Source organism: Lasioglossum baleicum, chromosome 1 (genome assembly GCF_051020765.1).
Source record: "Lasioglossum baleicum chromosome 1, iyLasBale1, whole genome shotgun sequence".
Taxonomy (NCBI): Eukaryota; Metazoa; Arthropoda; class Insecta; order Hymenoptera; family Halictidae; genus Lasioglossum; species Lasioglossum baleicum.
Window position 1 is genome coordinate 1,832,575 of NC_134929.1, and position 144,179 is coordinate 1,976,753.

The following is a 144,179-nucleotide window of genomic DNA, read 5'->3' on the forward strand; positions in this document are numbered from 1 at the left end:
ATTCAAAAACATTTCATCCCACATCAATATACATAATTTGTCTTGAGCACTCATGGTATTCGCTTGACGGTGAAGATGCTCCATCACAACTTGTGATACTCCAGTCTCGACTGGAATCTTCCTTAGCATCTTCTTCAGTGTTGTTTCGCTGGGTAAATTATACAGCTTTCTCAGTAGCTTGTACGATTTTGCTGACTGCTTCAGAAGTGCTAAGGCCAATATCTTCTCATCCGTCGTGTAGCACCTTCCCTGAAAACATATTTCATATAAAGTTATAAATAAGTTACAATTAAATAACACAATGAAAATACAGCATATATTACATAGCAACAATAAATAAAAGTCAAATATATTATACATATAGCCATATCCAAACATAAAACCAGTTTTATTTATAGGGTTATTCCAAAATATATAGAGTTTCACAGGCACTTCGTGCAACTCCATGCATGTGGAACAGCGTGCAAAAAGATATTGCAATTGTAAACATTATCTTTCTTACTGTCTGTGCATCACATCATGTTGACTCATGTGAACAATAATACTATTTAACATTTTGTTGGATAATTAAATGATATGTTATTAACTGCATCTAAAAATTTTACTTACCTGTGGCATGGATCTGGATGTACGTAACTGCATCTCGATGAACATCGACTGTGTATTAGAAAGATTTTCATATCTATTTATCAGACTAGATTCTGATAAAGCTCTTTCTCGTCCAGTCGCGCCTTTAAGTCTTCTCTCTTCCTGTGCGCATAACGGTTGCGTTTCATTAATTTCTTCGCAACGCTGTACAATCTGGCTGCAGTTGGAGTCAATTGGCACTTTTTCATGCCCCACAGCAGTACATTTTGGCTCTTCTGTGGGGTTGAACACTGTTGTAACTGTCCTGATGATGTACTTGGGCCAGCTTCATTGTGTCTATCAATATCCCACGCTGTTTCTTCGTAAACCATATCATATTCTTCATGATTACTGTCTTCATTTCTCAGCGGTGTAGCAGATGCTGGATATTCTTCTGCTTCTATATTTTCATGTGTATATTCCGTCTTCTCACTTTGCACTGGCAAATGCAAAGTTGGAACTGCATCATTTTTTAATTTTTTTCGCTGAGCAAAGCACAGGAAGGAGGTTTCTTCAAAGTGCTTGTAACACACTCTGTATTTGCGTCTCTCAGTGTTTGACAATGTAAGTATGACAGGACACTGAATTTCATTATCCCAAGACTCTGATTGTTTGACGTCTTTGGGAAAAAAGTACGCTGTGACTTTCACACCCGACGAACACTGTGGAACACAACAAGCTCTCACCATTGTTTTTTTGTCCCAATTGTTTATATGTCCACTAATTGTTTATATAGTTATATAGTTCATATAGTTTTATGTGTCTTCTGCAATAATATTATGTTTTCATGCACTTTTTTCACTTTTTCTTCTAACTGCTGCACTCCTTTGCACCTCACTGTCCACTATCCTAAAAAAAAACTTTAAAAAATTTTATAATTTACGCACAAAATGCCAAAAATAAGCTCGAAAATAAGTTTCCTGAGTGTCGCTCAATTTTGCAAAATTATTTGTAAAATTGATTTAACACTGAGCAAACTTCTTTTTTCAAGGTTATTAATGTTGTTTTAGGTACGATAAAATATAAAATATTATAAAAAAATCCTGTGTATTGAAATAAAATCGCTGTTTTTGCAGTCCACACAATCACAGCACGGGGCACGGTGATTGACAATTGAAAGTTGATTTTGGCGGTAGTAGGTAGTAATCAAATATTAGCGCCAAATTCCGCCAAATAGCGACAGGGATTGAAACATCAGTCATGTCCAATCACGGTTAATCACGTGATGTGTGTGGAAATGAGAGGGTGAAGGGGTCACCCAAGTGAAGTGACTAGACTATCCACCGTCTCTTCGCACGTGGTGTACCGATATTTGACTCAGGGTCACCAGTGTAGGTAGATTTGTTCGTGAGCCTACACACTCACGTCGTAACTCTCTCTAGGAGGAATTCGAGGAGGAAAGTAAATGTTCACAGTTATCACCGATCACCTCGATTTATTCGTGGTGAAGTCACCCACCAGCACACAGATACTATCACCCGATGGATTACAAAAGGTTTGCAAAAGAGAAACCACAACGTGGTGAACAAGTATAATCTTGAAGATAACGCAGGAGCGCAGAACAATACGTGTTTCATGTACGAGATCGTGAAACGTACAGGTCGAGCACAATGGCTCACAAGAGCGTTTGACTCTCAAGACTCTTGTGCGCAGGCGCGGAGCCTCGTGATTGGACGAGTGCAGCGCCGAGCCCACACACTCCCCCCTAGTGCAATGGCACGATACAAAATCAAATTTAACAGGGGTAAACGATGCAATTATTGCATTTACATGATATTTTTAAATAGTTCCTTCGCTCAAGCAATGAAAACAACTGTTGAAAACTATCTTGTTCATTTCTTGAACGAGATTGTTTTCCGCGAGTATGTTTTTAGCGTGGCGGGGGCCGAGCCGCCAGCAAGGTTGTCGTTCACGACCGTGTCGTCAAGTTCTTAATTAACCAGATATGCTGGTTTTAGAAGTTCAATTGACACATTTTTCGACGTGCCATTCACGTCGATTGTGAAAACACGGTCAGAAGGACGAGAAAGAACCCGATGAGGTCCCGTATAAGGTCTCTCCAGGGCCTTTTTGGCCACGTTTCGCATGAATACATGCGTACATTCATATAAAGTTTTATAGACGAACGCGCGAGATTTATTATGGTGCGCCGCCGGAACAGGACGTACCTGTCGCATGTGCTCGCGATGCTCTTCAATAAATATATTCGGGTCCGGCGTAAAGTCGTCCGGAAGAAAGAATTCTCCGGGTAGTCTTAACGTCGTTCCGAATACAAATTCCGCGGGGGACGCGTTAGTGTCCGAACGGACGTGCGATCGCAAGCCTAACAGGACCGTAGAGAGCGAGCGCGTCCAATCTTTGTCGCGATGGCACATTAATGCCGCTTTTAAAGGCCGATGCCAGCGTTCGATTAAACCGTTTGAGGAGGGATGGTATGCAGTAGTCCTGATTCTATCGCAACCTATTAAAGACAGCAACGCTGTAAAGAGTCGCGATTCAAATTGGGCGCCTTGGTCTGTCGTTATGGCTTTCGGCGCGCCATAACGAGATATCCAAGTGTCGAAAAATGCGCGGGCAACTGTTTGGGCTGACGTCTCAGACATAGGAACAGCCTCGACCTAACGCGAAAAACGATCAATCATCGCTAGAAGGTACTGCATACCATTTCTCAAAGGGAGCGGACCGACTATGTCCACATGGACATGGTCGAATCGACCATCAGGCGCAATAATCTTTTCCGGCAACATCTTTACATGCCGGGCCGTTTTAGATTGTTGACAGTCAACACATTCCTTACACCAGCGCTGAATATCGCGGTGTATATCAGGTCACACATATCTGTGTCTGATTAATTTATCGGTCACTTGAGGACCTGGATGCGCCGGCATGTGAAAGATGTTAAACACCGTACGACGCAGCGTCGCTGGAATATATGGCCGAATGGCCTCTGCCGAAATTTCGCAACTGACGGTGTGGTGCTCTGGGCCCCAGGAAATCTCCTTGAGCACCAAGGAATGATCGGTCGACTTGCGTAATTTCGCCAGTTGATCGTCCTCCTTTTGAAGTTTTGATAATTGTTTCAAATTAATTTCACAGGGAAGTCTGAGTGACTCCACCCGTGATAGCGCATCGGCGACAATGTTGTCAGGGCCCTTGACATGCTCTATATGCGTCGAGAATTGCGCGATAAAAGAAAGCTGACGCAGCTGACGTGGAGAGGCCTTTTCTGGACGCTGAGAAAACGCAAAAACTAACGGTTTATGATCCGCAATGATTCTAAATTGACGCGCTTCTAGCAAATATGGAAAGTATTTAATTGCCTCATAAATCGCTGTCAGCTCACGGTCGTACGCGCTATAGTTACGTTGCGCAGGAGTGAGTTTCTTAGAAAAGAAGGCGAGGGGCTCCCAGGCCAAGCAGATAATACCAAAAGAGGAACTTTTTTGTTCCAAGACCGCCCCAATTGCAAAGTCGGAAGCATCGGTAACTAACCGAAGGTCTGCACCGGCACGCGGATGCACTAAGAGAGTGGATTGTGCAAAATCTTTCTTGATTTTGTCAAAAGCCGCTTCTGCCTCGCTAGACCAATTGATCTCTCTTTTATCGTTCTTCTTAGATTCGATGAAATATGAATTCAGCGGTGCCTGAGTGGCTGCCGCATTTGGAATGTTTCGATGGTGTTCCGTCCTAGGAACCACATATCTGACAAAATCCGTAAACCCTCGCGAAAAGAACCGTTCAGAGGAATGTTTGCTTTTGTGCCTATCTCATTCACACTAAATTCACAGTCCAGTAAAGAACCGTGCTTCCTCGCGCAATAATCGTTATACCGAAATCCTCAATTGAATCTTTATGACTCGTTCACGACAAAGGGACCTTCATAAACACTCGTAGACTCGACCAACGGCCGTTTTGGTAATATCTCCGAAGGTGACTTAAACTCTTAGTTTAAAGGACTCTTTAGTTTGCTCCGTCTCCGGCGCGCGGACATTTTGGACCATTTAGTTTGGTGTCCGGTGGGCTGGCCGTAATTCGTGAGGCTCGCACAAAGGCCAAGCGCTGGGGATCGTGTCTAACCCCAGGGGTTCGCGTGTAACGATCCGACTTCGCGATGCCCTGTAGCTCAAGAGTTACCAGGGTTCGTTAGGATGGAGGTAATGAAGGTTGTGCGAAGTCTGGTAAAACTCAGGTTTATTCATTAATAATTCCTGGTGCCTGGACGAGTTTCTGGCGGCGGCGATCTCTGTCGTGACAGCGGTAGCTGACGCGACGACGGCGACGGCGGAGGTTCGCGGTCCGGCGAGAACGCGGCGGAGAAACGGCCGGCGAACAGTCAGCCTGGTCGGTCAAGGCTCGGTCGGCGCACTTACAACTAACACTACACTAATTTACGGCGCACTTACAACTGACACTACTCTACTTACGAACTACGGACGTGGGTTAAAAGACGGGCCGGGTGCGGTCCGGACAAGCGAGACCATGCTTCTGGCGGACACGGTGCGTTGGCGATTCCGGACTATGCTACCGCGGCTGGATTCTGGACGCGGGTAAAACGGCGATCTCGTCGTCCAGCGGTATCTGGCACGACGAGCCGGTCTGGTACGGTGCGCGAATATTCTCGTGACTTGCGGGAACGTCTTCCCGGAGACGGTTCTACGGATGCGCGGATACGTCGCGGATTCCGGTACGTCGCGGTTTCGACGGGGAGCGTCTCCTGGAGCGGTTGTCTCGACCTGCGGACTGGACGGCCTCGTCGTCCAGCAGGAACGTCTGTACGCTCGAACGGAAGCCCCCGATCGAAGAGTACCGAAGCGCTCGCGTCCTGGACGCACCCAGGAGTATTCGAGCTCGTTCACTGACTGGCGAGGATGAGAATGTCTCCAGGTGAACTCCGGTGAAAATTCGTCTCGTTCTGCCTTATATAGACAGAAGACGAAAGCACGGACCACGAAGAGTGCCGCTCGCGTCGCGGCTGATTCTTCGCGGTGATTGGTGCGGGCCAGTTTCGGCAAAGTCTACAAATATGACTGCCGTTCGATCGCTCTTACTCTTAGGCCTAGACGCGGCTCGCGACGAGACGTTGTCTCGTCGCATCCCCCCCTTTCTTCGGAGACTAGTGACGAGGCGATGCCTCGTCACACGCGGACAAACCCCAGGGGTTCCCTGAATCTTTTACTCCCCTCTACACCTCAGGAGATGCCTATGCTAGAGCCGGTCCGGTCGCCGGAGAAATTCCAAGCTCTCCGAAATTTTTCCGGCCGCCGCTCCGGCGTGGCATAGACAGAATATAACATGCTGTATTTATTTAAAAAGCTATTGACTAGAACTTGTCAGAGTTTGTCGTGTCAATAGGTGGCGAATACGTCGTTAAGGAATTTAAACGTTATAACAAAGAGTTTGATTTTTTTGAAAAGTTAGTACAATTATTAATTGATTACATGACGTGGAAAAAGATTTGTGGAAAATGCAATTGGTCGGAATTGCAGAGGAAATACTAACAGTTGTATTTCGCAATTTTTTTGGGGTGGCCCTTTATTGAAAATTTGAAGAGCACGTTGTGTGGATCTATTCCTGGCCAGCGTTTCTCTTGCAAATTATTAGAAAAACATGAAAGAGGAAAAAGTAGTACATACTGTTTTAAGCAACGACATATGTAATTTTTTTGTGTTTATGATATTTTGTTAGATGTAAATCCGTATATTGTACAGCGACCCTCAAGGTTATGCAAGCTCGGAAATGAAAGAAGCATTTTGAATATTTAATACCAATGTGTTTGCAAGTATTTCAAAATGCTTCTTTCGTCTCTGACCTTGCATGACCTCGAGGGTCACTGCAAAGTATACAAATGAATTCGACTAGACACGCGCTCTCATGTGACACAAGAAATAATAAAGCATTCTATTTAAAAAAATTGAAGGTCACCTTCGTATCTAACAAAATATCATAAACACAAAAAAATTACATATGTCGTTGCGTTGTGCGTATAAAAAACAGTATGTACTACTTTTTCCTCTTTCATGTATTTCTAATAATTAAATTAAACGTTTTATTATTTTCCGGTGTATCCGAAATAATTTTTGATATCATATGTGTATTAGGTTGGAAGGAAAGAGTTATGGCGCATTTTAAATAAGCAAGTAATTTTACTTGTATATCGAAAACACATGTTGCTAATCAGTCATTGAGAGGGAATTGACAGGTTACCTGAATGATGGCAACAAGTTGTTACGAACAATGAAAAAAGAACGGTATTTCAAAGAGCAAGAATCGTAGAATACGACCACATATTTAAACATTTTTTCACACTAGATCCGGTGGAAAATTTGCAGAACAAAGATATGTCTCTAATATATTTTCTAGCAATTATTTTAAATCATTATTTAAGAAGAATTCACCAAGCGGTAGGAACGTTTCCGTCTTCCATGATGTTATAAAGGAGATCTACCTATAGTTTACCTAAGGAGTTGTAGAGCACATAAAAACCTTTTTTTTGTGCCACGCACAGCAGGCAGCCGCGACCCTCGTCGAGAGTTTATGACCTGACGGCTGCGGCCCGGCGCGAAAAGAAACGGAGAGAAACCGGACCGGTACCTCCGATGTCCGTCACCCTATCCTTAAGCATTGGTGCCGGCCGGAGGCTGTGGCAAACTAAAGAGTCCTTAATTCTGACAATCCCTCATAAACGGACCAGGCTCTTTACATTTCGGTTCCCCTTTTATGACTTGCACAGCCGTTGGAAATAATTCTAAAGAACACCGCGTTCGTCAAAAACGGTTGAAGTCAAAAACCCGACGACCATACGGTCGTCAGGTACCGCTATCCGTCCTTGCTCGAGTCAGGTAGCGCTTTAATCCTCTTTCGGGATTAACTCTCCCTCACACAATGTAAAACGATAACTTGAACCGTTACGACGTCCTGATTGGGAATGACCACTGCACCAAACCAATCGGAGGACCTTCCTGATTATAACAATCAGAGAGGCACACCTACCGAATTCCTAAGGGCCTCCCTCTCTTCCCCCAAGAGAAGCCCAAATTTTCAGCTCGTGTTAGATTCTGGAACGGAGCGACCTCACTTCTTCTGTAGACTTCTACCGAGTACCTCTCTTGTATACTTCACTACAAACGACACGGTGCACCTCGGTTTTAAGTAGAGATTCAGATCAGTCAAACCCTTCAGGTCTTAACACGAGCAGTGATAAAAACGGATCATCATCACAGATCCACGCGCGTATAAGGCAGGACCTGTTGGGCCAGCCTTACTGAAGAATCCACCAACAGGTCTGGGACGAAACGCAATCCTCACCAATCCAGTCCACTTCCTAGAACTAGCTGCCCAATATTAGTTTGGCGGGCAACAAACCGATCCTTCGCGAACCCGCACAGTCGCGGATAAAACAGATGGTAAAAATTTACCATTCCTAAAAAGCGTCGTAATTCGACGATTGTCTTGGGTTTCGAGAAACTAAGTATAGCTTCGACTTTGGAAGCTGTGGGGCGAATGCCCTTAGAATTGACCGTATAACCCAAGAATTCCAGTTCGCGAACTGCGAACACGCATTTATCCACATTCAATCTAAGATGAAACTTTTTTAATCGGTCGAAGACCATGCGGAGGTGAGCCGAATGCTCCTCCTCCGACGATGACGCAATAAGAATGTCATCAATGTAAATGAAAACAAAGTCAAGATCCCCCAGCGCTCGATTAATGTAGCGCTGGAAAGATTGACTTGTATTTATTAATCCGAACGTCATAAACATGAATTCGAAGAGGCCAAATGGCGTGGTTATGGCAGTTTTCTGCATATCTTCCGGCGCAACCGGAATTTGGTTGAACGCCTTGTGCAGGTCTAACGAAGAAAATATAGTTTTGCCTGCTAAATTGTTACTATAATCATGAAGGTACGGCGTGGGATTGTTGGAGTATACACCGAAATGCACGGAACATGCGGAGGAGGAAAGGTCTCTTTTACCTGCCTTTTATTGCACCTCAAGCGTAGCCATCTTTTCCGTACTACAGGGCCTAAGAAGGAATGGTCAACTCAGTCCGAGCCAGCCTACCGAGCTAGTAACAGCTCTCACAGTACTTAAAGTTTTCTAACCATCAATAGTTCCATTTTAATGTAACAGTCAGAAAGTATTATATTGTGTTATATGCGAGCAGTACATACTATTGTAACTCACCACTGATAGACGATTATTTCATTGTGTCGTGGAGTTTGAATAAATACTAAATATACAGTAATATTTGATCTCCCAACCTCGTTATCCCAACAGGGATACTTATCGGGAATCGTTACCGAATTTAACAATCTATAGTCTCCACAGACTCTCCAGGAGCCGTCCTCCTTTTGCACCATGTGCATGAGACTAGCCCAGGGGCTACTTGAGGGGCGGCAAATGCCGGCCTCAGCCCAGTCTTTGAACTCGGCTTTAGCAGCCTTGAGTTTGAACTGCGCCAAACGGCGTGGACGCGAAGAAATCGGTGGTCCCTTCGTCAAGATGTGGTGAAACACTTCTGATGAAGAGGGTGGCACCGGAATGGAGCTTCCCGTAATTTCTGTATATTCAGACAAAATTGCCGAGCAAGAGGATCTCAAAGCACTCGTATGAACAGAGTGAACAGTAGAATGGCTAATTTCTCCTACTGAGACTACCTTGGTTGCTTTATCAAGAAGAGAATGTCTCTTGAGATCAACAGCGAGACCATAATGGTTTAAGAGATCAGCTCCTATAATCGCAGAGGGAACATTTGCAATCACAAAGTTCCATTTTATCTCGCGTCTTAATCCTAAATCTAGGATGCGAAATGATTCGCCAAATGTATCAATTCTCGAGTCATTGGCCGCTGTTCGCAGGTCGGATGTGGGAATTCTGAGATTGTCGTGGGTGAACGTTGACGTAACTGAGTTAGTAACAAAAACACTTTAATCAGACACGATAACAAATGGTACAAGTAATTGAGTGTGTCGCAATGAATGGGATGGCCCACTATAGAGGAAAACGCGAGGTGGTGCCATTAACGCAAGGCGACGTGGTGTGTGGTATAGACAAAGTGTAAGAACGCGTGTGATGACGACTGCTAACGGTTGTGTGGTGAACGTGGTGTCCGTTAACAGAGTGAGGAATCGGTTCGATCAGCCGGTGCCTGCCGAAAATCGCACGTTCCGCGGCCGCAGGGTGGGGGGTGCCGCGACGACGTGACGTCACCCGATCGTGGCCACGCGAGGTCGGTAAAGCCGATCGGATGCGCACTGGTTTGCCGGAACATTACTCCCCCCCTTGCCGAGACGCAGTCTCGGCAATAGACGCAGGATTGTCAATTTGCGATGATCGGTGCGAGAGCGGAGGTACGAGGTGGAGGCGCGTGAGCGCACGAGCGCGAGAGCGGAGGTGTGAGAGCGACGGTGCGACAGAGAATGTGCAACAGCGCACAAACGGAGGCGCACGAGCGCACGAGCGACGGCGCGAGAGAGAATGCGCAACAGCGCACAAACGGAGGCGTACGAGCGCACGAATGGAGAGGCGATTGCGCGAAAGTGGAGACGCGAGAATGCACGAGCGGATGTGTAAAAACCCACACGCAGGTGTGTGAGAATGCGTAAGCTGACGAGTAGGAGCGCACGAGCGGAGATGCGATAGCGCGAAGTCGGAGATGTGACGGAGGCGCGTAGCGCACGAACGGACACACGGGAGCGCACGAGCGCGAGCATGGTAGCTTGGGAGCGAAACCGCGGAGGCGCAAGAACGCACGAGCGGAGACGCGATAGCGCGAAGTCGGAGACGTGACAGTGCAACAGCGCGCGAGTGAAGGCGCGAGAGCGGAGGCGAGATAGCGCATGACCGGAGGCGCGAGTGGTCGAGCTGAGGCACGAGAGCGCAAGATCGCGAGCGGTGACACTTGGTAACGACATAGTGGAGGCGCAAGAGCACACGAGCGGAGACGCGAGAGTGCGAAGTCGGAGGCAAATCGGTGCAAAAGCGTGCGAGTGAAGGTGCGAGAGCGACGGCGCGAGATCGGAGGCGCGACAGCGCACGAATGAAGGCGCACCAACGCGAGAGCGAAGGCGTGAGAGCGCATGAGCGGAGGCGCAAGATCGCACAAGCGGCGGTGCAAGAGCACGCAAGCGTGGTCGCGAGAGCGCAAGAGCGGAGGCGCACGAGCGCGAGGGCGAAGGTGCGAGAACGCACGTGTGGAACCGCGAGAGGGCACACGCTAAGGCTCGATAGTGCAAGCGCAGATGTCCGAGCATGCAAACGCGGAAGCCCGAGCGTGCAAGTGCGGAGGCCCGAGAGTGCACTCGCGGAGGCGTGACTGCGCGACAGCGCAAAAGCGTTAGCGCGAAGGCGTAAGCGCGCACGAGCGGAGGCCCGAACGCGCACGAGCGGAGTCTCAAGAGTGCAAGCGCGGAAGCTCGACAATGCAAGATCGCGCGAGCGGAGGCGCGGGAGCGCACGAGTGTAAGCGCGAGAGGGCATGGCTCTAAGGCTCGATAGTGCAAGTGCAGATGTCCGAGAATGCAAACGCGGAAGCCCGAGCGTGCAAGTGCGGAGGCCCGAGAGTGCACTCGCGGAGGCGTGATGGCGCACGAATGAAGCGCGAGAGGGCATGGCTCTAAGGCTCGATAGTGCAAGTGCAGATGTCCGAGAATGCAAACGCGGAAGCCCGAGCGTGCAAGTGCGGAGGCCCGAGAGTGCACTCGCGGAGGCGTGACTGCGCGATAGCGCACGAGCGGAGTCTCAAGATTGCACGCGCGGAAGCTCGAGAGTGCAAGATCGTGCGAGCGGAGGCGCGAGAGCGGACGCGCGAGATGACACGAGAGGAGGCGCGCACTCGCGAGAGTGGAGACGCGAAACGGTGAGAGAGTACGCGCAAGCGTAGCGAGCCAGGATGTGAGCCTGAAGGTGTACCCCGGTGGCGGCGATGACCTCGACGAGTGCAGTGGCGAGAAGCATCGGATGGTGCAGCGATGTCTTTGGGCGAGGCTGGACTGGCTGGACTGTCCTGAGGTGCTGCTACGGATGCTGGCTCGCTTGTAGGTGATGACTCCGTGAACGTTGATGCGGAGGTGACGTTAGGTGCCTCGTGCTGCGACGTATGGTAAACCGAATGGGCGCTGGACAGTCGCGGCTTCAGCGTTGTTGGTCCAGGATTTGCGTGGGAGCTTAGCTCATCGGTCGAGTTGGAGGCGCGGATTGAAAGCTCCTTGCGCATGGTGCGAAGCGCGGCGTCAGTTTCGATGATCAATTCCTCACACTCGTAGCGCAGATCCCGGACGAAATAATCATGCGTTCGGTGCTGCCCAGTGCATAACTCATGGAGCTTCACATGATTCGCTCGGAATTGATCCGAAGTGCGGAAGAGTGCCTCAAACCGGGTCTGGATATAAGCCTCTGTGAGGTTAGCCATTCCCTTCGTCGGTGTATTGACGACGATTTCGCCGATGGTGTTGTATAATTCGACTTGTCTGTCGAAGAGCGTGTTAGCCGTTGTCATGTTGGCGGCCCGTGCTGGGACGAGCGCGAGGTCACGAGAGAAGCGAGACACAAAACAAACACGCGAACGGGCGCCAACGGTCACTGCGACGATTTGAATATCCTGTGATTTGTCGTTAGGTGCACACGCGGTTATTGCTCCGTTGCACAAAAGTCTTCACCCACGAATAATCTCGGATTTGAATTCCACCGTTGAGAGCCGCCGATCTATCCGGCTCGAAGGACCAAAATGTTCGCGGATCGGATGTGGGAATTTTGAGATTGCCGTGGGTGAACGTTGACGTAACTGAGTTAGTAACAAAAACACTTCAATCAGACACGATAACAAATGGTACAAGTAATTGAGTGTGTCGCAATGATTGGGATGGCCCACTATAGAGGAAAACGCGAGGTGGTGCCATTAACGCGAGGCGACGTGGTGTGTGGTATAGACAAAGTGTAAGAACGCGTGTGATAACGACTGCTAACGGTTGTGTGGTGAACGCGGTGTCCATTAACAGAGTGAGGAATCGGTTCGATCAGCCGGTGCCTGCCGAAAATCGCGCGTTCCGCGGCCGCAGGGTGGGGGGTGCCGCGACGACGTGACATCACCCGATCGTGGCCACGCGAGGTCGGTAAAGCCGATCGGATGCGCACTGGTTTGCCGGAACAGCCGCTAATAATTTAAATTCTGACGGCTTGCGGCGTATCTTGGGATCCGCCGAAAGCAGGGAAATATCCGCGCCAGTATCGACCAGAAAACTCTGACCCGAGATTCTATCCTTTAAATGAAGACGTTTAGACTGAACTGCTCCACTACCCACCGTCTCCGTGCGGGAGGGAGCTTCTAGTTTTTTGAAGCGGAGAATTCTTCAAATTTTGGACAACCCGGTTTACAAGACGTAGGGTTGTGGGGGTAACGAGAATGCGCATAGCATAAACTCGACCTCCTTTGAGAAGATGAAGGAGACTTGCTCCTGAATTGTCGCGAGTGCGACGGCGATCGTGTGCCGCAGAAGGGAAATTATTTAATTTGAATAAACGAAATACGCGAACTGTGTGATCGCGCAACACGCGCGAACTGTCAACAACGACGTTACCTAACCTGAAAGAGCACTGCGGGCACACGCACGCGAAAAGCTATACAGTAGGAGTCGCACACACACTAACAGGTTCGCGAGACCTGAAATGTTTATGTGTCTATATGGCGCACGCCAAATCCAGAGGCACCGTAGACGTTGTAAACACCGGTAACCTCCTTCAAGGTCTGGTCTGCCCGGCAACAGGCAACGATGCTGTGAGAACCGCTTCGATGACCTTGACCAGGAACAGAACCGCTTGGCAACAGGCGAAGAGAGTTTGAAGACAAAGGTGTTGTCCTCTGCTGTAGCAAAAACCGCTTGGCAGCCACGATACTGAGCTAGAACGTCAACAGCGTCGACCTTTCCAAGTACGTGCACGAGACACGAGCGGGAACACAAAATGGTCGCCCAATTCCTTCGTCTCGATTTAAATCTGAAACACACCTTTTTTGCCAAGAAACGGCGACTGTCTCACCCAAAATTTAAGTGGCTTCAAAGCTGAAAGACGCGCCAAATGCTGTTCGTTGATCTCCGTAATAGCAGCAACAATATGCAAAGGGCCGTGAAAGCAGCTCCTTCCTCGCTGGACCGAAACAGCCAGCGGAATGCACGGACTTCTCGCTCCTTTGTTGCAGGAAAACGTGGTAGCTGGATGCCGCAATGACCTCCAGATGCTCGCTTCCTGGAGTACTGCAAATTCCACGCCGCACGGCGTGTCGGTGTCCTTGAACAGGAACTCTGGAACTCGTTCCTCCCTCGATGTCCCAACCAGATGCGTAATGCGTCGGTTGCGTGATGTCCAATTGAACAGTCGGTCGGAACATTTACCCCTAAAACGAACTTTCTCGTATCGATATCTAATATATGAACATTGCATCCCAAATGTCCATAGACCTCGGAAATGAAGGACATAGTACAATTTAATAAATATTATAGTTGTAATAAGCATTGAAAGTTGGACGTTTTAAGAGGCGTATTTTTCGCGAGAAAAATTGCTTCTCTTTGATGCGATGCCCTGACGTTGCTATTTAATATTTTCTCTCGCTTTTTTTTAAAATTGAAGAGCAGATTTTTGCGATAAGAAATCGTATCTTACATTATTAATTAGTCGGCATAATATATTAAAAGTCAATGCTGAAGTAAAAGTAGAAAATTTATAAAATTCTTTATATTTGGTAAGGGAGATCTTTAAAGTCCCAGGATGTCCCAGGGTCTAACAAATTGGAATATTTTTAGTACACCTCCCTCTAAATAACCGTGAAAGAATTAATTCCCTAGTTGAACCTATTCTCAAATTATTACTGTTTAAAGCTATCAATGTTCGAATAGCGAGCAGAGTCGGAGCGGAGTGAAGCATAGTTTATAGACGGGCGACGTGAGGTAGCGATGTAAGAGGAGCGCGCGAAAAGACGAATCGCGCTTAACGACCGTTGTTGATTTCACGTTCGCGGATAGTAACGAATTATTATTGTAGGATGAATGGTTCGTTGTGCGTGCGTGCGGGCGACCGGATCATGTTGCGACGCAGACGGACCGGCGCCGGTATGTTTGGAAAACTCGAGTGACTGAGAAGGCGTGAACGAAAAGTGTTTAGAACTGAGCGATAGGGAAGAATGTGAGAGACAGAGTGCAAGCGAGATGAATGCATAAAGTGAAAGGTATAAAGCGTGGTAGTTCGGCGGGCGAAGCAGAGTTTGTCCGAGCGCGTTTAGAGAGTCAATAGCGTAACAGCGAGCGTCTAACTATATATGTATTTAGTGAAATATAGTATTTTAACTATTAAAAGGCATTAATGGAAGACCGACCCCATTCCTCAAGAATCCTACATTATAAATAGAGGGTTCACGGAGGGAGTCGTTCTTTATTCCCTAACATTATCGCTACAAGTGTTTATATATATATTATTTTTATTATTATTTATATATACCATATATAACATATATACCATATATACCATATATACCATATAAACTATACCATATATTATATATATATATATATATATATATATATTATATATGGTATAGTTTATTATATATATATATATATATATATATATATATATATATATATATTATATATGGTATAGTTTGAGTTATATTTAAAGTGTGTTGTGATTTCGTTTTGCTTCTATTTGGTATAAGTATGGAAACACTTAAAGATTTATTACAATATGTAAAACTTCTTTCTTTGCTATTTAGATATTATTTGCTTAATATAAATGGAAGCTTATCGTAAAAATAAAGATTTATTCTTTACATTACGGAACAAAAATAGAGATATGAACGATTACTTATTTCTATATGAGGAAATACAGAAAAATGTCCATATTTCTTCCAAAGATTTGGGAAAGTTAAACATTAGTTTGAAGAAGTTTGCTTTTAAATTGAAGGAAAAGTGGCGTAAATCTCGATTCACAGAAATACCATTTTTGAGAATTAACAACGATTGGTTACAAAAGGATTTTGTTTATCCGAGTACAATATTACATGAAATCCCTTCGACAAGTGCTGCAGTACAACAGAACTTATCCACTATGTCCATTTACACAGGAAAAAGGCATTGCTTGAATGTAGCAGACGGGAACAAATAAGAAGGGCTCGATCGCTAGCTGATAATTTTTCGTTGAACGAATTATTGAATGCAGTTAAACTGAAGCTCTGGGAAGGCGGCATGCATGAAAGAGCACTTGCACTTCATTTACAAAATTATGGATCTAACAGTAATCGGTACACCAAAAGACAGATGTTCACAACAGAGAAGCATTAAGTATTTTTATTATGTCAAATTTCTCCAAATTTCAATACATCAAAATTCGGAACGAAGCTATAAAATGTAATAATAATCAATGGCCGGCCTATTTTAAGTTGGTTAAAGAAAAACAGAATTGTTATCCGCCAAAAGATGGAATAGAAATTTCCGAAACATATGCCAGAATTAAATTACAAAGCGTATTGAACCATACAGTTTCTCGCATATTAAAAAGTTTAAATAAAACAATTGAAAATGCAGAATTAGAATTAATATGTAAGTGGGGATGCAATTGGGCAGCAGCCCTACCGAGGTATAAGCAAAGTCAATGCATAGATGACGATGTTATTTTCGATTCGAGCTTTGTACCTGTAAGATTGCAAACAAAATTAAATCATGATATAATATGGGAAAATTCAACCCCATCTTCTCCGTGGTTTTGTCGACCAATCCGATTTGAATACATTAAAGAAAATAAAGAAGTGATTGAAAAAGAAACTAACTGCATCCGCAACGAAATAAAGAATTTGACATCGTTTAATGTAAACAACGTTACAGTAGAATATATCATGGCATTGACTATGGTCGACAATAAAGTCTGCAATGCAGTAACTAACACAGCCTCTTCAATGAAGTGTTATATTTGTGAAGCCAAAATATCCCAGATGAAAACTTGGAACTGATGAATTCCAGAATCTGTAATAGCTCCAACTTTGATTTTGGAATTTCATCTTTACATGCATGGATTAGATGCCTAGAATGCTTACTCCACATATCCTACAATTTATCATTCAAAAAATGGACTGCGAATACCGATAGTCTAAAAAAACAACGGAAGGAAAGAAAAGAACAAATTCAAAAAGAATTTAAAGAAAAGATGGGTTTGTACGTTGATCATGTGAAGCAAGGATGGGGTTCATCCAACGATGGCAATACGGCTCGTCCATTTTTTTCTAATACAGAACTATCATCATAAATAACTGGAATTGATCAAGAATTAATTAAAAGATTCTATATCATATTACAGGTATTTATTTTTTAAAAAACTTATATATTTTTAATATTATACGCAGAGAGAATACTGCAAATTATTTTATAATTTATTATGATTGATATAATATTGACTTGTAATAAATTAATGTAATATTAATTTAAAAAATTTATATTTTATTGCAGGTAATTTCATCAGTACATAAAATAGATATAGAAAAATTTCGACAGTATACGCAAGAAACGGCAAAATACTACTGTTACGTCCCGGGTCGGGAATGGTCCGACAGAATGGAGCGGGCCGGACGGGGACGCAACCGAGTGATTTATTAAGACGATCTTAGATCCACGTGGCGCGTAACGTCCACGTCTGATCAGGGATCCGGTACCGGTGTTCGTCGTTAAAAAAGAGCGAAGACGGGAATAAATGCAAACTGAGACGGACGTCGTCCGTCGTGAACACCGCGTAGAACTAACACACGTCGCGGTAGTAGTGACGGTTCCCAGTGGTCGAAGTGTCACTACGTGGGTGTGTGCAACTCGTCCGAACGCGTGGGTTTGCTCGATTCGTGGCAGGATATTTCGATCGAAGGGAATTAGTGTTCTCTCGGTACCGAGCACCCTCTGGGCTCAGACATACGCGATTGAAACACCAATTTTTGGGTTAGAAGAACGAACATAGGAGGTCTAAGGAATTTGAGGAACAGGTCGGAGTCGAACAACCCGATGAACCACCACACGCACACACACTTTCGCGATCACTTTAGCCGGTCACTGGGAACGACACTTTAGAAGTACCAAGCTTCTACCGGCGCGACGGGGCATGGAAGATATCGAGGAGCAAGGCGTTGCTGAATAAAGCTGCGAATAATAGGTTTACAAACAAAATATAATGAACCAGAATAGATACAGCAGTGATTTGCGAGCAGAACTCGTGAAACAAAATTTGGTGACAGCTTGCGAGCAAGCTCGAACGAAATATATATGACGCTGCAATATATAAAAGAAAACGCAAGAAGCAATGGATAACAATCAGTAATTCACGAGCGAGCTCGTACAAGCAAAATAGCACAGAATAGCAATTATAAATTTGAATAATAACGCGAGCAAGCTCGTATAAACAAAATAATAGTAATGGTTTACGAGTAACCTCGTACAACAAAATAGCCAAGAATAATATCTGTAAATATGTGATAATAATCTACGAGCAAGCTCTAATAACAATTTGGAACCAAATAATATATGAATATAATGAAATAGTAAAAATGGTAAGGAGCAATACGACCTGAGTATTGTGAACGATCTGAAACAGAGTCCGAAAACACGAGAAAAGACAGAACTGAACTGGATCGAAGACGCAAGAGAACTGAATAGTGAGAATTCTGAAACTGGAAGAGAGCGATTCGCGCGATTTCGTCTTATTTATAATGAGAGCGCGGACCATAGGGATTCGGTGAACCGTGATGTCCTTTGTCTAAATCGTACGAGGTACGGACGAATATGTTGTCGTCAATGTATACTTCTCGCTGTTTGAACGGGACGACGGTTTAGATGTACGTACACCTGTACTCGCGGTTGCCATGCTGGCGTTCGCTTGTACCGGTGGCTATTGCGTCTTTTCCGATTCCCTACGTTCGCGCTCGCGGGGATATGTATATATATATATACACGCGCGTAAGATACTGTCACGTCGTTTCTCGTTTCTGATTGAAACGATAGTGACACCGGGTATTTACAGGCAATACCGCCGGGCCGCGTTCGGCCGCGCGAAACGTGGTCCACCCGGGACAAAAATTGTACGCAGGCTCGTTGTCTCTCGAGATCGTTTATGAGAAGTTCGGGCGCCAGGCACGGAAGGTGCCACGCTAAATTCGCAAATGCGGACGCTTTTAGGGACAATAGTACGAGCCCGCGATAATCGAAATTACGCGGAGATGATAACTAATGGCCGCAGGATTCTACGCGGGTCGAACACGAGGCATTCCCCGCGGTGGGAAGGTTTCTCACGCAATAACGACTCAGATCGATGATAATTACAGAACGACTGCCGACAACGACCGGCAGCGTTTTTAGGTTAGCCGGCGCGTAACAGGTGGTCGGCGACGGCGGTCCGTCGCACGGTCTTTCTCTGTACGCTATGAATCCGGCAGCAACGTGAATTTAACGTCGGCGTACGCGAGCTTCGCGTCCTACGCCCGAATCCCGATGGAAGATGCGTTATAATATTTATTATAATAGATGCCCTATTGGTACTAACCCATGCTGAATTATATCTGCTCCATGCATTAATAATTTATGCACAGATGGTGGCATATAGTACCAGCTATACTTTTTTACGTAGTGTAACGTCGTACCGACGTGTTGCGTTGGATTTGCTCGAACGAGCAAATCCTCCTTGTTCATACATATATGTAAATGTATACAGGGTGTCCCAAAATTCGTGAAAATCCCGAAAGGAGGTGGTTCCTGAGACCATTTCAAGCGACATTTTCCTTTGCAAAAATGTTATCCGCGGCTTTGTTTAGGAGTTATTAACGAAAAACACGGACCAATCAGAGCGCGACCTCGATGCGAGTTGTCACAGTCGCCCAATTGACAGTTGGCGCGCCATGACTACTGTGCCAACTCACGTCTAGGTCGCGCTCTGATTGGTCCGTGTTTTTCGTTAATAACTCCTAAACAAAGCCGCGGATAACATTCTTGCAAAGGAAAATGTCGCTTGAAATGGTCTCAGGAACCACCTCCTTTCGGGATTTTCACGAATTTTGGGACACCCTGTATACATTTACATATATGTATGAACAAAGAGGATTTGCTCGTTCGAGCAAATCCAACGCAACACGTCGGTACGACGTTACACTACGTAAAAAAGTATAGCTGGTACTATATGCCACCATCTGTGCATAAATTATTAATGCATGGAGCAGATATAATTCAGCATGCGTTAGTACCAATAGGGCAACATTCTGAAGAGGCTCTTGAAGCACGCCACGAAGATTTCAAGGAAATTAGAACGAGAAAAACTCGGAAATCTTCCAGAATAAAAACAAACACGGACATATTATATCGCCTCCTTTTGACTTAAGATCCATACATGAGCACTATCAGAATGAAATCGTGTACTAAAACAATTAAGGAATTAGATACAGAGGCACAAGAATTATTAATTAAATAACAGGAAATATAATAATATTGATAATACAAATAATAATTATAACACTAATGGCAATAATAATAATAATAATAATAATAATAGTAACATTGGTGTATTTTTTCTTAACTAATCATTAATGTGTCATTACTACATTGTCTAGTCCAAGTTTCGCGTCCATACCTTTTACGAATTAAAATTTACGAGGAAATGTCACACTTAACCCCTATCCGGCCCACTGTGCGACGGAGCGTTAGAATGCGCAATACATTTGTACGACAACGGTACAGAGGCGGCGACTTCTGCCGAGAAGCACGATGGACCATCATTCTACGAAGAAACGTCCATCACCTATTTCGCAGGTTATATCGTACACCATATAATGCGAAAATATGGATGTACCGAATGTTGCAAAATAATGTTGAAAACGCCATTGGACATGGTGGAACCTGCAGAGAAGTACATTGCAACCAGGGAATATTCCGATGACGACGACGACGACGACGACGACGAATATGCCCCTGACGTGAGAAAACTCTCACGACCCACAGACGCGTTTGTAAAGATAATTACAACGCAGTTGCAAATATTCCAAAACAACTGGAGGAAGTTTTGGCATCAGAAACATGTACTTAAACAATTATGCACGACGGCCATTCAAAGGAGCAACATTCAAGATCCGACTTGGTTTAAAGAAGACAATAGCTGCTACGAGCAGCTAGTAGCAGCATTGAAACTTTAGATTTCTCAGTTATCTTCACAAAAGTGAGTATAATTATTACTATTTTAAAGATTTTTTTAAGAAAAATCTAAAAAGAAGCGGATTATCAATACTCCATCGCCATGCCACGCAACAACCAAAGAAGACGTCAAAGAGTAAGACGTGGCCAACCACTCCACACTCTAGATTATTCAATTGGAGGATGGTTTAATGGAGACTCAAAATTCATAAAGACGACGAACAATTGCAAATATTAATCATAGAAAAGAAATAACATATGCTCAAGAAGAATATGATTCTGGAAGGTATATGTCTCTTTCTCTATCTATGTGTGTATATTGTGACATTGCAAATTTTGCGACGTCGGATCTTCGAGTCTCAGCTCCTGCAAAGCCCGAAGTTGAACGGCTTTCGCGAGCCATTCAGTCCGTTCGAAAAAGGTCAACGTGACACAATATTTCAATATTTTTCTTATTTCTTTATTCTTATTCTTTTCAATTGTGACGTGGCAGGTTTTGCCGACGTCTGTCCGAACCCTTTAACAGAGACCGGGTCACTTTCGAGCCGATGCAGATCGAGGTGGGCGTTGCGATCGATCTCCCTGGAGACAGCCGGGTTCCAGCGGCGGAAAATTTATCGCGTTTGAATGTCGCGCCGCTGGGCGCGACACGAAGTTTCAGGGCCTACTCCCTTGCAAAGGGACCCGATGCCTATCTTCGACTGCTAATTGGCGAGAATCATCACGACAAGACAACGGGGATTGGACCGAGTCCGGATCCGTCAACCCGGAGATGCCGACGAGGAAGTTACTTCTTAGGGATGACCAACGGCCCAACCTTGCCGACTCTCATCCGGGAATGGCCATGAGAGCCCACCCGGAATGGCTCGGGTCCGTCCCCACTGCCCTCGCAGCGTTATCGGACGCGGCCCCGAGGTACTAAACAATCATATCGAAGGCCCGGGTCCGAATTCACTGAATTCGGCCCTGCAGCGAGGAGCCACGCGATAGGTCCAACCGTCGCGACAGCGAAGATAGATGAGGAAGTAGAGGGGATGTCCCGCTTCCGCGCGTTCCGAGCCGACACGAAGTAGGTCACTAGGACGAAGGACTGCGAGTGCGCTAGTTATCGCTTTTGAAATCTCGAATCCTCAATCTTAGTTTTTGCATCGGCCGAGACCGAGGAGGTTATCGAGACTCCTCCTTTGGTAAGTGCCGGTCACGTTATTATTGTCGAAGATCTGTGAATACATACTCGTGTTGGCTCGGGGCGTATTTTGACAGGTTTTCTAACCTCGTGTCGCGGGCCAAGTGCTTCGTCGTGTCCGACGACCGGGAAGAGCTCTCCCGAGCAGGGCGCCGGGGCAGTAAATCGTAGCGATCCCGATTGTGTTTTGCGGGACGTACGATATTTTCGATTGCGGCCGTTTCATTAAAGATCCTCGGAAGTTCCACGGTGGGACGACGCGACGCGCCCGTTTCGATCTCGCCACGTGTTTGCCGTCCTCGCCTAGTCCGATTATTTAGCGACGCGTATTCTACCGGAGCTCGGCAGACATCGTGCCTCCTAGGCTTGTATCTTTCACGCGCACTCCTGTGACTGCCGAGCTCGACGCGAAATAGAATAGGTTACGCGCGACCGGCCGATCATCCGCCGAACATTACCGCCGTCGCGCCGGCAAATATTTTGACTGCCGCCGGTTCCTACCGGTGGCTTGTAATTGACCATCCCGTTCGCAATAAACGGTTGTTGTTTGCCCAATTCATTTCGACTTATTTCGCCTGTGAGAAACGTTCCCGTCGCGGGGAATCCCCCGTCCTTTTCCCCACGTGGAATCCTGGGCCAGTTCAAGGCTATCCATGGTTATCGCGCAAACCTCGTAGATTCGGAAGAATCGACGCTTCTCGGTACAAGTTCGAGAGTTTTCGCGTGGCACGGTAACGTGCCTGGCGCCCGAGTTTCGATAATTCGATCTGTTAAGAAGTGTTCAATTCCGAGTCTGCGAGTGATTGTTTGTCCCGGGAGGACCACGTTTCGCGCGACCGAGCGTGGCCCGGCCTCCAAGCCATAATTTCCCGTGTCCGGTTACCGATTCGTTCGCGAAAAGGTAAACGGCGTGACACAATATATTTTTATATTTATTCTTCTTGTTGAGGCAAAATCAAACACTCATGTTACATCTCATTAATTTCAATCACCCAGTATATTTTCGAACGTTCTCGACAGGGCTACGACTACTGTTTACACGTTTCCATTTCGCACTTTGTTAGACACGATCTGCAGTCTTTCTAAGATTCAGCGTCGCGCGAACCCCCCCTCGTCGTCCCGACAGTAACGCGGCGAATAGATACCCGAAGCGAGCTCCCATGTATGTATGTACGGTGGGGATACCCACCGATAACCGTAAATAGGACCTCCAGCCGTATTTCAGATGTGTTCCTTGTAAACTCCTCTGCGAGTACAACGCGAAGGAGATTGTACGGTAACTATATCTGCAGGGTCGGGCACGTTATTAGTATTACCCGAGGTCCCGGGAGGTGGCGTTCGCATAATACGCGAGCTCGACATTATTGTGTTGCTTTCTGTGTTTTTCGATCTTAAAGTTCCCCCAAACTTTCGGTTCCGCACCTTACTCATGCTTCGCTATCGAACATTCAGTTCGTCCAAACTAAACAGCCCCACGTTGGGCGCCAATTATGTAACCGTATATTTGATTATTAATCTATTATTGAATCGTGCTAGCCAGATGGGCTGAGAGTATACACAAATTGAATTAGTGAATTGAGAGTGTGGAGAATCGAGCCTCCATGCAATGGATAGCGGATTAGTTTGGATGGAAGGTTAAATATTCGTAAGCGAAATCTGGTAAAAAGAAGGTATATTGAACCATGTTTCAATACAATTACTAATTACGACTTCGTAGTCATGTTCATGTGAAATACGATAACCACGCCTTACGCAATCAGTCTTACAGAGTTTCGACCCGCACAGATTTATTTCCTACTGGACGATAATCTAAACCCGCCGGCGGATAATCGCCGAGAATCCACGTCTGGTCGCTATGCAGCAAATGCTTCATTCAATTATAATGAGCATAACCCTCCAAATAAGTCGATATGAATAGAGTGGCTGTCAACAATGTAATACGTAAAGTAATTAGAGAATGGAGCTCACACAGCGTGTGAGTTGATTATATAATGAAGATCCCGGAGGATGCGTTTCACTACCCGTGCGATCTGCTGATGACTCAGATGATTCGCACGAATGGGAAATGATCCTCTTAAACGACCGAATCGTGATTGCTAAGCACGAGCATTTATCCAGTCCGGCCGCGTACGGATAGACATGGTCAACGAGTACCAGCGATCACGCTTCTTTATAACTAAGATGTTCAAAATTCCGAAGATCTTTGGACTCGTTTACTACTCGTACGATCTGCTGATTTATCAGATGATACGCACTTATAGAAACGATCACGATACCTCGGAAATTCCGGAACACTTACAAGTTGCCCTTCAGCACAGTTGTGACCTCGGAGCAACTCTCAGTGTCAGTAGAGTCTCCTTGGCTGTGATGATCCAAATATTGTACCGAAAAACCAATGATTCGAGAACCTGTCTCTCAAAGACGATCGACACAATAATGAAACCCAGTAGTGCAGAAGTCTGATCTACATGAAATTTCAGATGCTTGATCTAGTGATATGACACGTTCCCGAATCTAACCGCGAATCACTCACTGTTGAAGCCACTAAATATATCGGAGTGTCCGCACGACGACTTTCGTGAAGTTAATACTTGGGACTCGCAGTCCAATACGATGAGAAAAGAACCCTAATAAATTCTTATATCCGCGCTTGCCTGTAGCAAGTTACACATTTCGGAGCTACGTTGCTTTTACATCAATAATCCAACGCAAATGACTACTACGCTGTTACGACTAAATTACACGTACGATGATACGTTGAACTGTGCCACGAAGCGGTTTGCAATCGCGACTCCTCGGTTTGAGGCGCGTACGTAACGAGGTTGGCTAGACGGTTTGTCTAGTACAACAGGACGGTTTGGCCTCCCGTATACGCACCGGTTATCGTCGAACGGACACCTCGCGAACGCGTGCTCACTGGATCGCTTCCAGACGTAGAGTGAGTTCTCGATGGCCCTCATCGATCTCCTTCGATGATTATCGAGTGGGGATCGATGCGCACGCAACTATGATTAGTGGGGCGATCCTGCGATCCTTTTCTACGACGAGGATCGCGTGTGACGTCATAGATCGCCGTGGTAAATACAATTCCTATCCTCTACGTTCGCGAAGTGTCGATATGTGACCGACACGGTTACACACTCTGTTTCAGCTATTCGCGCATACACACTTAGGTCTTTGTTTTCGGGCGTGCCCTGTCGAGCAGTCAGTCTTGCGACACGAGTCTACCGCTCAGCATCGAAATAAATCGCATTAAATCGTCTATCTCATCGAAAACGAGCACGCGTTCTTACTTCTCTTTCCTCGTGTTCTGTCCTCTCATTCCACAGTAATTTTTGAGTTCTCACACAACACTTCTTAATGCTATGTTTTAATATTCTTACGTTTTATGCACATCTTTTATGTACAATATTAGTTGCTTATATTTTTTATTATCTTCATTAATTAAATGCATGTGTACTAACTATTTCTACTATTCTATATATAGGGTAGAAGAATTCTCTACGTCTGAGAAGATGTAAGAACAAACTCTTCGGTAAAATATTGCTAGATACAGTTATAAATCCTGTGATCATGAATCATTTGAAAAAAGCGGCATCGGAAATGAAAGATGCTCGCCAATCGATGTTGTCTCTTAATGTGGGACGAAGTGTCACTAGAGCCACACATCACATATGATGCAAAATTAGATAAAATCATTGGACTTGAAGATTGGCAACACAGAAGGACAAACAAGTTTGCTGACCATGCACTTGTTCTTATGTAGCGAGGACTATTCACTCCATGGAAAGTTCCTATAGCGTATTTTTTCTGCGAGCATCAAACTACATCGCAGCAATTGAGGAGATGCATTAGAGATGTGTCACACGCTGTAAGTGAAACAGGCCTGCAAATTGTTGCGACTATTTGCGATCAGGGATCGTCAAATCGACAAGCAATAAATGAACTTTTATTGCAAACAGCTCGTAAACGTTTTGCAAGTGGAGAGTCTGACAGTGAGTAATATATTGTAATATGTATTGTGATCTGTTGTAGTATGTAAACGTTTCTAATTAATGCATTATATATTACAGGAAGAACAATTGATATAAACCGAGTTGAACTCATTCCTCTGTACAATCTCCCACATCTGATTAAATGCATGACAAACAATTTACTTACTAAATACTTGGAGGCAAATGTGGGGAAAGATGCTGGAAATAGAGAAATTGCATCTTGGCGTGCCATAATGTTAGCATACGAAATAGATAATGTAACAGACCTGCACCGGACAGGCCTGTTACTAGTAGAACCGAGTATCAAGGCGTGCCGAATAGAACCGAACCGAGCCGTCGCGCACCACCGATACGCACCCCGCGCCGCGCGATCACCGCGCCTCGAAGCAAATACCGATGGGAACGAGTCGACAGTTTTTCCCACGAGCGTGAGAAACATCGAGAGAACATTCGGGAAGTTCCGCACCGCACCGTCGCCCGAACTACCGACTGAACAGCTATAAAAGCTGCTACGCAACCGCGGGAGCTTCTTCTTAGCTGAGACACGACTCAGATCGGATCGTTCCTGTTAGTATCCTCTGTAAGTATCCCTTCCGGTGACGAACTACGTTCCACCAAACGAAATACGGCGCACCGCCATTTTGTTAACCTGTATTCCTGTTCCATGGGAGCATTCCACCGGTGACGAACTACCGAAGTAGAGTAAGGCGTACCGCCACTCTGAAAGGCCAAGGCGTACCACTAGCTACCTCGTCAAGGCGTACCGTCCACGAGAACGACCGACGAGAACGATGAACCATCGCTCGTCGCCGTAGAACCGCCTGAGAGGACATAGACGCACGGTGAACCGCCACTCAGGCAGGGAACCCTCCTTCATTCCCGACAACGTCCCGTTCCCATATCGAAACCAGAGCACGACGTACCGTCACTCTCTTTTCGCCAAGGTGAACCACCAGCGATCTTGTTAAGGCGTACCGTCGACAAGAACGAACGACGAGCATGATGAACCATCACTCGTCGCCGTAGAACCGCCCAAGAGGATTATGACGTATGGCGCACCGCCACGTCGCATATCCGACCGACCTGACTCGGGCAGGGAATTCCCTACCGTCCCAGCTATCCGTTTTTCCCGAAATACGTTCGCGACGCGTCCGATAAAGTTACGCGTCTCCGTGTATGAAGACCGCGATCACCGCGTCCGAGAAAGTTACGCGTCGCCGTACCTGAGGATCGCGATCACCGGGTCATTGTTCGCGAAGACCGAAACCGCGAAAACCCGCGCTCGCGAACTCGCCGACAGCGAGCATGTCAGTGAAATTGCCTGTGTCGTTATTTTGAAACCCGCGAACCACGTCCAGTTCCCCATTGACATCTTTCCTCTCGTTGAACATCGAACTCTGGATCGGCGAGCTATAAGGACGAAGAGGAAGTCTCCGACGTGACAAGGAGGAAACCAGGATGTTACATGGCGCCCAAACAGGGACTCGAACCCTGGACCCTCAGAACCCAGCACCCGGAGAAAACAAGTGCGATAGCACAGTTCCCAGCGCCGAAAACGATTCGCGAAGTGAGACGCTTCCACGGGATGGCGTCATGGTACCGGAGATTCGTACCCAACTTCGCTGAAATCATGGAACCGATCTCGCAGCTCACCCGGAAGAACGCGAAATGGAAGTGGACCGAAGTCGAGGAAAAAGCGTTCCAAACGATGAAAAAACTGATCTCAATCAAGAAACTGATCACCGCACCAGTACTCGCATGCCCAGATTTCACATAACCGTTCACACTGCAAACGGACGCCAGTGACCACGGCCTGGGCGCCGCACAGTGGTCTGAGAGCGGCAAAAACCCCATATTTTCAAGTTTCTTAAAAAACCAAATTTTTTATATTTTTGACTAGTAAGAGAGTAAATTCAAACATTTCTAGGATGAATCAGTTCAAAATCCAAATTCACTTTGTTGTAGAACGTCATAAAGTTGGCCATGCTAAGCATACCTAGTTTTCAGCATAAATTCAAGCGCATGTTTGAAGAAACCGTATGCGCCTGTAAAAATAGTAATGTAAATAATGTTTCCTTTTCTGGCTTCCTTCAAGGATGAAGACCCGGAGTAAATCGAGAAAAATGTTTATTTTTAATTTTTTCGAGTAGTTTTGCAGATAATGCTATTAAACGGGGAAAAGAGCAACGTTAATGAAGTTTGAAAGACGATATCTCTCTTGCGCCAAACTGCGCCAACGTGCCAATGGCAAAATAACGTTTGTAGATGTTTAAGTAAACAATAAATGCAAAGTTCAGCTGCGGTAACCTGCGGCTTTGGGTTTTATCTCATGAAATGTCGGCGAGAACGCGTCAAAGAACGCTCCGCTTTCTGAAACACTTGACGTTCCGAACATTCACAAAACTATTGTAGCGTTATTTCAAGGTTTAATGTTGTATTTTTTTTTTAGTAGTGAAAATACTTTATTTGATCCCCTTGGGGTTACAAATTTACACATGCCTCCTACCAAAACATCGCTCATATACACTTAAAACTTACATACTAATTACTTAAACCTAACTTACAAACTAATCTTAGCCTAAAAATACCTACAGAGAAAGAGAGAGACACGCATACACTAACCTAACTAGCTCATCGGCTAGCTCGCCCCTTCTCCCCCATAACCTCGTTCCCGCATCCCCTCTCAGACCCCCCTTCCCTATCCGTGGACTCCCCTTTCCGGTTGATGTTCACATTCATCCCAAACTTCTCATTCATTCCCATTCTCCAGTCGTCTATCAACCTCATCCATTCCTCCCCTCCTCCTTCATCTTCCAACACTTCCCACATACTCTCCTGCCATCCTTTACTTTCATCCCCCCTCATACACACTTCCCACACATGCTCCCATGTTTCGCTTTCCCATCCACACACTCTACACATTCTCTTGTCTTCGTCCAACCAATATCTCTCACCCATCATCTCATTCCCTAACCTGTACCTTGCCACCCTCTGCCACCTACTCTCGCCCCACCCTTTCCTTAGATAACCCGGCAACCCCTCCCCCTTTACCCTCCCATACCACTTGTTTGACCTGGAGTTTTCTATTCTCTCCCACCTCTCCTTTCTTTGCCTTTTCCCCTCTCTTTTTATTATCTCTCCACTGATTAACTCTTTCCTCCCCTCTACTAATTCGTTCCATTCCTCCCAAGACCACCCTTGCCCCCTTAAAAATTCCTCTCTCTCCCTTTCCCACCCATTCCTTATCCCTCCCCTCCTATCCCTCCTCCTTATCTCTTCCCAGCATAACCGTGCTAACTCCCCCCCTTTACCCTCCCCTAACTTCTTCTCGTACCCCCACGCCCTTACCCCAGCCCTCCCCCTCAACAATTCCCTTTGCAACTCTTCCCTAGCCATATATCCTGGCGTGCACCTACCTACCCCTAATATCCACTTCAAGTACCTTTCCTGTAGCCTCTCTATTCCTTCCCACTCTTTCCACCCCCAGATTTCTACTCCGTAGCTAACTACCGACCATACCAGCTTATCAAACAACCACAATCTCCTACCCCAATCTTTACCAAACCTCCTCTTCCCTATCCCCCAAACCTGTCCCATAACCGCCGCCCCCTTCCTTAATCTTTCTTCTATGTGAGCCTTCTGAGCCCCATCCCTTGTGATCGTGTACCCTAAGTATTTGTACTCCCCCACCTCTTCGATTACCTTCCCTTTCCACCTCCATGAAACCTTCTTCCATCTCCCCCCTCCCACCCTACACCTCATTACCTTCGATTTGTCCGCGTTCAGTTGTAGCTTTTTCCCCTCTAAATACCTTTCTAAAACCCCCATCATTCCCCTCATCCCATCTTCCTCCTCTGCTAACAATGCTATATCATCTGCATAGGATAGCGTATGTATTTTTCTTCCCCCCACTTTAACCCCTCCCCAGCCACCCTTCTCGAGCTCCTCATCTATATCCGCCAACAATAACGTGAATAACAGTGGGCTAAGTGGGCACCCCTGTCTAACCCCTCTTTCCGTCCAGAAATATTCCCCTTCTTCTTCCCCCACTCTTATTTTACATTTTGTTTCTTTTAGCACCTCCACACACCTCTCTACTAGCCCTTCTCTCACTCCCCTTTTCCTCATCGCTTCTATCAATATCTCCCTGTCTACCGAGTCAAAAGCCGCCTTCAGGTCTACAAACATAATTATTAACCTCCTTTCTTTCCTCCTCACCTGCCTGTTTATAAGGTAATTTAATACATAAATGTTATCTATGCAGCCTATGCCTTTTCTAAAACCTGTTTGGCTTGCCGGTAACAGCCCCTTTCTCTCCACCTCCTCCCTTATCCTCTCCGCTAGCACCGCAGCATATATCTTATACGCTGTCTGCGTTAGTGTTACCCCCCTATAGCTCCCCACCCTTCTGCTATCCCCTTTTTTCGCTATTGGAACCACTACCCCCTCTGACCAATCCTCCGGCCAGCCCTCTCCCCTCCACACCCTATTACAAATCCTCCATAACCCCTCCTGCACCTCGGAACCCCCATGTTTCCATATTTCATTTGGAATCCCGTCTCCCCCCGCCGCTTTCCCATCCTTCAGCCCTTTTACCACCCTCATGATTTCCCCTATTTCTAACTCTTTCTCTCCGTCCCCCTCTCTTCTACTTTTTCCTAACTTCCCCACCCTCCCTCCTACCCCTCCTAGCAAATCCCTAAAATACTGCTCCCACTCTTCCATCCTTATTCTTTCGTCTACCCTTGATCTCCTTTTTCTTTCCCTATTTACGACCTTCCAAACCTGACTCTCCGTTTTTATCCCCTCTACTTCTTTTTCCCATTTTTCCCTCTCTTTTTTCTTCTTCTCTTCGCACAGCTTTTGGTATTCCCTTTTCTTCTCCCTAAAAGCTATTCCATTCCCTCCTTCCTTTCTCCACTTCCTTAACTCCTCCCTCGCTAACTTTTTACCTACTCTACATTCCTCATCCCACCATCCTTTTCTCTTTATTTTTTCATTTTTCCCCACCTCCCCTATAACTTCCTTTATTTTCCCTCTCAGCCCTTCCCAGTCTTCCTGTGCCCCGTCCCCTCTACTTGTTTTTAATACAAATTTTTTCCTAAAAACCTCCCCTGTTTCTTCCGACCACCTCCCCACCATATTTCTTTTCCCTCCTCCCTTCCTCCATTTTTTCCCTCTCATCTCCCCCTTTATCCATACTATTATGGGCATATGGTCCGAGTCTATTTTATCCCCAATCTCTACCTTTCCCACACCCTCCCTTGTATCCTCATTCCCTAGCACGTAGTCAATCACCGAGTTCCCTCTCGCCCCTACGTATGTCCAATCCCCTTCCTCATCCCCCTTTATATTCCCGTTCATAATTCCCCACCCCCTTTCCCCTATGAACTTACACATTTTCCTCCCATCCCCATTAACTTTTACGTCCTTAGAGCTTCTTATCCCTCTCCCCCCTCCTTCTTCTAAAACCTCTCCCCCTTCCCTTCCCGTTCTCGCATTAAAATCCCCCCCTATAATCACCCTTACCCCTTTTTCCCTAGCTTCTACCCATTCCCCCATCTCATCTAGCTTCCTGTCTAAATCCCCATTTACATATACCCCCACCACCCTCCACCAAAACCCCTCTATCTTCACCTTCACCGACATAATCCCCTCCCTTTCTTTTTTATCCTCCCTTTCTATTTCTAATTCCTTCCTCACCCCCACTACCATACCCCCCTTTGCCCTTCCCTTCTTTTCCTCCCTTTTTGCCCATTGAGCCTCCCATACATACCCTTTTGGGAGCTTATCCCTGATTTTAACCCACCCTTTCTCTTCTATCCAGGTTTCCATCATTACAATTACTTCCCAATCTTCTATCCCTTTCCAGAAATCGTTATCTTTATTTAACAGCCCTGCCACATTCCAGAAACTTATTTTATACCCTTCCCTCTTCCCCTTATCCCCACCCTCCCCTGATTCCCTCCTTATTCGTTTCCCTGCCCCTCCATCCATTTTTCCTCAATCTCATCCCATCTTTTCACCTTTCCATTTACCCATAACTTCATGTAACCTATCTGGACCTTTTTTCCCTCCCTCCTTTCTTTCTCAGCTTCCCTTACAATTTTCCACCTTGCCCTCCTCTCCTCTTCTGTTAGATCGTCATCTACCCTTTCTTCTTGCCCCCTAAGCTTTTTCTTCCCCTCCATTACTCTTCCTTTAAATTCCCTACTTGCCAACTTCACTAGAGCCATTCCCCTTCCGTCTTTACCTACTTTCCCTATCTTCCTAATTTCCGTAATACCCTCTTCTTTCAACTCCATCTTTTCCCACAGTCTTCTAACCTCTACTTTTAAGTCACTACCCTCGACTTTTATCCTCCTTATTACAATATTGTTTTTCTTCTCCTCTCTATCCCTCTTGTCCTGCTTAATTTCTAACAACCTTATTCTTCTCCTATTCTCATCTAACGTTAGTTCTCCCCTTACCCCATACTCCCCCGTCTCTTTTCCCCCCCTTTCCTTTTCACCTATCCAGTCCTCCATTTTACCCAATTTTCCCTCTATACTATCCATTCTCTTCTCTGCTTTTTCCCTCCTACCCCCTTCCCCCTCCTCCCTAACCACCTCCTCTATTCTCCCCTCTACCTTTACCACCCTTTCTTCTAAGCTTTCTAACCAATTCCTCATCCTTTCCCTATTTAACTCTTCCTCCCTTCTCTCTTCCCTCCATTTTTCCCTTTCCCTCCTCCATTCATCTATTAATAATTTCCCTTCCTCCCTTTCCCCCCTCATCTCATCCCTCATCCTCCTCACCTCTCCCATTAGCCCTCTAAACATTTCTTCCATTTCCTTAAATTTCCCTCCCTCACCTCTACTATATTTTTGCGGCGACCTGCTCGTGGTATCGCTTCTTTTAAAGATTGCATTAACGTCCTCCCCCCCTCCCTCTACGCTCTCGATTCCTCTTTTCCTCCCCGTGCTGTCCACACTTTCTGAGCTGAACCACCGCTCTAAATTATCATCCCTCATAATCCTCCCCAGTCTTCCCTTCCCTTCCTCCCTCTCCATACCCTTTTCTATCTCTCTTCTCTCGCCCGTTTTCCTACACTTTTAGCTTTTTCCCTCTTATTCCTTTTCAAAAGTTCCCGCTTCTCAGTCTAATTGGCCCCTAGTTTACTTATTCTCTCTCCAGATCGCGCCACCTTCCTCCTACTTTCTTTTCACGCGCCCACCTGCCAATCTCCTCGCAAACCTAACCTACACTCCCCACTCACTTATCCCCTTCCTATTGCTCTTTCTCGCACTCCCACGCCCTTAGCCCTTTCTCTCCCGCCTTTCCCTACTCCTCCTAACCACTCTCAGCAGCTTTCAGCACTCACACTTCTTTCCACCCTACTCTAGCTCACAAAAATCACGCACAGCAGTTACCCACTACAACCTCTCACACAACCGGAAACGGAACCCTTTTAATGTTGTATTATTATAGGTTGTTGGATTCGTCTTGATATCAGTTAAAATATTATGAAGTAAAAAATATATGTTAATATTTAAAAAATTGAGATGACCTTCATTTTTTATACAAAAAGAGATTTTTCTTTAATTTTTTGTATTGAAGTTTGCAGAAAAGTGAATACTGCTAAACTTTCGTTTGAAAAATTTTTTGTCAGATCATCGGAAATATTTGAAAAATCGTATTAACAATTCTCACAATGCATACTATTGAAAGAACCTGTGCGAACCCGTTACCCACTGTATGTAAAAACAAGTGTAAAATGTATTATTTATTATTATTTTATTAATTATTTTTTAATTTATTTATTATTTTTCGTGACCAAAATGTAAATAAACCTTACCTGTATACTGTACATAATAAATTTCCATGAAATTATTTCATTTTATTTTAATTGACATGAAATTATTGTTTTTTAAATTAAGTAGTTATTTTATGTGGAGAGGAATCATTTTTTATTATCTTTAATTTAGATTGAATTATATTTCATTTTAAATTTATTTTATATTCAATTTAAGTGTAAAATTTATTATTTATTATTATATTAATTTATTACTTATTTTTTAATGTATTTATTATTTTTCGTGATCAAGAACGGTTACAAACATTTTTTGTCGAGATTTTCCCCGAAATAAAGCTTTCCTAGGGTTTTTGCCGTTTTCTGCCGCTCTCAGACCACTGTGCGCCGTACTCACGCAGGGCAACGACACCGAAGAACGGGTGATCGCATACGCCAGTCACACGATGAACAAACCTGATCGGAACTACAGCGCCACTGAAAAAGAGTGTCTCGCGGTGGTCTGGGGCATCCGTAAGATGAAGCCGTACCTCGAGGGATACCATTTCACAGTCATCACCGATCACCAGGCACTCCGATGGATGCAACAAATCGACAATCCGACGGGACGACTCGCGAGATGGGCCCTCGAATTACAGCAATATGACTTCGACGTCAAGTACCGCCCAGGAAAGCTGAACCATATGGCCGACGCCCTGTCCAGAATTGAGCCCACACCGGGCATAAGCCTGCTTGTGCCGAAACCACGGAGGGACACGTGGTACACGAGGAAGGTCGAGGAGGTGAAGAAGAACCCAGCCGCTGTGCCAGAATTCCAGATCCGAGAAGGGAAACTAGACCGCCGAATACTGCACCAGTTAGACTACAATGAACCGGAACCCGGCAACGCTTGGAAGCTGTGTGTACCGACAGGAGAACGGGAAGAAATCCTCATGAAATTTCACGACGACCCGACCGCGGGACATTTGGGGCTCGCCAAGACGATAGTACGGATCGCCAAACACTTTTATTGGCCGGGAATGTTCAGAGAAGTCGCACGGTACGTGCGAAACTGCAACAGCTGCCAGCGATACAAGACCTCGCCGAAACCGCCGCCAGGACGCCTCCACGCGAACCCGGGAACGCAACCGTAGCACACGGTATCGGTCGACCTGGTCGGGCCGCTCCCAAGGTCTCGCCAAGGCCACATCTGGCTACTAGTCGCACTCGACAGGTTCACGAAGTGGGTAGAACTCACGGCGCTCCGAAAGGCCACCAGTACCGCAGTCGCCGCCGCCATACAGAAGGATGTCATATTGCGCCACGGGGCACCGAAAGTCATTATCTCGGACAACGGCCGACAGTTTATAGGCGAACCGTTTACGGCACTCCTACGCGCAGCAGGCACCGAACACCGAAGAACACCGCCATACTCCCCACACTGCAACCCAGTAGAGAGGGCAAATAAAGTGGTGAAAACAATGCTGGCGCAGTACACCGGAAACCACCACAACCGGTGGGACGAGAAACTAGACGAGGCCCGGTTCGCCATCAACACTGCCCGACACGAGGCCACCGGCTACAGTCCAGCGTACCTGAACCAGGGGCGAGAGTTACGGATTCCAGGACAACCAGCACCCGATGAAACAACGACCCCGCCGCAACAACGCTGGAAGAACCTTCGGGATGCACAAGAACTAACAAGACTGCACCTGGCTCAAGCATTCGGCAGACAGGAATATTACTATAACCTACGCCGACGCGACTGGAGACCGACGGTCGGAGACACGGCGTGGAAGAAGGAGCACACTCTGTCCGATAAAGGGGCGGGTATCGCAGCCAAGCTAGCGCCGAAATACAGCGGCCCTTACACGGTCGGCCGGATCGTATCATCAGTAATCGTTGACCTACGCGACACAAGTCGGCGCTGGATCCGGCACATACATGTGCAGGACCTTAAGCCCGAAACGGAACCCAATGGGGGCTCAGAAGGTCACGATGGGGGAGCCGAGGATAGTCCACGGTCACCTACCTCCGCGGAGCAGAACAGGGTGCCGCCGGATATCACAACGGCCACCCCGACCACACGTCGGCGCGGTCGACCGAGGAAAGTAATAGGGAGTGTTGATTTTTGTCATAGGCCATCATACCAAAGGACGCAGCAGCCGGTCAACATGGAGGACGACTTTTACGCGGAGCTGCACGCGCTGTACGCCGTTATGGGTGACAACGACAGCCGCCCGCGAACGCCAGCCACCCCGGAGCACCTAGCCCCGCAACCAATGTTGCTGGACGCAGCCATAACACCGCCGGATGCTGCCCAGACGCTGCCTATCACAGCCTCGACGCCGCCGGCCGCGACCCAGCCGCTGCAGGACGCAGCCCAGACGATGTCCGACACAGCGCCGATACCGCCGGTTCTAGACCAGACGCCACCCGATGCGGCTTCAATGCCGCCCTTGGCTGCACCAGTGCTACCTGGCGTAACCGCGACAAGGCGTGTATGTATATATATTATGTTTTTTGGTCGTTACAGATATTTATTTATTTAAATAATCGTTTTGACAATAAATTCTTATTGAAACAATAATTCAAATAATGTAAAATAAACAAGTTTCTATACATTATAAAAATTTATTTATTTAAAAATTGTTTAATTAAATAATAATAAATAACTTGTGACGTTGCAAGCCTGCGACGTCACTTCTCCGTTTGATAAACGGTCAAAGAACCGTATCGGGAGTGGACCGGACCGACCGTTAGTGAATGCAAGAACCACCCGCAGCTTAGAACACTCCTTGAGGAAGAGGTCAAAATCGAAGATCGCTTCTAATGCCATCTGTTGCACGCCCCGAGAGCAACTACTCTCGGGAGCGTGCCTAGGAAGCAACAAATACCGACAAGGCGCCCCGCACCAGAGGATCACCCGACGACGAAATATTGGCCGCCAACAAAAACCATTCCGGATCCGGAGAAGTGGCAAAAGGCACCGCTGCACACGAGCCCGTAAACTCGGAGACGACGTGCCAGAACAATGGGGCTGCAATGGCATAACATCGGCATTTTGGTGGTCCAGCCGGCGTCTCACCCTCCTACAGTCGGCCCCGGCAAGGGTGGTGCGGAGGAGCGCCTGAGAGGACTAATCCTCGCCGATCGTCTTCGACGATCGGCCATTGGCGATTTGAAAGGTCGTGGGTCCAACGACCCGTTCTGATAGGTCGATCCTGCGACTAGTGTAGTCGCGTTGCGGGTGCGCCCATAGGGAATTTCGGCAAGACGAAAGGAGTGGGGAGATCGAGAATCGAAGCGCTCCGTCGATGCGACGCAGGATCACTGTTGCGCTGGTAATCGAGCAGTAAAGTCGAGCTTCCGCAATTTCGCTGCGAATATTTTCCGTGTTCCGTCGAGCTGAACTTAGTACGCGTCGCGGGTGGTTCTTCGCGACGAATTCCGAGTACGATTCCCGAGCGAAGGCCAAGAGTTCCGGCCACTTGCAGAAATCCGACTAGCTGAACACAGCACGGTAAGTCGACTAAGTGATCCTCGTTCGCATTTCGGGTTGGCTCGATATTTAGTGCGAGGACGAGGCGAGGTTGGTGCTCGCGTACTCTCGGAGACGCTTTGAGCCTTCGCGAACAGTCTCCCCCTTCGAGTAGTCGGAAGTCTTCCTCTAGGAGCCGCGTCGAGAAAGGATAATTTCGGTGAACAGCGAATTCGGTAAAGTAGCGTCAATCGCGCTCGGCAATCGCGCGCCGGTCCGTCGAGACTACGCCGAACATCTGCGTCTCGCGAATCCCGTCTCCGTTGAGACGTGCATTGTACCGTCGTACCGTACTTTTCTAGAATCGCGAAATCTCGAATAACGCGCTCCGCGATCGACGACCCATCGCACAAGTGTACAAGGGGCGCGGGCTCCCGGGTTGCGGCCACGTGGCCGCCCGCGCCCTTCTGTAATTTATCATCTGACAACGAATAAATTCATTCGAGCCCTAATTGTTTCGAGTCATTTCCGACCTGCGAGATCCGTCCTGCCGCGAGGGCTGTCCCCGTTATTCCCTGTGTCCGAACTCCTGGCAGTCCGTGTCGTCGAATTTCGTTCGTGATCGCGAGAAGAGGCGAAGCTCGTGTTCGACGTCCTCGAACACGAGACTTTAGCGTCTCTTAGTGCGGTACTTCCGAGTACCTGGCGCCCGAACAATACTTAGCGTCCGATTCGACTCTTCTCGTCAATTACCTTTGTCCCGAGAGGACCGTGTCCGGGCGGCCGCGCACGGCCCGTCCTCAGCGGCTGTAAATTCTCGGGGTTGACCGTTTCCGCCGGTCAACAAGCCGGTCGAATACGGGCAACGTTACAAGCTATATAAATAATAAGTATACAAACAGATTTGTATACATTATATTTTGCAGCATAAAAATTTATTTAAATAATTGTTTAAATAATAAATACGTATTTAAATAATGAGTATATAAATAAAATTGTAAATATTATAAAAGATTACTTATTTAAAAAATTGTTCAAATGAAGAATAATAATAGATAATAGTTTAATAATACATAATAATACAAATTTTTGTAATTATTTGTTAAAATGTTGATTTATATAACATTATAAAAAATCATCGAAATCATCAGAATCATAGCCGAAACCGAAATCCACAACCGAAACATATATATATTGTATATTTCGTCTTATAAAACCGAGTGCATAATTCAGGACCGCATTAGTGCGAATTACGAATCGTATGTTTAATCACGAGTATAAAAAGATCGCGTCCGAGTTTGGCTAATCTATGTAATAATATAATCCGAATATCTCCGGCTATCCGTGACGATCAAGCATCCGACGCGATCAAGTACTCGACGCGATCAAGCTACCCGATGCGATCAAGCTACCCGAACATTCAGATGTCTCGAGTACTCGCTCAAGCTCGCTCGACTTTCTCCGGCTCGACTCGACTGTCGGGTACCCGTAAATTTCGGGAACCCGCGCACTCCTAGTCCTAGCTCATAATTCATTTTTGGGGTTTTGGCCACGTTTCCGGGCTTTGGGACCACTGTGCGCCGCCGCGCCGTCAATAGTACCTCCTACTGTTTTCTCTGTACTGCTGAACTATTGTAAATATATATACCTATATTCAAGTAATCCCAAAAAATCAGTGTACTCATTTACGGAAAACGAATCCTCGACAACTGACTGAGCCGGCGAACTTCTCCCGAGGTAGTTATCACAGGTATAATGCACCGTGGTAACGATTCAACCGGAACAAAAACATCTTGTCCGTCGCCTACTTTGCAGTAGCGACCGTTCAAACAATCGTGGGGATTGCGGGCGCGCTGCTGAAGAGAGGCCTTCGATGGCGCACATCGAGATGGCGCACATCGAGATGGCGCACGCTCAATTGGACACAGCTGTTTTGCGCACACGGCTGTTTGGCGCACAGCGGGATTGCACACCACAGAATACGGATTGCGCACAGAACGAGAATTCAGCTGTTGTTTACCATCGTGAGTTGTGCTGGGTGATTAGTTTATGGTTATATTTTCTAGTTATATTTTCTATATATGCATGATATGTCTGTATATATTTAGTATCAGATTTTTCAGTGGTGTTAGTTTTACGGGTTATTGTGTAAGATGTTATAAATTATAATATTATAAATTATAAGATATATACCGATATCTCCCTAACAAAAGTATGAGCGAAACAAATATTCAATTTTCAAATTTGAATATATTTTATGTGTTGCAGAAATGATTTTTGACGCTACCTGTCATTATTGAAAAACTTGTAAGTACACAAGGTGTATTATCTAATTTATTTTAGAAATCCTTAAGTGATTTAATGTTATTTATACAACATTAAAAGTAAATAATGCTTTCTTGTTTCATGTATTACTGACCATTTTACTAATTTTTGGTTTTGAAACGAGTCCTGTGTATTTGTAATATATTTGAAAATAATTATATTGTTATATCCAACTATATTTATATACATAATATAATAATTACGTACATTAATTCACTTGGAAAAATTCCGCCAAAAATGCTGGTCCGGTCTAGTCCAGGACATATTAGTACATATATATTCTTCAAGACAGTGTTACGAGCCAGGGCCGCGAGCAGCACGAGTGGCCGGCGAAGGGTTATTACCCTAGGAGTATGATATAAATTTGTTAGTTAAGGAACGCGGACGAACCCAATGCGAAATTGGGGAGCCGCTAGAATTATTGACAGCGAGAACGAACCTGACGCGAAGTCAGGGAGCCTCTAGGTTTGGAGTCAAGCGCAGACGAACCCGATGCAAAACCGGGGAGCTGCTAGGAGGTTGTATAATAGCACAGACGAACCTGATGCGAAATCAGGGAGCTGTTAGGATGCGGACGAACCCAATGCAAAACTGGGGTGCCGCTAGGTTGGATAAATCTCTGTTCGGACAATTGGAATGTCGCGAAAGAACCTGATGATTAATCAGGGAATTGCTAGGATAATTAGTAAGCCTCGTAACTAGTATAATTTAATTGATACAATCCGAGCGGTAAGATTGTATCATGTGGGGACGTTCAATTACTTGGTTAGGATATTGGACGATAATTATGGGTTTAATGAATTTGAGTTAATTATCAAAGAAGACAAATATATTCTTACTACAGTTTCGTTTCGTTCTACAAGTGTATTTGTGTCGCGAATGACCTGAATTTAGAATAGGAAAGAAATTGAAAGGTGATATTACCTAAGCGAAGACGCACGGTGTTGACGCACTGGCAATGCGGGGGACTCGGAGCAACCTTGTCACTGCCTAACAGATTTTAGACCGAACTCGCGGAATCTGTACGGTTAAACTTTGATTCAAAAGGAACGAACGTCCGATCTCACTGGTAGTTGACTTCCGAGATGCAGCACGACGCGACACTATTCGTGATTACGACAGTACTAGCCCACGAGAGTAGAAATGTAAGGGCTTATATAGCCCTGCAATGACGGGTGGTACTTGTCAGTACCCTTCAAGTGAACATTCGTATTTTGTCAACGACCAGTTGGTCGTGCGTACGTTTGGGCCCTAAACTAACCTAAACAATTATGTAGATTTATCTAGGGTAGCTCTGTTCGTTTATCTAGGACGGTTTCTGCCAGAGATGATATTGAACACCTGTTCGTCATCCGTAACAACAGTATGAGACGAAAATCAAGAAAAAAAATGGTGATGTTCGTTTTCGATTGATGAAAATCATCAATTGGATGCTAAAATCTGATTCAAATATTTCAGATAAGTAAATTCTGTTTATAAAAAGTTAGTTCAAAAGTAATGGACACGATACTTTGTGATTTCTTTAATTATATTTTACAGACGATGCAATCTGTGCCAATTACAATTCTCTGATATTGGGATACTGGAAAAAATTAAAATTTGGAAAAATGGTGCAAACTTGTTGCATAAAGAATTGTAAGGAATCACAAAACCGTGTTGACAAGTGTACAAGCAAAGTAAACACAATCTACCTTCCGTATTATTCAGCTTTAAATCTGCTGCTCCGTACCTATTCAGGCTACATTCAATATTTGCCTATAATATCGTAATAAAGCGTTTATAAATAAACTTCATATATATACAGGGTGTCTCCCAAAACCCCTTCAAGTCCGGGAAATGGGAGGTTCCTTAGGTCATTTGAAGCAACATTTTCGTTTGCACCAATGTCAGCCGGGGCTTTGTTTCGGAGTTATTAACGAAAAACACGGACCAATCAGAGCGCGACCTAGACGCGCGATGGCACGTTCAGCTCAGCGCGCCGGGAGACGAGCGTGGTGTAACGCCACGATACGGCAACGAACAAGAGTTTCTTGAAATTACGTGAATCTTCGAAAACGACGGGACGGTCAGACCAAAAACAGGATACGATCGGTTACCCATCGACTCTGCGTACCAATCTGCAGGAAAAACTAAATATGTGATTGCCATAAAACTTAAAGCGGTCCTTCTCGTATCCTGTTTTTAGTCTGACCGTCCCGTCGTTTTCGTAAACCTGCTACAGCGTGCATTTCGAATTTCGACACTCATAATGCCCTTCTTAAATTCTTCAGAAAAATCTTGCGGAAAATCAGTGTCGTTCGAGCCGCGGTAGAGAAAACATCTCCAAAGACTTGTCAATTCAAAGCTAACGATTGCTATTAGCTGTGTTTTTGATAGTGATATTTAAACTAATCACTAGACTGCGGATCTTTATGTAAAATGAAAGTTGGGTGCCGCTATTACAAGGGACAGGAGCCAGACAGATATTTGATTCTTACTGTGATCATTTTAAGAAGTTGAAAATAATACATTGGTGTTTTGAAATTATTTTAATCTCTCTACTGTATTAAAATGCACCTACTCATGTTTGCTACAAATGCATGAAATCCGCAGTCTAGTGATTGCATTCCCTGATTGTTGTGATTTGTGCAGCAGGACAAGGGATATGGCAATTATTACTCTGTCCAACACCAAATTTGATTTCAATATACTGTTGGGTCCTTCTTATAGAGTTTTTTGCGCTGATTCCGAATCTGGTTTTAATTTTTTTCCTATACGTCCAGTTTTTGAGAAAATGGAGTTTTAAAAAAAGACATATTTTTCAACTTTAAACAAATATTGCGATGTTATTATAAAAGATATTGAATTGTTGTTTACAGCAAAAGATTCTGTAGACTTTCCCGAATACAGTGATATCCAATATTAATACATTATGATTGTTTAAACATGTTTAAACAATGATTAAAGACGGAGATGCACCACTTTGGCACCAATTTTTGCGGATATTTTCGAATTTATCTCAAAAAATAAGGGTCCAGCGAAAAATTGAACTATACCACGCGAAAGAGCAGACTTTTATCTTGAGAAACCCCCTGTGAAGTTTGCATGGTCGACGTTTTTACCGAACCAGAAAGCAAAATATCTTCGCCCGACATGCGTTGACGCCAGTGGTGCTCTTCCACTAGCGCGGTCGTTCGTCGGGATACGGCGCGGCGCGCTGCGGTGAAACGGCGCGTGGCTATAAGCGCGCAATTATGTCAGCTTACATAAATGTAATATTTTATTAAATGTTATATTGTCACGTCTGCCGACGTGTTGCCATAGGTTATAAGCATAGCCAATAAGAGTAGGATATTGTAACCGTAATTATTAAGAATATTGATTAGTTATAAGTAGTCATACTTCGCTCCGTTCATCAGATCCGATTCTCACCTCATACCATATACCCATTCTTATCTTAACCCTTGTATAATAATCATATCTTAATGTATTCCCCGTAGCAGTATCACGTAGCATTCACCGTAATCATTAATCGCGCGCTTCTCATAACATCCATAGCGTTATGTCTAACGAGACATCCGGTAGAAAATAAGACACCTATGTATTCGACCTCACGATCCTAAAAAGAGTTCAGTCAGTTCAATTCGGACAGCCAGTCTGTCACGTTCGTTCAAGACTCCAGCGAGGCTCGCCGCCTCCTGGATGTCCCGGTCCGGACTCCGACGAGTCCTCGCTCTCATCCGCCTTTGAGCGGTCCTGCTATAACACGCGCTTCTAGTTCATTATAATTTCATTTCATACGTTACAAATATATTCCCAGTTATTAATTTAATAAGTGAGTCTCGCTTAGTTCTTCTCCCTACATCCTCGCGCTGGCGATACTTTCCTATTCAATTCGCATTCGTCGTTATCAATTACGAAAGCTCGTGCGCGTCAACGAACGCGAGACGGAGGACAACAGCGGGGTATCTCCCGCCAACCGAGGATCACCGACGACGTGATCTTCCCAGGACGAGTGAGGATCATCGTCCTCCCTACGACGATCCAGCCTGATTCGACTGCAGCCGTCAACGAGCAACGAAAGCAGTTCGTATAAACGAAGCCTGCCTGTATTCTCTCATCGATCGTCATACTCAACTATCCGATAAGTCGCTAAATATTTCTCTGCGAAGATTCGCGCCGTCTCAGTTATCTCTGCTCTCGTCCGCCGCTTTGGGCGAATCTACTGTAAGCGTTAAGTAGAATACGCATGTTCGCGAAAGTCGTGGTTCCCAGTCAGACGTCGGACGTAACGTGCCGCGTGGACAAAAGGTTGTATCGCATTTGAGAGCGTCCAGTAAGGGGAATGGGTCGCGGAACGATAGTTTTCGCGAAAGTCAGACTCCGGGACGTAACAAATTGGTGGCAGCGGTGGGATAGATCAACCACCACGACGAAATGGCGAACCCATCGAGAAACACGTGTTCTCAGCGAACAGAAAATTTGATTAACTTTCCGTTGCACCCGTTAGCAACGCCTCTTCAAGACGATCCGATGCCAACTCGTAGAGATTACTCGCCTGAGCGAGAAGATTCGCGACTAGTTATAAAAGCCGCAATAGATTCGATTCCTTTATTCGATGGCACGAACATTTCTGTGCTGCAATTCACGCGAGCCTGCAAGCGCGCCCGCGATCTCGTTCCTCGACATGCGGAAAGAACCCTGTCGAAATTGATTATCATTAAACTCCGCGGAATCGCGTATACCGCAATCGAAGACGAAAACGTCGAAACAGTAACCGAACTGTGCAACCGTCTCAAAGACGTTTTCGGCACCTGTCACACCGTCGACCACTACCGAGGTCAGATGGCAAATATTTTCATGCGGCAAAACGAGCATATTCTCGATTACATTTGCCGCGTAAAAGATCTCCGCGCCGCGATCCTCGACTGCGATCGCGATCGACCGAACATAGCGAACGTAGACGATCTCACGATAGATAGTTTCATCCGCGGGTTAATCCCGAACCTCCGAAGTGAAATCCGGCGCCTTCGACACGGATCACTGAATCACGTATTCAATAAAGCGATAGAATTATATAAAGAGGCCGAAATAGACAGAGACCGTTACGAACGATTCGACGAACGAGTACGATTTTCGGACGCGTCACGCGACAGAACCCCCGATAGGATGACGTCGCCGCAGCACCCACAGTCGAACCCGAGATTCGATCAATCATATTCTTCCTACCGAAGTCACCAATCCGACGTATACGCATTTTCATACGATAGGGATTCTTCGGCACAACAATATCGCAACTTCAGAGTCGACCGTAGTCCGACACCCGAGCGCTATCGCGACGACCGTTATCGCCCGGACCGATACCACGATGGGCCACGCGACGACTCTCCTTATCGCACGCGTGCCGACCTGTTTTCAAACAGACCACGCGGAGAACGTCATCTCGAGTCATATCACGATGCGTACACCTCCTCCCAACGCCGCGAAGATGATTATGCGAGCTCTTTTGCACCAGCAAAGTACTGCAATTATTGCGAGACGTCCGAGCATGATATTTACGAATGCCGCAAACGCGAAACCGAACGGTCGGGAAATGGACCAAGCCTCCTGTCCGCCGCGAGTCCACGACAGGAGGCACCTCTCAAACGATTCGCTTGAATAATCGCGACCGAGCCGAGCACAGAAAGGGCCAGAGGGTAACGAGAATAACTCTCAGCGACAATACCGCAATCCCGTATATAATTGTTATGATCCCCGAGTTGATAAAAGATATTAAGATCATGCTAGACACAGGATCAGAACCGAACCTGATCAAAGCCTCTCTATTAAAGCCCGATATTGTAATCGACACGGGAAATAAAATTCTAATGTCTGGCATTACCGACGAAATTGTATCGACTGTAGGATCCGTTTATTTAACAATATCTGGTACGCCCGTAGAATTTCAAGTTGTGCCAGATTCATCTGCAATTCCATCCGATGGAGTTCTTGGATCTGCGTTCTTAGTCCAAGGCGCAGACATTTCGTATAGAAACCGGTGCATGACATGGCAAGGAAATGAGTTTCCTTTTATCTCACGCGAGAGTTGCCATACCGAACCGCGAGCCGCGGTATACACAGCGATGAACGCCGCCGGACTTAGGATAGGTTACCTGCGAAAATGCGAAATCGCGCCCGGCGTTATAATTCCGAATTGTTCAAAGCGCATCTCCGACGGTAAAGCGTACATACAGAGCGTCAACACCACGAGCGAACCGATCGAACTCTCCACGCCGAACATGGAGCTGGAGGAAGTAGAAAGTATCGTGGAAATCGCCGATCCGGAGTCAGAATTTACGAATTCTATTTCAAATTCAATCCCAATTTCAAATTCTCAGTCTACTATATCAAATGCCCATGAGCATCCAGATTCGCGAGCGAATCATTCAAATTCAGATTCAATTTCTATTTCGAGTTCAAAGCAGAACTCATCGTTGAATCACAATTCTACTAATTCCGATACGAACAAGTATCATTCCAATTCAGATTCAATTTCTATTCCGAGTTCAAAGCAGAACTCATCGTTGAATCTCAATTCTACTAATTCCGATACGAACAAGTATCATTCAAATTCAGATTCAATTTCTATTTCGAATTCAAAACCGAATTCATTGTTGAATCTCAATTCTACTAATTCCGATACGAACAAGTATCATTCCCATTTAGATTCAATTTCTATTTCGAGTTCAAAGCAGAACTCATCGTTGAATCTCAATTCTACTAATTCCGATACGAACAAGTATCATTCAAATTCAGATTCAATTTCTATTTCGAATTCAAAACCGAATTCATTGTTGAATCTCGATTCTTCCATTTTAGATACCAACGCGTATCCCAAGTCCAATCCAAATCTAAAAATCCTAAATCTTCGTCCCAATTCATCTAATTCTCTTTCCAATTCATATTCTCTCGATTCCCGCTGCGACGAGGTCACGAACATAATTAGTACCGACCATCTCAGCAAGAAGAGAAATATTCAAAGTTCAACGCGCGATAATCACGATAAATCTCACCTCTCCAGCGACCGCTTATACAAGACAGACCGAAACCCGTGAAATCAAAAACGTTTACATTTAGAGCGATAGCCGCGAAGCGTAACATGCATATTGTAAACTCTCCGAAATCTAAGATGTTTGTGTTACAGCCGATAAGTCGCAAGCGATATACATTTTCAGCGAAGACGATGACGCGTCAACCCTTCCCTATTTCCTCTACGATGGATTACGACTCGTCCGACATGTTTGACGATGCGAGTCCAAGACGACATTTTATGAAACGTTACGTTGAACCGCGACGTTCGACTCCGAGGATGAGAAATAATTTTCGTGCCGAAAATTATTTCCCCAAGGGGTGAGGTGTCACGTCTGCCGACGTGTTGCCATAGGTTATAAGCATAGCCAATAAGAGTAGGATATTGTAACCGTAATTATTAAGAATATTGATTAGTTATAAGTAGTCATACTTCGCTCCGTTCATCAGATCCGATTCTCACCTCATACCATATACCCATTCTTATCTTAACCCTTGTATAATAATCATATCTTAATGTATTCCCCGTAGCAGTATCACGTAGCATTCACCGTAATCATTAATCGCGCGCTTCTCATAACATCCATAGCGTTATGTCTAACGAGACATCCGGTAGAAAATAAGACACCTATGTATTCGACCTCACGATCCTAAAAAGAGTTCAGTCAGTTCAATTCGGACAGCCAGTCTGTCACGTTCGTTCAAGACTCCAGCGAGGCTCGCCGCCTCCTGGATGTCCCGGTCCGGACTCCGACGAGTCCTCGCTCTCATCCGCCTTTGAGCGGTCCTGCTATAACACGCGCTTCTAGTTCATTATAATTTCATTTCATACGTTACAAATATATTCCCAGTTATTAATTTAATAAGTGAGTCTCGCTTAGTTCTTCTCCCTACATCCTCGCGCTGGCGATACTTTCCTATTCAATTCGCATTCGTCGTTATCAATTACGAAAGCTCGTGCGCGTCAACGAACGCGAGACGGAGGACAACAGCGGGGTATCTCCCGCCAACCGAGGATCACCGACGACGTGATTTTCCCAGGACGAGTGAGGATCATCGTCCTCCCTACGACGATCCAGCCTGATTCGACTGCAGCCGTCAACGAGCAACGAAAGCAGTTCGTATAAACGAAGCCTGCCTGTATTCTCTCATCGATCGTCATACTCAACTATCCGATAAGTCGCTAAATATTTCCCTGCGAAGATTCGCGCCGTCTCAGTTATCTCTGCTCTCGTCCGCCGCTTTGGGCGAATCTACTGTAAGCGTTAAGTAGAATACGCATGTTCGCGAAAGTCGTGGTTCCCAGTCAGACGTCGGACGTAACGTGCCGCGTGGACAAAAGGTTGTATCGCATTTGAGAGCGTCCAGTAAGGGGAATGGGTCGCGGAACGATAGTTTTCGCGAAAGTCAGACTCCGGGACGTAACAATATTATTGTTATTTATTATTTATTAGTATATTTATTCTGTATAAATTATTTTTGTATTTTTTAATGTTAGTCTCTCGTTTATAGTATATTTAATACAAAAAATACCTTTTGTAACAAAAAAATAATTTATTCACACACTGTCCGGCGTCGACCGACGGTCGGAGGCGCCTGACGCTGGAACCGCTCAGTAATGAGCGCGCGAGGACGGCAATGAAAAGGATCGTGAGAATGAGGGAGAGATATTAGTTTCAGAGTGGAGTTCACACTGCACTTTATTTCAAACTGGAGTCGCCGACTGGATCGAAACTACGGAATTCTTGCGCGTGCGAGGGTCTGCCTTGGAGCGCGACGGAGATCTTGTGCGAACCTTGACAAGGGCCGCCGCGGACGGAGATCTTCACGCGTTCGTCGGAGATCTTGGCGCGGGAAGAATCCCGGATCGCGACGCGAACAAACCGAATCGTCTGCGACTCGAAAGAATTGGCGAATGGATAGTTCCAGAAAGTGCGGTGATCGTCGCGAACAAACAACGTAGATAAAAATGAGACTGTGTTACTTGACCGATTGTCTTAACTCGAAGAACTGATGGGAAGAGGCTCGCTCCGCCAAGGGAGGGCCTTTAAATATTCGCCGAAACGGCAGGCGGGATCGCACGCGATTGGTTCCGGATCGATCGCGTGATCCGGGAAGACGACGGTTCAAGAATCGAATAGTGGAGATTTGCCGGTGATGGGAGCTGACAAACACACCGTAGCCTCGCGCTACGGTTACGCATGATCGCTACGCGACTCTAAACAGGGTTGAAAAAAGAGCAGAGCGAACGGGGCTCGACGGTTGGCGTGCCGACCGGCAAATTCACAATTCGAATCTTGAACATACCGCCCGCCTCGAAACACTAGTTTCGAAACGCAGCGAAATCGCAAGAAAACATGGGATGACGGGGGGCATCGCGACGACGAAACTTAAACGATAGAGGGAATGCGTGTTACAATGCCCGCGCACGCTAGTCCCAGAGTGGCCCGAACGGCAGACCGCCCGCCGTGGAAAACTGGAAAGATGCGAAATGGAATGACGCGGATATGACGCTACGGGCCGCCCGCCTTGACGGAGGGAGGGCATGACGGTTGAGTCGCGTACGCACGGGAACGAGGGTCCGCTGGATGTAGACGCAGATGAATGAGTAAGATCGCTTGAGATGAATTTTACAGATTTGACACCCATTTACAATACCATGACCGTCATCGCTGTAGGCGCTAGGTATAAGAGGAACGCGAACGAAGCGAAAGATTGAACTGCGTTTACAGACATTTATACATAATTTGGTGTTACATTTATTGATACAACTAGCGCAAGGTGTAGGGAACGAGGGCCGCCCGCCCTGTCGGAGCGAGGGCGCGACGTTTGAATCGCACGCCGGTGCAATAGCGCGAGAGCGTAGGCGCGAAGGCGCGGATGCGGAGGCGCGAGGGCCAGAAGGGGGGAGGGCAGAGGCGCCACTGCGCGAGAGCTTAGGCGCGAGAGTGCGAGTGCACGAGAGTGCGGAGGCGCGAGGGCACGAGAGTGCGGAGGCGCGAGAGCGGATGGGCAAGAGCGCGAACACGTAGGCGCACGAGAGTGGAGACGCGAGTGCGAAGGCGCGGAAGCGGAGGCGCGAGAGCGGATGCGCGAGTACGCGAGATTGTGGGCGCGAAAGCGCTAGAGCACGAGAGCACGAGAGTGCGAGAGCGGCGGCGTGAGTGCGCGAAAGCGTAGGCGTAAGCGCGCGAGATTGGAGGCGCCAAGAGCGGAGGCGCGAGAATCCTGCCGCTTGCAGTTCTAGGCGGGGAATGGTCAAAGGAGTCACGGGAGGATACTTTGACTGACCCACACAGTGATGCAGCGGGATGCGAGAACCCGAGCGAAGTTGCGGACATGATCTGCGTGCGATAGAGTGGTCGAGCAAGTGACTTGAAAGGGGGTCATAGATGACCCAACATAAGATGGTAATGTGGGCAATGAGTTGCCCGCTTAAAACACGATGCAGACGGTCCAGAATTACACTGGAATTCACGTCGACTTCGAGAACGAGGTGAATCGCGGTCGAACTCGATAGATCAGAATCGACCCAATTCAATGCAGAAGATTGAGCGAGAGAACGAACATCATGCATGCGTTCCGGCATGCACGTTGAAAAAAGTTGCAGAAACTCAGAAAGATGAGCGAGAGCTCGAACGACGTGCATGCACTTCGGCATGCACGTTACGAGGAGTTGCGAAAACTCCGAGGAAGGAGCGGAAGCTCGAAAGGCGTGCATGCGCTTCGGCATGCACGGTGAGAGGAGTTGCAAGAACTCCGAGGAAGGAGCGAGAGCTCGAGAGACGTCCATGTGCTTCGACATGCACGTTGCGAGGAGTTGTGAGAACTCCGAGGAAGGAGCGAGAGCTCGAGAAACGTGCATGCGCGTCGGCTTGCACGTTGAGAGGAGTTGTGAGAACTCCGAGACGTGAGCGAGAGCTCGAAACATGTGCATGCGCGTCGACATGCACGTTGCGAGGAGTTGTGAGAATTCGGAGGAATGAGCGACAGTTTGGACTTCGTACATGCGCTTCGGCATGCACTTTGAAAGGAGTTCGAAGAAATCCGAGAAGTGAACGAGAGCTCGAATGTCGTGCGTGCTCTTTGACATGCACGCGGAGACGAGCGGTACCCACGGAGACAGAATCGCTTTGTCTGAGCTCGAAAACGCGAGGGTGGACGCGAGGTGCGAAATGACCTCGGTTAACGGCACCGGTGAAAAAGTAGAGGAGTCCGGATAACGAGAGGCTGTTCCTACGGTTGGAGCAGCGAGAGTATGCTCGACGAGCGTAGTGTCCTCGGAGGACGGAGCCGCTGAAGAAGCAGAAGACTCCGAAGACGGAGGCTTCGTTCTTAAACTCGGAGCCGCGAGAATGGGCGCGAGGTGCGAACTGACCTCTGAGGTCGGAAACTCTGACGCGGGAGAGGATTCCAAAGAAGGAGGCTCCAGAGGAGGGGCGTCCTCATGCAACAACGAGTGGTGACGCTTGTTACACACGCGGCACGAATATGGACTTGGACAGTCTTGACGGGCATGATTATTGCTCAAACAATTGACACAACGCGAGAACTGTTTGACGAGGTTGCGACGGCCGCTGGGGCGTCGCGCCTTGAATTTCGGACACGAGCTGAAAATATGAGAAGCCCGACAAATGGGGCATGGAAGACGCGACGTCGTGGAGGGTTGCGATGCGGTCGCGGCGTGAACGCGCGAGGAACCGGCTGCAAATCGAGACGAGACGCGTTCAGGAAGCGCGGAGAGTGAGGAATCCAAATTCTCCTCAGACTCTTCAGGATCACGAACGCTACAGTCGATGGAAGACTGAGTGCCGAACGACGGAATCACACGCGGAATGAACTGATTCCCGAAGACCGACGGACACGCGTATCCGTCGCCCGGAAACTCGGTCGGACTTACGGCGTCGCTGGTCAGCTCGTCGAGATGAGCCGTCAGGAGCGATAGCGCCTGTAGATAGACCTCTTCGGTTGCGGCGAAGTGGTCCTCCAGGAAGTACGGGAGTGTCGCACGTGCCTCTCGTGGCATGGTCGTGTACAGTTGCGTGTGCCCGTGATCGAACTTCCTCCACTGGTGCTGAAGGTTGGCGATTCTCGATTGGAGGATGGACCTGGTCCATCTGCCCTTCCCCAGTTTCTTGAGGCTGCTGAGAGCATGCTCTATGGCTTGCTGAATTTGAACGTGGGCTTCGAAGTTGTCTGCCATGATGTGAAATTCTCGTCCACTCCCTCACTTGCCTGTTCGTCACGATCCGGCTCGAAGGACCAAAATGTTCGGCGTCGACCGACGGTCGGAGGCGCCTGACGCTGGAACCGCTCAGTAATGAGCGCGCGAGGACGGCAATGAAAAGGATCGTGAGAATGAGGGAGAGATATTAGTTTCAGAGTGGAGTTCACACTGCACTTTATTTCAAACTGGAGTCGCCGACTGGATCGAAACTACGGAATTCTTGCGCGTGCGAGGGTCTGCCTTGGAGCGCGACGGAGATCTTGTGCAAACCTTGACAAGGGCCGCCGCGGACGGAGATCTTCACGCGTTCGTCGGAGATCTTGGCGCGGGAAGAATCCCGGATCGCGACGCGAACAAACCGAATCGTCTGCAACTCGAAAGAATTGGCGAATGGATAGTTCCAGAAAGTGCGGTGATCGTCGCGAACAAACAACGTAGATAAAAATGAGACTGTGTTACTTGACCGATTGTCTTAACTCGAAGAACTGATGGGAAGAGGCTCGCTCCGCCAAGGGAGGGCCTTTAAATATTCGCCGAAACGGCAGGCGGGGTCGCACGCGATTGGTTCCGGATCGATCGCGTGATCCGGGAAGACGACGGTTCAAGATTCGAATAGTGGAGATTTGCCGGTGATGGGAGCTGACAAACACACCGTAGCCTCGCGCTACGGTTACGCATGATCGCTACGCGACTCTAAACAGGGTTGAAAAAAGAGCAGAGCGAACGGGGCTCGACGGTTGGCGTGCCGACCGGCAAATTCACAATTCGAATCTTGAACACACACTACACTATTACACTATTTACAATGCTAATATATATGTGTACACTATTCAGATATAATACACTATATCGATTTAATATGGAGCAAACTATTTTAATTATATATTTAAGTCAATAAAAATAGTCCCGTTTATATTGTGTTTGGACTTATTTTACTCGGAAGAATCTCGAGTGTTCATTGGCACTATAATTACAATACATAGATAAGATGACAATTACTGAAAATAAAATTTTTCAGTCACCGCATTGCAGACTTTCCTTACATTGTATGTATTCCGTTGTCCGTAGACCGTCATTTATTTCAAAATATGTATCGTGTTGGTTCTTGAGAAAACTGATGCCAGAGTTCAGTTTCGGCTTTGTGTTTGTTGAAATCAGTCGTGTCAAGCATTTCAAATCTGCATTGCTACGTATAAAACTTCATAAAAAACATTTATAGTTATTTATAGTATTTTAGTTGTTCTGTATATAATATATGTATTTTAGTAGTGTATTATATCTGAATAGTGTACACATATATATTAGCATTGTAAATAATGTAATAGTGTAGTGTGTGAATAAATTATTTTTTTGTTATAAAAGGTATTTTTTGTATTAAATATACTATAAACGAGAGACTAACATTAAAAAATACATAAAATAATTTATACAGAATAAATATACTAATAAATAATAAATAACAATAGTATAACATTTAATAAAATATTACATTTAAGTAAGCTGACATAATTGCGCGCTTATAGCCACGCGCCGTTTCACCGCAGCGCGCCGCGCCGTTTCACCGCAGCGCGCCGCGCCGTATCCCGACGAACGACCGCGCTAGTGGAAGAGCACCACTGGCGTCAACGCATGTCGGGCGAAGATATTTTGCTTTCTGGGTCGGTAAAAACGTCGACCATGCATACTTCACAGAGGGGTTTCTCAAGATAAAAGTCTGCTCTTTCGCGTGGTATAGTTCAATTTTTCGCTGGACCCTTATTTTTTGAGATAAATTCGAAAATATCCGCAAAAATTGGTGCCAAAGTGGTGCATCTCCGTCTTTAATCATTGTTTAAACATGTTTAAACAATCATAATGTATTAATATTGGATATCACTGTATTCGGGAAAATCTACAGAATCTTTTGCTGTAAACAACAATTCAATATCTTTTATAATAACATCGCAATATTTGTTTAAAGTAAAAATATGTCTTTTTTTAAAACTCCATTTTCTCAAAAACTGGGCGTATAGGAAAAAAATTAAAACCAGATTCGGAATCAGCGCAAAAAACTCTATAAGAAGGACCCAACAGTATATTGAAATCACAAAAAAGGTTGAAATTTGTTGGACAGTGTTATTAGTGCATAACTATGTGTTGACAAATGTGAACAGTGATTGTGAGTGTGGAAAAATTTCAAGGCATCTGTGTGAAATAAACATACGAATTATTTGTCGATTCGAAAGTAAAAGTGAAATTCTGGATCGTAGACTTGACCGCGCATCCCTTAGGCCTTCTACCACTGGCTGTGCAGTTCGTCGACCTGGCCGTACGTCCCTTAGCTTTCGGTACTGTCGTATACCTGAAGACATTTGTGCAGTTCGTCACCGAGTGACCCAGAGACACACATTTCGAAGCAGGAAATGGATTTACGGCTGAATAAGTGAGTTTTCAATACAATCAGTTTCTGCTTCTTCTCTCGTTCGGGTAAAGTTGCCGTAAGTCGGGTAAAGAGATCCACCCATATGAATTGACAAGTAAAGTTCTTCCGACCGACAAAAACTGTAAAGGGTCATGTTGTTCAGAATCATGGTCTTGACAACATATCCAAAGCTCATCCAAATCGGGTAGAAGATAGTACATCGATCGATTTATAATTACAAGTTTTTACAATTATGTATCTCGTAAACTAAAGCCGGCCGACAAAAACTGTAAAGGGAAATGTTGTTCAGAATCATGGTCTTGACAACATATCAAAAGCTCATTCAAATCGGGGAGGATTCACATAATCTCGAGAAACTCTTGTTCGTTGCGGTATCGCGGCGTTACACCACGCTCGTCTCCCGGCGCGCCGCGCCGCACAGTGGGCCAGATCGACGCGCTAGCTGTTCATGAGCCAAAAAATGAAAGTCCTCATATCGATTTTTAACCAACGCACAGTCAGTGATGCCGAAATCGTGGTACTGTGGTGCCACGATTTCGGCATCACTGCGCACAGTGATTCTTAAATGTGCATTACATTCGAAAACGATAATATTAGTTAAAGTTATTAAAAACTCTTGTTACAATAAGCCTTCAAAGATCAAATTTTTTCAGATACGACTTATCACCGAAAAAATTCCGTTTCTTCATAACGATGTCCTGGAAAACCTACTGAAGATTAAGTGACCAATTTTTTTTTATATGAAGAATGTATATCTATGTTGAGAACGCCTCAAGAACTAAACGCTAATGTTCATAATTTATTATTTTAAAAATGCTTAGTCAACTAAGGAAAATCGTCAAAGTTTTTCACCTTTGACAAGGGATAAGTTAAAATGCATGGAGAGGCAGGAGCTCTAACAAAGTGGAACATTTTCAGTAAAGTCTCCTCTAAAAGGTCCTGTAAAGATCTCGTCCCACTTGGTCCCGGTTTGGAAATTATGATGGTTTAAAGCGTCGCGTGACACGTAATTCCGCGGCGAGTAGCGTTGCACGAGACGCATTGACGACCACTGACGACCACTCAGCGGCTCTTACGAGTCTAAAAACCTAACCCAGACCTATCTTATGAATTTTTTTGATTATACGGCCATTGATAAACATTCGAACTTCTTGCTAGCTTAGTTGAATCATTTGTATTTGAGAAACTATAGTAACAGCATCGTAGTATAGCATCACAGCAGTTGTTCCATATTGAAGACCTGTATTTTACCTTTGTTAAGAGGATTTATAGTATAGATTCTTGTTTATTCATAGATAAATGAGTTATAAACGGAAAATCCGTATGATCAACTGAATATAGTCAGTGACTTTGTAAAATATAATACTTAATTCTGTTTGAATTTTTGTCATTCTTTAAATATAAGACAGTAATAACACATTTTTGTTATTTCATTAAATGTAATAAACTTCATTCATTCAAAAATTATGGATTACCCTTGTTTGAATGCCTGAATAGCCAGTTTCCAATTATTATTTATTATTCACACGATTTTTCAGACATTTCCGGTGGTGTGACAAACAAATGTTTCCTACAAAAAGTAATCGGTACACAGTCTTTTACAAATCACAGTACAAAAAATTTAAAAACAAAATTTTTTTTAATAAAAAATTGTGTTCACCTTGATTATTTATTTATAACTATATATTTTTTATTCAATAATATTATAGCTGACGCCAAGACTAATCCAACGATATATTTAATGTGGTCTTTATGTTTTGAAATAATGGTGAACAGCCAGTTTCCAAATATTATTCATTATTCATACGAGTTTTCAGACATTTCCGGTGGTGTGACAAAAAAATGTTTCCTACAAAAAGTAATCAGTCTTCTACAAACCCCAATACAAAAAATTTGAATAATTTCTTTTTTTAAATAAAAAATTGTGGTCACCTTCAATATTTATTTATAACTATATATTTTTTATTTAATAACATTATAGCTGACGTCAAGACGAATTCAACGACCTATTTAATGTGGTCTTTAAGTTTTGAAATAATGGTGAAATAGGCGTGAACAGCTACCGAGCCATTCTGGCCCACTGTGCGCCGGGCTGAACGCGGCATCGCGCGTCTAGGGCTCCGTTCACAGTGGCTCCGATATCGGCCAAGTCGGCCGACGTCCGACGTTGTGTCTCTTTTTCGCGCGCTCGAAAAAAGAGGCAGATGCGTCGGACGTCGGCCGAATCGGGCGATATCGGAGCCACTGTGAGCGCAGCCTAAGTCGCGCTCTGATTGGTCCGTGTTTTTCGTTAATAACTCCTAAACAAAGCCCCGGCTGACATTGGTGCAAAGGAAAATGTTGCTTCAAATGACCTAAGGAACCTCCCATTTCCCGGAGTTGAAGGGGTTTTGGGACACCCTGTATATGTATTCGCTAGCGTGTAATAATTGTAATTAATTAATATTCATTTATTAATTTATCAATTTCTCAACCTTTGTTTTAGTATGTGTTTGACACGGGAACATTATAATTTTCGAGACCAGCGAGCGAAACAAAGCCGTTACGCATTGTGCCCGCGAACAATAATATTTGGTAGCTACGACAGACGCGTGCCTGTGTCTTCGTACGCAATTCGAGGTGATCTAGTGGTGGGGACCCCCCTTTACCTCTGCCGATGTGCTCCAGCGACGGTGATCGTGAAAGACAGTACAGTGTAAGAACGAATGCGAATAACACGAACTAGTTCAAGCGATCCGCTAATCAACGCGAACCATCCGGGACTAGGCTACGTTGTATAATTGAAACTTTGTAATTATATTGTTACTCATTCTTCAAAAAATAAATCAGTGGTACTACAAACAGTATGGGACTGCAGCAATTGGAGCAAAAGGTGGAGTAAGTAACACGTGGTTATATATATAATAATTGTAATTAATTAATATAAATGTAATAATTTAACAACCTTTATTGTTTTAGAATGGGTATGAAGCAATTGGAGAAGAAGGTGGGGTAAGTAACACGTGGTTTTATATATAATGATTGTAATTAATTAATATTAATGTACGAATATCTCTACAACCATCAGGAAAATAACTGGGATGCTAAAGGTCGAGTATCTGGGGCAACGACCGCACTGGCTACCGCTAGAGTCTGCAGAGGATGTGCAGAAATTTGAAAATTGTCCCGATAGTGACTTCCACAGTGTCGTAAGTATACATATATATTGCAATAAAGGAGACTATTGTGTTATTAGTTTATGAATATAGAAAGTAATGTTTATTTTTTTTCAGGTTGGGTATTTGCACCAATTAGGAGGGCACTCGTTGCGAGAAGCTGTCAGGGCTTGTTTCGACGATACCCTCTCTGACACTGTGGCATTGTCGCATACATGGACGGGCATCCGTGGAACCCGCCCGCTGTATAAAACGCGGATAGTGAGGGCCATTTACGGTAAGTATTGTACATCTCTTATTCAGTAGAATGTAATTATTAATTTATCGATTAATATATTTATTTAAATGAATGTTACAGAAGCTACGTTCCGATCAGCCGCGTATCCAAAGGCTACGGCGCACAGTGGGCCAGAATGGCTCGGTAGCTGTTCATGAGCTAAAAAATGAAAGTCCTCATATCGATTTTTAACCAATGCACAGTGATTCTTAAATGTCCATTACATTCGAAAACAATAATATTAATTAAAGTTATTAAAAACTCTCGTCACAATAAGCGTTCAAAGATCAAACTTTTTCAGATATGATTTATCACCGAAAAAATTCCTTTTCTTCATAACGGTGTTCTGGAAAACCTACTGAAGATTAAGTGCCCAATTTTTTTTTATACGAAGAATGTATATTTTTGTTGAGGACGCACCAGGAACTAAACATTATTGTTCATAATTTGTTATAAAAAAAAATACTGAGTCAACTAAGGAAAATCGTCAAAGTTTTTCACCTTTGACAAGGAATAAGTTAAAAAATGATCAAAAATGATGGCTCTAACAACGTGGAACATTTTCAGCAACATCTCCTCTAAAAGATCCTGCAAAATTCGCGTCCCCCCTCAGACCACCGTGAAAATTATGATAGTTTAAAGCGTCGCGTGACACGCGCACAGTGGTGAGTTCGATCGAAATCGTGGCCAAATTATTCATTATTCACACGAGTTTTCAGACATTTCCGGTGGTGTGACAAAAAAATGTTTCCTACAAAAAGTAATCAGTACACAGTCTTTTACAAATATCAATACAAAAAATTTCCAAAAAAAATTTTTTTTCAATAAAAAATTGTGGTCACCATCATTAATTAATTTATAACTATATATTTTTTATTCAATAATGTTATAGCTGACGGCAAGACGAATCCAACGACCTATTTAATGTGGTCTTTATGTATTGAAATAATGGTGAAATAGGCGTGAACACCCAGTTTTCAAATATTATTCATTATTCACACGATTTTTCAGACATTTCCGGTGGTGTGACAAAAAAATGTTTCGTACAAAAAGTAATCAGTAGTCAGTCTTCTACAAATTTCAATACAAAAAATTTCAATAATTTTTGTTTTTCAATAAAAAATTGTGGTCACCTTCATTATTTATTTATAACTATATATTTTTTATTCAATAATGTTATAGCTGACGCCAAGACTAATCCAACGATATATTTAATGCGGTCTTTATGTTTTGAAATAATGGTGAACAGCCAGTTTTCAAATATTATTCATTATTCACACGAGTTTTCAGACATTTCCGGTGGTGTGACAAAAAAATGTTTCCTACAAAAAGTAATCAGTACTCAGTCTTCTACAAACCCCAATACAAAAAATTTGAATAATTTCTTTTTTTAAATAAAAAATTGTGGTCAGCTTCAATATTTATTTATAACTATATATTTTTTATTTAATAACATTATTGCTGACGCCAAGACGAATTCAACGACCTATTTAATGTGGTCTTTAAGTTTTGAAATAATGGTGAAATAGGCGTGAACAGCTACCGAGCCATTCTGGCCCACTGTGCGGCGGCGACGACGACGACGACGACGACTATAACAACAATTGCAACGACGACCACTGTTATCAACTACGTCTTTGACGATAATGACGACGGTGCCATCTTCGAGTACCTCCGTGCCGAACACGGTGACGGCACCGACTTAGAGTACCTCGAACCGGAGTACCTCGAACCGGAGTACAACGACACGTGACGTTAATTGACGATAACTGACGACCTTCTATAAATAGTGGAGTAGGCCTACTGGGGATACCACTGAAAAAAAACGCAGGAAAAGGAATCAGTAACACGAGGCTATATATATATATATACAGGGTGTCCCAAATGTGGTGTACTTAATTGAAATGGGAGGTTCCTGAGACCATTCTAAGAGACATTTTCCTTTGCACCAATGTCAACTGCGGCTTTGTTTAGGAGTTATTAACGAAAAACACGGACCAATCAGAGCGCGCCCTGGGCGGCCGCGCCACACCGCGCCGACAAGCGAGTGTCGGTGGTACGCCGTGACATCGCAACGAACAAGAGTTTCTCGATTATGTGAATGCTCTCCGATTTCAATGAGCTTTGGATATGTGGTCAAGATCATTATTCTGAACAACATTTCTCTTTAGACTTTTTGGCGATCGGCTTTAGTTTACGAGATTATTGCGAGAAACTTTACTTGTAAATCCATGGGATCGATGTACTACTAGCTCCTATCCGATTTCAATGAGCTTTGGATATGTGGTCAAGACCATTATTCTGAATAACATTTCTCTTTAGACTATTTGGCGGTTGGCTTTAGTTTACGAGATTATCGTAAAAAAAGAGAAGAAGCACAGAAACTGATTGTATTAAAAACTCACGTATTCAGCCGTAAATCCATTTGCTGCTTCGAAATGTGTGTCTTGAAATTTCTCCACACTCACAATCATTGTTCACATTTGTCAACACATAGTTATGCACTAATAATAATTGCCATATCCCTTGTACTGCTGCACAAATCACAACAATCAGGTAATGCAATCACTGGACCGCGGATTTCATGTATTTGTAGCAAACATGAGTAGTTGCATTTTAATACAGTAGAGAGATTAAAATAATTTCAGAACACCATAGTATTATTTTCAACTTCTTAAAATGATCACGGTGAGAATCAAATATCTGTCTGGCTCCTGTCCCTTGTAATAGCGGCAGCCAACATTAATGTTGCATAAAGATCCGTCGTCTAGTGATTAGTTTAAATATTACTATCAAAAACACAGCTAATAGCAACCGTTAGCTTTGAATTGACAAGTCTTTGGAGATGTTCTCTCTACCGCGGCTCGAACGACACTGATTTTCCGCAAGATTTTTCTAAAGAATTTAGGGAGGGCATTTAGAGTGTCGAAATTCGAAATGCACGCTGTAGCACGAGAACGACGGGACGGTTGGACGAAAAACAGGATACGAGAAGGACCGCTGGCAATCACATGTTTAGTTTCTCCTGTAGATTGGTACGCAGAGTCGATGGGTAACCGTTCGAAAACGTCGTCTGTCCTTCTTTTAGAAAGTTTCTTAAGGAAGGTATAGGACAATAGGGATGCTACGCTGACCTGACATTTTTACCCCTTGCTGGGTAAAAGGACGGATGACGTTTTCGAACAGTTACCCATCGACTCTGCGTACCAACCTGCAGGAAAAACTAAACATGTGTTTGCCACAAAGCTTACAGCGGTCCTTCTCGCATTCTGTTTTTCGTATAACCGTCCCGTCGTTCTCGTGCTACAGCGTGCACATTTCGAATTTCGACACTCTAAATGCCCTTCCTAAATTCTTTAGAAAAATCTTGCGGAAAATCAGTGTCGTTCGAGCCGCGATAGAGAGAACATCTCCAAAGACTTGTCAATTCAAAGCTAACGGTTGCTATTAGCTGTGTTTTTGATAGTAATATTTAAACTAATCACTAGACTACGGATCTTTATGCAACATTAATGTTGGCTGCCGCTATTACAAGGGACAGGAGCCAGACAGATATTTGATTCTCACTGTGATCATTTTAAGAAGTTGAAAATAATACTATGGTGTTTTGAAATTATTTTAATCTCTCTACTGTCTTAAAATGCACCTACTCATGTTTGCTGCAAATGCATGAAATCCGCAGTCTAGTGATTGCATTACCTGATTGTTGTGATTTGTGCAGCAGTACAAGGGATATGGCAATTACTATTAGTGCATAACTATGTGTTGACAAATGTGAACAGTGATTGTGAGTATGGAAAAATTTCAAGGCATCTGTGTGAAATAAACATACGAATTATTGAAAGTGAAAGTGAAATTCTGGATCGTCGACTTGACCGCGCATCCCTTAGGCCTTTTACCACCGGCTGTGCAGTTCGTCGACCTGCCCGTACGTCCCTTAGCTTTCGGTACTGTCGTATACCTGAAGACATCTGTGCAGTTCGTCACCGAGTGACCCAGTGACACACATTTCGAAGCAGCAAATGGATTTACGGCTGAATAAGTGAGGTTTTAATACAATCAGTTTCTGCTTTTTCCCTCGTTCGGGTAAAGTTGCCGTAAGTCGGGTAAAGAGATCCACCCATATGAATTGACAAGTAAAGTTCTTCCGACCGACAAAAACTGTAAAGGGTAATGTTGTTCAGAATCATGGTCTTGACAACATATCCAAGGCTCATCGAAATCGGAGAGGAGATAGTTCAGATAGTACATCGATCGATTTACAATTACAAGTTACTTATCGCGTAAACTAAAGCCGGCCGACAAAAACTGTAAAGGGAAATGTTGTTCAGAATCATGGTCTTGACAACATATCCAAAGCTCATCCAAATCGGGGAAGATTCACATAATCTCGAGAAACTCTTGTTCGTTACGGCATCGCGGCGTTACACCGCGCTCGTCTCCCGGCGTGCCGGGCTGAACGTGCCATCGCGCGTCTAGGGCGCGCTCTGATTGGTCCGTGTTTTTCGTTAATAACTCCTAAACAAAGCCGCAGTTGACATTGGTGCAAAGGAAAATGTCTTTTAGAATGGTCTCAGGAACCTCCCATTTCAATTAAGTACACCACATTTGGGACACCCTGTATATATATATATATATATATATATATATATATATATATATATATGAAATCGTTAGCATGTAATAATTATAATTAATTAATATAAATGTATTAATATTTTTCCAGATTATTTAACCACACATGGATGTTCGAGTTTTCCTGAAGGAGAACGTCGTTGCGGAGAAGAGGCGCAGAATCAAGAAAATATGGGTCACGGTCCAGACTCGACCAGAAATCTCAACCAGAAGATATGCTTTTGGAGAAATGAAATTTCCATGGACCAGGTGTGCCTGTGTATGTACAGCGAATCCCTGATATGTAAGAATCTAAGTCGAGTAATAATAAAGAAAACTAATGAAAATAAATTTTAAAAAATATAATATTTATTAATTACACTGTCCAATACCAAATTTGATTTCAATATACTGTTGGGTCCTTCTTATAGAGTTTCTTGCGCTGATTCCGAATCTGGTTTTAATTTTTTTCCTATACGTCCAGTTTTTGAGAAAATGGAGTTTTAAAAAAAGACATATTTTTCAACTTTAAACAAATATTGCGATGTTATTATAAAAGATATTGAATTGTTGTTTACAGCAAAAGATTCTGTAGACTTTCCCGAATACAGTGATATCCAATATTAATACATTATGATTGTTTAAACATGTTTAAACAATGATGAAAGACGGAGATGCACCACTTTTGCACCAATTTTTGCGGATATTTTCGAATTTATCTCAAAAAATAAGGGTCCAGCGAAAAATTGAACTATACCACGCGAAAGAGCAGACTTTTATCTTGAGAAACCCCCCTGTGAAGTTTGCATGGTCGACGTTTTTACCGAACCAGAAAGCAAAATATCTTCGCCCGACATGCGTTGACGCCAGTGGTGCTCTTCCACTAGCGCGGTCGTTCGTCGGGATACGGCGCGGCGCGCTGCGGTGAAACGGCGCGTGGCTATAAGCGCGCAATTATGTCAGCTTACTTAAATGTAATATTTTATTAAATGTTATATTATTGTTATTTATTATTTATTAGTATATTTATTCTGTATAAATTATTTTATGTATTTTTTAATGTTAGTCTCTCGTTTATAGTATATTTAATACAAAAAATACCTTTTATAACAAAAAAATAATTTATTCACACACTACACTATTACATTATTTACAATGCTAATATATATGTGTACATTATTCAGATATAATACACTATATCGATTTAATATGGAGCAAACTATTTTAATTATGTATTTAAGTCAATAAAAATAGTCCCGTTTATATTGTGTTTGGACTTATTTTACTCGGAAGAATCTCGAGTGTTCATTGGCACTATAATTACAATACATAGATAAGACGACAATTACTGAAAATAAAATTTTTCAGTCACCGCATTGCAGACTTTCCTTACATTGTATGTATTCCGTTGTCCGTAGACCGTCATTTATTTCAAAATATGTATCGTGTTGGTTCTTAAGAAAACTGATGCCAGAGTTCAGTTTCGGCTTTGTGTTTGTTGAAATCAGTCGTGTCAAGCATTTCAAATCTGCATTGCTACGTATAAAACTTCATAAAAAACATTTATAGTTATTTATAGTATTTTAGTTGTTGTGTATATAATATATGTATTTTAGTAGTGTATTATATCAGAATAGTGTACACATATACAGGGTGTCCCAAAACCCCTTCGACTCCAGGAAATGGGAGGTTCCTTAGGTCATTTGAAGCACCATTTTCCTTTGCACCAATGTCAGCCGGGGCTTTGTTTAGGAGTTATTAACGAAAAACACGGACCAATCAGAGCGCGATCTAGACGCGCGATGGCACGTTCAGCCCGGCGCGCCGGGAGACGAGCGTGGTGTAACGCCGCGATGCCGTAACGAACAAGAGTTTCTCGAGATTATGTGAATCCTCCCCGATTTGGATGAGCTGTGGATATGTTGTCAAGACCATGATTCTGAACAACATTTCCCTTTACAGTTTTTGTCGGCCGGCTTTAGTTTACGACATACATAATTGTAAAAACTTGTAATTGTAAATCGATCGATGTACTATCTTTTACCCGATTTGGATGAGCTTTGGATATGTTGTCAAGACCATGATTCTGAACAACATTACCCTTTACAGTTTTTGTCGGTCGGAAGAACTTTACTTGTCAATTCATATGGGTGGATCTCTTTACCCGACTTACGGCAACGTTACCCGAACGAGGGAAGAAGCAGAAACTGATTGTATTAAAAACTCACTTATGCAGCCGTAAATCCATTTGCTGCTTCGAAATGTGTGTGGCTGGGTCACTCGGTGACGAACTGCACAGATGTCTTCAGGTATACGACAGTACCGAAAGCTAAGGGACGTACGGCCGGGTCGACGAAGTGCACAGCCGGTGGTAGAAGGCCTAAAGGATGCGCGGTCAAGTCGACGATCCAGAATTTCACTTTCATTTTCGAATCGATAAATAATTCGTATGTTTATTTCACACAGATGCCTTGAAATTTTTCCACACTCACAATCACTGTTCCCATTTGTCAACACATAGTTATGCACTAATAATAATTGCTTAAACTAATTAAACGATTATTTAATCTAATCACTAGACTGCGGATCTTTATGTAAAATGAAAGTTGGCTGCCGCTATTACAAGGGACAGGAGCCAGACAGATATTTGATTGTGATCATTTTAAGAAGTTGAAAATAATACATTGGTGTTTTGAAATTATTTTAATCTCTCTAGTGTCTTAAAATGCACCTACTCATGTTTGCTACAAATGCATGAAATCCGCAGTCTAGTGATTGCATTACCTGATTGTTGTAATTTGTGCAGCAGGACAAGGGATATGGCAATTATTATTAGTGCATAACTATGTGTTGACAAATGTGAACAGTGATTGTGAGTGTGGAAAAATTTCAAGGCATCTGTGTGAAATAAACATACGAATTATTTATCGAATCGAAAGTCAAAGTGAAATTCTGGATCGTCGACTTGACCGCGCATCCCTTAGGCCTTCTACCACCGGCTGTGCAGTTCGTCGACCTGGCCGTACGTCCCTTAGCTTTCGGTACTGTCGTATACCTGAAGACATCTGTACAGTTCGTCACCGAGTGACCCAGTGACACACATTTCGAAGCAGCAAATGGATTTACGGCTGAATAAGTGAGTTTTCAATACAATCAGTTTCTGCTTCTTCTCTCGTTAGGGTAACGTTGCCGTAAGTCGGGTAAAAAGATCCACCCATATGAATTGACAAGTAAAGTTCTTCCGCGACCTTCAAAAAGTCTAAAGGAAATGTTGTTCAGAATCATGGTCTTGACAACATATCCAAAGCTCATCCAAATCGAGGAAGATTCACATAATCTCGAGAAACTCTTGTTCGTTACGGCATCGCGGCGTTACACCACGCTCGTCTCCCGGCGCGCCGGGCTGAACGTGCCATCGCGCGTCTAGATCGCGCTCTGATTGGTCCGTGTTTTTCGTTAATAACTCCTAAACAAAGCCCCGGCTGACATTGGTGCAAAGGAAAATGTTGCTTCAAATGACCTAAGGAACCTCCCATTTCCCGGAGTCGAAGGGGTTTTGGGACACCCTGTATATAACCGTTATGAAACCGATATACAGGGTGTCCCAAAATTCGTGAAAATCCCGAAAGGGGGTGGTTCCTGAGACCATTCTAAGAGACATTTTCCTTTGCACCAATGTCAACTGCGGCTTTGTTTAGGAGTTATTAACGAAAAACACGGACCAATCAGAGCGCGCCCTGGGCCGCCGCGCCGTCACGATGCGATGTCACGGCGTACCGCGACACTCGCTTGCCGGCGCGGCTTGGCGCGCCGGGCCAGGGCGCGCTCTGATTGATCCGTGTTTTTCGTTAATAACTCCTAAACAAAGCCGCAGTTGACATTGGTGCAAAGGAAAATGTCTCTTAGAATGGTCTCAGGAACCACCCCCTTTCGGGATTTTCACGAATTTTGGGACACCCTGTATAACCGTTATGGAACCGATATAATATCGGTTCCGTAGAACCGGAACCGAAATCGATATAAGGCAGAACCTTTTTCACTCGTAACTGTTATAAGACAATTTCGGTTCTTATAACTGTTTTGAGAACCGAAACCGATATCATAACCGTTTTCAACCCCTGCCTCAAACCAATTCCAGTATTGACTGGTGAATAATATTTTGCATTTCTTTCTAATTTTCTATTATTAATCCATCATTTTATGAAGTTAAATGAACATAATCTGTAATAAAGATAACTTCGCTGTTTGTTCTATGCAAATACTCAAACGATTACGTAAATCGATGTATGTATTAAAATATAAAAAGAAATTTTTGAATGACATATACATTTATTTGGTCCAAGTAAACGTTTTATCGATTCAGCAAGAGTCAATAACCTATGTTATAGTCTGAACTAAACATGCTATTGAATAAATCGGAAAAGCTATTCAGTAAAAAAAAAATATGGGAGTGCTTGCAGATCGTTGCCCACTCGATTGATGCGTGTCGAGTTTTTGAGAAGCGCGCGTTTTTAGCTCGAACTGTAAACACACATCATGGCGAGCTAGTGGTCGCGCTCGTGCCTATCGAGCCGTAGATGCTGCTGTCCTAGCATGGCCGCTCGAAGAGGACGTGGATTCGGTCGCTGATCCTCCGTGAGTCCGTCGTGATCGGCTGACGTCGGTCGTCTGCGACAGATCGACGGATCGCTACACTAGGAGAGGGATTACGTATCTTGGCCAGTTTGCAGTAGAATCTCCATCCTCCTTGATGTTGTTGTTGGGCTCCTGGTTGTAGTCGTCCGCTCGACTCATCAGTAAGGCTATCTAGCGGGCCCTGCCTTAGACGGTTGGGATGTCGGAAGGCGGTTGAGGACTGTATATATACAAATCATTGAGGAACCGAGTACTTGCGGGAAAGGTCTTTCGACTACTGTCCCTCTTGTGGCGCATGTAGGAAGTTGCCGCTACATAATAAATTAACAAAGCAACTGATGGAATAAAAATCGTATTTATTTAAAAAATCGTATTTCATCAAATTCCAAGCTTCTGGGTGATGCAGTACACGCCATTTATTGAAGATGTTTGTTAATTTTTCAGTCGTGCCTGCGATGAATTCTTTTTTCCTTAGGCGATTCGTAACTTCCCAATGCGTTTTAACAAGATTCCACGGTTCATTATTTTTTTGCAACCACTCGACACTTTGGGCGACCACTTCTGATGTATCTATAAAATATATAACAACAACGAAATATCTAACGATGAACTAACCTCTATCTATCACAAAACGTCAACCTTACAGAGGTGCTTAGTCGTAACACCTCTACATAATACACGGTGTATAACTGCTCTCCGAGAAGGAGAGCGGGTATCAACAAAAAGAGACGGCGCGCGGCACAGCGTCTTTGACACGCCGAAACGATCTAACTACCTACATAATATTTATATTGTAGATATCCGCGTCTGTTTTTGTGCAGACACGTTACATTTCGCGTTCTCAATTTGTTTTGACATAGTCGGGTTTCGACTAACAATGAAAATGTTTCTGCCAATACTAAAAAACCTGTAACGGTTCTGCTTCCGACGGAGATGTCGTCGCGGCGTCGTACCCTCTCGTGCTGCGATAGCTCGTCGCGCCAGGTTCGTGAGTCGGCGAGAGGATCGACGGAAGCTGAAATTGGACGAAGTGCGCGGGGCGTGAAATAACGACAGCGGAGTTATGTATTTTCGGGCTCACTATACGCACGTTCGCGGACCCATTGTGCGGATAAGTCGTGCTACCGGCCCGTGCTTCTACTGGCGTTCCCGGTGTGAACGTTTATCGCGGCGCGACGCGATCGCGTGGACCTGGTGATGCATACCGGCGACTGGGTTCAGAAGGAACGGATCAGGAAAACCCGGCCACGAGTTGGGAAACTCCTCGTGGCGGTTCTACGGCAAATGCAGAGGATGCTGCCCCTACATTTAATCGTCTCCGGTAGCTGTCGGAGTTCTCGGGATGCTGCCCGAGAAGGGTGTTCGGAATGCTGCCCGAACGGCAGAGAAGGATGCTGCCCTCTCTGTTTGGCGTGCTTGCTGTCACGCCGGTAGGAAACGCCGGTGTCGAGGAGGCCGATGCTGCGGACAACTCGACGACGAGCGTGGGAAAGTAGGAAAGTATCAGTAACACTTACCAATACTTTGGGATGTGCCCAGGATGCTGCCCAGGCTGGAAAAGAGACCCGTGCCTCGTTTGCATCGCCTTTTATAGGCGAAGATTGGTGGTGGGGGAATGGTGTGGAGGAAACGGATGTGTGACGTCGAGTTTCCGCCTTCCTCAAGATGGCGGAACCTCGGCGTCCGTTTCCCGCCGAATATGGCTTGGAGCGCGGGATCGTGCAACGTAGCGCGTCGTATACGGACGGCGCGCTCGGTGATCTTCGGCGTCGCTCGGTTATGTTCGGTGCGTGTCTCATAGTGACAGGCCTGCATCGTACAGGTCTGTTACAATGCAGTTTTCCTTATTTTATAAATAATATATGATCGATTTAAATGCAGCAAAATTATTGAGATAAGTGACGTATTCTATTGAAAAGATACCGTCAGATACTTTCAATAGAAACACATTAATGCATGCTTCAATATTTGTTTAAAATTATTTTGAAATTTTCGTATCATTGAGTCAAGAAAATTTAGAATTGTGCATTGTCTGCTTCTTTTGAACCGTCCCTGTTATTCACCCAACAACTTAACTATTTCTATCAATTACAAAAAATCAATACATTTCTCAAATTTTTTAACAACATATCTGATTGAAGGAAACAAAGAAATATTACGAATAATAATATACGGTATTGAATCAAATAATATTTTCAATCATTTCATGATAGACAATTCAAATACATCACGATTTGCTTCTAAATTTCATACTATTGGAAACAATACATTGATATTCATCGAAGTAAAAAAATTACAATAACACGCGTGTTATTGAAGTAACTACTTTTTTTTCTCAGTGTATAACAATGTAATATGTGTGAAACGTAAGAAAAGACACGAGCAAGCTCGAACAAAATATGTATAACAATGTAATATGTGTGAAACGTAAGAAAAGACACGAGCAAGCTCGAACAAAATATGTATAATAATTAATATATGCGTGAAACGTAAGAAAATACGAGCGAGCTCGAACAAAATACATATAAATCAATGTAATTAGAAATGGTAAGATGCAATACGACCTGTATCCCGTGAATAATCCGTAAATGAAACAGAGTCCGAAAACGCGAGAAAATGACTGAGCTCGACTGAAGACGCTAGAGAACTGGAAGGTAGAAATTCCGAAACTGGAAGAGAGGCGATTCGCGCGATTTCGTCTTATTTATAATGAGAGCGCGGACCATAGGGATTCGGTGAACCGTGAAGTTCTTTGTCTCGATCGTACGAGGTACGGACGAATATGTTATTGCCGAATGTATACTTTCCGCTGTTTAAACAGGACAACGGTTTAGATGTACGTACACCTGTACTCGCGGTTGCCATACTGGCGTTCGCTTGTACCGGTGGCTATCGCGTCTTTTCCGATTCCCTACGTTCGCGCTCGCGGGGACATGTATACATATATATATATGCACGTAAGATATATATGTATACATATCGTTGTATACGGATTTTAACCGCGATTTTCGGTTTGAAACTTTATGAAGGGGATATATATACACTTACATATATACATATGAACGACGAGGATTTGCTCGTTCAAACAAATCCGACGCAACACGTCGGTACGACGCACAGTGGGCCGGATTGCGAATTCACGCGACATTTGTGAATAACTTTTGACTCGTAAGAGATATCGTAATGAAATTTGACATACATATTTATTAATATAATTCCTTATCAATGATATATAATATGATACGTTTTTTATTTGTTTAATCACTTTTTTATTAATTTTATAAACAATTTTATTATAGATTATATAATAAATCAAACATAAAATTTATTTTATTATGTAAATAAAATGTAATGCTGTAAATAAAAAAAAAATAAGTTAGTTATTGCATACAGCATAATAGAATAAAGTGCTAAAAGTAGAAATATGTAATGTAAAACTTACGTGTCATGTAACTATATTTCTCGTACTTAAATACATAACAATTTCATAGCTTCTGGATCCAATTTTTTCCGTGTTTTATCGGTCGATTGAATTCTTAAACTAGACATGTATGGGTCTGATGTTAAAAGAAGTCTGTAAAATGTATCATGATTGGTAGTGATCCTTGACATTTTTCTACTACTATTCGTCCTGTATTTTTTAAAATCTTTATGCTTTGTTTCTTGTGCTTCCTCGGACAAGTGTCCAATAGGAAGCAATGCATGTCTTATTATATCTGCCCCGTGAATAAGAAGTTTGTGGACAGAAGGAGGCATATAATACCATCCATAATTTTGAACGAAATAGTTTACAGTGTCAAAAGTATATGCCTGAAATTTATCCGGATCTATTTTATATGGTGATGAGATTAATTGTAAAATAATATGAAATCGTTTGATCAACGTAATGTCCAATTTTGTTATTTCTGCCGAGATTTCCGCATTTTCAAAGAAACAACGTGCGGTATTTCCGTCGTTTGAGCTACCCCATCCTTGCTTTACGTAATCTACGAAAAGACCCAGTCTTTTTCTAAATAATTCTTGGATCTCTTTTTTTCTACGTGCTTGCAACTGTTTCATTTCTGGATTGGTTACTGACCATTTTTTAAAAGGCAGATTATAAGATATATGCAGCAAACATTCAAAACTACGTATCCAGGCATGCAATGATGAAATGCCAAAAGAGTAGCTAGCCATGTCGCACGATTTGGTAGATACTAACTTTAAATTGTTCATTTCTCCTGGTGTAGCGTTGCAAATATAGCAACGCATTGTAGACGTTGTACCCGTGCTAGCGTTACATACTTTGTTATCAACCATTGTTAATAACATGTTATATTTGATCTCGGTACTTCCTATTATAACCGATTTTAGGTTTTTTATTTCATTCTTGATACTGGATATTTCTGAATTTATAATATCCCTACTTTCTTTGATAAATTCAAATTTTATGGGACGACAAAACCACGGGGATGATGGGCGTGGATTTTCCCATAAAATTTTTTGATCCTCCGCATCATGTAACCTTAAAGGCACAAAACTAGAAATGAAAGTAGACTCTTCATTGATATCATCACCTGTGTGAGATATTTGTTTGTATCTGGGTTGCCCAGAGGTTCCATCGCAACCCCATTTACATGTTAAAATTAGTGTGCTATTGTTTTTCAATTCTTTTATTATCTTTAACAATCTTGAGGCCGTATGGTCTAATATACCTTGTAACTCCACTCTAGCATAGTTTTCTGTAACCGTAATAGCACATTTTGGCGGATAGCAATTTTGCTTTTCAGCTGTCAATATAAAGTACGAAGGAAATGGATTATTTTTACATTTTATTGCCTCATTTCTAGTGCGAATGTAATGGTATTTTGAAAAGTCCGCTATTATATAAATGTTTAATGCTTGTGTTGTTGTCATTAATCGTCTTTTATGACTCCCTGTTCGGGATTCAAATCGAGAAGTTTACCGGTCGATTGAGACCCCTGGGTTTTTCTACCTACTTCAAGACGCGCGGAGAACACACGCCGTGTGTTATGATTTTCGACGCCGCGTTCTCAACGTCTCAGCGTCGTGACCCGTAAACTACCTCGATTTGAATCCCGAAACAATCGACTCTGCGATCGATCCGCCAATCGCGGACTACCGCGTTCGCCGAATTGGAGTCTATTCGAGGACCCCCTCGGCGAAGCGCACAGATTCTTGTCTTCGCGTTCAGAGCTATGACACACTCGCTACTACCTGGTGTTATATCTTCGCTTTCCTAGCCCGAGCTCGAATCAGTGCCTTGCGCGCTCAAATTTAATAAAGCAACATGCTTCTCCAAACGAAATTACGCAGTTCTCCGAGAGTTTTCTTTTAACCTCCGTTCCGCGACCGTTACACCTTTCCTCGCGCGTCCACATCTGGGCGATCCCGGCATTCAGGCTTTCCGCCCGTCGGTCGTAGACGAAACACTCCCTTTTTTCTAAAAAATGGCCTTAATCTTGTCGTAAAAATTATATCCCTGAAGGAAATTAATTAAATGCGCTTGATGATGCATTCCGCGCAGCTTAAAACTCAATTTGGTCGCATATAGTAACTCTTCTAAGGAGAAATTGTCAACTAAAGAGCGAGCTCTTCGTAGTTGCTCTCTAGTACTACAATCTAAAAACGATTTTTTCCCTTTATATATTGTGGGAATTGGAAGGTTTTGGTGGAAATCAAGTTCGCCTGTAAGGTAACGTAAAAGGAAATATACTTTATTTAAGAACAAACGATACTAAAAAAAAGAAGAAGTCCACTCGGTACTACGCTGTTCTACGCTGTGCTATTCGATCTACTCGCTCTGACTTCCAGAACCACTCTGCCTATTTTCCCTTCGTCAAGGGCTCTCGTCGCCAGTCGTTCTTTTACTTCTCCCCCGCGATCTATACCTGAGTAATAAACGTAACGGTTTTTCCGCGAAGGTTTGGAACTGTTTGGGACACGGTTCTGCAGGCCATCGCCGCTCGCCTGCAAACCATCTGTGTCCCAAATGGTCAGGATACAGAATACTTAAAGCTAGACGCTCTTAGACCTAATGATAATTTATTCGAACCCCACAATATTTCCACAGTTGAGCTTTGTCTTAATACTTTTGACGTTGAATGGCTTGTTGATGGAATATTTAACATATTAGTTGGATAAATAAAATCTGTCTCTAACCATTTTTCATTTTGTTTTAAAAATATCTTTTCAGAATATCTCGATTTAATCCATCTCTGCTTGAGTTTCCAAGTAAATTTTATTAACGATTTCTTTAATGTCTCCAAATCTTCTGTCGAAATTTCAACCGTCTCTTTTATTTTTGTAATCAAAAACGAATGATCTGCCACGTCTTTCGAAGCCTGTCTTAATTAGGAGTACAAATCTTTATATGTTCGTAATGCTTCCATTTTTTAAATAATATCTGCATAATAAGTAAAAATTGATTAGGTGAGAGATAGAAAATGACTGAGAAGTAGATCGTAGGAAAAAGGTACTTACCAAATATATGTAGAAATTATATCGTACGTATAGTGTTTTTTACGAGTTGTGACCGAGAATCACAATAGCGAATTACCCGGTAAATAATTAATGCTTACTTGACTAGTAAAAACTAGCTCGAAAAAACTGTTAGCCGATTGCGAAATAGCGAATGCTGAGAAAAGACTGGCGATTCGTTTTTCTTTTGTCGACTTTGGTCCCCACTCCCGTCACATTTTTAGAACAATTGAAAGATTGCGAAGAATTGCTAAACAATTGCGGTACGATTGAGAAGCGGTACGATTGAAACCGTACCATAAAGCTATTTTCGATGGATTTGTTGAAGCCGTCATTCTTCTGCGACGGAACATATAGCTTAACAAAATCAGAAAATAATGATGTGCTAACGATTATTTATGATAAACACTAAGAACGCTAAATATACAATATGTATTATATGTATATTAAACACACTAATATAAGTAACTATAATTTATTAAACTCGATAAATAATACTTAAATATGTGAATAAGCTATGACTAATTGTAAGATTAAATTAAGAAAAACGTCTTTGCAATCGTTGTGCACTGTCGAAAAGAATTCGTCAAACTCAACGCAGTCAAAACATCGGAGATGAAAGCCTAACTTATTTACTGCAAAATATAAAAATATCAAGTGCCGAAAGTCTATTCAACACAGTTCTGTCAGACTTTGAGACTGCGTACATGACGAATTCAGCGCGTAGCGCGCGTCCAAGCGCGGACAGGATAACGCGACGCGGATGTCTTTAGACAATAATATCTTGAAGACCGGTTCGAAGTTGGAAATAGTTTTTGTCACATTACATAGAGGAAGGTTCACTGAAAAGATTCTTACTTATTAGAAAGTGGGATTTGCTGGGATCTGAAAGATAGCGCATGTCAAAGATACAAATTTTTAACGATTATTTTAATTTTGCTCAGTCTTTTTTTTAGATATGTTATGTATCATAATTGTCAATGAAAAGTATGATTTCGTATCAATAAAGTATGCATTTTGATGTAGAAAAAAATTCAGGGCAAGAAGTTGATCGCAGTTATTAGGTGTCACGGCGTTTATTTCCCGGCGAACCGAGAGATAACCGCCTTCGAGAAATTATAGCCTTGCGACCGGGCCACGCTCGGTCGCGCGACACGTGGTCCTCTCGAGACAAAAGACCTTCGCAGATTCGAACGGAACGACTAATTTGGACACGAAGTGAACGGGCGCCAGGTACTATACCGTACCACGCGAAACTCTCGAACGATTCGATCGGTTCTCAAAACGACGTCGAATCTGCGAACATCGCTTATGCCGGTGACGGCCGCGAACGGGTCCAGGGAACCACGTGAGGAAAGGAACGGGGCATTCCCCGCGACGAGAACGTTTCTCACGGTAAATGAAGCTACTCTGTAGATCTCGGGCAAAATATAGTCGTTTATTAAAACGAGATGGTCATACAATCCGCCGGCCGTTGCCGGCGGTAGTCAATACCTTTGCCGGCGCGAACACGAAAGTGACGGCGGCTGTTCGGCCGATCGCGCGGAATAACTTCTATCGCGTCGAGCTCGGCCGTCACAGGACTTCACGTGAATTTACAAGCCCCGAGGGCACGAATTCGACCGAGCTCCGGTGACGTACGCGTTCCTAATTCGAGACTGGGCGAAACGTGCGAACGGTGAACAATACGAAACGAATACGGCGCATTATCCTCCCGAGGAACGATCCGAGGGTAACTCGAAGAATTACCGGGCGAATATCGTGGGTCCCGAATAGCTCGTGCACGAGGATTCGGCGACACACGACCCGCGGCCTCGCGAGCCTCTCAGGAGAGCGACTCCTGGTCAACGGTAAACGCGGGGAAACACGCGGTACACCGCGGTACGAACTTTCGCGAACTCAAATAACGTCCCCGAACCAACACGAACTGGTCACAAAATTATATCGAAATGAAGCCTGACCGGCACTTACCAATATCGCTGTAATGGCGGCAGTCGAAAAATACTTTGTGAATCGCGGTCTAAGGTTCGCACGTCTTTTCTCGAACTAGTCCTTCGACCCAGTGACCCAGTTCGAGATGGTTCGGAACGCGGAAGCGAGTTTTCCCCCCACTCTCGTCTTCGGCGACGCTCGGGCCAATCACGTTGTTTCTGGGCGCAGGGACGGCTCGATGACATGTCGGCCCGGGCCTTCGGTATTTTCTATTTTCCGAAGCCCGGCCGATATAAGGCGGTAAGTCGGCATCCATGGATCCGAGCCGTTCCGGTGTAGCTCTCATGGCATTTTCCGGATGAGACGTCGACGAGGGTGGACTGCTGATCGTCCTTATGTTTAACAGCCTCGTCGCTTTCTCCGGGTTGACAGATCCGGGCTCGGTCCAATCCTCACCGTCTTCCTCGCCAGCGGCGCCCTGTGATTGGTGTTCCGAGCGTCTCCGCTTGCGGCCTTCCGCCAATCGGCGGCCGGAGACAGGTATCGGGCTCCTCGCCGATTTCGGTGGTTTCTGAAAACTCTTGTCGCGCCCGGCGGCGCGACATTCAAATGCGATAATTCTATTCTTTTGGGCGTTCGGATGTCCCAGGGAGAGCGCTCGTGATAACCGTTTCGTTATTATGCCGCTTTCCAGTGACCCGGTCTTTCGCTTAAGGTTCGGAGTGACGTAGGCGGAATCTGCCACGTCACAACTCCTCCCCCCCCGAAAGAGACCGGGGCACCGGTGGCAGTTACCAGCCAGGCTTGTTCGCGAGTTCGGGGACGAACGCTCTTCCTCGGATCTTCCTTTACATAGGGACGGACACTGCAGAGACATGCACGATTTTTCCCATCACCAATCCAGACGAATATATCCTTGAAATCGTTGTTTTTCCCTGATGTGGGCGGAGCCTGATGACACGACCGGTACCTAAGGGAGAAAACCGGATTCGCTAAAGTTGGGTTCCGCTGAACCCTGAGGAACGTAGGGATCAGGGTTAAATAATGAAACCACAGTTGAGGGCGACAATCATTTATTTGCGCCCCTCTAGCGCTTATTAATACTGGTGTCCCTCCCACCCTCCGAAACTTCAGTCTTGGAACAAAATGAACGATATTGCTATCGAAGGGGGGAGGGACCGGTAAACAAAATAATCAGTCTTTTTCTTCTTTGGTTATCACTGAAGGTCCATAAATAAAAAAAATAACATGATGTTGACTATCGGCCTCGCCACCATTGAGGCTGCTGGCGGTGTCCGCCCGATACTCCCCCGGCGGGTCGGCCCCCTAATACCGTCCGTACCGAGTGCCACTGCACTCGGGACAAGTCTCGACCGTGTAGAATGGCCGACCACACCGGTAGCAGTAGGGCCACTTCTGCGGTGCCAGACATTCTGAATGGCAGTGACCTACCACTCGGCACCGCCAGCATCCCTCTTCCACTTCGGCTCCTCTTCGGCCCGCTTTCCCGCGCCTCTTGGCGGTTCCTCTTTGTTGCGGGCGTGCGGTATTTCCTTCCCTCCGTCTCTGGGCCGGCGCTGAATATCCCGCGTTCCTCGTTGGTAGTTGCACGGACACCGTTGTGCCGTGCATGGTGTGTGCCTGAATATTCAGGCCCGCTTTCTGCACCGGTTGGTGGACCATGTCGGACGCTATGGCTCGTCGTAATCTGCTGTCCACCTCCTCTGCCGTTGTCCGGCGGTGCTCATCTCTCACCCTTTCCATCCGTTCCCCGACAGATACGGCGGTCGTTTGGGACCTTGGCTCGATATCCCTCACCGGTATTTCCTCTTTGACCGGGGTCGGTACTTGTTTTGGTGGTAATGTCAGCCCTGGTTCTGGGCCCGGCTTTACTATCCCAACCACCTTTTGATGGCCCTGCAACTTTCCCCGGCCCATGTTGTTCCACATCCCGTCCTGTTTGATGTGGTCCTGAATCCTTAACGGTCGCACCTTAATCGCTAGCCGTTGAGGCGGTAGTTCTTCCGCCCCTGCAGCCGGGGTGTCTTTCTCCGGCCCTTGGGTGGCGACTGCTGGTTTTTCTTGCGGCTTTACCTGCTCCTCCTCTTCTTCTTCTTTTATCGGCTGTAGCTGGATGGTAGCCGTTTCTATAACTGTTGTCTGTGTGGGGGGTGCGCTCAGGATTTCCTCCCACGCCTGTTCCTGTGTCAATTCCGGGGGTCCGTGCGGCCGGCAAGTTATCGACGCCGTTGCCGCGCGGATTCCCTTCGGTCTTGGAAGGAGCTTTTGCAGCCTCTCCACGATGGATTCTATCGTCGTCTGTCTCGCGGCCATTTCTTCTTCGTTAATCTGTTGGTGAAAGAGGCTTTGGTGTTAACTTTTGTCGGTCGGCGTATAAGTGGGGAAGTATGGTTTGAGGTCCGATATATGCGCTTTGCCGAGGTTCTTTCCCTCCTCGGTGGCCAAGTTATAGACTCCCGGTGACAGTTTTTTCGTTATTATTACCGGACCAGTAAATTTCGGTGATAGTTTCGCCGCGAAATGGTTAGCGGCTGACGAGAGCACTCTCTGTCGCTTCATAACCCTGTCCCCTACGTTAAATTCTCGGTTTCTCCGACGCAAATTATAATGATGCGATTGTTTCCGATATGCGTCCTCGAGGTTTTCTAACATCCAATGCCGCAGCGTCGGTAATTGCGACACTCGTTTCTTCCAGGTGTCATTGGATGTCACCTCGAGGTCGATCGGAGGCTCGACATTAGCCCTCGCACATTTTGCCGGTCGCGGCTCTCGCCCAAAATTGAGAAACGCTGGGGAAGCTTGTAGAACGGAATGGTGCGCGGTATTATACGCAAAACGAAACTGAGGTAAATTCAAGTCCCAATCGCGGTGGTCCCTCTCTATATAAGCGACGATCATCGTCTTCAGGATCCGATTCACTCGCTCTACTGGGTTCGCTTGCGGGTGGTACGGGGGGGTGGTACTTAATCGAATGCCGTATTCGTCGGCAAGTTCCCTCAGAGTCTTGTTCGCGAACTCGGTACCGTTGTCCGTCAACAAGACATCCGGGGTCACCCATCGCGAAAAAATTAACCCTTCTAGGGCGTCCGCTATTTTCGGACCGGTTGCACGTCGAAGCGGGGTGCACTCTATCCATTTTGTGAACAGATCCTGTATAACGAGAAGGTACGAATTGCCGGACCTGCTCGGAGGGAACGGACCCATAATGTCGGCAGCTACTACTGTCCAGGGCATGTCGACTCTGCGCCGACCCATCAACCCCGGTGGGAGTGTTTGTTCCACCTTCGTGAGCTGACAGGTATTACAGCGTCTTACGTATTCTACTGCCGTTCTATACATGCCTGGCCAGTAGTAGCGGGTGGCGATACGATGATAGGTCTTTTCGACCCCTAAATGCCCTGCCTGCGGGTTGTCGTGCGCCTCCTGCAGGATCTCGATCCTCCGTTCCTCTGGGATTACGAGTTTCCACTCGTTCCCGTCGGAACCCAGCGTTTCCGCGATCAACGGATCTGTTCTTCGACAAAACAGCTCCCCGCCTCGAATTGCCCAGTCCGGAAATTTCTCGGGATTTTTCTCGACTTCCGCAAATTTTCCCTCGTACCACTTTGGGCGAACCGCGGCCACGATATGAGTTTCCCTTTCGGTATCCCCCTCCCCCTCGTAAATACGCGAAAGTGCATCTGGCACTTTATTAAGGGCTCCCTGCCGATATACTACTTGGAAATCGTATTCCTGCAGCTGCAGGGCCCAACGCGCTAATCGACCCGTGGGGTTTTTCAGAGTTCTCAGCCACCGTAAACTGTTGTGGTCCGTAATTACCGTAAATGCGTACCCTTCTAAATATGGGCGAAATTTTTGTACCGCCCAGACAATCGCGAGACATTCGAGCTCTGTAGCGGAATATTTTCGCTCCGGTAATGTGAGTGATCTGCTCGCGAATGCTATTACGCGTTCGACCTCATCGACCTCTTGCGTTAATACCGCGCCTAAACCTACCGTGCTCGCATCCGTCTGCAGGGTAAATGGGGTTTCGAAATTTGGGCACGAGAGGGTAGGTGCCGAAGCGATCGCGTCCCTTAAGGATTCGAAGGCGCTTTGTTGGGCGTCCTTCCACTCCCATTCGCGATCTTTACGTAATAGACGGTTCAGTGGTTCGGCAAGTGTGGCGAATCCCGGAATGAATCTCCTGTACCAGGAGGCCATCCCGAGAAAACGCCGCACCTGCTTCACCGTTTTCGGCGGAGGATACGATAAAACGGGTTGGATTTTCTCCGCGTCCACCTTTAATCCCTCTCGGCTCACCACGAAACCCAAATACCTAACTTCTTGACAGCAGAACTCGCACTTATCAGGATTTATCATTAGACCGGCTTCTTTGATCCTATCTAATACGCGCTTGAGCCATTCGAGATGTTCTTTGAATGTTTTAGTGACGATAATTATATCGTCCAAATACGAAAACGCGTGAGGCTCCATTTCTGGGCCTATTAACCGGTCCAATAATCGCTGAAAGGGTGCTCCTGTCAGACCATACGGCATGCGGCGGAAATGGAAAAGACCTTTTCCCGGTACCGTAAAAGCTGTTATTTCGCGGCTTCCTTCCTCTAACGGAATTTGGAAATACGCTTGACTGAGGTCGATGGTCGAGATATATTTCGCGGCTCGCAACTTGTCTAGGATTTGCGTCATGAGCGGTAACGGGTACGCATCTTTCTTCGAGACCTCGTTAACTTTTCGGAAATCGAGACAAAAACGGTATTTACCGTTAGGTTTCTTAACCATCACGATCGGACTTGACCAACCACTCTGCGATGGCTCTATTATGCCGTCGGCCAGTAGCTTATCTACCTCCTTATATATGGCCTCCTGTACTTTCGGGGAGACGGCATAGTATCGCTGTTTAATCGGAGGATGGTCGCCCACATCGATTCTGTGGCTAGTCAAGTTCGTCATTCCGGTCATATCGTTAAATTCCGGTAACGCGGTCTCGAGAAACTCTTTTAATTGCCGTTTTTCGGCTTCCTCAATCGTTTGTAGACCACAACATACGGTGTCGGGGTTAGTATTCTCGAAAGGGAATTTCTCATTTGGCCGCAAAATACCACACCGAATTGTGGTATTCGGCTACTATGCCGAACTTCGCGATTGAATCGGTTCCTAATAGCAGGGGTGTCACCAGATTGTCTAAGACTCGCGCAAACGTTTCGCGTTTCTCTCTGCCTATTCTTAACGAAAAACGTGCCTCTTCGGTTGCTCGATCTACTGCACCAGTGGCGAGGAGGAAATAGCAAGGTTTATCCGTCGTCGTTATTTCGATACTTCTATCCTCGATGCTCTCGAGGGTTTCTCGGCTCACAAAGGTCAACGATGAGCCCGAGTCTATTAAGGCGCGGGTCGCGAAATTGCCGATGTACGCGTCGACGGTCAGTAGAGGGGGTCGGTATTCATCCCCATTTACAATTACGCGGGCCGATATTAATTCGGGTGAAGTCTCTCCTGACCCCTCGATCGACTTCCCCCCTCGTTTCCCGACCGTTTACTGCACCTTCGGCAGCGATTTATCGTAACCCCCTCCGATCCGCATCCGTAGCAGTGCAGTTGCGGTTCTTCACGGCAGTCTCGAGACAGGTGACCAGTCTTACGGCAATTCCAACATTGATGCTGGTACTTCCCGGTAGCACGCGGTTTATCGCATCGCGGCCATTGTTGCACCGCCACGGCTGCAGTCTCCTTCGGTGTACGAGCTGGGGGTTCGCGGGATGAGCTACCTGATCTGTTCCCGGGTCGGTATCTGTCACGTCCCCCCGGCGTCGACGACAGTTGTTTACCTGCCCCCGACTCCCGAGGTTTGCGAAGTGCTGACCCGGTTCGAGATTCTCTACGGAAGGATCGGGAGAGTCGACCGCCCGACTCGTCACTTTCTCCCCCTCTAGCGGAGGATACCGCGTTCGCGTACCCAAAAGTGACCGATCTACCTCTTCCGTGTGCCTTTACGCGTGAATGTCTACTGGAATCGAATGCTAACCCGGGGTGCACCATTTCCGATGGTTTGGGATTCCCCCGTTTTCTACGCTCTTCGACCCGGTCCGCCTCCACTAACCTATCTGACGCGTCATCGACCGTGCTTAACGACTCTCTTGCTATCGTTTGTCGTAACGATAATTTCGCGCCTTCATACAATATCCTTGCCATTCTCTCCTCTGACCACCGCGGCTGTAATTTATCGAACATCGTGGTCATGGCCATTATGTACTCGCGGACGGGCTCTGTCTCATCCTGGAATCGTTCTCTAATGTTCCGTTCCAGGTTGAATTGGTATTCGGGGTCCCCGAAAAATTTTCGAAACGCGGTCGCGAATTCCGCCCAACTCCTACAACGACTTCCCTTGCGTTTGTGCCAACGCTTTGCTGTTCCCCCGAAACAAACTGCTACGCAGTCGATCAATTCTATATCGTCGATGCCGTGATACCGTTTCTGGTATTCGAGGTCCTCTAGAAATTCTTCTGGGTCCTCTCCCTCTTCACCGGAGAATTTTAGCCTCCATCGCCTAATTATTTCGGCGATGGGGGTTCCTCTATAATTTAACTCTCGGGGTCTCGCTCCGCGTGGCACTTCCGCGTCGGGGTCGTCGCGTGATTCGGGATTCGCACGGGATTCGGGGTTCGTGCTCGGCATTCTTGGTACCGGACTACGGCGTCGTTCGGGAGACCAAGGTCTCCACCTTTGATCTTGCGGGACTCTCAAACTAAATTCGCGGGGCGGTGATCTGCCGCCGCCTTCATTTTCCTTTTTCTGACTACTGCGTAAGGCCGTTATATGGTCTAACGCGTCCCCGTAGTCCGATTCTCCGCCGTCGTCCCCATGTTCCTTTTTCGGTAAATTTAACGAACTTCTCATTTTGATTCGTGAACCTCGACACCCAACTCGAAACAGAGTTCCCGTAACCGCGGCCGTATGACCCGAAATGGAATTATTCCCGATATATCACGTTTTAGACAGAGAGGGTGCGTTTTCTTTTTCGTATCGCTAATTTTTCTCGTAATTATTACGACGCGAATTTTCCTTTTACCGACACGAATTCCGACTTTACCTCTACTTACTGCCTTTCCCCCAGCCCTTTCTCGTTCTCTCTATCGCGCCAAAAAGGGGAAAACAACAACCCAATATAACACTAAATCGGACCCTTTTCGTCAATTTCCCACGTACCTGCCCGTCGACAGTATTACTGCGCGGTCGCCAAGATACTACCGGTAGATTTTCGCAAATTGTTCGCCAAATTTCGACAAGAAACTCGCCAAGAGGTGACCGATATTTTTCCGCAAATTGTTCGCTAATTTCCGAAAAACCAAACTCGCAAAGTATCTACTATTAGGATCCTGCAAATCTCTTTATTTCCGACTAGCGCTAGTCGTTTCACCAAAATATTTCATAAAAGGGGTCCGAAAATTTTAATTACTTGTTAAACTCTCTAGAGTTCAATCGCAAATGGGTTATATTCGTCTAGACTACGGACGATATACGGACAACAAACCAACTTCCTCCACCACATGTATAACACAAAAAAAATTTTATAAAAAAAACAGTTTGCATGTGGGATTAATTTTTGGGAAACAGCATGAACATAATCAAAATATAACAACGAGGTGAAATTATGCGAGAATATCGCAGCCGCGGGTGGATTACGCTATATGCGGTACCTTCCCCGCGACCGAGAGTTTTCTCTCTATTATCAATTCCCAATAATTGCAATTAAACAACCGTGTGCCATTCCGAGAAAAAAAAGAAACAATTTGCATAAATTATGACAATAAGTTCAATGTTTAAATATTAGGAGTTGGTGATTATTGAGGAAAGTGGAATGGTATACCAGAGGAGAATAATATGAGAAAAATGTATCGGTATTGTGGACCTTTACGGGCGGACTACCTCTAGGGGCGATCCTAGTCTCGTAACGGTATTACCCACAATAAACAAATATACATTGTCCCTCGTATTGGGGATTATTGGGGCGAAACTCAAGATTCCTGGGCGGGTCACACTCGGTGGTGTGTCCCTCTCCCGCGAAATCAAGTGTTACCCCTCCGCCAATAACGAGGTCCAAACACAATTAAATAAACACAGTAAATATGCACATTATATAATAAAAATTTTCCAATGAAATAATAATAAAAAAAATCAGACTGCGAAGGAAGCGTGATCGGTATTAATTAACTAACGTGAATTTTCTATTAGTTTTTTAATTTTGTTTAATCTTATTTGAGTTTTAATTATTTTATCTGTAATATGGCCAATTTGTCAACATAGAGTTACTCTACTAATATCAGCAACAGATTACCCGAAGGTCCGTTAATATTTATTAAATAATGGATTGAAAGTGGAATAAACAATGTTATCCAGATGAAGCTAAATGAGATTATCCAAATTATTACTATTATTATTAGTACACTGTGTGCAATTGCGTCGAGAATACGCGCGATCACGTTTCCTTTTCTGACCCTGAATCCTGAAAATAAATTTTGTACACCCGGTATATCGTAACGGCGGAATGGCACACGAAATTCGAAAATATAATGAACAAAGGCCCTCGTAGAAGACCTTGAACAGAGAACAGGCTGTTGTAAGTACGACGTGACACCGTAATATCTTTTCAACAGCCTGTTGCTGTGTTTACGAGGTGCTGGTTCGTTGGTTCGAGCGAGACAAAGAAAGTACCGCTCAAGGACAGGTCGTGCTTCTCTACTAAGCGACCGTTTCGTTCGACCGATTCGAATTCACACGTTTCGCTTTCGAAATTAGAATTTTCCCGTGAGAGCCTCGAGCTTCCTCACGCGTCTCTTTTTTAAAAAGCCTATATCAAATCGCTTTTTACGGCGAGATTTCCGCAATGTTCGGGCGCCAATTTGTCACGGCGTTTATTTCCCGGCGAACCGAGAGATAACCGCCTTCGAGAAATTATGGCCTTGCGACCGTGCCACGCTCGGTCGCGCGACACGTGGTCCTCTCGAGACAAAAGATCTTCGCAGATTCGAACGGAACGACTAATTTGGACACGAAGTGAACGGGCGCCAGGTACTATACCGTACCACGCGAAACTCTCGAACGATTCGATCGGTTCTCAAAACGACGTCGAATCTGCGAACATCGCTTAGGCCGGTGACGGCCGCGAACGGGTCCAGGGAACCACGTGAGGAAAGGAACGGGGCATTCCCCGCGACGAGAACGTTTCTCACGGTAAATGAAGCTACTCTGTAGATCTCGGGCAAAATATAGTCGTTTATTAAAACGAGATGGTCATACAATCCGCCGGCCGTTGCCGGCGGTAGTCAATACCTTTGCCGGCGCGAACACGAAAGTGACGGCGGCTGTTCGGCCGATCGCGCGGAATAACTTATATCGCGTCGAGCTCGGCCGTCACAGGACTTCGCGTGAATTTACAAGCCCCGAGGGCACGAATTCGACCGAGCTCCGGTGACGTACGCGTTCCTAATTCGAGACTGGGCGAAACGTGCGAACGGTGAACAATACGAAACGAATACGGCGCATTATCCTCCCGAGGAACGATCCGAGGGTAACTCGAAGAATTACCGGGCGAATATCGTGGGTCCCGAATAGCTCGTGCACGAGGATTCGGCGACACACGACCCGCGGCCTCGCGAGCCTCTCAGGAGAGCGACTCCTGGTCAACGGTAAACACGGGGAAACACGCGGTACACCGCGGTACGAACTTTCGCGAACTCAAATAACGTCCCCGAACCAACACGAACTGGTCACAAAATTATATCGAAATGAAGCCTGACCGGCACTTACCAATATCGCTGTAATGGCGGCAGTCGAAAAATACTTTGTGAATCGCGGTCTAAGGTTCGCACGTCTTTTCTCGAACTAGTCCTTCGACCCAGTGACCCAGTTCGAGATGGTTCGGAACGCGGAAGCGAGTTTTCCCCCCACTCTCGTCTTCGGCGACGCTCGGGCCAATCACGTTGTTTCTGGGCGCAGGGACGGCTCGATGACATGTCGGCCCGGGCCTTCGGTATTTTCTATTTTCCGAAGCCCGGCCGATATAAGGCGGTAAGTCGGCATCCATGGATCCGAGCCGTACCGGTGTAGCTCTCATGGCATTTTCCGGATGAGACGTCGACGAGGGTGGACTGCTGATCGTCCTTATGTTTAACAGCCTCGTCGCTTTCTCCGGGTTGACAGATCCGGGCTCGGTCCAATCCTCGCCGTCTTCCTCGCCAGCGGCGCCCTGTGATTGGTGTTCCGAGCGTCTCCGCTTGCGGCCTTCCGCCAATCGGCGGCCGGAGACAGGTATCGGGCTCCTCGCCGATTTCGGTGGTTTCTGAAAACTCTTGTCGCGCCCGGCGGCGCGACATTCAAATGCGATAATTCTATTCTTTTGGGCGTCCGGATGTCCCAGGGAGAGCGCTCGTGATAACCGTTTCGTTATTATGCCGCTTTCCAGTGACCCGGTCTTTCGCTTAAGGTTCGGAGTGACGTAGGCGGAATCTGCCACGTCACATAGGACACTTCAAGAATGATCAGCCACATTATGTAGGGAAAACCGATATTCCTAAAATGTCTAACTTCATGCGTGTATTACAACTAGAACTGCTATTGTATTTGATTAATTGAAAATACGATATCCATTGAAAAAATATCAAAATCAGAATGTTGATTTTTTCGCAAAATGTCGCGTGAATTCGCAATCCGGCCCACTGTGCGACGTTACATTTAAATATCTCTGTTATTTGTGATTGTACGAAAAAATGTCAGAGGAGAAATTTGCATTGTTCAATAAGGTAAATATAATGGCAAAATAAAAAAATTTTTTGGAAATCATATTTTTGAAATTTCAAGGTCATTGTTATTTTTATTTAAAGGAAGTCATATAATTTTTCCATATTCCTATTCAGAAAAAAAGACAAATCCAACGATGTGCCATGTTCCATAGTTGAGATGAATTTCAAAATTTTCAAAATTTTCAGTCGCTTTGGGGCACGTGATCCTTTTTTTCGATCGATCTCAAACTTTGCACAAATTTTTTTCTCACCTAAAGGAACAATTCTGGGGGTGCGGTGCATTTAATTCGTTGGTCAAAAAATATGGACCACCCTAATATATAAACCTATTATGTGTAAAAACTTATTGTACCCTATTTTTAATCATATTATAAGAAAAAATGACATTTATGATATCCTTATTAATTATTAAATATATAACACCTATTCATTTACTAAAAATAATGATTTTTAAATATAAATAAGAAATTATGTAAAATTAGTATGTTCTTTAATTCGTGTTGCACACGTTTTAATTTCCTTTCTATATCCTCTAATTTTAGTTTTCTTTAATCCCTCGTTCTACATTTATGAATTATGTGAAATTGTATAATACATAAGAACATGAAATATGTATCTACTAATTGAATAAAATCAAAAAATGTAGAAGATTTGCCGTTATCAAAAATTTATACAACTTTTCATTTTCTTCACTTTTAATTATTTAACAACGTTCATTATAATATTTGGAACATAATTCATATCACGAGTGTCATACGCTATTATAGGACAAAGGGTTAACTATCACTTTTCTAGTTTCAACTTGTCAAATATATGTAAGCAATCTGTAAACATTTTTCATACTTGGCGGTAGAGAGTATGCGCAGAAAAACCACCAATCAAATGGATGCAAGTGTCTACCCTGCCTCCTCCGGAAAAGAAAACACCCCCCTTGCCCATAATGCTAGCTCACGCTCCATCCCTATATTCCTATATCCATGGCTTGTTCGCTTCGAGACCTCTGAATGCAGCGCTAGAACCAAACGCACGCGTTTTTTGACCTACTGCTTTTGAGGCAGTCCAGACGCTCAGCTATGCGTTTTGCGTTTTTGGACATTTGAAAATTGACGAAATTAAAATTATTTGAAGTGAACGCTGCACCGCGATATACAATCTCGGACGACCGAAGAACACAGTGGGCTGGATCATGACATTTTATAATAACTCTTGAAATCGATATGAAATTTCCACTAAAATTCATTAAAAACTTATTTTTATGTTCTGATAATTACCGTAATAAATATATATTTTTTGTAATCATTTTTTAATTAACAGTTTCAATTTTGTTGTCTTAAAATAAAATTTTTAATTGTCCATTTGTTACTTATTTAGTAGTTTTCCATATAATTTGAATCACCGATGTCTTTATATATTCTCTGTATTTCTTGACCTTTATTTTTCATATTATGAATATTTCTTGAAATACGGAGATTTTTATAACCAAAGACTATATCCCCATTTTTACAATTTTTTTAAAGTGACCCACTGTGAAAACACGGCATTTGTTAAAACAATTGCAAAATAAATGGCGAAAAAAACATTATTTAACCGACTTCAAAAAAGGAGGAGGTTACTCAATTCTATCTGTATGTGATTTTTTTCGCTTTTTTTCTATGTATGTTCACCGTTTACTCCGAGATGGATGGTCCAATCGGAACGAAACCTTTTGCATTTTGTAGGGTATATCTCCCAATTGGCACCTAGAAAACAAATTTTGCATTTTTTCATTCTTTCCGATATTTATTGCAAATAAAATGGTGCGATTCATCCATTGACTCCGTTTCCGGCGGCCCGGCGGAAGGGGGTGGCGGCGAGGCGGGAGAGGGCAGGGCAAAATTAAGAAATATTTTATATTTCATTAAATAATAATAGAAATGATATGTTCTATTTAGAAAAAATTAAACCGACTTCGAAACGCACTAAAAAGTATGAAATAATTTCCATTTAATTTATATGAATACACACCAACTAGTAATAAACTTAATTAAAATAAAATATTAAATTAAATACCATATTAAATACAAAACAATCTTTTCGGAGGCGGCGCAAAATTGAAAATTTTCAACAAATAATATAAATTAAATGGAAATTATTTCATACCTTTTAGTTAAATTTTTTAGTGCGTTTCGAAGTTGATTTAATTTTTTTTAAAACAACAACATTTTCAAATAAAAACAGTTATTTACAAATAACTCTTTTGTTTTCACTATAAGCTCCTAAAAACTCATTTCTATGGGTTTTGTCAGCTCTAGTCTCATAATGTAATGGAAAAAGGTTGACACGTTTTTTTACAACTCTGTAAAATCAATAATTTTTAAGATATCGAAAAATCCTTTGATTCGATATCCCGATTCGATTGCTCGAGCCGAGTCGAGCGTTTGACTTTTCCGAGCTACTTGAAATCGACGAACTGTATGAAAAAAATGCGAGCTACTTGACAAAATCCCTCGTTAAACTTCGATCTACTCGAAACAAAACTCGAGTCGAACAGAACTCGATTGACAAAACACAATCATGAAATATTATAGAATATTCTAGAATTTAATATAATAATTTCATTTATTCTAGAATATTCTAGAATATTCCTCGGAAGGATGATGCGATATTGTTTCTTACTATTTAACAAGTGTCGGACGATAGGGATCGATTTAGTTCTCAGCAAGCAAACATTCGATACAGACAAGCGCAATGTCGTGTAAATTCAGTGCGGAAGAAGATGAGAAGATAGTACAGCAGGTTTCAAAATCTCGTGTCCTCTACGACGCAAGTGAGAAAGAATATAAAAATTACATAGTAAAAGAAAATGTATGGAAGGACATATCTGATACGTTAGAAAAGCCAAGTATTTTTCAATCACATTCATTATATTTTTACTTTATATTATTTTAAATATAATTTTCTTGCCATTGCAATGAACCTTCTGATGTATTAAAGTAATGCAGAAATTTATTTCGAATTTTTCGAATCCTTCCATGTCGGCATAACCTCCTGTCCTACTCAAAGGAGACATATTATTATAATCACTGATATTATCAGTTACATTATTTGTCTGACAATTTTCGTGTTGAGATCTATTATTCAGGTATTCTTCACGTAACATATTATGGAAACAACATGTTACCATGATAGTCACGTCGGCTGTTTCCGGCAGTACTGCTATGCCGGTATAAAATATTCGGAAAGTCTGAGATAATATCCCAAATGCATTTTCAACCACTCTTCTGGCTCTACACGGTCGATAATTATAAATCGCTTTTGTTGAATCCTGTGCGTTGCCTGATTTTTGGGAAATGGTTTCATCATATGTCTGGCGAGCGTCAGATCCTGGGAGTTCCTTTTCAGCGGGAAAAGGAAAGTTTCCCGAACGAATAGCACTACCCATAGCTGACTTTTCAAAAATCCCACTGTCCCCTTCTTTTCCGTATGAGCCAACATCAATAACGATAAATTTGCAGTTTGCATCAACTAGAGCCACTGACATCGAAGAACCACGAAAGCCCGGCCTAGGTAGGGAGATCACGGCGATAGTCGTGATCTAACTCTGCTCCTGTCCAGTTTACACGTGTCCTACACCCTTTTCAGGTTCAGGTAGCACACACACACGGTCGAACGTTTTACATCACGGGCACCGTAACACTGAAACCGCGCACCGTATCAAACATATCCGGAAGGCAGCGAGCATAATTAAATTTACACGTATTCAACTCGTTCGTTATCTTACCCCGTACCGATTCCGTTCCTCGCGCCGTTTACTCTCCTCGCCGTCTAGAACCCTGGATCGGCGAGCAATTGAGCACCGAGAAGCACCGCTGCGAGGAAGCCGAACACCGAGGACCGAGACACGTTACACACTTAGGGAAATTCCAATTTGGCATAAAATCATTTGCAATTCTTTCAAAATCGGAAACATCTGGCCGAGGCAAAAATATTGGAATTAATTTATCACATAATTCCTTTGATACGTCTCGTATAATCGTACTTATACATTACTTATATAGTACTTATACATATTATCCATATGATATTCTAAATGCAAATGTTAAGGATCTGAATGACTCCCCTGTAGCAAGAAACCTGCAAAAATAAAACTGTTATACCTCCTTTTAGTTGCTGACTGTAAAAGGCGATGGCGGGATATACCAGATTCCTACGCCAAGATTAAACGCTGACAAAAATTCGGGACCGGGTCGGCAGCAAAACCGAAGTCGAAATGGCCGCTTCTGGATCAATTAAGTTTTTTGGAACATGTTAGTTCTGAGAGAAGGTAAGTGTCTTTTATATTAAAACAACCGTGCTAAATGATAGGAAAATAATGACATAATAAATGATAAGTAATAAAAATTTATTTCATAGCACGCAGAGTTCCTATACGTCAGAAGTATCGACGGAAACTGCATCAACACCCCCGGAAGCTGCATCAACAACCCTGGAAGCTGCATCAACAACCCCTGAAGCATGCGAACTATCAAACGACGAGGTAGCAGAAATACCAGTAACCCGCCCGACGAAACGAAGAAGGGTTGAACAAAATAAATTATTAGATTTCATGGAAAGAAGGGCGTTACAGCGAGACGAGCTGTTGAAATCCATTTTATGTACAACAACTGCTTCAGATCCGTTAGCCACATTTTTTAAAAAATATGGAAGCGACGCGACGGTTAGAAAAATGAAGGATATGATTTTCAAGGCGAAGACACGAATATTTGCCATCGTCAGCGAATTAGAACTAAGAGCTTATGCAGGAACAAAGAGACTAACTAAAAATCCATAATTGGAAAATTTTATTAAATAATGTTCTAATATTAATAATTATAGTTCAATTTTATTGTATTTACGTCCTTAAGCAATTTTATTATGAATATATTCATTTTTTTTTATTATAAATATAGTAATTTTTCTGACCGTCGTTTCCATAGTATTAAAAAATAATTATTTAAATTATATTTTATCTATTAATATTAGGAATTATGTTTAAATTATATTGTATCTACATCCTTAACCAATTTTATTATAAATATATATTGACCTAAAGCACTAACTTATTTAATAAAAGCATACTTTTAGAACATTATTTAGTAAAATTTTCCAATTATGGATTTTCTCTGAATAAATTATTATAATTGTACAATTTAAATTAACAAATATTATTTTTTTAAAACTAACTTACCTTAATGTAAGGAGCAATTTGTCCTTTGCTGTAATGGGATTCACTTGTGATTTAATAATCTAAAAAAATTCTCTAAATGTTTTATCATCTGTTAGCAAATGATTTTCGATTAATATGTTGACATAACCCTCTTTATGCCGATTTTTATAAATGCTTTTTGTGTCTATTCGTCGTTTTCTCATTATACTCAATTCCAGAATCATTTCATCTTCCAATTCTTCTTTAAGAAGTAGCATTAGTACTTGTAAAAACATTTTTTCGCTTAGAACTGCTTTGCGTTCCTGCTTTCTACACGTGTTTCTGATTCAATAATCAACTACGTACCAGAGATGGGCAGTATCTAAATAAAAAATTATTCAAATAAGTTCTAGATAAAATAACCTCTATCTTTTGTCTTTTATTCGAAGTCGAATGCAGCGCCACAATGTATCTGTAACTTCATCTGTCGAGCGCTCGATTTGGAGAGTTTATTCGTTTGTCTCTCCGACGATTTTCTGGTTATCTTCGACTTTTATTTGAGAGTCGAATACAGCGCCACGATTTATCTTACGGTTGTATCTGTCGTTAATTTGGTTGCAGAGTATCCGTCAGATTTTATTCGATGAAATAGATTCGTAATCATATGGATTATTCGAATCCCTAGATGTCGCGCGAGATTTATCCGTCATCTTTATTCGTTATTTGAAGCTCGATTTAGCCAGACGATTTATTTGACGCATTTATACATGAAGCTGATAGTTTAGAATCTGCTGCTTGTACCGATGAAGACAATTTACCATTTCAAGAGATACTTTTGAAAAGGAACAGCAAAAACAACAAACAAACAGAAGACTGCTTATAAAGTTGGAGATTCAAATGAATTATTGAATCGGATTTCATAAGAGAAGCGTGAATGTATCGCTACAAGAACTTTAGTTGAAAAGCACTATCAAACTACAGGGTTATTGTTGCTCGCTCGCTTCGCTCTCTCGCGAGTAGGGTAGTTTTTGCTCGCTCGCTGCGCTCGCTCGCGGGTAGGACTGCTCTTGCGAGAGGGTTAGTGGTACGCATGGCTAGTAGGGCCTGCAGCTATTAATGTTTTTTATTTGGTGTGTGACTCTCCAAGAGCCACACAAAGAACTTCCCGATTCGTTAGTTGCAGTATATTATTATCATTATTTTTAGTACGTTTTAACAAGATTATACGTTTTCAGGGAAATTCAATAGTTTTCTACTTACCAAAATGTTTGCTATATGGCGTCGCATTAAACGAACATCGTAGGCTCGTTGCTCGCTTGGTTCCTTGTTATAGCATACTAATGTTGCAAAATAAATTGTCTTAAGGGGGCCGGCGCACAGTGGGCTGGATCGAGAAATTTAGTGACATTTCACGAAAGAGTCGACTTTCTCATATCGATTTCTAATAAATTCGTATTGCTTCCTAAATGTCCATCAACAACGAAGCGGAAAATATTAATGTTCGTTCACAAAAACTGTAGTTAATATAAATTGACAAAGATAGACATATGCAGTATTTTTCAGCGAAAAATTGCTTCTTTTCATCGAGGTGTCCTGATTACCCTATTTAATATTTCTTCTGGGTCTTTTGTGTAAATGAAAAACAGTCCTTTGCGGTAACAATTAACGCTGTTAGTTGAGGATGGTTGCTCGCAATCTATTAACAATTAATATTTAATGAAATGAATAAAATCTATATACTTTCTTAGAATTTGCAAGGTGTATCTTTTAGGGAACCTAACGGAACCTAATCAGATAAGTCAGATCATTTTCATTGGACCTTCCTCTACATATCCCCACAAAAATCATATCCGAACCGATCCGATATTGGAAGTTATGATTGTTTAAAGTTATCGGGACGTGCCACCTGACGCATAGCAACTCACATATAGTACTTAAATACCATCCAAATATGAATATTTTTGCAATTGCATTGAAAGTTCGTACCTACCTAAAACAAGTATGTAATTTTTAACAATTAATTAAATAAAAAAAAAATTATTGTTAAAAATATAATGAACGGGAATAATATAACTAGACTAAGAGTTTCTTAAATAAGTATATGTATAGTTTATTAAGTGTATTTAAGTATTATTAAGTTTATTAAGTGTATTTAAGCGTTATTAAGTTTATCAAGTATTGACACATTTGTGATATTAATATACATAATACATAAATATACATAAATATATAAATTTGGAAATTTAGTAAGTACAATGACGTTTAAGCATTTGTTATAACAAAGACGATACTATGCTCATGCATAGTGCAGATATTGTAAAATATGCCTTAGTACCAATTGGCCAACTTAGCGAAGAAGCACAAGAAACTCGGCACAAAGATTTTAAGAAATTTAGGAGCAGAAATAGTAGGAAAAATTCAAGAACAAATACAAATAAAGACATATTTTTATTTATTTAAAAAAAAAATTTTTTTTCTTGTTTTTTTTATTAGTGATACTCACTAAGAAAAACTAAGAGACTCTTAGTCTAGTTATATTATTACCGTTCATTATATTTTTAACAATAAATTTTTTTTTATTTAATTAATTGTTAAAAATTACATACTTGTTTTAGGTAGGTACGAACTTTCAATGCAATTGCAAAAATATTCATATTTGGATGGTATTTAAGTACTATATGTGAGTTGCTATGCGTCAGGTGGCACGTCTCGATAACTTTAAACAATCATAATTTCCAATATCGGATCGGTTCGGATATGATTTTTGTGGGGATATGTAGAGGAAGGTCCAATGAAAATGATCTGACTTATCCGATTAGGTGCCGTTAGGTCCTCTAATTATTATTATTATTATTACTAAACAAATTGACCAAAAGTTTACCAGTTACCATCAATTTAAAAACGTTTTGGTAAGATAATTGGATTATCTTTTATATTTGTTATCTTTTTGTTGATATTTTTATCTTTTATAAACACATTACACATACATGAAATAATACGAAATAACAAAGGTCGTAATATACAGGGTGTCTCAAAATTAGGTCCGGAGCCGAAAATGGGAGGTTCCTGAGATCATTTCAAGCGACATTTTCCTTTGAAAAAATGTCGTCCGCGGCTTCGTTAACGAGTTATTAACGAAAAACACGGACCAATCAGAGCGCGAGCTAAGACGCGTGCAGCCCGGCGCGCCGGCAGCCGAGTGTCGGTGGCACGCCGCGATGTCGTAACGAACAAAAGTTTCTCGATGATGTGAATCCTCACCAATTTCGATAAGCTTTGGATATGTTGTCAATACCATGATTCTGAACAACATTTCCCTTCACAGTTTCTGTCGATCGGCTTTAGTTTACGACATTATTGTAAAAATTTGTAATTGTAAATCGATCGATGTACTATTTCCTGTCCGATTTCGATAAGCTTTGGATATGTTGTCAAGACCATGATTCTGAACAACATTTCCCTTTACAGTTTCTGTCGATCGGCTTTAGTTTACGATATTATTGTAAAAATTTGTAATTGTAAATCGATCGATGTACTATTTCCTATCCGATTTCGATAAGCTTTGGATATGTTGTCAATACCATGATTCTGAACAACATTTCCCTTTACAGTTTCTGTCGATCGGCTTTAGTTTACGATATTATTGTAAAAATTTGTAATTGTAAATCGATCGATGTACATACTACATATTTCCTCGCCGATGTCGATGAGCTTCATTTCAAAGGAAAAAGATATTTAAAACATCGAATTTATAACATATTTCAAAGTCATCGAAATCGGTGAGGACCCACATCATCGGCAACTTTACCCGAACGATAGAAGAAGCACAAACTTATTGAATTAAAAACTCACTTATTCAGCCGTAAATCCATTTGACTACCACATACAACCACCACACTTTTACATAATCTTCGAATCGGTGTTTTCGAGAATCATATGATTCTCGAAAAATCAATATCTCCTTGGGAACGATTTCATTTGTTTTAAACGACGCCTTCATCGAATACATTGTACGCTGGGAGAGCACAGTTTCGCGCGGCATCGCGAAGAGCATCGAACTCTTTCCGCGTCGGAGTAAGTAATTTCGTTCGATATCGATACGAGTTATAAAAGTGTGCTACGAGTTCAACAATTATGTAAAAGTGTGGTGGTTGTATGTGGTAGTCAAATGGATTTACGGCTGAATAAGTGAGTTTTTGATTCAATAAGTTTGTGCTTCTTCTATCGTTCGGGTAAAGTTGCCGATGATGTGGGTCCTCACCGATTTCGATGACTTTGAAATATGTTATAAATTCGATGTTTTAAATATCTTTTTCCTTTGAAATGAAGCTCATCGACATCGGCGAGGAGATAGTATGTACATCGATCGATTTACAATTACAAATTTTTACAATAATATCGTAAACTAAAGCCGATCGACAAAAACCGTCAAGGGAAATGTTGTTCAGAATCATGGTCTTGACAACATATCCAAAGCTTATCGAAATCGGACAGGAAATAGTACATCGATTGATTTACAATTACAAATTTTTACAATAATATCGTAAACTAAAGCCGATCGGCAGAAACTGTAAAGGGAAATGTTGCTCAGAATTATGGTATTGACAACATATCCAAAGATTATCGAAATCGGATATGAAATAGTACATCGATCGATTTACAATTACAAATTTTTACAATAATGTCGTAAACTAAAGCCGATCGACAGAAACTGTAAAGGGAAATGTTGTTCAGAATCATGGTATTGACAACATATCCAAAGCTTATCGAAATTGGTGAGGATTCACATCATCGAGAAACTTTTGTTCGTTACGACATCGCGGCGTGCCACCGACACTCGGCTGCCGGCGCGCCGGGCTGCACGCGCCTAGCTCGCGCTCTGATTGGTCCGTGTTTTTCGTTAATAACTCGTTAACGAAGCCGCGGACGACATTTTTTCAAAGGAAAATGTCGCTTGAAATGATCTCAGGAACCTCCCATTTTCGGCTCCGGACCTAATTTTGAGACACCCTGTATAGAATAGACATGATTTTAAAACAATTAAATTGAAAAATTATTTATAATCATTATAAATTATTATAAAAAATATCTTTTGACACGCTTGTGAGACGTTTTTACCTCCTCAGTACATTTTGTATGCGTTGATTATAAAAAGATTTCTTGAATTTATATTTTACGTATTCTATAAAACATTACATGTATGAAATGTAAATATAAAATACATATTTAGTAAGTAAAAAATAGTTTGGAAGATTATACTTAAACAATTTTATTTTAATACAAAAATTCAATGAAAATTAATTAACAATTATTGTTTAACAAAATAGAAAAAATTTTATTTGTTTACAGTTAAAATTCACTATTTTTTTAATGAATTTTAGTGCAAATTTCATCCCGATATCTCTTATGGTTCAAGAGTTATAACAAGATGTCACTAAATTTCTCGATCCAGCCCACTGTGCGGCGCGGCCGTGCAAGAGTGTGTGGGCACACGCACACATCGCTAAATTCGCATATACGTATATGCAATTACAAGGTTTACGACTTTTCGAAATTACGCTTCAGCATTGCAAGGAGTAGTTCAGAATTGGTCAATTATGATTCTTAAAAGTCAGATACAGGTTGGTACGGTGCCCAAAATGCATATTTTTACGTTATAGAGGAATAATTTGTAATATTCGGCGGAGACAAATAACAATACGGCCTGTCACAAACGACAATACAGCACCTCGAGGTTCCGAAATTTTGCACTAGTAGCATGACAATCTGGTTCCGAAATTTGACGGCTGGACGTTACAAATGTTCCAATAGAATATGGCTGATAATGCAGGTCGTACGTTATACCGTTATACCGTTATTAGAATAATTTATAATATTCGGCAGATATTGCCTGTCCAACACCACTGGTATTGGCCTGTCACGAGGCAACCGAAGTAAGCAAGACGTCAGAAGATAGCCGCTTCGCGTACCAGTGTTTTTGTTCAATAAATTTAGTGTTTGCATGGACGATGGACACTGTATTATCGATGGACAATATAATATCGACCTGCATTATCAACCGTATTCTATTGGAACATTTGTAACGTCCAGCCGTCAAATTTCGGAACCAGATTGTCATGCTACTAGTGCAAAATTTCGGAACCTCGAGGTGCTGTATTGTCGTTTCTGACAGGCCGAATTGTTATTTGTCTCCGCCGAATATTACAAATTATTCCTCTATAACGTAAAAATATGCATTTTGGGCACCGTACCGACCTGTATCTGACTTTTAGGAATCATAATTGACCAATTCTGAACTACTCCTTGCAATGCTGAAGCGTAATTTCGAAAAGTCGTAAACCTTGTAATTGCATATACGTATATGCGAATTTAGCGATGTGTGCGTGTGCCCACACACTCTTGCACGGCCGCGCCGGCCCCCTTAATTAGTTTTTCGCAAACGATACAACTTCTCATTATCCGGGTTTGCAGTATTGATCTTGGTTTTCTTCGATACTGTTAATTTAAATTGTCCCAAAATATATAAACCGCTCAATTTTGAAACTCTGCTCAGTGCTACATACAACATTTGTAAAGTTCGTTTTTCTGATGTTTTAAAATTCAAACATACTTTTCTCGTATGTTTGTCCCTGACTTTTATGAATCGTAATCGCTTCAGCTGTAACCACTGGAAATTGACTACGTGTGATTTAATATTTTTCCTCACTCGACATATTTACATGATTCGAGATTTTTAGTATTGGTGTTAAATTTTGATGAATATTTGCATTTTTCATATAATCACGATAACGAGTTCTTACTTTCACTCCTACTCTGGCCAATTGAAAATCTAACCACAATATAGACGAAATTTTAGTATTTTCTTGAAAAGTAATAAATTTTAATATGCCGCATGTGTCTGTGTGTGTGTGCTCCATTAACCAATCCGTTTTCAACATCAATGTTATTAATAATTATCATATACTTTAACTTAATTTTCAATTTAATCTCAGTTAATAATTCGTTTTGAACTGATTGTTTTTTTAAAGATTGTAATATACATTTTTTTGTACTTTCATCGATATTCTCTGAAAATGTATTCTTGGGAGTAGAGATGATTAACGCACTCTTGCATTGGGATAATTTTCGATTATTGTAAGCGGAAACATTAGCGTAAGGTACAAAAAAAATTTTTTTTAAAGTAAAAACATTTTTTTTAATTTAAAAAAAATGAAAAAAAATTTTTTTGTGTAATTACGTTTGTTTCTTCGGTGGAAACTTTCCGTTCTCTCGTATAAATTGCATTGTTGAATGAACTCCTTTCGGAAAAAACTAAAAATCTAAACATCGATTGCATCATTCATCATTCTGATCGCGTTGTTACTTTTTCAGAAAACGTTAACGAAATATTTGATACCATAGAAACAGACATACACCCGCGCGCGCGCGGACACACACACACACACACGCGCGCGCGCGCGCGCGCACACACACACACACACATATCCTGGATTCTCTTTTTATTATTTTCAAAAATTATTTTATTTTCAGCCCCTTTCACTTGCCAAGATTTAATTGGTAGCCGATATGAAATGTGTAGAAGGCATTCAAAAAATCGCAACCAGGCGTGAAAGGTAGATAAGTCAAAACGGTAATTATTAGTATTGGAAGGTTTTTCAGTAATTCTTTTGTGATTCATCTGTTTTGGAGTTGCTTTGCAAATGCAGCACCTAGAAGATGAGTTTGTATCAGACAATATGTTAGTGACACTGCCGTCTATCATGGTAAAATGTTGTTCATATGTAATCACGAAGTTTACATTATTACTAAAATTGCATTTATTATAAGGAGAAAGTTGGCTGATAAAAGTCTTCATTCTAGTTTCTTCTTCCATAATCAATTGTGCATTTTCTTGAATAAATATGAACTTTATTGGTTGACAGTAAAATGTGGAAGATGAGCGGGGGTTTATCCACAATTCTCTGCCATTCCGCATGTCTATTAAATTCAACAGGACCAAGGCTATTACAAACAAATATTGATGGGTAGAATTTTCATTTTCAATGAATTTTTGTTTATAAACACTATGACCTGAGCTCCCATTGAAACCCCATTTACACACAAGCTTCAGATTACAACTTTCTTCAAGTTTTATTCAATTTAAGATACTGTCACTTGTGATACATGCTTAGGTAACATTAACTTGACCCATGAAAATTTCGCCCGCCTAATCAGTGAATTCGTAGTCAACGCTATGGTACCCTTTCGTTCAGTCGAAAACCCTTCCTTCGCAAAAATTTTCTAACATCTAAAAATAAAACAGCTACGGTTGAACATTCCGAGTCGGCGTACCATTGTCCGGATCAGGCTTGCCATATTCCGCGCGTGCCAGGCCCCTTACCGCTGCGCCCCTCGCCTAGGTACTACGCTGAGCCCGCCCCACTCTTCCCACTAACACTGACGCGTACCGCTAACTTAGCTTGCTCCACGCGGTACGCGTCAGTGTAGTGGGAAGAGTGGGGCGGGCTCAGCTTAGTACCGCGGCGAGGGGCGCAGCGGTAAGGGGCCTGGCACGCGCGGAATATGGCAAGCCTGGTCCGGATCATCGAAAAATTATTTGAGAAAAATAATGAAACTGTCTGTGAAAAACCTACTCAAGGAAGTTAACCACGTGTGCACTACCGCTGATATATGGTCGGGAAAGAAGCGAAGTTTCATTGGCGTAACCGCCCATTGGATTTATTGTATTCCAAAAACTATGAGCGGCAGTCAGCAGTCCTTGCATGCCGACGTTTTAAAAATTCACACACATACGACCGAATTGCATCTGTTCTGAAGGAGGTGCACACCGAGTTTGGATTAAATGCACGGAAAATAGTTGCCACCATCACTGACAACGGTTCGAATTTTGTGAAAGAGTTTAAAATATTTGGTGTAGACAAAGACGCAATGCAAATTACGGATCCACACGATTTTCCGGATGACGGTGAGCGAGAATATCAGAACTCATTTCTGCTGCTAGATAACTCATCTGATTGTGAGTCCGAGTCAAAGTAGGAGATTGCCCTCAGCCCGGATCCAAACAGAGGTAAGCATTATTTGGCGAAACAAATATTTCAAATACTATTTAATGTTTTAGATTTTATTTTCCTAAAAGAGAATAGTATTTTAAATAAGATATACAATTTCGAAAATGAAATATTTCTATTTGAACAATCTGGACCTCAAAATAAAATATTTCTATTTAAACAATTTGATCCAAAAAATAAAATATTCCTATTTTAACAATCAGAAACACGAAATAAAATATTTTACTTTTTGCATTGTTAGAATACTCTGAGAAACCGCATACACATACAGTCTATCTCAGGGATGGGCACGGATGGGGTCCCTCAAACGTCTGCTTCTCCCACCAACCTCTCTTCCATGCAACGCGCGCCTTCGTCGCATAGGCCGCGATGCGCGAAGCCTTCGCGAGACATGCGCACTGCTCGCTACGGGCGAAGCGCATTCTTTCTCCATGGTAACGGTGGAGCTAGTGGGAGGTAGTGGGCGCTGTATAACCGCATACACATACAGTCTATCTTATCGTTAAGAAACGATTTACACTCATAAATGTATTGAATTCTAACCATTATTTTCAACAATAATATTTAAAATTAAAATTGAAAATGAAGACAAAATTATAGGAGCTTCATTCAAACGTTCCTTTATCGTTTCGCAGTATATTTCAATCTGATTCCAAATATAAATGTCAAACGAACGTCGGTCGTTAATAACAAATCGATCGTCGGCTCATAACGACGGCCAGCGAGATGAGCAGACGATCGCCAGATCGACCCAGCTGAACGCCGACGATCGATCGGCGTCAACACCAACCTATCTAACATCTAATTCCTATACGTTCCTACAAAATATAAATATTTTCAATATTCTTCAAATAAAATACTATTTTCAAAATAATTACTGCGTCAAATAAATTATTTTATTTTCAAAAATTATACTGCATGAAATAAAATTTTTTATTTTCAAAGAAGTAAACATACTTTAAAAAATAAATAGGATTATTTACTATTTACTATTTTCCCCAGCTCTGGATCCAAACCAATCGGAATCAACTCATTCTCTCTACCAAAGACCGTCGGAAGCCATACAATGGATTTTACCTGATCATATAAGATGCGCCACACACACCCTTAACTTATGCATGGTATCAGATATAAACAAGGTGATATCGCATAGAGTCACTTTTGGCAAGTTGCACAAATTAGTGCTAAGCAAGTGCAACACGTTGTGGCACTTAGCATCACGCCCTAAGTCAGCCGAAATCCTCCAAGATGTATTTGGCCGTACTCTTTCTCGACCAGGGGACACGCGCTGGAATTCATTGCATGACTCTTTAAATCAGACCCTCAAAATTAAAGGAAAATGTCAGCAGTTATATCGTCAATTTAAAAGCAAGAACCAAATCGAAGAGGACGATTTCATTTACATTGAAGAATATATCGAGTGTTCTGCACCTTTTGCTCTTCTCATAGATATATTGCAAGGGGAACAAAACATCTGTATTGGATATCTTCTGCCATCTTTGTTACAACTACGCAAAAAAATTAAAGTCCTGTCAGAAAAACATTGGGTGTACTGTCAACCCCTGATTGACAGCTACGTATCAAGCGTAGAGACAAGATTCGGCGAATTTTTTGAGATCTCGACCCCACTGGCGGAGACTGCAGCTGTTGCTGCATTATCAAATCCAATCTTTAAGAAACGGTGGCTACAACTTGCTCCTCAGTGTTTCCACGAAAAATTGCTTCAATTATTTTGTAACAGACCTGTACGATGCAGGCCTGTCACTATGAGACACGCACCGAACATAACCGAGCGACGCCGAAGTTCACCGAGCGCGCCGTCCGTATACGACGCGCTACGATGCACGATCCCGCGCTCGAAGCCATGTTCGGCGGGAAACGGACGCCGAGGTTCCGCCATCTTGAGGAAGGCGGAAACTCGACGTCACATATCCGTTTCCTTCACACCATTCCCCCACCACCAATCTTCGCCTATAAAAGGCGATGCAAACGAGGCACGGGCCTCTTTTCCAGCCTGGGCAGCATCCCGGGCACATCCCAAAGTATTGGTAAGTGTTACTGGTACTTTCCTATTTTCCCACGCTCTCGACGGCGAGTTGTCCGCAGCATCGGCCTCCTCGACATCGGCGTTTCCTACCGGCGTGACAGCAAACACGCCACACAGAGGGGGCAGCATCCTTCTCTGCCGTTTGGGCAGCATCCCGAACCCAATTCTCGGGCAGCACCCCGAGAACTCCGACAGCTACCGGAGACGATTAAATGAAGGGGCAGCATCCTCTTCATTTACCGTAGAACCGCCACGGGGAATTTCCCAACTCGTGGCCGGGTTTTCCTGACCGTTCCTTCTGAACCCAGTCGCCGGTATTCATCATCAGGTCCACGCGAACGCGTCGCGCCGCGATAAACGTTTACACCGGAATCACCAGTAAAAGCACGGATCGGTAACACGGTTCACAAGTTCAATGAGTCCGCGAACGTACGTACAGTGAGCCCGAAGATACGTAAACCCGTTGTCGTTATTTCACGCCCCGCGCACTTCGTCCGTTTTCAGCTTCCGTCGATTCTCTCGCCGATTCACGACCCTGGCGCGACGAGCCATTTCAGCACGAGAGGGTACGACGCCGCGACGACATCTCCGCCGGAAGCAGAACCGTTACATGGCGCCCGAACAGGGACCTGGTGCGAAAATCACGCGTCGGAATAACGACCACGTGGCAGAATTTGGAGGTTAGCGTGCGGACACCTCACCGGTCGGAAGTGATGCATCGCGCGCGACACCTCGCGTTCGGTCCGGAAGACCAGTGAAACCAGACAAGTGTGACAGTGCCGCGACATCTAGCGCCGATCGCCAGTGACAGTGCCGACGAACACGAGCGCGAGTGCGCGCCATCTCGGGACACTCGGCGTTACCACGACCGCGCAGGCGGAATTCAAACGCGTCGCGTAAACGCAGGAACAAGTACAGCCGACAGGGCATGCCACATCGCCCTGCACAGGTCACCAAAATACAAGTGAAGCAAATCCTCACCGAACTGCGACGCCTGCGACTATCAACCACTGGGACCCCGGAGGAACTCCGTCAACACTGGGAAAACTGTATCCGTGCACAGACGGAGGACTTGTTTTGCCTGCCCGAACGACTGTTCAGCATGGACGAACCGAAACCAACGTTCATCACCGTCGAATCACCAGACGACCCCGGGAGGAACATGGACCGCATGCGAAAGTGGGCGTGTACCACGGACGGAAAGGACCCGCACGCGTTCGTGGAACGCCTCGCCGAACTACAAGAGACGTACTGTCTCTCCGACGCGGAGTTACTACGGGGAGTCACCGAACTTGTACGCGGAGACGCGCAGGTTTGGTACCGTAATAGTGGACACGGGATTACTACGTGGGCGGACTTCAAAAAGAAGTTCATCGCTAACTTCGCCGCGGAACAAACGCAGCTACAACGGGAACGAGAGGCCCGGGAACGTGTGCAGAAACCCGGAGAGCCGTTCCAGAAGTACATGAACGCGCTCATCACGCTGATGCGACAGGCCCACATACCGACCACCGACTACCTGGAAACAGTGTACGAAAACATGCTGCCGGAGCACACGGTCGTAATTAACCCGGCTCACGTTAAGGACTTGGACGACCTACTGGGCCAAGTCCAACGCATCGAGAGGGCCCTCGAGCGAAAGAATAAAATGCAGAAGCCTCTCGCCCGGGGCTCCGCCTACGAAGCCGGCCCGGAACACCGCCCACCTGACGTGGCGGCCACAAGCAGCGCCGGTCAGCAATCAGCAACCGCCGCGAACGATAGATACAGTCCCATCACGCACTGCTGGCGGTGCAAACAGCGGGGCCACAACCGTTTCGAATGTCGAAACGTATACCGCCGATTCTGTGCACGGTGCGGACGCGACGGGGTGCTTACACGGGAGTGCCATCCGCCAGGCAACCAGTACGCCGGAAATACGTCGGGAAACGGATCAAGGGGCGCGTCGCAGTAGATCGACCACAGGCCCCAGTAATAAACTTTACACCCCGACCACGGCTATCAATACTGATCCTGGGTCGGCAGGTAGAGGCCCTCCTTGACACAGGGGCACAACTGTCTTGCGTCAACGAGGACGTACAAGAATGGGCCCGGGAACAGGGCATCATCCCTCAAGCAACCACCGGCCTGGTCGGAATGGCGGACGGATCGAACACACGACCCAACGGCACGCTACGACTCCCATTCGTCACCATGGGATATGAATGGGAACACGGATTTACCGTGCTGCCCAAAATGGGACCGCAGGTATTGCTGGGCATACAGACTATCGCCGCCCTGGGAATCAACATACAACCACCGGCCGACATTGCCTCCTGGCCCGTAGCGTACCTTGCCGAGGAACAGCAGGTCCCAGAGACGTCAGCTACAGAGACGGGTTTGTGCACCCCCAGTACCACTGACCGCGAGCAGCTGGACGATTTCATCGCAGCCGAGATGGAACTATTCCAAACCGTGCCGGGCCGCACCAACCTCGTTCAGCATCGAATCAAGTTAACCGACGAGACGCCGATAAAACAACGGTATCGACCACGGAATCCAGCGATGCAGGCCGTCATCGACACCGAGGTCGAAACAATGTTACGAGACGGGGTAATCGAGCCCTCCAGCAGCCCCTGGAGCTCGCCCGTCGTCGTCGTGAAAAAAAGGACGGAAAGCCACGGTTCTGCGTCGACTTCAGGAAGTTGAACGAACGGTCGGAGAAAGACGCGTACCCGCTGCCGCACATACAAGCGACGCTTGACAAGCTGCGCGGCGCCAAGTTCCTAACGACGCTCGACCTGAAAAACGGATATTGGCAGGTTCCCCTAGAAGACAACAGCCGACCGCTGACGGCGTTCACGGTGCCCGGCAAAGGGCTCTTCCAGTTTAAAGTAATGCCTTTTGGCCTGCACTCGGCACCAGCAACGTTCCAGCGACTCCTAGACCGTATCATCGGACCGGAACTGGAGCCCTACGCTTTCGCTTATTTAGACGACATTATTATCGTCAGCCCAACATTTGAAGCTCACCAGCAGCATCTGCGTGAGGTCTTCAAACGCCTGCGGGCCGCCGGGCTCAGGCTGAACCCCGATAAATGTCGCTTCGGCGTGGACAGCCTCCGATACTTGGGACACGTGGTGGATCAACAAGGAATACGCACCGACCCGGAGAAAACAGACGCGATCGCCAAAATCGTCACGCCCAAGAACATCCGGGACGTACGACGATTCCACGGGATGGCGTCCTGGTACCGCCGGTTCGTGCCAAATTTTGCCGAGCTGATGGAACCACTGACCAAACTCACGCGGAAAAACGCGAAATGGAAGTGGTCCGAGGCCGAAGAAATGGCCTTCCAGGAAATGAAGCGGAAACTCGTCGCAGCCCCAATACTGGCGTGCCCAGACTTCTCGGAGCGTTTCACGCTCCAAACGGACGCCAGCGACTACGGGCTAGGAGTGGTTCTAACACAAGGCGCAGGAGACGGGGAAAGGGTTATCGGTTACGCGAGCCACACCCTCGGCGCGGCCGAACGGAACTACAGTGTGACGGAGAAAGAGTGCCTCGCTGTAGTATGGGGCATCCGGAAGATGAAGCCGTACATCGAGCGATACAAATTTACTGTCGTAACCGACCACCAGGCACTCCGCTGGCTGCAGCAGATCGACAACCCAACGGGACGGCTCGCAAGATGGGCCCTCGAACTGCAGCAGTACGATTTCGATATTGAATATCGACCCGGGAAACTCAACTACGTCGCCGATGCGCTCTCCAGAAACATCCCAGTACCAGATGTAAATCTGCTCCAGTCCAAACAGCGCACCGACACGTGGTACCAGAAGAAGATCGAAGCAGTTCGCCAGAACCCCGCATCCGTTCCCGATTACCAGATACGCGAGGGGAAACTGTTTCGACACCTGTTACACCAGCTCGACTACAACGAACCGACGGCCAGCAACGCCTGGAAGATCTGTGTACCAGCAGGGGAAAGGGAAGCCCTCCTCCGTCAGCACCATGACGATCCCGCCGCCGGGCATCTCGGCATAGCAAAAACGATCGTTCGGCTTGCACAGAGGTACTACTGGCCCGTAATGTTCAGGGAAGTAGCCCGTCACGTCCGTTGTTGCACGAGCTGCCAGCAATACAAGCCGACACCGCAGCAGCCAGCGGGACACCTACACGCGAACCCAGGGACGCAACCATGGCACACGGTCTCGATTGACCTTGTCGGTCCCTTGCCGCGTTCGCGCCGGGGCCACATATAGCTGCTCGTCGCACTTGATCGCTTCTCGAAGTGAGTCGAACTCACGCCACTTCGAAAAGCCACCAGCGCCGCCGTCGCTGCGGCCATTCAGAAGGATGTCATCCTCCGGCACGGAGCTCCCGAGATAGTGATTACGGATAATGGACGCCAGTTCATCGGAGAACCTTTCACCACAATGCTCCGGGCCTCGGGAACACAACATCGACGCACGCCGCCGTACTCGCCCCACTGCAACCCGGTTGAGAGGGCCAACAAGGTCGTTAAGACCATGCTCGCTCAATATACCGAGAATCATCATGAGCGGTGGGACGAGAAACTGGATGAGGCACGGTTCGCCATTAACACCGCATGGCACGAGTCAACAGGGTACAGTCCGGCGTACCTCAACCAGGGGAGAGAGCTGCGACCACCCGGGCAGCCCGCGACTGGAGACAACACCGAACCAGCATCTCAAAGGTGGAAGAACCTCCGTGAGGCCCAGGAACTGGCCAAACTGCACCTGGCCAAATCGTTCGGTCGCCAGGAGAAATACTATAACCTGCGACACCGCGAATGGAGATCCGCGGTCGGCGAGAGCGTCTGGAAAAAAGAGCATACGCTGTCGGACAAAGGAGCGGGCATCGCCGCGAAACTCGCACCGAAGTACAGCGGTCCGTACACAGTCGGACGCATCGTGTCTCCGGTCATAGTCGACCTCCGGGACGCCAAAGGGAAGTGGGCACGGCACATCCACGTGCAAGACCTAAAGCCGCACACGAACGGCGACGAGGGTTCCGGGGCGACCAACGATGAGACGGCGGAGACCGCCGCAGCAGGGGCAGCCCCGTGCACCAGCCCTGATGCAGCGTCACCACCACGCCGGCGCGGCCGTCCACGGAAAGTAACGAATATTATTAATCTCTGTCACAGGCAAGCAGTTCCAGAACACGAGCCGCAGCAGCCACCGCTATACACCAGGACGACCATGGACGAGTTCTACGGAGAACTCTGCGAGCTGTTCAGCGAGCCGCAGAACATCGACGGAAGGCCGCCCACACCAACGGTCCCGCAATGGGCTATGCGACCGCCGGTGACCGCAGCTACGGTCACCGGGGACACCAGAGGGCCCCAGCCTGTCACCAGCAGAACCGCACCGACGACAACGACGGAGTCCGCCGTGCGCCAGGCCGTACGCTCACGCACGTCCGCCAGGGGCACCGAAGGGCACACCGCCCGGCACGTGGTACGCACGCGGACGGCGGCCGAACGAAAAATGGAGGTGACCGCACGGAAGCCCACGCGGCCGCAACCAGTAGCCACCACGAGAAGAACGCCCACCACAGGACCCGCAGCGACAGCGGGGGACACCGGGGCAGGAGAAGGGACTAGCCGGAACCCGACGACCAGTGCTCGGCCAGTATCCAGTACGCCAAGGATACGGGCGGTGACCTGGCTTCCCACGCCGGTCAAACTAGTGGCCTCGCGACCAGCAGCAGCTTCGGTCAGTGGCCTTACCCCCGCGGAACCACTACCGACGTTGTCAATCGAAGACCATCGCGAGCGGGCCGGCCACCCACCATCGATCCAGCCCCACCGGGTGGAGGCACCGGAGCCGGCCAAATGGTGGCCCGACAAGCCGCTGGTGGCCAAGGCAGAGAGGAAGAGCCGCTCATCCTCCAGGTTGCGGCGCCACACGGCCATGCCAGCCAGGCCTCGCCGGGGGCGCAGCACGGGCGAAACACCGCGAAGCGTCGGGGAAATCTCCGAGCCAGGGGGTTTCGAGCCGCCCAGACCAGCGCGCACCAGCGCGGACGGGGCAACGACGGGCATACAGCCACTCGACCTCTCCATGCCAAGTGGACGCGGACGACACGCGCGCCCGCCAACGACACAGCGGCCGCGCGACCCCTGCAGCATCAGGGACGCGAGCCGGCCGCATCACCGGACCCCGCCGCGGACACCTACCGACACATGGGCATCACCAGTCAACCCACCGCCGGTGGCCAACCCGACAGGAAGAGCAACGCAGGAAACGGTCCGGCCATTACTGGTGACGGCAGCGGACCCCGAACTGCCGGACGAGGAACAGCCGGGGAACGGGGGACTACCAGTGACGCCATGGCGGAGAGCTCCGGGGGCACCGACCCCGATCACCTACACTGGGGCACACGCACCTTGCCCGACCGCGTGGTATCTGCTGCCGACCGGCCGCCACGTGGAAGTGCCGACGCGATTCGTGGCAAAGAGAGAGTATCGGGCGTCGCTCGATAACGAGCGATGGATGCTCCTCTTTGAGCGGGACGGGCGCCTCCGCAGGTGCAAGCGTCGAGACGCGACGGGCCGATAGGTAGGCGCAGCATTCCCTCCCCGCGCCGGGGGAGGGCATGAGTCAGGGTCAGCATCATAAAAGTAAAATTCTTTTTCTCCTCCTTTCGTCTCCCGTTTTTTTTTACGTTGAGCACCGCGACAGCCACCGCGGACCGACGAAACAGCGCTAGGTGCATCGTTTTTTTTTCTCTTCTCAGCAGCGCGAAGTATATTAATTTTTTTTTTGTTGTTTTTTTTTGCTCGCGTGCCCCCGCGCCCAGCAACAGCACAGGAACGCGCGCCTTTAAACGCGAGACTTCTCCCTTTTGTTATTAACCAAGCGGCAAACCGCGAATAACGATTTTGTTTTACGTTTTCGTCCCTCCGCGCTTACTAACGCATATAGGACACATAGGGACCAAGCTAGGTTAACTAAGTAAAATTAGTCATGTAATCACCCACGTCTTCAATACAAACATATGTGTGTTTCCTACCAATCCTTGTGTTGTCTCATTTACGACCCACCCCTATATGTACGACGTTTTTTTTTTTCTCTCTCTCTTCTTGACGTTTCAGGTGTGTACACGCGGTCACGGCATAGCCGTCCGTCTAGGTTGTTCTTCCAATAAAGGGGTGCTCGCTCACGTACGTTCGCTGTCCCGAAGGGGGAGGGGGGTGTAACAGACCTGTACGATGCAGGCCTGTCACTATGAGACACGCACCGAACATAACCGAGCGACGCCGAAGTTCACCGAGCGCGCCGTCCGTATACGACGCGCTACGATGCACGATCCCGCGCTCGAAGCCATGTTCGGCGGGAAACGGACGCCGAGGTTCCGCCATCTTGAGGAAGGCGGAAACTCGACGTCACATATCCGTTTCCTTCACACCATTCCCCCACCACCAATCTTCGCCTATAAAAGGCGATGCAAACGAGGCACGGGCCTCTTTTCCAGCCTGGGCAGCATCCCGGGCACATCCCAAAGTATTGGTAAGTGTTACTGGTACTTTCCTATTTTCCCACGCTCTCGACGGCGAGTTGTCCGCAGCATCGGCCTCCTCGACATCGGCGTTTCCTACCGGCGTGACAGCAAACACGCCACACAGAGAGGGCAGCATCCTTCTCTGCCGTTTGGGCAGCATCCCGAACCCAATTCTCGGGCAGCACCCCGAGAACTCCGACAGCTACCGGAGACGATTAAATGAAGGGGCAGCATCCTCTTCATTTACCGTAGAACCGCCACGGGGAATTTGCCAACTCGTGGCCGGGTTTTCCTGACCGTTCCTTCTGAACCCAGTCGCCGGTATCCATCACCAGGTCCACGCGAACGCGTCGCGCCGCGATAAACGTTTACACCGGAATCACCAGTAAAAGCACGGATCGGTAACACGGTTCACAAGTTCAATGAGTCCGCGAACGTACGTACAGTGAGCCCGAAGATACGTAAACCTGTTGTCGTTATTTCACGCCCCGCGCACTTCGTCCGTTTTCAGCTTCCGTCGATTCTCTCGCCGATTCACGACCCTGGCGCGACGAGCCATTTCAGCACGAGAGGGTACGACGCCGCGACGACATCTCCGCCGGAAGCAGAACCGTTACAATTTAATAATGCAGTAAAGAAGGAAATCGTAGATGAAATATGCTTTTTGGAGGGGGGACAGAGCGCACCTGTGCCATATTTAAATTTTTTTGTATTCGCGGATGACGGAGGCAGAGCCAATGCTGAATGTGAAAAAGAAACGAAAGCTCACTTACAAATTTGTAATTATTTTTCGGATAAATCTATTTCTTATTCCATGCTTGAAGCCTACCTCGTTATAAAGCAAACATTTTTTCGAACTAATACTGCTCTACCATCCTCAGCTCCAGTTGAAAGACTCTTTTCGTTTGCTACCGTGACAAACACTCCGAAAGCAAATCGATTATCCGACTCCAACTTTGAAATAAGTGTCATTTTGAAAAATAATGGTAATCGTTTTTGTGAAATATCAAATAATAAGGTACTAATAAATATTTAATAAATAATAAATATTTCCTAATGTGTGTATAATGTATATAATAAATAGTAAATATTTCCTAATGTATAATGTATTTAATAAATAATAAATATTTCCTAATGTGTATAATGTATTTAATAAATAATAAATATTTCCTAATGTATAATGTATTTAATAAATAATAATTATTTGCTAATGTATAATGTATTTAATAAATAATAAATATTTCCTAATGTGTATAATGTTGTAACAGACCTGCCCTAGGCAAGGCTGTTACGAACAGCTGATCCCCGGAATAAACCGAAGTCCCCCGAAATCCACCGAAACACGCCGATACAAACAACACTCCGCCGAAACTCCTTACTCCAAATGTCACACGTCCAAATGCCAAAGCATACCCAAAAACTCATAGAAAAACAGTAGAACACACCTTACCTCACTACCAACCCGCACCTCCAAGCGATACATTTATGGAAGTATAAAAGGCCTCAGGAACAGGCCAAATTACACTGTCCAACAAATTTCAACTTTTTAAAAGTATTTCGATTCCCACTATGCGATTCTTATAGTTTTCCGCGCTGATTCCAAATCTGTTTTTCATTTTTTTCCTACACGTCCAGTTTTTGAGAAAATGGAGTTTAAAAAAAAGGCATATTTTCAACTTTAAGCAAATATTGTGATGTTATTATAAAAGATATTGAATTGTTCTTTACAGCAAAAGATTCTGTAGACTTTCCCGAATACAGTGATATCCAATATTAATACATTATGATTGTTTGAACATGTTTAAACAATGATTAAAGACGGAGAGACACCACTTTTGCACCAATTTTTGCGGATATTTTCGAATTTATCTCAAAAAATAAGGGTCCAGCGAAAAATTGAACTATACCACGCGAAAGAGCAGACTTTTATCTTGAGAAACCCCCCTTTGAAGTTTGCATGGTCGATGTTTTTTTCGAACCGGAAAGCAAAATATCTTCGCCCGACATGAGTTGTCACCAGAGACGCTCACCACCAGAACGGTCGTTCGCCGCTCCGTATCCTGTCGCTGCGTCGTATCCCGTCCCGAGCGCCACTGGCGGAAACTCATATCAGACGAAGATATTTTGCTTTCTGGTTTGAAAAAAACATCGACCATGCAAACTTCAAAGGGGGGGGGGGGGAGTTTCTCAAGATAAAAGTCTGCTCTTTCGCGTGATGTCGTTCACTTTTTCGCTGGACCCTTATTTTTTGAGATAAATTCGAAAATATCCGCAAAAATTGGTGCAAAAGTGGTATCTCTCCGTCTTTAATCATTGTTTAAACGATCGGTTACCCATCGACTCTGCGTACCAATCTGCAGGAAAAACTAAATATGTGATTGCCATAAAACTTAAAGCGGTCCTTCTCGTATCCTGTTTTTAGTCTGACCGTCCCGTCGTTTTCGTAAACCTGCTACAGCGTGCATTTCGAATTTCGACACTCATAATGCCCTTCTTAAATTCTTCAGAAAAATCTTGCGGAAAATCAGTGTCGTTCGAGCCGCGGTAGAGAAAACATCTCCAAAGACAATTCAATATCTTTTATAATAACATCACAATATTTGTTTAAAGTTGAAAAATATGTCTTTTTTTTAAACTCCATTTTCTCAAAAACTGGACTTATCATATAGGAAAACAATGTAAAACAGATTCGGAATCAGCGTGGGAAACTCTATAAGAATCGCATAGTGGGAATCGAAATACTTTTTGGCTGTTGGACAGTGTAATTCACACAGATCTACAAAACGTATTTTTTAAATTTCCAATACAGGCCCACATAAAAAAAGTTGTAAAATGCAATTTTACTATTTTATCTACAATTCCGACCAAATGCAATTTTTGAAAAAATTTCTTTTCTTATCCTGTAGTAAACTAATTGCTCTAGCTTCCCAAAAAAGTTCAAATTGCATAGTCCAATATTAACAAAGTTATCATTTTTTTTAGAGCGTCCGAATATTAATGGGAATCACTGTATGTGTACGCTGATATTTGTATGTACATATATTAAAAAGTCGCGTCGTCAAATCCCACAAATGAAGTTCGTTGATGAACTTCAAAGGAAACATTTCAATACTGGCACCGTCTAACTTATGTGATTTGTGGCGTGTTTAGACTTGTTCTCATCAGCAAACTATTTGCAATCGACTTCCATGACAGAATTGTAGCAAACATTTTATTGCTATTAACACGTTCCGTGCCACGTTAAATCCATTCAAGCCGCATGTACCACTGGTGGCACGAAACGCATACATAGTTGTCTCGGCGTTTGATATTATTGTCGTGACGTGTTTCAGCATCAGAAGCAACGTTGTAACGAATAGTGTGTTGGAATTTACCAACTAAATCCAATATTATTTCGATTGAAAATGTTTTCCTGAACAAAATAAGCCCAAAGACGGTATAAATCGGATAATAATATAGTGTGGTTGTACAATGTATATGTACTGTCTTTTTGTTGCGCCTTCGGCCGCGCGGACCGTGTCTTATTCTATCTACATACGTTCGCCGCGGGCGAAGCGGCCACAGATACAAGGGTGGTACACGCAACTTGTTCAGCCTCAATAACTTCCGAAGTATGCATTGTATGAAAAAACTTTATCCAGAAAAATTGTATGGTTTGAAGGGATACATTATGTAATTCATATACTTTTTTGTAAGTGCAGGCATTACGGTGATTTAAAGATCAACTTCGTTTTTTTAAATAGAATATATATTTTTTATACGAAAATATCGAAGAGCGTTAATTTTTTAGTAGAAAAGTACCGACCTTTATTAGCCTTAAACCTAATAGTTAACGAATAATTTCACTTTGTTTCTTTTGAAGGGTCTGTACATGATATCAAAATACCACACAGCAAAGATTTCCGTAACACTGCTTGCTTCTTCTTCAGCTCTCCTCGTTCAAAGCAACTGAATTACGTACTGTTTGAGATCGGATATGAGGATCAGTGGGAGTTCGTGAAAGTTCAGTGATAGTCTGTCCACTGGTGTCACACACACTTTTAATGTAACGCAGTAGAACAAAACTTAACAATAGACGCGATGTACAATAATTATACGCGTATGCGGTGTGAACGACGATGGAGCGAGACGACTGCTAACGGTTGTACGAAGTGTCGAAGACGTAAACATGTAAAGCGGAGGCCGTTAACAGTACGAATGCCGTTGATCCGCCGGTATCTGCCGAAAATCACGCGTTCGGCGTATCGCGAAGTGGGGGGTCGCGCGGCTGACGTGACGTCATTCGCTCGGCTACCCGACGTCGGTTGGAGCGCATCAGCCGAGTCTAGATCGGCCGGAACATTACTCCCCCCCTTGCCGAGACGCAGTCTCGGTAATAGACGCGGGGTTGTCGAATGTAACGAGCGGAAGCGCGAGAGCGGAGGTACGAGGTGGACGCGCGCGAGCGCCCGAGCACGCAAGAGCGCGAGAGCGCAGGAGCGGAGAGACGAGAGCGCACGTGCGCAGGCGTGAAAGAGCACGAGCGGAGGCGAGAGCGTGTACAAGCGCAGGGACGAAAGCGGAGGCATGATGACGCAAGAACACGAGAGTGCACGAACGGAGGCGAGAGAGCAGCGGAATAAGAGAGTTAACGCGAAGGCTTGACGGCGCGTACGTGGAAGCGCAAGAGCGCACACGCGGCGGTTTGAGAGTACGCAAGCGGATGCGCGAGAGCGCATTAGCGGAGGCGCGATAGCGCGAGAGTGGAGGATCGAGAGCGCCCGAGCGGAGGAGCGAGAACGTATGAGCGGAGGCGTGATAGCGCGCGAGCGGAGGCGTAAGAGCCCACAAGCGGCGGTGTGAGAGCGCGAAAACGGAGGCGCGATAGCGCGCGAGCGGAGGCGTAAGATCCCACAAGCGGAGGTGCGAGAACACGAAAGCGGAGGCGCGATGGCGCACGAGCGGAGGCGTAAGAGCCCACACGCGGCGGTGTGAGAATACGACAGCGGAGGCGCGGTAGCGCACGAGCGGAGGCGTAAGATTCCGCAAGCGAAGGTGCGAGAACACGAACGCGGCGGCGCGGTGGCGCACGAGCGAAGGAACGAATGCGCAACTGCGGGAGCGCGGAAGCTTGATAGCGAGATAGCAGCGGCGCTAGAGCGCACGAATGGAGGCGCGAGAGTGTACGAGCTGCGGCACGAGAGCGCAAGATCGCGAGCGCGAATGCTTGGTTGCGAGATGGCGGAGGCGCAAGAGCGCACGAGCGGAGACGCAGAGCGCACGGGCGGAGGCTCGAGAGAGCAAACGCAATGACCCGAAAGTGCAATCGCGGAAGTCCGACAGTGTAAATGGGGTGGCCCGAGAGTGCAAGCGCGCAGACCCGAGAGTGCAAGTGCGGAACTACGACAGCCTGACAGCGCGAGATCGTGAGAGTGAAGGCGCACGAGCGCACAGACGGAGGCACGAAAGCGCACAAGCGGCGGCCCGAGAGTGCAAGCGCGGAGGCCCGACAGTGCACGAGTGCGAGAGCGAAGACACGGAAGCGCAGGAGGGCGAGAGCGGAGGCGCGAGAGCGCACGAACGGAGGCACAAACTCGCGTGTGCGCACGAATGGGGGCGCGAGAGCGCGGAAGCGCGACAGCACGACAGCGCAAGAGCGGAGGCGCAAGGTCGCAAGAGCGGAGGCGGAAGCGATGCGAGCCAAGACGTGATCCTGGAGGTGGTCCCCGGTGGCGACGATGATATAGACGGGTGCGGTGGCCAGGCGCATCGGCCGGAGCAGCAATACCCTCGGACAAGGCTGGAGTGACCTGATGAGCGGCGATGGATGATGGCTCGCTTGTCGGTGCTGACTCCATGGACGTTGATGCGAGGGTGTCGTGGGAGGCGTCGTGCTGCGACGTAGTGTGTAGCAAGTGAGCGCTGTACAGTCGCGGCTTCTGCGTTGTCGCGACAGAGTTTGATTCGGAGCTTGGCTCATCGTTCGAGTCGAATGCGCGAGTTGAGAGCTCCTTAAGTATGTTGCGCAGCGTGGCTTCGGTGTCGTTGACCAGGGTCTCACACTCGTCACGCAGGTTACGGATGAAATAGTCATGCTTTCGTTGATCGGCGGTACATAGCCTGAGGAGCTTCACATGGTTTGCACGGAAGTCGTCCCAGTTGCGAGAGAGTGCCTTCAACCGTACATGTATGTAGGTGTCTGTGATGTTGGCCATTCCCTTCTTCTGTGTATTGACGATGGTTTTCCCAATGATAGTATACAATTCAAATTGTAGGTAGAACAGTGATTTGGCCGTTGTCATCTTGAAGGACCGGTGTTGTACCGAACGCGAGGTCACGAAACAAGCGGGCGCGACACAAACACCAAATCCGCGAGCGGTTGCGGACGGTTAACGAGCCGATTTGAATGTGTAGTGCAAGTGTCTTGCAAACCGCACACGCGTTTATTGTTGCGTTTTCACCACAGTGTTCACCCACGAATGATCTCGAATTTAGATGTTGAAAGCCGCCGATCTATCCGGCTCGAAGGACCAAAAAATGTTTGAGATCGGATATGAGGATCAGTGGGAGTTCGTGAAAGTTCAGTGATAGTCTGTCCACTGGTGTCACACACACTTTTAATGTAACGCAGTAGAACAAAACTTAACAATAGACGCGATGTACAATAATTATACGCGTATGCGGTGTGAACGACGATGGAGCGAGACGACTGCTAACGGTTGTACGAAGTGTCGAAGACGTAAACATGTAAAGCGGAGGCCGTTAACAGTACGAATGCCGTTGATCCGCCGGTATCTGCCGAAAATCACGCGTTCGGCGTATCGCGAAGTGGGGGGTCGCGCGGCTGACGTGACGTCATTCGCTCGGCTACCCGACGTCGGTTGGAGCGCATCAGCCGAGTCTAGATCGGCCGGAACACGTACCAAATAGATAATAATTTATAGGAGAAAGGCAAAAATTTTTGGTCCCGTAAAGTAAAAAGCAGCCTTCATTTTTGCTGTAATCTTACTGAGATAGTCACGTGTAAACGTTGATGGTAACTTCAATAGTGAATCACGAACAGAATAGACGATTATGATTCCATGTTGTGTGACGTTGCAAATCGTGCGACGTCACTTCTCCGTGAATTACGGTTACCAAAGTAACCGAAAAACGGGACTGAGCCGCCCCTCTCACGAGCCATGACACGGAATCACAGGATTCGAGAGCGTTCCCCGAGGAAATCCCATATTTATCGATCGCCGATGATTGACATCTGTCGTACGCGCCGAGAACGGCCAAGTTACAGGGCCGTAGTACGGGCACGAGAAACGTACCCCGACCGACCGAAGTTGCCCGAGGAGCAGATACAGTACCAGACGACCCTACAAAAAAAGAACTGGCCGATATTGCGGAAGCCCCGTGGCACGGGCAATTACGATTTGGACCGAGAGCACACGGGAAATCAACCCGGAGGCGTTGAAGGGACAGGAGCTTACATCGAACAGCTGGTTATCATGACCTTTCGTGATCCCGACGTCGCCTCCTCGCGCCAAAGCTCCGGCGTGGGTGGTGCGATCGCAGCCAAGAGGAGGAGAACCTCCGATACGATTATTCGCGTTATGGTCTGGGGCCCAAGGACCTTAGTAGGGACGATCCTGGTCGCTAGGATGTTGCATGCGCGCCACGCGCCAACCGGGAAAATTCGGCAACGAGTCGGGAGGGAGAACGAGGATCGAGTCGCCGCGCGATCGAGAATCGATGAGACACTGTCGCGCTGGCTCACGTTACGTTCGCACGTAGATCACGCAACTATCCAAACGCGCTACTTTACATCGCCAATTCACCTTCGCGATTCCCGTCGCACCGTAGTCCGAAAGTGCTCGTGAGAGTTTCCCGCTGGGATTATTCAAGTATTCGGCGGCGCCTACCTGCCCTGCAGCCGACTAGGACCGTTTTTCCGGAAGCCGTATCCGCGCAAACGAAAGAAAAAGCGAAACGGTAAGTCAGCCAGTGTTTCATCCGGTGTTCTCGCGAGGTGGCTCGACATTAATCGCGCGGGGCGGACGCTTCTCGTCTCGCCCTGGAATATTCGCGTATGCCGAGGTGCTAAGCGCCTCGTAATAGCGTCTCACGCCCGTCCGGGGCGTTTTGAGGTTAGGTTTCGGAGAGTTTTCCCCGGGTATTGCGAGTACGGAAGTTTCCTCGGAGGAGTCGCGTTCCGTGAGAATAATCTCTAAGAGTCTCGAATCCTGTGTCGCGTCGATTACCGAAACGTATCTGTGCGTACCGTGCGTGTAATCTCGGACCGCCGCGGCAGTCCTTTTTCCGCGCCGTCCATCTGCGTTGCACGCGATCTCGTCGACCGCGAGTCTCTCGATTCGCGGTCTTGCACGACGACTCTGACGCGTGTCAAAATTTGATACGACAACCGCGCAGCGAACCTCCATCAATCGCAATCTTGTATAAAGAGCGCGGGCTCTCGGGTCACGGCCACGAGGCCGTAACTTTGTAATCACTGACCGATTAAACATCTCGAGCCCATATCGTCGTGAGTTATTTCGATATTCCTGTGAGCTCAGTCCTGCCGTGAGGATCACCCGAACGTTCCTGTGTCCGAATCCTGTGCCCCGCTTCGTGGTGCAATTCCCGTCCGCGTATTTCGAGGATTCGACTTTCAGACCCGGCGTCTCTGGGTCTGGAGACAAAATCGCGTCTCGCGTGGCACTCTACAAGTGCCTGGCGCCCGAACAAATCGTGAAATTTGATCCGTCGAATTCTCGGATTCCGTTGTCCCGGGCGGACCGCGCGTACTCGGCTAAACGCGGCCCGGCCTCCGTGCCTGTAAAGCCCGAGATTGATCCTTTTCACGGGCCTCTCAGCTCCGCGAAAAAGATCAACGTGACAAATTGGCGCCTGAACAGGGACCTCTCTCTTGTTAGAATCGTTCAGAGAACAGAGAGAGGCGCGGGAACGCGAAGGATACTCACAGGAGGTACCGTCGTGCCGTACGTATTGTTGTCGACCCGCGATCGTAATTTCGGCGAAATACGACACAGGAACGCGACCGGAGACTGCGAAAATTGCGAGAGATTGTTCTCAACGACGCAACGTAGGGAGGCCACGCTCAACCGCGTTCCGGACGTTTTGCGTGCGTTCCTGCGATTCTCCACGGGAGAAAGTAAATTCGAGAGAGCCAGCTCGACCACTGTCCGTTAGATTATGTTATTTATTCTTGCTAATTGTCCATTATTTATTGGTGAGTGTATGTCTTCGGGTGTCGGGAGCGTGTCGCTCGAAAGAATTTGAACGGAAATTACCGTTAACCTTGTTTCGCCCTGAACGCTAGTCCGTCGTGTTCGTCGAGTATTTAGAATTTTTTTTTGTGTTTTTTTTGTTGTTGGCGCGAGTCTCGTGTGTTTCGGGAGCGCGATCGCTTCCCGAAAGCGTCCTTCAAGTTTTGGTGTTGCGAGGCTTCAGCACGGAGAAATTCGAAATTCGATCGAGAACGGTTACCGTCGCGTAGAAAAACTTCGTCTCGGTCGACTCGCCCGGTTTGGCCTTGTTTTTTTTTGTTCCTCTCCCCAAACATCGAGGTCTCGGGCCGTGCCGAAGGTAAACAGAGCGCGGTCGAGGAGTCCCCTGGTAACCGTAACGGTCGCGATCGTAAACGACCATAAATAAACTCAACACCCCGGGAGGTCGAAAATTTCCGAATTGCGACATGGCGGAAGGCGACCACTCGTACGTTTCCCGTTGGCCGGAGGAGGATCGGTCATACTATAGCGCGTACGAAACGGACCCGGAGGACGAGGACAATGGGTCAGCTGTAAAAACTGACCCGGAGCCCGGCCCTTCCGGTTCGCGAGTAGAGACCCTTAAGGTTCCCGAGGTATGGAAACCCTCGACACTGAAGCGACCCGTACCCGAAACGACGACGAGTCCTCCGGCCGACAGTCGAACACCCCTGTCAGCGTACGAAGTAATGAGGAAGTGGAACGTCACATTTTCAGGGAAGCCGGGTGAGGACCCGGAAGAGTTCTTCACCCGGTTATCCAATTTACGGAAGGTCTGTACCCTTCCGGACGACGAACTGATACACGGTTTAGCAATTTGTTTTACCGACCTTGCGGCTAAGTGGTTCGCAACGTGCGGAACCATGACAACGTGGAGCGATTTTATCCGCGAATGGCATCGAAATTATCGAGATCCCGATTACCAGGAACTCCTCGAACACGATCTCCGCGTGCGTAAGCAGGGTCCCGACGAGCCTGTCCGCGACTACCTAGCCAACGTGAAGTCGATGATTATGCGATTAAGGAGCCCGTGGTCCGAAACGAAACAAATAGATCAGATTTATTGGGGCGCGAGGCCTGAGTTACGTGCGGTCATTTCCCGGGAGCTAGTTTCAACCGTCGCCGGACTCGGAGACGAGTTGCGACTAGCCGAACGCCACACCGCGCGGGGAAGAGCGGAGGAGTTTAGACGGCCGATCTTTGCCAATTCCGATTCCGCTTACGACCCGCAATTATACGCGAAGAAAGCGAACGATGCTAGCCAGACAAAATCGCCCTGGTTCGAGTCCGTCAACGCCGTGACCGAAGGGATGGGGGAAGGGCGCGCGGAGCAGGGATACCGTGCGGCCTACTCCCGTCCCCGCGACACCCTAGCCACCGAGCGGTTCCCCCATCAGCAGCGACGGTACGAACCACCGACCGGCCGTTCGCGTAACGAGCCGACGCGAGGCCGCCCGCCCGCCGCCGAACCCAGCCGAGCTGTCACTTCGCCGAGCACACACTCGGCGAGGGACAACACGTGCTGGAACTGTCAGCGGCCGGGACATAGATCACGGCATTGTAAAGAACCACCGCGTCTCCACTGTTACCGGTGCGGAGAGCCCGGAGTATCCGCTAGAAATTGCCGTCGTTGCTTTCCAGAGGTGGGAAACTCCACGCGGGGCCGCTCGAGTGGGTCAGAGCGTCCGCGTACACAATAATTTCGGCCCGCGTAGCGAACATCGAAAATGAATCCACTCTTACCGCGCGGCCAGCCCTGCTTATCGTGAGCGCACACATCGGCCATCGTAACGTCCACGCATTAATTGACTCGGGGTCATCGCTTTCTTTCGTGAGCCGCGAAACTGTCGACGCCGTCGGGCATGCCGCAAAAACCGCCGAAACCGATAGACCGTGCTATTTTCTTTTGGCCGCGGGCGCGGTCGATCGTGCGAGGGAACGAGTTCGTTTAACGTTGCGAATTAAAGACCAAACTCGAGAAGTCCTCGCGTACGTTCTCGATCATTTAGTGAATCCGGTGTTATTGGGGATCGACGCGATCGCGCAGTTCGGTATCGTCGTCGAATACCACCGAGCGGCATGGTACTTTGCGTCACGACCGCGAATTGAATTTCCCTTCGGGCCTACCTCGAGCGATCCACTTTGCTGCGGCCTACAGACGTTATCCGCCTCCGAAAAGGAGCGACTACGCGTATTTCTGGAGCAGGAAATGAAAGATTTCGACGCCGTACCGGGCGTGACAACGTTGACCGCTCACCGAATTGACGTTGGCGACACACGACCGATTAAACAACGTCATTATCCGGTCTCACCGAAGGTCCAGGAAGCGATCTACCAAGAAGTCGATTCGCTGCTGGAAAACGGTATTATCGAGCCGTCACAGAGTGAGTAGTCAACACCGATCGTCATGGTGAAGAAACCAAATGGCAAATACCGGTTTTGCCTAGACTTCCGTAGAGTCAACGAAGTCTCCAAGAAAGACGCGTACCCGCTACCCATTATGTCGAGCATTCTGGATAAGTTGCGGACCGCGAAATATATTTCCACCCTCGATCTCTCGCAGGCGTATTTCCAAATCCCGCTCGAGGAATCGAGCAGGGAAATCACGGCCTTTACTGTTCCGGGGAAGGGATTATTTCACTTCAAGCGAATGCCATACGGGCTCACGAATGCCCCGGCGACCTTTCAACGCCTGTTAGACCGTTTGATAGGACCGGAGATGGAGCCGAGCGTGTTCGCCTATCTAGACGATATTATTATTGCGACCGCAACGTTCGAGGAGCATTTAGAATGGCTCCACCAGGTCCTAACAAAAATAAAATCCGCGGGTCTAATTATCAACCCCGACAAATGCGATTTCTGCAAGAGCGAGGTACGGTACCTCGGGTTCGTGGTCAGCGGGGAAGGGTTAAAGGTTGACGTTGACAAGGTCGCGCCCGTCCTTTCTTATCCGGTACCGCGAAATTTAAAACAGCTGAGGCGATTTCTGGGAATGGCCTCCTGGTATCGGAGGTTTATCCCTGATTTCGCTACCGTTGCGGAACCTTTAAACATATTACTGCGAAAAGAGAGGACGTGGAAGTGGGAAGACGGTCAGCAATCCGCCTTCGAGAAAGTTCGAAATTTAATCGCGACCGCCCCAACCCTGGCTTGCCCACGATTCGAGGTGCCATTCGTCCTGCAGACTGACGCGAGTACCGTGGGATTGGGAGCCGTGTTAGTGCAGGAGATCGAGGAGGCGGAAAGAGTAATCGCGTTCGCGAGCCGATCCCTCACCACCGCGGAACGAAAATACTCCGCAACCGAGCTAGAATGCCTCGCGATCGTGTGGGCCGTAGAAAAGTTTCGGGCGTACCTTGAAGGTTATCGTTTCACGATTCTGACCGACCATCACAGCCTACAATGGCTACGAAAATTGAGAAACCCTTCGGGTAGGCTCGCTCGTTGGGCCTTGCAGTTGTTAGAATACGACTTTGAAATCAAGTATAGGCAAGGCGCCCTGAATCGCGTACCGGACGCATTATCACGTATGTACGAGGGAGCCGACCCGGAGGAGGGGGAAATCAAACTGATAACCGCGGCCGTGACAAAGCTCGAATGGTATGAACAGAGATTTCGGGACGTAGAGGGGAGCCCGGAGAAATTCCCCGAATGGCTTATCCGCGAGGGGCAACTTTTCCACCGACGTACCGACCTGTTACTATCAGAGACCCTCGGTCAGGATTTAGACGAGTGGAAACTCGTCATCCCGGCCGATAACAGAACGGAAATATTGCGAGAAGCGCACGACGAGGTGCAAGCGGGTCACCTAGGGGTGGAGAAGACGTACCACCGAATCGCGACGCGATATTTCTGGCCAGGAATGTTCCGCACGGTAGTAGAATACGTGCGACGCTGCCCCATCTGCCAGTTAACGAAGGTAGAGCAAGCACTCCCTTCTGGGTTGATGGGACGGCGTCGAATCGGAGCACCCTGGATGGTGGTCGCGACAGACATCATGGGCCCGCTTCCCCCGAGTCGTGCAGGCTTCGCATACTTATTGGTCATACAAGACCTGTTTACCAAGTGGGTCGAGTGTTGTCCCCTCCGGAAGGCCACAGGGGTAAAGATTTCCGAGGCGCTCGAAGATCTAGTATTCTCACGGTGGGGAACGCCCGAGGTCTTACTCACGGACAACGGTACCGAATTCGTGAACAAAGCCATTCACGAGGTCGCGAAAACTTACGGTATCACGATCACGACGACTCCCCCATATCACCCCCAAGCAAACCCGGTGGAACGGGTTAATCGCGTATTAAAAACCATGATCGTGGCGTTCATCGGCAACGATCATCGCACTTGGGACGCGAATATTGCGAAATTCCGTTTTGCTTATAACTCGGCGTACCACTCCGTGCTGCAAGCGTCGCCAGCATTTCTGACTTTCGGACGCGAACCAAAACCCGCGTCCTGTGTGCGAGCGAGTCAAGATTCGTCAGTCGACCTTGAGGTAGAACCCTTAGCGAGCTGGACCGAAAGAATGTCTCACCTGGCGACGTTGAGGCACTGGGTCACAGAAAACTTGGAAAGCGCGTACGAAACGCAAGCCAAGTACTACAATGACCACCGTAAAGACGTCCGCTTCACGGAAGGGGATCTCGTACTCCGGCGACAGCGAGTATTGTCTTCCGCGGCGAATAATATAGCAGCAAAACTCTGCACCAAATTCAGCGGTCCGTTCGTCATCGCGAAGAAATTATCGTCGGTCGTTTACCGTCTCAGCACTCCCGAAGGGAGAGACATCGGAAAATCCCACGTTTCCGATCTGAAGGCATACACACCACCAGGTAGCCGAGGGGAGACAACGTAGACTAAACCGACTCTTTACAGATGCCGTACCCGAAAGATCTCATGAGCGTCGAGAAGACCCGAGAGACACTAGCGGAGGACATCGACGATCTGGTAGACGGGCTCTGGGAGCTTCAGAGAGCGATCCGAAGCCCTCCCGAAGCTGAATCGGAGGAAGATGTCCCGAGGCGGTGCACCCTCCTGCAGCACGTCTTCGGGAGAATCACCCGTGACTGCGAGGCGCTACAACGCCTAATACAGTCCGCAACCGAAGCAGCAGAGCGAGACACGGCAGGCCAGACTCCTGAGGGGACGATGCTGCCGGAAGAGACGAAACAACCAGAGCCGCAATCCTCGCTACCGTCGCGAGAAGAGGGGTCAACCTCGCTACCGTCGCGAGAAGTACGGAAGCCGACAACGCTACCGCCGCGGGAAGGAACGGGGAAGACGCCGGTGCAAAGCGTCCGGCCGGAGCTACGAGAGACGTCAAAGTCCCGGTGCGCGATTCCAAAGACGCGCCAGGAACGGACCTCCAGCTGGGACCAGTATGAAAGGTGGAGGGAAGGTAAGGCCGTACGACCCAAGGACCCAGACGCGTGCTGGAACTGCGGGGAGTACGGCCATACCCGTAACAACTGCGCCAGGAGGGTAAAAGCCACACACTGCTTCCGCTGTGGTCGGCCCGCGTGCTCGGTGCGTACGTGCCCGGTGTGCGGACCCTCCTGAGAAAGGCACCCCGGTACCGAGGCGCGAGACGCCAACCAGCCGCGGACAGGTCCTTCGCGGAGGACTTAGAGGAATCCGACCACCTCCACCGATCATTCCGTCCACACGACGTAGCTTCCCGGAAGCACTAAATTAAAAAGAAAAAAAAAAGAAAAGAAACATTTTTTGTTTGTTCTGTTTGTGCGAGCGAGAAAGCCGCTAAGTAATGTTGAGTGACCATTCGGGTGCACTTCCGGGTGTAATAAGAAAAAAAAATTTATAAAACTAAGAATAAATAGTTTAGCTAGTACTCCCCGTTGCCACAGAGCACTGGTGTGACTGTACCGTGGCGGTTCAGTCCGTTTTAAGGGGGGGGGGGGAGTTGTGACGTTGCAAATCGTGCGACGTCACTTCTCCGTGAATTACGGTTACCAAAGTAACCGAAAAACGGGACTTAGCCGCCCCTCTCACGAGCCATGACACGGAATCACAGGATTCGAGAGCGTTCCCCGAGGAAATCCCATATTTATCGATCGCCGATGATTGACATCTGTCGTACGCGCCGAGAACGGCCAAGTTACAGGGCCGTAGTACGGGCACGAGAAACGTACCCCGACCGACCGAAGTTGCCCGAGGAGCAGATACAGTACCAGACGACCCTACAAAAAAAGAACTGGCCGATATTGCGGAAGCCCCGTGGCACGGGCAATTACGATTTGGACCGAGAGCACACGGGAAATCAACCCGGAGGCGTTGAAGGGACAGGAGCTTACATCGAACAGCTGGTTATCATGACCTTTCGTGATCCCGACGTCGCCTCCTCGCGCCAAAGCTCCGGCGTGGGTGGTGCGATCGCAGCCAAGAGGAGGAGAACCTCCGATACGATTATTCGCGTTATGGTCTGGGGCCCAAGGACCTTAGTAGGGACGATCCTGGTCGCTAGGATGTTGCATGCGCGCCACGCGCCAACCGGGAAAATTCGGCAACGAGTCGGGAGGGAGAACGAGGATCGAGTCGCCGCGCGATCGAGAATCGATGAGACACTGTCGCGCTGGCTCACGTTACGTTCGCACGTAGATCACGCAACTATCCAAACGCGCTACTTTACATCGCCAATTCACCTTCGCGATTCCCGTCGCACCGTAGTCCGAAAGTGCTCGTGAGAGTTTCCCGCTGGGATTATTCAAGTATTCGGCGGCGCCTACCTGCCCTGCAGCCGACTAGGACCGTTTTTCCGGAAGCCGTATCCGCGCAAACGAAAGAAAAAGCGAAACGGTAAGTCAGCCAGTGTTTCATCCGGTGTTCTCGCGAGGTGGCTCGACATTAATCGCGCGGGGCGGACGCTTCTCGTCTCGCCCTGGAATATTCGCGTATGCCGAGGTGCTAAGCGCCTCGTAATAGCGTCTCACGCCCGTCCGGGGCGTTTTGAGGTTAGGTTTCGGAGAGTTTTCCCCGGGTATTGCGAGTACGGAAGTTTCCTCGGAGGAGTCGCGTTCCGTGAGAATAATCTCTAAGAGTCTCGAATCCTGTGTCGCGTCGATTACCGAAACGTATCTGTGCGTACCGTGCGTGTAATCTCGGACCGCCGCGGCAGTCCTTTTTCCGCGCCGTCCATCTGCGTTGCACGCGATCTCGTCGACCGCGAGTCTCTCGATTCGCGGTCTTGCACGACGACTCTGACGCGTGTCAAAATTTGATACGACAACCGCGCAGCGAACCTCCATCAATCGCAATCTTGTATAAAGAGCGCGGGCTCTCGGGTCACGGCCACGAGGCCGTAACTTTGTAATCACTGACCGATTAAACATCTCGAGCCCATATCGTCGTGAGTTATTTCGATATTCCTGTGAGCTCAGTCCTGCCGTGAGGATCACCCGAACGTTCCTGTGTCCGAATCCTGTGCCCCGCTTCGTGGTGCAATTCCCGTCCGCGTATTTCGAGGATTCGACTTTCAGACCCGGCGTCTCTGGGTCTGGAGACAAAATCGCGTCTCGCGTGGCACTCTACAAGTGCCTGGCGCCCGAACAAATCGTGAAATTTGATCCGTCGAATTCTCGGATTCCGTTGTCCCGGGCGGACCGCGCGTACTCGGCTAAACGCGGCCCGGCCTCCGTGCCTGTAAAGCCCGAGATTGATCCTTTTCACGGGCCTCTCAGCTCCGCGAAAAAGATCAACGTGACAGTTGATAAACATTGTCACGTCAATTCCGCGGTCTTTCGGAAATCTTTGCTGGTATTGAAACTATTACTTGACATATTGCACAGACCCTTTTCAAGAAACACAGTGAAATTATTCAATAATTATTAGGTTTACTGCTAATAAAGGTCAGTACTTTTTTACTAAAGAAGTAACGCTCTTCGATATTTTGGTATAAAAAATATAGCATTCCATTTAAAAAAACGAAATTGATCTTCAAATCACCGAAACGCCTCCACTTACAAAAAAAGTGTATGAATTACATAATGTATCGCTTCAATCCATACAATTTCTCTAGAAAAGTTTTTTCATACAATGCATACTTTGGAATTTGGAAGTTATTTACGGTCATTGGACGGACGACGCACACTGTTCGAAAACATCGAAAAACTGCCCATAGGATCGTTTATCGAAGTAAAGAATTTTGATGATGTGAGGATCCAACTCATTAGTATATTGTATGAACAATACAACTCCTGGAGTCTAATTTTTATATATTTAACAAGATATAACAATGATATTAATTTAGGGAATCAATTTTTGGCGGCGGTTTAGTATGGTGACAACGCCTTCGGTGGTGGAGATTAGGCGTGTATGGTGAGGGGGGAGGAGGGTAGTACGAAACCGAAAGAATTATTGTGCGGAAATGAACGGTTGCCGAGATATTTGCAAAAAACTATAATTATTTAAACATTCTATAACTATATAAGTATTCCTCCGATTTTGATGAAATTTAAATATGTTATATATCTACACATTTAGGACAACTTTTTCGTTTGCAAAAACGTCCCCCGCGGCTTTGTTTAGGAGATATTAATAAAAAACACGGATTAATCAGAAACGCTACGCTAAGCGGGACCTGTAACTAGACTCCGTTCGCTGTAGCCGCGCTCTAAGTAGTCCGTGTTTTTTGTTAATATCTTCTTAAATTAACCCTAACGTAACTTTTCTTTTTTTTTTTAATTGGGGAAACCCTAACCTAACATAACCTTGACCCTCTTCCCCCCTCACCATACGCGCCTAACACACACTACTGCACAGGCGTTGTCACTATACAAAACTTCTCCCAATAATAAACAATAATTAAAATGAAATAATAAATTAACTAGAGGGTTATTGTTGCTCGCTCGCGGATAGGACTGCTCTTGCGAAAGGGTTAGTGGTACGCATGGCTAGTAGTAGCTATAGCTATTAATGTTTTTTTTTTATTTGGTGTGTGACTCTCCACGAGCCACACAAAGAACTTCCCGATTCGTTAGTTGCAGTATATTATTATCATTATTAAGTGTACGTTTTAAGAAGATTATACGTTTTCAGGGAAATTCAATAGTTTTCTACTTATCAAAATGTTTGCTATATGGCGTCGCATTAAACCAACATCGTATGCTCGTTGCTCGCTTGGTTCCTTGTTATAGCATACTAATGTTGCAAAATAAATTGTCTTAATTAGTTTTTCGCAAACGATACAACTCCTCATTATCCGGGTTTGCAGTATTGATCTTGGTTTTCTTCGATACTGTTAATTTAAATTGTCCCAAAATATATAAACCGCGCTCAATTTTGAAACTCCGCTCAGTGCTACATACAACATTTGTAAAGTTCGCCTTTCTGATTTTTTAAAATCGAAACATACTTTCTCGTATGTTTATCCCTGACTTCTATGAATCGTAATCGCTTCAGCAGGAACCACTGGAAATTGACTACGTGTGATTTGATATTTTTCCTCACTCGACATATTTACTTGATTCGATATTTTTATTATTGGTGTAAAATTTTGATCAATATTGGCATTTTTCATGTAATCACGATAACGAGTTCTTACTTTCACTCCTACTCTGGCCAATTGAAAATCTAACCACAATATAGACGGAATTTTAGTATTTTCTTGAAAAGTAATAAATTTTGATATTCCGCATGTGTGCTCCATTAACCAATCCGTTTTCAACATCAATGTTATTAATAATTATCATATGGTTTATATTAATTTTCAATTTAATCTCAGTTAATAATTCGTTTTGAACTGATTGTTTTTTTAAAGATTGTCATATAAATTTTTTTTGTACTTTCATCGATATTCTTTGAAAATGTATTCTCGGGAGTAGAGATGATTAACTCACTCTTGCATTGGGATAATTTTCGATGATTGTAAGCGGAAACATCATCGTAAGGTACAAAAAAATGTTAAAAAAAATTTTTTTTTTTAATTTTTAAAAAATCGAAAAAAAAATTTTTTGTGTAATTACGTTTGTTTCTTCGGTGGAAACTTTCCGTTCTCTCGTATAAATTGCATTGACTTTCGAACTTCTTTCGAAAAAAACTAAAAAAACTAAAAAACTACTTGACCACAATGGACGAAAATCTAATCAGCTCTAAGTTACAGCGGGGCACATCGATTGCATCATTCATCATCCTGATCGCGTTGTTACTTTTTCTGAAAACGTTAACGAAAAATTTGATTACATAGAAACGGCCATACGCGCGCGCGCACACACACACACACACACACGCACGCACGCACGCACGCACACACACACATACGAACATTTTGCTGAAAATAGTCTAAAATGACTGCAATGACCATGAAACGTGAAGATCTGCTAAAAAATCGATTTTCGGGGTCATTACAATAACTTCCCTATAAAATCGGGAAGTTAATAATAAAATAAAATAATAAATAAAATAGAATAATAAATAAATAATAAATAAAATGGTAATTATACAGAAAAGTACTGCCCACTCCGATTTTGATGAAATTTAAATATGTTATGCAGCAACACATTCTGAACAGCTTTTTCCTTTTCCAATATAGGGGGTCGCTTTTAGTTTTCGAGATATTTGCAAAAAAATATCACGAATACTGTTTCGACTTCGACCGACGGTCGGAAAGCCTGAGAGCCGGGATCGCCCAGGTTTGGACGCGCGAGGAAAGGTAACGGTCACGACACAAGGATTAAAAGAAGACTCGCGGTGGACGATGTGATGGAGATCAATGACGAACGTTGATTTATTGATATGACGAAAGAAGTGGAGCGCGCACGGCTCTGACACGCGTGAATTCCAGAAAGCAGGTGTTACAAAGAGTTTGGGAACCAGAGTGTGTTATCTGAGCGCGATGAACAGAGAGAGTCTCTCCGCTTCGCCGAGGGGGTTCCCGAATAGGCCCAAGTCGACGAACGCGGTGGTCCGCGATTGGCGGATCGATCGCAGAGTCGATTGTTTCGGGATTCGAATCGAGGTAGTTTACGGGTCACGACGGCGAGCCGTTGAGAACGCGGTGTCGAAAATAATAACACACGGCGTGTGTTCTTGAAATAGGTAGAAAAACCCAGCGTGTCTCAATCGACCGGTAAACCTCTCGATTCGAATCCCGAACAAATACTGTATTGGATTTTTCGTATTCCTGCACGCTGCGCTGCAAAGAAAATGTCTGTTTCGGTGCGACATTTGTTTACATTTTGACGCTGTAGAGATAAGAGAGAAAACAGGGGGGCAGAAAGGGCCAGCCTGACCCCACACACACCCACCCAGTGTTTCACACGCACCCACTGTTTCTAAATTATACTCTAGATTCTTACGTATTTTCACGTGCAGATTACGAATATGATATTGAAAATTTGCGCAAATGTTAATTTCTTAACGGTGAAACAACCTGGTTTCGTCGTCACGTTCGGAGGCTTCCTCTTCGTCCTTATAGCTCGCCGATCCAGAGTTCGATGTTAAACGAGAGGAAAATGTCGATGGGGAACTGGACGTGATACGCGGGTTTCGAAATAACGACACAGGCAATTTCACTGACAATGCTCGCTACCGGCGCGTTCGCGAACGCGGTTTTCAGGATTCGCTCCTCGCGAATGTTTACTCGGTGGCCGCGACTTTCGGATACGATTACGCGTATCTTTCTCGGACGCGCACGTCGCGGTTTTCAGGTACGGAACGCGTTACTTTCTCGGACGCGACGCGAATATATTTTCTAGACAGGTAAACGGGAAAATCAGGACGGTAGGGAACATCCCTGCCCGAGTCAGGTTATTCGGATTTGCGACGTGGCGGTTCGCCGTACGCCATAATCCTCTCGGGCGGTTCTACGGCGGCGAGTGACGGTTCGTCGTGCTCGCCGTTCGTTCTTGTCGGCGGTACGCCTTAACAAGCTCGCTGGTGGTACACCTTGGCGAATAGAGTGACGGTACGTCGTGCTCTGGCTATGCTACGGGAAAAGGACATTTTCGGGAAGGGAGGAGGGCTCCCTGCCTGAGTCGGGTCGGTCGGATTTCAACGTGGTGGTTCACCGTGCGTTTACGTCCTCTCAGGCGGTTCTACGGCGACGAGTGATGGTTCATCGTGCTCGTCGGTCGTTCTCGTGGACGGTACGTCTTGACGAGGAGGCTGGTGGTGCACCTTGGCCCTTCAGGGCGGCGGTACGCCTTACCCTGCTTCGGTGGAACGTTGTTCGTCACCGGTGAAATGTCTCCATGGAATAGGACGTAGGTTGACAAGATGGCGGTACGCCGTATTCTCGTTGGTGGAACGTAGTTCTTCACCGGAAAGGATACTTACAGGAATATGTAACGTGAACGATCCGATCTGAGTCTCGTCTCAGCTAAGAAGGCCCTCCCGGGGTTGCGTGGCTGCTTTTATAGCCGATCGTTCGGTGATGCGGGTGTTGGTGCGGTGCTGAACTTCGCGGATGTTCTCGAACGTTCTCACGCGCGTGGGAAGAACTGTCGACTCGGTCCCATCGGTATCGGTTTCGTGGCGCGGTGGTCGCGCGGCGCGGGGCACGTATCGGCGGTGCGCGACGGTTCGGTTCGGTCTAGTTCGGCCCGGTTCGGTTTGACTCGGCGCGCCTTGATACTTGGTTCTGCTAGTAACAGGCCTGTCCGGTGCAGGTCTGTTACAACGGAAACCTTCTTTTTAGAACACTGGGTGCGTGTTAAGCACTGGGTGGGTGTGTGTGGTGTCAGCAGGCTCTTTCCACCCTCCCGTTTTCTACCTCATTTCTACAGAGTCGAAATGTAAACAAACGCCGCACCGAATCAGGTTTACGTTGCAGCGGAGCGTGTAGAGAAATACGAAAAATTCAATACAGTATTCGCGATAGTTTTTTACAAATATCTCGAAAACTAAAAGCGACCCCCCTATATTTGAAAAGGAAAAAGTTGTTCAAAATGTCAATATCTATAACATATTAAAATTTTATCAAAATCGGAGTGGGCAGTACTTTTCTGTATAATTACCAATAAAATAATAAATAAAATAATAAATAATAGCCCACTTTAAAGTACAAAATGTTGTGTCGGTAAGGTAGAAAATGACACAGTAATGATAGGTAAATTTTTTCTAAACAAATATCTCCTAAACAAAGCCGCGGATGACGTTTTTGCAAAGGAAAAAGTTGTCCCAGATGTGTAGATATATAACATATTTAAATTTCATCAAAATCGGAGGAATACTTATATAGTTATAGAATGTTTAAATAATTATAGTTTTTTTCAAATATCTCGGCAACCGTTCATTTCCGCACAATAATTCTTTCGGTTTCGTATTACCCTCCTCCCCCCTCACCATACACGCCTAATCTCCACCACTGCAGGCGTTGTCACCATACTAAACTTCTGCCCAATTTTGTAATAAAAATTGAAAATTCAGTGTCGATACATGAATATTTATAAATTGAGAGTTCTATGATGCTATCGAAACTGTATTGATTAATTATATTGAAAATTATATAAATTTTTATGTTTTTACTAATACCGCTAAATTGGTGTTATTAGTAATTATTTTTGTTTCATTTTGAGTGACGCACGGGTCGCGTAAACGCGACGTAAAATATTTAGTAGATTTGTGCTGGAGACCGGGTATCGTATGAAAGTATGTGAATACGATGGGCATTTCATGTCAGTGCATTGATTCAAATGCACAGGATGAGACTTCATATAAATAAATAGATTAAGAAAAGTATTTATCATTTATGTTACTATTCTCTCTTATATTTGTACACCTTACTATTATAAGAATATAAACTTCTTGTGATGTATGAACATTTGTTTAAAACATTGATGTTTCACTTTGTTGGGAATTGGTATCTCAATGACTGAAAACGCTGGAGAATTCGTTTTTAAACAGTTTTATTAAACAGCGCGGAAGGACGATCAGCAGGGGCGAAACAGAAAATCAGTTGCCCACTTAGGGCTCTGGCCCTGGCCCTTTTTAATCAAAATTTAATTTTTTCTTAACGATCGGTTAATTAAAATGCAAATTTAGTATTATATTTGTGATCAGCGACCTCAAAAACCTTAGTACACAGTATTTTTAGAAAGGTTTTTAGTGTTCATCTAGTGTTTTTAATGCTTGGCCAGCTTTTCGGCGTTTTCGAACAGTGTGTAGCGGAGCCCGGGGAAATTACATTGACAGGAAAGTACCGATATTTTACGGGGTGTTCAAGCTATCCAATCTTTTCGAAAATTTTATCCTTTCGAGATTTTTTTAAAATCGCCGCGCATTCGCTAGACATCTTGGACGATGTCTCACAACTGCCTGCAGCAGGGCTGTAGTGGTTCCCTCCGTTGATTGGTCCGAGGCGATCTGGCGCGATTGACAAAAGACGATCGGCAGAGGTTTCGTGGTCGACGTCGATCACGAGGAACGCATTCTCTGCATAGTCGTCGTATAAGTAGGTGTTCGTTCCTTTGACCACCTTTGACTGAACTTTCTTCACTAACAGTAAGTACTCTACAAATCTTCGTCCCAAATAAATTTATTAATTGTTTACTCGATAAATATCCAAAATAGCTGACCTATTAATTAATATATAATTGCGAGTTATAATTGAGAGTTCTTTATTTTTCATTATTTTTTTTGTGAGGCTCTCATCAACATATTCGTGGAATTTTTCTAAGTAATATGATACCAAATATGATATAATTCCGATGATGCTTGTGTAATGAACGATGAAAGTTTCGAGCTTTGAACTGTGTCGGCGCGTAACATTACGATTCTCCGTGTTTTTTCCTTGCGCCCGAAACTTTCTTCTTTCATTACACAAGTAAGTATTATCGGAATTATATCATATTTGGTATCATTTGCATTAGCAAAATGCCACGAATATGTTGGTGAAAGTCAGATTGTTATTGGATTTTAGTAATGGTCTTCTTGGTCTCACATTCACACCGATGTACCTGACGAGAATTATGATTACACCTCTGCCAGATATTTTGGACATTTATCGAGTGAACACTGTACTGTGTGATAATATTTCATTATTTTGTATTTGTTCACAACAAAGATGGAAAGCTAGCAACATCGTCGGCTCCAGCACCGGCAAATACGGCCTCGACACCGGCATCGACGGCCCTGGAAACGACGGCCCCGGCATCGTCGGCTGCAGCACAGGCAAATACGGCCTCGACACCGGCATCGACGGCCTCCGCACCGGCAACGACGACCCCGACATCGACGGACTCGGTACCGGCAACGACGGCCCCGGCGCGGCCCCGGTATCGGCGATGACGACCCCGGTACCGGCGACGACAGCACCGACGACGACGGCCCCGGGATCGGCGACGCAGAGAAGCGACCTGATGGTGAGTTACGGAAATTACAGTAATTGTGCATAAATGGTTACACCTCACCAAATTTGATAAAACTTATATACGTTCTAAAACTAATGCTTTATTAAACAATTAATTAAATTAAACAATCATCGAAATCGGTGAGGTGTAACCTTTTATGCACAATTATCGAAATTACATAAAGTGACTCGGATTAATATTCGGACGATCTTTAAAAGACGATAACTTTTTAAATATTATACTACACTATTTGAACTTTTTGGGAAGTTAGAGCAATTAGTTTACTACAGGACGTGAAAAGAAATTTTTTCAAAAATTGCTGTTGGTCAGAATTGTAGAGAAAATACGAAAAGTTGCATGTTACAACTTTTTTATGTGGGCCTATATTGAAAAATTAAAAAATACGTTCTATAAATCTGTGTCGATTATATGTGCTGTGAAAGTTTCATCGAAATCGGTTGATCCGAGAAAAAACGACAGGCATTAGATTTATTGCAGTGTTACGGATAGAGAATATATTCCGTTCGTTTCTCACAGGAATCTCTTCCAGATCGTCTCTGGCGGGAAGCGTCCTAGATAACCTTTCGAACCCTTTGATTTAGGACCGAGCTCTGGCCCCGATTTCGTTAGAAGTGACAAAAAATGAGAGTCTGGCCCTAAGCCCTAATCTCTAAGCGCGATTAGATAATGAACAAAGTATTCTATTCATTGTAGGGGTATATAAACCCTTAGTTTCTCACTCTCGGGGGTTAGTACTGCAGTAGACACGTATCGCGTCACGTCGTGCTGCATTTCGGAAAGTTAACTTCTAACGAGATCGGGCTAAAGTACCTTTCGGATCAAAGTCTAACATTATAGATTCCGTTTGTTCGGTTTATAGTCTATTGGTCAGTGTTGAAGTTGTTTCCGAGTCCCCCGCATGGCCAGTGCGTGAAAACCGAGCACCGTAGTTTAGGTAAATTCTTTCTTTCACATTTCATATCTTTTTCTCTCATTTCCAATCGCGACACATACACACTTGTACTACAGACTTTTATAAGTAGAATATATTTGTGTTATTGGTAATTAGAGCAAGTTCATTGAACCTATAATTATCGTCCAAAATCCTTATATAGTAATTGAACGTTCCCACACGATACAACCTTACCGCTCGGGTTGTATCATTTAGATTATATTAGTTACGAGGTCTACTAACTATCCTAGCGACTCCCTGATTTCGCATCGGGTTCGTCTGCGCGTCATTTCCTAGTGACTCCCCAATCTCGCATTGGGTTCGTTCACGAAGTTTCACCTTCCCAGCAGCTCCCTGATTTCGCATCAGGTTCGTCCTCACTGTCTACATTCCTAGCGGCTCCCCAATTTCGCATTGGGTTCGTCCGCGTACCTTAACTAACAAATTGATACCATTTTCCTGGGTTTATAACCCTTCGCCGGCCACTCGTGCTACTCGCGGCCCTGGCTCGTAACAGCAGTTAGAGGCCGAAAATCGTGAAAATCTGACATTTTTACTATCTTTAAACGTTTTGATTTTGACGAAATTTTCAGAATATGTTTAATTGACACAGATCTACGAAACGTACACTTTATATTTTCAATATAAGCCCACACATACATAAAAAAGTTGTAAAATGCAATTTTTAGTATTTTTTCTACAATTTCGGTTAATTGCAATTTTTGAAAAAAAATTTTGTTCACATCCTGTAGTAACCAATTGCTTTAGCTTCCCAAAAAAGTTCAAATCGTATAGTACAATATTTAAAAATTTTTCGGCTTGTTTAGCGAGTCCGGATATTAATCCGAGTTACTTTATGTTCCTACTAATAGGCCTGCAGTCTGCAGGCACGCTAGAGTATTTGAACCGAGTTCAGTGCGAGTGCGGGCACTCGACACGGCTCGACATATGTGTTATTTTTAATTATATATATTTTTTTATACTTTTTAGAGAGAAGCGATTACTGCGCGTGGTGCGCAGTGATCTCTATCGCCAGCTAGGGGACCGCGGCCGACGAGGAACACGATTTTTCCGCCGTAGGGGCGGGCGAGCCTTTGGCCGTGGGGGCATACGAGGCTTCGGCCGTGGGAGCGGCTGGAGGGGCAGAGGGGGCCCAATATATAACTATATTAATCTGCAGCCAAATATGTAACTTTATCATATAAGAGAGAGAAGAATAACTTTTTCATGAATGGACCAAACAACTTCAATTTCTCTGTAAGGCTAGAAGAATTAGTTTTGTAAACGACGTCTACAAAATATGTTGAAAAAATGCATCTGGTCAGAATTGTGAAAAACAATAGTAAAAATTGATTTTTACGACCTTTTCAGCTGGCTCAATGACGAAAATTGAAAAAATGTGTTAGGTCAACTCGTATAAATTATACAGGGTGTCTCAAAATTAGGTCCGGAGCCGAAAATGGGAGGTTCCTGAGATCATTTCAAGCGACATTTTCCTTTGAAAAAATGTCGTCCGCGGCTTCGTTAACGAGTTATTAACGAAAAACACGGACCAATCAGAGCGCGAGCTAGACGCGTGCAGCCCGGCGCGCCGGCAGCCGAGTGTCGGTGGCACGCCGCGATGTCGTAACGAACAAAAGTTTCTCGATGATGTGAATCCTCGCCAATTTCGATAAGCTTTGGATATGTTGTCAATACCATGATTCTGAACAACATTTCCCTTTACAGTTTCTGTCGATCGGCTTTAGTTTACGACATTATTGTAAAAATTTGTAATTGCAAATCGATCGATGTACTATTTCCTATCCGATTTCGATAATCTTTGGATATGTTGTCAATACCATAATTCTGAACAACATTTCCCTTTACAGTTTCTGTCGATCGGCTTTAGTTTACGATATTATTGTAAAAATTTGTAATTGTAAATCAATCTATGTACTATTTCCTATCCGATTTCGATAATTTTTGGATATGTTGTCAATACCATGATTCTGAACAACATTTCCCTTTACAGTTTCTGCCGATCGGCTTTAGTTTACGATATTATTGTAAAAATTTGTAATTGTAAATCAATCGATGTACTATTTCCTGTCCGATTTCGATAAGCTTTGGATATGTTGTCAAGACCATGATTCTGAACAACATTTCTCTTGACGGTTTTTGTCGATCGGCTTTAGTTTACGATATTATTGTAAAAATTTGTAATTGTAAATCGATCGATGTACATACTATCTCCTCGCCGATGTCGATGAGCTTCATTTCAAAGGAAAAAGATATTTAAAACATCGAATTTATAACATATTTCAAAGTCATCGAAATGGGTGAGGACCCACATCATCGGCAACTTTACCCGAACGATAGAAGAAGCACAAACTTATTGAATCAAAAACTCACTTATTCAGCCGTAAATCCATTTGACTACCACATACAACAACCACCACACTTTCACATAATTGTTGAACTCGTAGCACACTTTTATCACTCGTATCGATGCTCTTCGCGATGCCGCGCGAAACTGTGCTCTCCCAGCGTACAATGTATTCGATGAAGGCGTCGTTTAAAACAAATGAAATCGTTCCCAAGGAGATATTGATTTTTCGAGAATCATATGGCATTGATTTTTCAATCATATGATTCTCGAAAACACCGATTCTCGACGAACGAACGATGCCATGGACGAGATATCTCGTGTATCCTTATCACTAATATAACGTGCTATTATCCATCCACAGCATCGTTTCTTCGACATCGCGGAAACGAGATATCTCGTCGATTGTAGTCCCTGTGCGACTGTGAAAAGGACTGATTAAAAATTTTATAAAAAAAAATTAAACCGACTTCGAAAAAATTAGAAAGTATGAAATAATTTCTATTTAATTTATGTGAATACACACGAACTTAAATACGATACAATCTTTTCTAAGGCGGCGCAAAATTGAAAATTTTCGACACTGGAAATTATGAAAATCCTTAAGGGAGTCGTCTAGTACGGAACGCGTGACTGTGAATGAGTGCACACACCGCTAGACCACGTAAACGTACGCGAGGACTGCAAGGGTCCGGGATTAGACTTCTGATTTCTCAATAATGCAAAGACGGGGTTTTTTAGTAGTCAAAATCACTAGACGAAAGATCAATCTAGGATGCGACCATTCTCAAAAGTCCTATTTTTACGTTTGTGAGCAATGGTTTTGCAATATTCGGCTGCATGTTGTCCGTCGAAGAGGCTAGAACGCCGCACAGTGGGACCTTTCGTCCAAATCGGAGACAAAATCAAAGAACTTTCGATAGAAATGAGGTAGAGCGATGAAATTTTTTTAAATTAAAGTTGAAACTTTGCAGAACACGGGAAAAATAGGGAGATTGTCGTACGGACGTTTTTTAACCTTGAGAAAATTCGTTAAACATGTAGAATTTCAAGAAATCTATTTTGCAATATCCTGAGGTCGTAGAAAAATTTTGAGACCAGATTTGAAATCAGCGTGAAAAAATCTACGGGAAATGAAGTACAGCATGTTCAGAAAAATGTTTTCCACGCGTGGTATTGGAAAAACCACAATTTTTTCGAAATTGTGCAAGTTTAACGAATTTTCTCAAGGTTAAAAAACGTTCGTACCACAATCTCCCTATTTTTCCCGTGTTCTGCAAAGTTTCAGCTTTAATTTTTAAAAAATTTCATATCGGAACTACAATCGACGACATATCTCGTTTCCGCGATGTCGAAGAAACGATGCTGTGGATGGATAATAGCACGTTATATCAGTGATAAGGATACACGAGATATCTCGTCCATGGCATCGTTCGTTCGTCGAGAATCGGTGTTTTCGAGAATCATATGATTGAAAAATCAATGCCATATGATTCTCGAAAAATCAATATCTCCTTGGGAACGATTTCATTTGTTTTAAACGACGCCTTCATCGAATACATTGTACGCTGGGAGAGCACAGTTTCGCGCGGCATCGCGAAGAGCATCGAACTCTTTCTGCGTCGGAGTAAGTAATTTCGTTCACTATCGATACAGTCGATAAAAGTGATAAAAGTGTGCTACGAGTTCAACAATTATATGAAAGTGTGGTGGTTATTGTATGTGGTAGTCAAATGGATTTACGGCTGAATAAGCGAGTTTTTAATTCAATAAGTTTGTGCTTCTTCTATCGTTCGGGTAAAGTTGCCGATGATGTGGGTCCTCACCGATTTCGATGATTTTGAAATATGTTAGAAATTCGATGTTTTAAATATCTTTTTCCGAGCCAACAACCGTAGTCCCGTTGAAAGCACCGGTTCTCGTTAGATCACCGAAGTTAAACAACGTGGAACGTGACCGGCACTAGGATGGGTGACCGTCTGGTCAAAAACCGGAAAGTGACCCACCCGGGGTGTTTTTCACGTGTTGTTGGCAAAAGGTGGTTCGGAACCCACCATAAACAGTAGGTCCCGTTGAAAAGGCGATGGTGAGAGTGGAAAAAGGAGAGGATTGGTAAATGAATTTGAAACCCTGAGGGGACCAAATATCATGTCCATACCATACCATACCATATCTTTTTCCTTTGAAATAAAGCTTATCGGAAACGGCGAGGAGATAGTATGTACATCGATCGATTTACAATTACAAATTTTTACAATAATATCGTAAACTAAAGCCTATCGACAGAAACTGTAAAGGGAAATGTTGTTCAGAATCATGGTATTGACAACATATCCAAAGCTTATCGAAATCGGATAGGAAATAGTACACCGATCGATTTACAATTACAAATTTTTACAATAATATCGTAAACTAAAGCCGATCAACAGAAACTGTAAAGGAAAATGTTGTTCAGAATCATGGTATTGACAACATATCCAAAGCTTATCGAAATTGGCGAGGATTCACATCATCGAGAAACTTTTGTTCGTTGCGACATCGCGGCGTGCCACCGACACTAGGCTGCCGCGCCGGCGCGCTGGGCTGCACGCGTCTAGCTCGCGCTCTGATTGGTTCGTGTTTTTCGTTAATAACTCGTTAACGAAGCCGCGGACGACATTTTTTCAAAGGAAAATGTCGCTTAAAATGATCTCAGGCACCTCTCATTTTCGGCTCCGGAGTTAATTTTGAGACACCCTGTATAATTTGTACGAGTTGACCAAACACATTTTTTCAATTTTCGTCATTGACCCAGCTGAGAAAGTCGTAAAAATCAATTTTTACTATTGTTTTTCACAATTCTGACCAGATGCATTTTTTCAACATATTTTGTAGACGTCATTTACTAAATTAATTCTTCTAGCCTTACAGAGATATTAAAGTCGTTTGGTTTATTCATAAAAAAGTTATTCTGATTTAAAGTGTGTGTAATTAGAGTATGTAGACTGCAGATTTTATGCATTTTATAACCTATCAAAAAAATGTTATGTAACTTTTAAAATTAAATAATATATAAATATATAATTTCTCTACCTTAATTTCTTCCATTTTCCTTTTTTCCTTCTATTCTGATAGTACTCTCTACATTCTACGATGTTCAATAGATTTTAAATAAAATATTTTTATTCACCAATGGGCTAGTTGTAGATATTAGTGCGTGATTCCCCGTCTGCTTACATTGCACATATGTAAAGGGTTTTTCAATAAGGACATGACAACTTTAAGTTTAAATACAACACAGAAAACTTGAAATATCGGGCTGAAATTTATTAGAGTTGTAGTACACATGTTACAATTATGTGTGGAATTCGACGTCGATCATATGACCTCCACGGGCACGACGGCAGCAATCGATTCTTTGAATCCAATTTTCAACTACTCTCCCACACATCAGCCGGAATGTTGGTAATTTCGTGTTCAATATTGTTCCTGAGATCGTCTAACGTCGTTGGATGGTTGGTGTAAACTTTCGATTTAAGGTAACCCCACAAGAAAAAATCCAACGACGTTAGACGATCTCAGGAACAATATTGAACAATTACCAACATTCCGGCTGATGTGTGGGAGAGTAGTTGAAAATTGGATTCAAAGTATCGATTGCTGCCGTCGTGCCCGTTGAGGTCATATGAACGACATCGAATTCCACACATAATTGTAACATGTGTACTACAACTCTAATAAATTTCAGCCCGATATTTCAAGTTTTCTGTGTTTTATTTAAACTTAAAGTTGTCATGTCCTTATTGAAAACCCCTTCATATGCCGTTTGTTAGTCGCTGGGTCTTTGACGTTTGGTGCTGGTTGGGCCTCGTCGGCCTCGTCATCGTTTATTCGAGCTAGCAAAAGTATTAGGTCGGAAAGAAAGTTCTTGCGGTTTTTAACTATAATCAAAATAACAAAAACAGGAAGAACTTTCTTTCCGACCTAATAATTCCAAGATTTATTTGAAGCGGATTCGCGTTTACTACACGTGTACACGTGTATTTACATTTTAGATACATGTATAAAAATATTTTGTAAAAAATAATAAACCGACTTCGAAAAAACGTACTAAAAAGTATAAAATAATTTCCATTTAATTTATGTGAATACACACGAACTTAAATGCAATACAATCTTTTCGGAGGCGGTGCAAAATTAAAAATTTTCCAAATGACAGATGTTGCTGATTATGATTTCATTGGAATATGGTGGGCTTGGAAATCAGTAGGTGGGAAGAGAATATACATTAATATGTGAAAGCATGTATTCACATAAATTAAATGGAAATTATTTTATACTATTTCGTGCGTTTTTTCGAAGTCGGTTTAATTTTTTTTTACAAAATTTTTTTATTTCACACTTTTTATCAAGGGACCAATCGGGAGATATATCCTACACTGATTGGTCCATCCATCGGAGTAATCGGTGTACATACATAGAAAGAAAGCGAAAAAAGGCACATACAGATCGAATTGAGTATCCTACTCCTTTTTCGAAGTTGGTTAAAAATAGGGATATCTGCCTCTGGTCGTCACGTTCGTTCTTTCGAACGTTGCTCTCGTGTCGCGTTTTGCATTTGTCATCGTGTAGCGTTTGATTTTAAAATTGTCTTGTCGCGTTTGTTCTCTACGTTCTTTTGTTGCGTTTGGCATTTGTTTTTGTGTTGTGTTGAGCCGTTTTGAAGAAAATTGCGAATCAGTTTCTAGCAAGCATTCACTCGGAGAGTACAGAAGAGCTTGTTATTTTACTTTATATAAGCTTTTAATAATAGTTTATTATTTAATATCGCGCGCGGATGATTGCATAAGATCGTGCCCGATTTGAAAATAAAATTCGCTGGTTAAATTTTAAAGATTAAAGTTTTATTAGTCAATTTTATTAGTCACCTTTTTTTTTCTTTTATTAAAAAGAATTTGTTTTTTAACCATCGTGCATACAGCTTATGCAATCATCTACATAATATTAGCTAAAGGACTAAATACAGTTAGTGTTAGAGTGGTAGGAATAAGTGAATAAGTGTTTTGTGTCTGTTCCGTGACAGTGTATTGAACAGTGAACCATGAGTTCAAGCGAAGAAAGTGCTTTCGACATGGGAAACAACTCGTTCGTCAGTGAAGATGGAACACAGCAATCCTCAGCGATACCTGCTGCAGTTCCAGCTATTCTGAGAGGAAGATACTACAGCATAGTACATGATAAAAGTAATGGAACTAACGCGACTGCACGGTGTAATTTATGCTGTACTGTGCAGGAAATTAAAGGCCAATGGTCTTCCACCTCCAATTTCATCTCCCATCTAAAACGGAAACACCAAGTGGAATATTTAGAATATCTAAATGATATATCGCAAGCGAAACGGAAGAATGCTGTCCATCGTGGTGCGAAATCGCAAGAGAGATTCGAGATGGACGTGGCAGAATTCGTCATTGAGGCAATGATACCTGTCCAAGCTGTTGAGTGTCCTCGTTTCAGACGGATATTTGAAAATCTTGACATGGCCAATAGAGTCAAAAATATTAGTAGACGAACAATAGGTCGCCGTATCGACAGACTGTATGTTGAGATGACGGAGAAAATAAAATCAGATTTGTCCACCAATGCATACCTATGTACGACAGCGGATATTTGGAGTGGAAAACACCGCAGTTTTCTGGGAGTAACTGTCCATTGGATAGCTGACAATTACGAGAGAAAATCTGCAGCTATAGCATGTCGGCAATTTTGCGGGACGCATTCCTACGATCGCTTACAAAACTTGCTGCATTGTATCCATCGAGATTTCATCTTAGATACAGGGAAGATTGTGGCGACTGTCACCGACAATGCCAGCAATTTCGTAAAAGCATTTAACACTTTTGGTGTGCAACGAAATTGTATTGGAATAGACGAAATTGAAACAGTCAAGGTGTGATCGAAGAAGAAGAAGAAACCGGAATAGAAGTAGAAGAAGATGATGAAGAAGAAATAGAAGAAGAAAGAGAAGAAGGAATCGTAAACACAGTTCCAGATGATGTGTTACCCAGGCACATTCGATGCGCTGTGCATACACTGCATTTGTGCGTCACGAGCGACCTGGCGCAAACGATAAGGATGACGGAGCAAGTGGCAGTACTGCAAACGGAGGTCATGCAAAAGTGCAATACATTGTGGAAACTTTGCAATCGACCGAAGTCTTCAGAAATATTTAAAAACGTAACCGGCCACATATTGAAAAGACCGGGGGACACTCGGTGGAACTCGCTGTACGATGCTCTACAGCAAATAGTAGATCTGAAACCCAAATTTATTGAAATTGCGAGAGCTTTGGGGCTAAAA